The 144,179-nt window shown below is 37.8% G+C and overlaps 3 protein-coding genes across 4 annotated transcripts; 2 read left to right on the top strand and 1 right to left on the bottom strand.

The window, feature by feature from the left end:
* Positions 1-14,977: 14,977 nt before the first annotated feature.
* On the top strand, positions 14,978-20,486 carry LOC121313218 (tumor protein p53-inducible nuclear protein 1-like). Of its 2 annotated transcripts, XM_041245545.1 has the most exons (4): positions 14,978-15,212; positions 17,060-17,364; positions 18,385-18,751; positions 20,118-20,486. In XM_041245545.1, exons 2-4 carry the CDS (start codon positions 17,244-17,246, stop codon positions 20,359-20,361), a joined length of 732 nt encoding a protein of 243 aa, XP_041101479.1. In that variant the 5' UTR covers positions 14,978-15,212; positions 17,060-17,243; the 3' UTR covers positions 20,362-20,486. The 2 variants fall into 2 exon arrangements, with proteins under 2 accessions (XP_041101479.1, XP_041101478.1); XM_041245544.1 differs by lacking the exons at positions 14,978-15,212; positions 17,060-17,364 and having other exon boundaries at positions 17,371-18,751.
* A 7,016-nt stretch (positions 20,487-27,502) lies between these two features.
* On the top strand, positions 27,503-36,619 carry LOC121313217 (G1/S-specific cyclin-E2-like). Its single transcript, XM_041245543.1, is given in 13 exon segments — positions 27,503-27,549; positions 28,412-28,450; positions 28,563-28,635; positions 28,723-28,782; positions 30,321-30,466; positions 31,852-31,987; positions 32,208-32,354; positions 33,109-33,187; positions 33,190-33,203; positions 33,484-33,618; positions 35,655-35,766; positions 35,978-36,135; positions 36,453-36,619. Coding segments are annotated over 12 exon segments (1,182 nt in total). The 5' UTR covers positions 27,503-27,549; positions 28,412-28,436; the 3' UTR covers positions 36,561-36,619.
* A 21,101-nt stretch (positions 36,620-57,720) lies between these two features.
* On the bottom strand, positions 57,721-143,872 carry LOC121313216 (neural-cadherin-like). Its single transcript, XM_041245542.1, has 33 exons — positions 142,713-143,872; positions 99,601-99,795; positions 98,346-98,571; positions 97,815-98,019; positions 94,280-94,391; positions 91,239-91,488; positions 90,638-90,780; positions 89,170-89,342; positions 88,719-88,887; positions 88,198-88,368; positions 87,649-87,821; positions 86,683-86,850; positions 82,456-82,705; positions 82,118-82,245; positions 81,492-81,678; positions 80,914-81,057; positions 75,680-75,963; positions 73,560-75,177; positions 72,793-72,886; positions 71,142-71,326; positions 70,398-70,630; positions 69,513-69,790; positions 68,971-69,185; positions 68,070-68,197; positions 66,770-66,897; positions 66,360-66,483; positions 65,813-65,993; positions 61,739-61,905; positions 61,203-61,467; positions 60,634-60,814; positions 59,819-60,072; positions 58,727-58,881; positions 57,721-58,179 (listed from the first exon to the last, which is right to left on the bottom strand). Exons 1-33 carry the CDS (start codon positions 143,665-143,667, stop codon positions 57,733-57,735), a joined length of 8,586 nt encoding a protein of 2,861 aa, XP_041101476.1. The 5' UTR covers positions 143,668-143,872; the 3' UTR covers positions 57,721-57,732.
* Between the last annotated feature and the right edge of the window lie 307 nt (positions 143,873-144,179).

Below are 144,179 nucleotides of genomic sequence, written 5' to 3'. Positions count from 1 at the left end.
GGTACCAGGAAAAGATAAGGTGTTCCTTCCGTTCCTGGTGCAATGCTTGGTACGAGGACACAGATGGCATAGGGATGTTGGGAGGATGATCTAAGGATGACTTGAACAATTCGGACCTTTGTCTATCACCTGTTACTGTCTTACTGTTTTGCCCCTGGGAGGAGCACCATTGTAACTTGTAGTTTATTGGCTTGTGTGCTCATGTTGTCTTGCTGCTAGAACCTATCCAGGGGCTCGGGAACTCCCACCCCGTTGCTTCACTCCTATGGGGCAGAGTACAAATGCTTATGTCTTCCGCTTTTTCGTCAGTCTATTGAGCCCAGCAAGCAGACGTAGATTCCATACTGCAGTGTGTAATAAAGAAAGACTGATCTGCTTAAATAAACCCAAAGATGATCTCTGAGTTTTATTCCTTCAACCAAAATTCACTTTGCATCTTTTCAGGTTTTATGGTGACTTTTTTAAAAACTTAAAACAGTGTTGGGCCTGAAAAGAGCTCTTAGAGGGTGATATAAGGATAGATGGAAAGTGATTTGCAGCTGAAAAACCCCCATATTACTGCCCAAAAAAATGGGTTTAGCCTACAAGAACACTTTTCTTTCGTCCCGAGGGGTATTCTCTTAGCCAGAGACTACTGTTAAGAGATGTAAGGATTTCGCATTGCACTTGGGCAATTGCTGACATTCCAAAAAAGTTGCACCTCATCTGACAAGGTGCAAACCATTGTAGAAGTGAGTAAATAAGAGCTGTATAAAACCACACACCTTCAGAGACCTGTCATTGGCCTCAGGATGGCTGCTGTAGCACACTTCCTTATGCAGTGACGCCTGGCTCTTGTTGAGGACAGGCAGGAAAACCTTCGGAGAAAAAGATCAAGACGGAGAAGACCCTGCATATTTAAACCCAGGGTCACTTTGTTTGGGATGGATTGTTCTCTCTGCTTGGTGCCCCCCTCCTACATGCCTGTGCTATGTTGTGAGTTTCACTTTTGTTCGCAAATTGCAGGTCCTGCCATCTTTTCATCACCTGGTTGACTGCCCTGATAACATTGACAGCATTGACCTCAGCCATAAGGACTCTCCGCTCCTCCACAGAAAACTTTTAGTTTCTTTTTAGTGTGCCAAGAGGACTTTGCTGCCCTTCCTCTGACATATTTTTTGATGTTTGGTTTGATTTTCGTGCTCCACAAATCTCATACAGCACCTATTGTTGTCTGTACTCCTAACTCTCATCACCTCTGGGCTGTAAGCGCAGCCACTAAATGGCCCGATGCACAGGCAGCGCTCCTTGTGACCCTCGTTATTGTGATTGCAGCTCATTATTTGTGCATGTTGAGTAATTTGCCTTGCTCTTAAGCTTACATTAAGTGAATAAATCTGTTCAAATTATAGAGGTTTAATGACATTGGAAGCTTGCTGGTGTAATATCATGTGAACTGCAGACATACATCCAATAAGGTACGACTTGGTGTTAAAATAATTTTTTTACAGTTTTGCTATACGTAACTGGGTCCCGTGTCAAACATAAATAATTTGATAAAGATGGCAAAGTAGCACAGGGTACACAATTTTTTATTTTTATAGCTGTCATTACAGGGTAACAAAATGCAATATGAAGCACAGGCAATTCTGGAATAAAGGATGATGTATTGTTTGCGTTTGTCAAAAAGATTAAATAAGCAAATTCTTTCAAACACGTAATTCCTTTTCAGCATGTCAATTCTGTTACTTTGGCAGAAATTCCATTATTGTGAAAAATCATTGGCCCTAGTGTATGTAAAGCAACACAAGCAAATGGTGTACATTGCAATACAAGATTAGTGAAAACTTGTTATTGGATTAATACATTTTAACAAGATTACATTAACTGTCCAGCATGCATTTGGAAAAGGGTGTCTTGTAAAGACTGTGACGGGAAGCTGTAACATCACATACCAGGGGGAAACGAACAGGATCTTGCAGAGAGATAGGCATGAGCACTGATCATGATGGTGCATTTCAGTAACACAACATCCAAAAACGCTACTGCGTTCCTATCCGCTGCCAAATGTGTTTCCTCTGATAATTAAAAAAAAAAAAGCATTGAATTATGAAATCTGGAACACTATTTGGGTTTTCAGATATGTTATGACATACCAGGTGAGCAGAAATTAATTATTCAAGTTGCTCACATTTCGTAATTCAGTTTCAAACGTGTGTACATTGAACTGCAGTAGACCGAGATGCGATTTTAGGGGTCATAATATGATTGACAAGTGCTGATAATTTTGTCACATTTGGAAATGGTGTCCCTGGAGCCATCCACTGATTTTGAGATGGTATGACTCCTCTCACAGCTTCTAGACAGCTTGACAATTCCACATCTCTGTCAAAACATTTAATCAAATCACAATTTACTCCCTGTTACTTAAATTGTCTTAAATCTCTGTTAACCGCTGGTCACTGCCTGGCCACCCGTATATTTGAGTCATGGAAGCACAAAATTATTTCACAAAAACAAACTTCTTCTGAATAAGTTACAATCACTGCAATGATCAATTGCAATGGTGCCAACCTTTGAATTAGATGATGTGATTAAATATACAGACCTCGCCATCAATTAACAAGGTCAGCAGTGGCCTCAAAATGATCAAAGGGCTTGCTCAACTCCAAAGAGCACTTAAACTGAGGTTACACTGTTCACTTCAGGTGCTTCGGTCAAACAGAAATATTACAATATTACATGTTACTAGACGAAGACCAGCACTCGCTTCACACTATTTATTTATTTATTTATTTATTTTTGAAAGATTATTTATTTCTTAATTTTAAATATTTAAAAAAAAAAACTGTCAGACACATGTACTGGTACAATTGGAGTGTGCAAGTTTTATTGAGTGATAATGGCATATTCAAAAGGTTAGCTCTACCGAACAAGTCAGAAAAATATCCTCAATTAACTTATGCAGTTATCATAACTCTCTGACTATTTTAGGCTTTGGTGGAGTCCAATCAGTGGCCCCAGGATCGATGGGCGAGCTACCTACTGCTGCAGTTAACTGGGGTGGCGCAAGCTGCTGCCCAAACCCTGTCCACGGAGGAGATGAGGGTCTACTCCACTCTTAAGATGGCTATCCTCAACAGGGGGGGAGCCACGTCTTAAGGATACGGTCGGAAACTCCAGGAGGGGAGGTTAGACGAGACAGAACATCCCCGTACACTGGCTCACTGTCTCCACGATTATGCCGTGGGATGGCTGGATCCCGGCACTAACTCCAAGGATAGGTCAAGAAGTTGGTAGTGCTGTGCACGTAAACAGGGACCAGGAACCCTGAATGAGGCGGTCACCATGGTCGAGAGATACCAGGTGGCTGAGCCCACTCCCAGCACCGCACCCTACAAGTCTGCCACCTCGGGGGGGGGGGGGGGGGGGGGGGGGGGGACTTTTTAAAGCACTGTTTAAAGTAAGAGAATGTTCCTTTTTATAGTTGATTTTGACAAAACAATGCATTTGGCATGTGTTACAATTTGCTAGTAATTTAGTTCATTGTAACCAGCTTTTTTATGGTACTGACACATGGAATGTATTAGTTATAACCTTGGTGGGGGTTCCTCACATACTCAAACTGTCAATACAGGTGTTAAAAATAGAATAACCTAATTAGAATTCATATGGAAAATGGAAAAGTACCCAGATCTCCCCTTGCCTAGATATTCCAAACATTAACCTAGTTACATTAGAAACACAGACAAGTTTAGAGAAGTTTATCCAATCTTTTCAAAAAGAGAGATGGAAATGACAAGCTTATTGGTATGAACATATACAGTATGTAGGTCTGCTGTTCTTAGTAAGGTATAAAACTGTGTTTAAGGTTTGATGGGAAGCCAACTAGAACAAACAAACAACAAAAGCTCAGTTTAACTGCAGATTTATATATGCAAAACCCAAACTAGTAAGCTTGACCCAGTGAAAGTTGTTAACTCTTCTTTATTCTTTCATTTGTTACAGTGTACGCAATGTGAAATTGTCTTTTTTTTCTACATGTAAGATCAAAACTTGTGTTTTCTAACAGTGTATTGCTGGCATGAAGCACAAAAAATCATACACTGTGGAGAGAGGCATTTGCAATTTTTTATGATATTGCAAGGAGCCACAACTGAGTCAATGTATTACTGATTCTGCATTACAAAAGAACCCGATTATAGTTATAAATCAAACCATGTAGGGTGTTGTTTTCCTTGAATAATTTTGAATAGTTTCTAGCAGTGCAAAAAAAACTTGGCTTTGTGTTGCTGTTAAAAAAAAAAAAAAACGATTTTAATTTTTATCTCTTGGTGAAATAACACAAAATTTTTTGCTTGTACAGTTTTTGCATGGAACAAAAAAAGAAACATGGCTCCACAGGCAGATTGGTGAGTAAACAGTAATCTGCTGTTTCGATGCACTTTGAGGATCTTTTAAAAACGAATCTACTTAATAAATTTGCAGCTTGAAGAAAGGAATAAATGGATGTCAGTATTAGAATTTACAAGGGTGCAACGTCATATCAGCATCATATCTGAGGTTGGTTATTATATATCATGATTTGAAACAACTGCTCTTAATTGAACCTCGCCTACCTTTTTCCTTTACAGTCTCATTTTCCAAATACAGATGAAAAATATATTATTTTAAAATGCTGACAATGCATCATGATATACAGAAAGGCAAGTTACACTCCACAGGTCAGCCTGAATATTTATATAGCAGGAAGTTGAGTCCAGTCAGGTGCATTGTGGAATCTGCATTTTCTACCCGTGCTGAAAAGTGCTGACAAGCAAGTGTATAAAAAAGAATACATCTACAGGCTAGTCAGTCTTTGCAAGAAAAAAAGCTAGGTTGTTTAATAATGAACCAGAATGCCATTGGGTCATTGCGTGGTTATTCAGCTGTTTGGGTTTTTGGGTTTTATAAACATTTACTAGTTATTGGGTTTATGGGTTTTATAAACATTTACTAATAGTAAACTAAACTGAGGCGTTGACATGCTTTAAAGATGGCAGTCTTACTCACAAACGTAGTTTAGTGTACATAACATTAAAAATGTTTACTTTCACAACATTGTGACACATCAATTGCTTTATAGATTTTTTAATAAAAAATTATTGCTACTGGCAAAATTGTTCACTTAAATGGTAAGATAAGATACAGACACCCTCAGTAACAGTCTAATAAATAATTTTTAAAAAAGTGTAATACTGTAAAACCTCCCTTACCCTGCACTTTATTTTTCCATTACAGCCAACAATAACAAAACTACAAAGCAGTATGTAATTTAATATGCTAACGTAACATTATTCAGCATGTTTAATTCGACTTTATGAAGCAAAATTAGTTAATTCTATAGGGTGATGCAAAACGTTTGTCCATAGCTGTAGATCAATCAACACACTAAAATATTTGGTCCCCTGTTGCAAACATGGACCCACTGTATGTTTGCTTAATGTAGCTTGCAACTTGTTCATTGTTCACTGTTTCAGTTTCTTTATTAACAAAATTGACTTTCTGGATGACCGTTGAAAATATTGGTTTGTTTTATTAAAGGTAATTTGTACTTTTAAAAAATTGTATTTTGCATTGAAATAACTGTGCTTCCAAAGCAGTTTGTATTTAGATTTTAAAAAATCAGAGTATTTTGTATTTTTTATTGAAATACATTTACCAAAGTATTTTGCCCAAACCTGATCCTCTTGCTTTATTTATAAATATTTATTCTGTAAGAAGAATATGTTCCTCTGATAAAAGAACGATACAGCCTGGAACAGTCTCCAGATACAGAAGTTGAGGTCACACTGCACTGTACCCATTGACCAGAGGTCAGCTTCTCTGTCGCTTCATTGAACCCCGTAGGCCAAAGTACATCACAACACATATATGACAACCTTTATGGGGCTGAGTTCCCTACCAGCTTGGCCTATGTCCAAGCTCAACACATAAAGACCTTTTTACTTTGTGCCTGTTAGAGGTGATCTGGTTCATCACATGACTCGTAATGAATTAAATAAATACATGAAATAAAAACAAAGCTTTTGAAAACTCTAGTTTTATATTTACTAGGCAAGTCTGCCTGTGATGTCCCTGGTGAATCTGGTAGTACAAATTACTATAGGCTCTGCTTCTCTACAGTATACACTATGAATGTAGTGCCTGTTTTGAAACCATTTATTGACTAGTCTTAAAGTGAACACACACAATTCTGACATTTACTTAATAAGCGCAAAAGTAAAAATAATTATTTTGTTTAATTTACTTTCACACCCTGTTAACACCTGTTTGCACCAGCTATGTCTTGTTTATATTTGAATCCTAGAGAGTATTTAATAGTCCTGCATCTTTATTTTAAAGCCTTAAGGTGGAGTTCCTTAACAAGATAATGTTCTAACCCTAACCCTCGTTTAAAATGATTGCATATCCTACAAAAACTGTATCCTACAAAATAGTGTAGAAGCACAGCATTATTAGGTATATGCCTGGATTGTGAGCAACAACCAGCAATTGTCTGACATCCACACTGCAGCCCTGGATATACTGAATGTAAGTCTGTTATCTTTACAGAAGACATTTGAGACTGCTCATAGATACAGTACAGTTGAACATACAATTTTTACAAATACACAGGACTAAATGCAATACTTTCATTAAGATATCAATATGTTGTAGCGATCTCAGTTAACACAGGTAGGCGCATCACACAGGGCGTGGCAATCCACACACAGACAGAGGGCGGGCACGAACCCGAAACCTCTTGCACTAAAGCATAGTATGGAGCACCATTTGTCCAGCCATTATTTGTCAGTTAGTTTGTCCATTCATGAATTGGTCCATTTATCCAGCAATTCGGCCATAAATTCGTCAATTTATACAGTAATTCATAAACTTATTTGTTAATTAATCTAATAACTGATTAATATATTTGTCAATTCATTAATACAAAAGGCTGTGGAGACTTTAGTGTGAAATGTTTGCTCTACACTTGACCTGCAAATTTCCAATCAACCAGACGAACTTCCCTGTAAACTTCCCAACAAACAGACAAACTTCCAACTGTCAATCTCGCACTGTGCCAAAAACATTGCAACCTTTCTAGCCAATGGGAACACACACTAATATTTTAACCAATGAAAATTCAGCCTCACTCAGAACTGCTTCAGCCAATAATATTACAGTTTAGTAGAAAGGGTGCTTCTTTCGCCTCGACTGCTGGGTAGCTTGTAGCATCTGCAAGGGAAAAGAGTCCACTTCGATGAAGAGGTAAAGATAATCAATAATTTAGCATGTAGGTTAATACATTGTTTTTCATGCACTGCATCTTTTTAAAACTAAGCTCTAAAATACAATCAAAATGAGTCTTTTCTTTTATCTGTACCACACAATTCGTAATGGGGTTGGGGGCTTGAAGCAGAGCAGTCTTGACGCAAAAGGTCAGTTTAGTTGTCTGCACCAAAATCCATTACCTTAATGTTTTTTTTTTTTATTTATTTATTTATTCAAAGAATACCCCTTGGTGCAGTAACCATTTTGAAATAATCGGATATGAGAAGCGAGAGGGCACGGGCCAGCATATATAAGAGTGGCGGGAATGACACGCAAAGAGGGAGAGAGAGGTGACAGCTGAACTGATAGAAGCAAGAGAACCAACCACCATTACTACTGTCAGCCGTGAGACCAGGCCCCGACTACAGCTGTGCCATTAACCCACGTAAAGATGTTCTTTTTCTCCCTTGTATTAGGAGAAGTAACTTGTTTTTTTCCGTCATACACCACTGTTGGTCTTCGGTCTTCTAAAGGTTGAAAGGAGAGGGCTCCAATTGCATTTTTTACAAATCCAAAACAAACATGGACTCATACATTTTGCTGCTTATCAATAAAACATGATGTCATAGCTCCCACAGAGGCAAAAAGGGAGATCTTAAAAACTTACGATCTCAGGGAACAAAAAATGGCCTTTGAAAGTAAGTTATTTTTATTTATTTGTTTCTTTTTTCACAGCATTCCTTTGGTATTTAACAGAAAAACAGTCTCCAGAGGAATTTAATGAGACACTATGTAAAAAGTTTCCTGGTCTTAAAGACGCTGGGGCCTTTGAGCTGTTGAAGATTACAGGACCCACTGCAAGTAGGCAGTTGGCACAAATTCCACACCCAAATGAGGGCTACATTGCAAATTACCTGATGCTGAAGTTAGATATGCAATGATATATGTTAGACCTCTACAAATGGACATAAGCATGTTTGCTGAGGTAAGGAAAAAAGTTTATCCATACCTTTTCCCCTTTATGTTAGCCAAGGTGATTTCAAATGCTGTTGTACCCTTTAGAACTATATATACTGTCAAAAGTTAAATAAATATTGTTAAATACAATTTATAATCACACATTATTTAGTTTACTTTTTATACATTGAACAATAGCCATCACATTTAAAACTTGTGTAGACAACTTTAATATGTGGTAATGTTACATGATGTAAAACACTGGTGTGAACCTCCAACATAATGTTAAGTCCTTACTCCAAGCCATCCCAGTGTAATGTGATGGAAGGCCTGTTGATGATCTGTATCAACTGCAATATTAAAGTACCGATCTCAAAGATCCGTGACCACCCAAAGGACTGTTCATTGTAGGTAGATTTTGACAATTTAAATTTGTGGCTAATCAAATCAAATGATCTCAGAGATTACAGCAATTGTGCTTAATGGCCTTTGGCTTATATACCCTTTTAGAATGACCTTAAAAATATTAAGTTGAAAGCTACTTAAGGCCTTTATAAGAAATCTTTATTCTGAATTCTTAGGTCTTGACTGTTAGGTACTTCTGTGTCAACACTGTAATGTTATGAGGGTTTTTTCTTCTCTTTAGAACTGATCAACAGTCAACTTCAGGTGTTCAGAATGAGGTAAAGGAAATGTTTTCTTAATTTCAGGCATTTATGTAAATGTATTGTATGATAAGCACTTGGCTTAGTTACTTGCATGCTTTTTCAGTTAACTAATTGGTTAGTTTAAGTGTGTTCTGTCTGCACAATAATTTTAAAATGTATTGCAGTTTAGTTTTTTAGGCAAATGCTAATATTTTAAAAGATATTTTTGAGAATGCAAGCAAAGAGAACATTGAGGAAGCCTTAAAAATGGCTGGAGATCCAAACAGGGCTGCTGAAATTCAGCGTGATGAAGGTAAAAACCTCATATCTTTACAGAAAACTGTTCACATTTAGTGTGCCATGAAAATCAACCCTAGATTCACTGTGGCAGAGCAAAGCTCTGCCCTTTAAATTGGCAGGGATGGGGTTAACTTCCCCTACCTGCCTGGGTTTATTATGTTCAGGTGGCTGGGGTTGATTAGTTGATTAGGTTGATTAACGATCAATCAGCGCCCAGCCACCTGATATAAAAGGAGGCCTCTGCTTCTCATTTGGGGAGAGGGAGCTGAGGAAGCAGGTTGGGGTTTTTTTTTTGGGTTGTTTAGAAAGTTTGAATCCAGTGAAGGCATTGCCCAGTCTGGAAACTGTTATTTTTGTAAGTTTTGCTTTTTATCTTTTTTGTGTTTAAATTGCTTTGTTTTGGCCCTTGTGCCCTTTCATTTTGTGTTTATTTATAATAAAAGTATATTTGTTTGAACTGCAGTCTGTCTCTGGGCCTCTATCCACTCGCCAGCCTGTCACATTCACATTTTGGTGACATTGACATACATTTGTTTACAACGTTAATTCATTTTTGCAAAACTTCCTAGATACATTTTTATGTAATCATATTTCAAAATATCCTTGCAACCATTGTTTATTTAAAAATAAAATACTTGTGCGATGCATTAGGTTATATTTGTGTATATTGTGTTATATTATAGGTGTCAGTTATAGCATGCATCAATGTATGCAGTCAGAACTTTTCTGCATCACTTTATGGTATGTCAGGTACACAAGATGGCATATTTAATGAGAGGCAACCTGATATCATTATTTTTCCTCTCCCCAGTTAGCTGTTAAATCCAAAACCACCACTACATGAAATATCAGAACTAGCCACAGTGCAAGCACATGCCTGTGACCTGCCTGCAGTGACAGAAAATAATAGATTCTGGTTTGCAGAGAAGCTGCTTCTGCACTTTTGTTTCTACCCACCCTATTCATAACATACACATGTGTAAGACAGGAAATTAAAACTTAAAACTGTGTAATCCATGTATATTATTATTAATAATATACAGATACACAGTAGTAATATAATATACACAGTAGTATTAATGTCAGATTATTTTTTTCCCCTTCACAAAACCAACTAAAAGACCTCCTGAAGTTTTGGGTTGGCTGGGAGGTTCTACCTAAAACACTCAGTGGAACTTGATGGTGACCTACAAATACCAGTAGCAGCTACCTGCTTTAATATGCTGTGACTTACTAAGTATTTGTCCTATGAATTGTTTCAAAGAGATCTTGATGCAGCCAATGCTACCTCACACACAGGATTTGGTCTGTTGTAACCAACAACATGCAATTTTCTTGACTACTGTTGAATAACATCCTGTTGATAGCATTGGTCCCGAAGGCTGCAGTGTCATCTTTTTTTAATTGTTTTTTTGTTTTGTTTTGTTTCACACAGTTGTATTGAACCTACTTGTTAATTTAAATGTAGGTTGTAGGACTGTGATTATGTAAACTATGTAAGGCTCGCCCACCAGGACTACCTTTGCCCATCACTGTGTTGTTTACACTGCCTTGAGGTTATTCAGTTAAGGGTTCAATTAAGAAATTCAGTGCTCCATTGGAACATAAACCAGCAGTCTGTGGGTCACCAGGTCAGGGTTCAGAACTACTGTTGTACAGTAATGCACTTAAATCAGGGATGGCAAATTTGGTATTATGATATAAAGTCTAACCATGTGGTTTTTTTTTTTTTTTGGTTGTTTTTTTTTTTCAGGTCTTAATCAGTTGCTAATTGAAAGTACCTCTAAAACCAGTAGGACTCTGGCTCTCAAGGACTGCCCATTCCTAACTTCAATGCTGGCATTATCTGCATGTTTACAGTCAGCTGGTGGAGGTTTCTAAAACTTATTTTCAGATGGTACAGAAAAATTGTTAGGCAAGGCAAAATGATCTTTATTTTGTATTAGTTTGGTCTTCTTGTAGGTTTTGTGACAGTGCTTCATACTAAAAAAGCTACATATATTGTCTTTATTTTTATGTTTTACAAGCACATATTAATATGACAACCAAATATAAACCTATTTCATTACATTGTATTGAGTTAATGTACATGTTTGTGTGAGGGGTGCCCAGTCCTGGAGGACTGCAGTGTCTCCGTGTTTTCACTCCACCTGTGCACCTAACTACCTAATTCAACTGTGTTGATTTGACCAGTTTAATTACTCTTACCAATTTCTGAAGGTTTTGGTTATTTTGGGAGACCCAGAAAACTTGCCATGACTACGGCCTTCCAGGAATAGGATTGGGCACCCCTGCTGTATGCAATCGGAGTGTTTCCCTACAACTTTCATTTTTTTTTTTTTTTTTTTTTTTTTTTTTTTGCTGTTTTTTTTTTTTTTTTAATAATTTTTTTGCTGTTACCCATAATGTTCAAGACTGAACAGATTCAATTCTTTTAGCCTGTCTGCATATGACATGCCTTTTAAGCCCGGAATAATTCTCGCTCTTCTTTGCACTCTTTTAGAGCAGCAATATCTTTTTTTTGACCAGAACTTATTCAAATGAGGTCTTACTAGTGCATTGTACAGTTTTAACATTACTTCCCTTGATTTAAATTCAACACTTTTCACAATGTATCCGAGTATCTTGTTTTTTTTATAGCTTTTTTAGATGAAGACATTTCTGAGTCAACAAAAACTCCTAGGTCTTTTTTCATAGATTCCTTCTCCAATTTCAATATCTCCCATATGATACTTTATAATGCACATTTTTATTTCCTGCGTGCAGTACCTTACACTTTTCTCTATTAAATGTCATTTGCCATTTGTCTGCCCAGTTCTGAACTTGCTGTGTTTGCCACTCCTCCTAAATCTGCAAATTTAACAAGTTTGCTTACTATACCAGAATCTAAATCATTAATGTAGATTACTGAATAAGAATCTGCTGTGGTCTATACGGTGAGAGAAAAAGTTTTTAAAAGTTTGTTTTTTTCTTTCAAAAGCTTTCTGGTTACATGTCAATGCTTTGCAATACAAACATTGGTGATACACTTTTTTTCTGTCTCCCAGTACCCTGTTACCAATAGGAGTTTAAAACATATTGTGTTTTAGTCTTGATTTAGTTTTGTTTCCCTTTTTGTGGAATAACTAATAGTCTGTCGGTACCACCCCTGTGTCAAGAGACTGCTGCATGATCTTGGTTGTAAATTACTTCTTTCATTTAGTAGTACCTACTTCATAGAATTGTTTATTTTAACACAGTAATTAACATAGCGCAAAAAAAGTTTTCATAATGGATGCAGTGCAGAAAATTAAAATAATGTATTATCCTATATTCAAGCAGTACAAATATCTGCTTTAATTGGTGCTTTTGCTGGCCGTTATATAATCTTGATTTTGAGGTTATGGTGTACCATTTTTATCTAAGCTGTAAAAATGAGATATTTGGAAATCATTTTTGCACAAGGCTACTTTAACGTACTGGGTAAAGATATCTGGACTATTATGCTGCACTCAGTATCCCAGTACTAAGCAAGCAACATATGCTCAAACACAAACAAGGGAACATTCACCGTCTGAATCTGGCGGTCTATAGCATGCTCCTATTATTATGCCTTTTGAATTTTTGTCTGTTATTCTGACCCATATTGATTCGGTTTTTGTATCTGTAGGCAATGGGCTTGATTATCTTCTAATGGAGTATGATGAAATACAATGCTTACTGTTGTATAGGGCAGGTTACATTTCCATTATGTCCCTTCTAAGATGTTAAAGCAATTTGAGTCCTCGTTGTAGAAAGTGGTCCAAAAAAAAAAAATTCTGCACCACGTCTTCAACCATTGGTTTTGATTTATTATTTCCAGCTGTTCATATGGTCTTTGCAAGGTGCGGGTAGTATACCAGAAAATACCACAGTTTTGGTTTTTCTCTTTTAATTTCCTTCCTTGTTTATGAATTTGTTTTATTTTAGCAATGTTGTTTGCTGTAAAATAAATGACGTCTCCTGTTTATACTAGGAGCCTGTGTTTAATCCCACAGCACACTGTTGCCAACAATAGAATTGGTCAAAAAATCATGTTCCTTTCATTCTCTTGTTGCAGGTTCTGCTCATCAAAACAAACTACATGGAACGAAGTTTCTTTTTTTCCCTGCTTCTGCCTACCTGAACCCAGCTGTTCTGACCTTCTATCTCCCTGGTGGCTTTCAGTCTGTTAGGGGTGATGCAGACTTCCATGAATTGTGGGTGTGCCAGTTCCTCATTTCATCTTGTTGCTGTCTACTTCTTCCAGCTCCATTTCTAGCAGACTTACTAGTTTATGCAAATCCTGGATTTAGATTTACATTTTCTGACTGGAATAACAAAATGTATTGCTTTTTTTTTTTTTTTTTTTTTTTAAGTCGTGGTACAGTTCCTAAGCTGTTCTTGAAAAACAAATTTAATTACAGTGTATATTTAGTCTTTGAACTTTGTATGCAAATATGAAATAGCAAAATAACAGCACTGGTTAGCCTTTTCATATGGATGTCCAATTCATACTGCAAGTTAAGAATCTGCTCTATACGGTGAGAGAAAAAGTTTTTAAAAGTTTGTTTTTTTCTTTAGTTACACAAAATACAAACATTGGTGATACACTTTTTCTGTGCAATGAGTTTAAAACATATTGTGTTTTAGTCTTGATTTAGGAATAACTAACTGTAGTAGACCTACTTCATAGAATTGTTTAAATAACACAGTAATTAACATAGCGCAAAAAAAGTTTTCATAATGGATGCAGTGCAGAAAATTAAAATAATGTATTATCCTATATTCAAGCAGACAAATATCTGCTTTAATTGGTGCTTTTGCTGGCCGTTATATAATCTTGATTTTGAGGTTATGGTGTACCATTTTTATCTAACTGTAAAAATGAGATATTTGGAAATCATTGCACAAGGCAGTAACGTACTGGGTAAAGATATCTGGACTATTATGCTGCACTCAGTATCCCAGTACTAAGCAAGCAACATATGCTCAAACACAAACAAGGGAACATTGTGGCCTTGTATCTGTGGCAATCAGTGATTATCTTCTAATGGAGTATGATGAAATACAATGCTTACTGTTGTATAGGGCAGGTTACTCCATTATGTCCCTGCTAAGATGTTAAAGCAATTTGATTACAAAAAAAAAAAATTCTGTTGCTTTCAGTGTCTTGAAAAATATAGTTGGTCTTGTTTATAATGTATTTAGCGTGCTGTAAAATAAATGACTGCAATGTTTATACAATTTGTTTAATCACATCACTCTGCCTCAATAGAATTAGAAAAAATCATGTTAGTAGCAGGGAATGACAAACTACATGGAAGTAATTGTCATTTCTGTACTACAGATACTACTGTATTTAAAACAGATTAGGTAAAACAATTATTTTAAATCAAATGCAAATTTAGAAGTACATTTTCTGACTGGAAAAAAAAAATGTAACTTGTACATTAAAGTGCACTGGGTTGATAGCAACAATTTCCAGTTGACAGTGCGTCTGGTAGTGAATGCCTCGTAGTAATACCTAATACCTGTTTACTTAATACAGCAATGCCCGTTTCTTATTGTCCTAACCCAGCGAAACCACATTCACACCACTAAACAATGCCCAACGCAAACCCTTCATTACCACCATTTATTCTGTCACTAGCGACGCTGTCTCCCTCTCACTTTGGTAGTTGCCCAAACTTGTTCAGTTGCTCGCAAAAGATCACGTGCGTTAGTGACAGCTTTTAGAATGATCCTATTGGTCAGATAGTTGTCGGTGAAGATCCTCCCGTAGGCCTGGTGGAGAAAAAAAAAAAAAAGAAGTCGTCAGCAACGGTCAGCTGTTAATGTTCCACAACAATAACAAAAGGATCAGTTTGAACCGAGAGAAAGTAAGGAAGGTTTTGTTCAAGCTACAGAGTCCAGGAACTGATTTTTCTTCTGAGAAGAAATCTTATTTTTGTTTTTCTACCTCAAAGTGCAAACTGTCCTTCAAGATTGTATCTACCTGTTTACAGAAAAGGACAGCAATTAAAAACAACTCTGCAGGTCAGTGTTCTTTGTGTCAGTCTGCAAGAAACACAAATGTATTAATTATATATATATATATATATATATATATATATATATATATATATATATATATATATATATATGACAGGTAGATAGAGAGATAGATCTCCGAAAAATGTAAATTGCTCATTTCAAGTTTCAGTCATCGAGATTAAATGATGTCTCGTGATTAGGGAAAGTGGATAAGTGGATGGACAATGTTTGCCTTCATTCATGTTGCATTGGACGTATTAAAACAACGTTTTTTTCGGTTAGTATTAATCATTTAAAAGAAAGATGATGTTATCGATGTACGAAAGGAGACATTGTTGTTGTAGATAGACGATATTCAAAAAGTTCAAGCGTTCCGCCAAGGGTGTTTTTTTTTTTCCTCGGGGGCCAGACAGCCCTCCTCTGGTAGGGAGCAGTACGCAATTTGCCTGCGCGAGACCGGGAGCTGTTTAGGTGTGATTAAATTTAACTCAAGCGGACTTTTGCAGCATTCCTGTTGTAGGTCTGGAGGGGATAGAAATAACATCGTACAGGCAAGCTGTCTCCCCAGATGGTTTATTTTTAATCCAGGGCAGGATAAGACATAAAACAGATGTATGCATTCCTGTAGAGTAGATTAATATTTCAAAGTAGACATATACGTTTTAATTAAAATAAAACATAGTTTGTCTGAAGTCTGGACATTATCATATTTAGTAGTTTTTCATAATATCAGAGGTTGTTGATACATTTCAAACGCTTTATTCATTTGGCAATTTAACAGGTTCGTAATTTGGCATAATTGGGTAATCGTCGCTTAATTTTGTATATGTTTTGTATATTAACTCTTTCTATTAATAGGTAGATTATTGTTTAGGAAGTATACATAGTATAATTATTATTAATTTAACAAGGTAGAAGAATTCAGTAATGTTGTAGACTTTTAGTCATGGTATATTGTGCAGTTAAACCAGCCTTCATAACTAAATTCACAGCTATTTAAAATAAGGTTTTTGACTTGAAACATCTAGTTAAACAGGGCTTCAAACCCCTTTTTAGTCAAGGTGATTGTGACATAATGCACACTGATATTTTATACATGGGAAAACTATTCCGATTCCATTATCCATGATTAGTATGCTTTGTGCTCCCTAAACAATATGTTAAACATTTTTAACCCCACATGTTTGAGGCAGTACATTAATATATATTTTTTAGATAGCTCATTGAAATGGCATGCTACCTAGTTTGCAGCTGTATTGACTGATGGATAGGTTGCAAGCATGTACTGTTTGTATTTGTATTCCTTTTATCAGCGTGAAAAGCTGCACAGATAACACAGACACTGTGTTGCATAGATTGTAAATAAGGTCACAGGCGGAAACAGGCACAGCTATAATCAAAGGAATACAGAACTCTGTCCCCTTTGCTCCAGAAAAGACACAGCTGTCTTTTCGCTCAGCTGTAAAGAAGAGGGAAATACCTTTTGGACAGCAGCCAATAATTAAAACAGGCAGAATCTCTGAAAAAGGTGTAGCACAGGATAATTAAAGAACTCAAACAAACAAAAACAATGAAAAGATCTAAACTGCTACTCCAGTCCGCTGTGAAGAGGCTGTTATTTAAGCTCATGAATGTGTGGGCAAAGTCGTGTCTTTTTGGGTTCTGTATTGTGGAGTGGGTAGTATCCCACCATCATAAAAGGCTAAAACAGCTCCTTAAATTGCAGGTGATACAGTATCACATGCATCTAAATCTTTTCAAGACTATTTACACTCCACCTACACTGTATGTGCATGTTTTAAGAAGATTACAGTGTTTGATGCATTGTTGCTTTTATCCTTTTCTTACAGGGCTTTGCACAAGTCATCTGAACTGTGAATAAACTTCAGCAAGCTTCCTTGAGATGAAATTGTACACCTATGCACTTTAATATCTTACCAGCTGTCTCTCTAAGTAGTTCCAGTAGCTGACTGAGTGATTCCAGTTTTACGCAGAAAAACAGTTTGTTATTGCCAAAGCTTTTGTTTATTAACAATGTTCCAGAGGTTTACCAGCACTATTTTTGGACATGTTGATGATGGAAATAAGTGTAAAACAGAGCCTGATTTTCATGAAAAGGAGGATGATGACGAATGGATTCTTGTTGATTACTTAGGTAAGAGATCAAGCAGCAGGGGTTATGTAGTGTATAATTTAATGCATTGTGTGTATAGTGTCTCTTGTAAGCGGAACAGTTCTGTCTGTTCAGACTGTCTTGAAATGACCATAGATAAAACATGCAATTGTGACAGTCCCTTATCATACAACCCTTATCAATGACTGGCTTTCAAATACAAATACTTACATTTTTATTCAGGTTACATTTTATGATAATTGTCAAAGTTTTAATTTTTATTGAGTTATGAACAAAAACAAGGTGATCCTCCATTGACATTTTAACCTTATCTCTGTCTCTGTGTATTGTGCATAAAGTTTGTTTGGGAAATACATCTTTTTCCTCTGGGATGATGTATTACACTTTTTTAGATCGACAAACTTTATTCACAGTATAGGAATCCCAAAATAATCTTTCGAAAGTGTAACCATGTTTTTCAAACCACAGGAAGGTTTTGAAGTCTGTGCAACTGCCTAATATCTATTATGGTTCAGGCCCAGAGCCCTCAAACTGTATTGGAATCTTTGATGCCTGCAGCTGTTATTCTCGTCCCAGAAATGTCTGGCCGGTAAATAAAAATAAATGGCTGGTGTTGTGTACAAAAAAAAAAAAGCCACAGACATCCTTGTTGCAGTTTTAACATTTAGTTACCGGTTAGCACTGCATGCTTAAAAAAAAAAGTAGAGGTACAAAATTAAGTGACATTGAATGGGTAAGTAATCTGTTATCAAAAACAGGTTTGTGTTTCAAAAGCTGAAATTGCTACACTGGGTTTTCCAGATCCTCACACTAGTGAAACAACTTTGTAGCAGCTTCTGCAGCCACTGGGTTTTGCAACCCACCTCAAAATGATGTTTGCTTTGTATTCATTATTGTTTTTGTCCCCCTCCTCCCTTCCCTCCCATTTCTATTTCTGTTTATTTTCCTGTATTCCATTTCATTCTGCTGTTGCTTTCTACCTCTGCACCACCTTCCCTACTTCCTTCCCAATGTTGTCCCCAATCCCTGCCTGCTCTTCAGTCGATGCTTGCATTAATACCTCTAGAGACGAAGTGGATGTCTATGAGAAGGATGCTTCTTCAATGGACTGCCCGACCCTTTTCTCCTCCTCCTCCTCCTCCTCCTCCTCTTCTTTTCTAGAGTTCACTGGTGACCCCAGTGACCCTGTCTTTCTCCAGCTCGACTGCTGTGCTTTGGAGGAGAGCTGGTTTATTACTCCCCCCCCCTGCTTCACTGCAGGTGGACACACCCCTGTCCAGGTAGAGTCCAGCCCCATGGAGAACCTCCTCATCGAGCACCCAAGCATGTCTGTGTATGCTGTAAACTTCCGCCACAGTGTGAAGGAGACCGCAAGGAGGTCAGGGTCCACAGATAAGTCAGTTCTTAGGTACAGTATCTTAATATTATTATGCTTTTCCTCATGGTTATACTACTCATTTCTCAGAAGTGCACCCTCATTATTTTACAATTTTACACAATTCACAAATTTTGAGAATACATAGTTAGACAGTAAACGGTACATGTGCTTTACTGTATAATGCTGAGCAGCAGTCTGGCCCTGGAGTGTAATATTTCAGTGGTTCACATTTGTGGCAGCTTTTATTTGTTTTTGTGACCAAAATGAGTAGGGTCACAGTTTGTGGTGTACTGTATTATGTTGTACAGTCATTTTAAATAAAATAAAGATGTTACATTCAAACTAGGTGCATTTATTTACCCTTTGCCTTAGTGTTATCTAAAAAATAAATAATTAATTGTGGGGGAAGGCTGTGGTATGTTCATATGTAAAGAGTTGCATATATTTTGTATAAGAATCTTTGGTTGTATGGAGACCTTTGTTAGTCCTTATGTCTTTACAATCAGTTTTAATTACATTATATATGTGTATCCAATCGTGGTGAAGCTTGGTGTCTAAACTTTAAATTTTATATTTAAATGTATTATTATGTCATAGCAGACGCCCTTATCCAGGGCAACTTACAATTTTACACGTTATCACAGTACAAAGTATCGCATTATAAAATATCACATTACAGAATACTATAATGCATATATGAAAGTACAATAAGATCAAATTCAAGTAAGAGCAAAATAAGGCATACAGTAACTTATACGTAAGAGCGAACTTGACTAAGTGCAGTTAAACCTTATAGTAACTATTTGCTTATATGAGTAAAGTCCAGTAAGAACACGTAGTAAGTGTGTAATAAATAAATGGATGAGAATGATTTCAAATGAGAGCAATTGCAGAAAACGTGAGTACAGATACCTATAAGAGTAAAATCAAATACAAGATATAGTATGGTATGGAGCACTTCAGTTGATTGATGTATAGCGTTGTAAATTAAAAATGCTCATCAAAATTGAATAAAGAGCATGTAGAAATTGACCATATGTATTTCTTAGTGTTGATTCTTAACTTGTCACTTGCAGATCTTCTTTTTTTCTGATATGGCTTATTGGTACACTTTGTATATGCAAACCTAAAATTTACATATGTAGATATGTAAAAATGTAAGTTTGAAATACTGAAGAACCAACAGACATACAGGAAGCACCCAGTTTCTGATTCTGACACTCCAGTAACTTTCTCTAAAGAATGTCTTTACATTTTCATAAGAGGTTTCTGGAGATACTTTGTGTTGGATAAGCAATTCTTTAGATAGAAGCCTGTACTATCTCCTCAGCGCATGTACTCTCATGGTTAATAGCTGTGTTCTAATAGCTGCTGTTAACTAGGTCTCTCATTTCAGGGTGGAAGCACAGTGTAAAAGGGGCCAACCTTTTAGCTGCTATGCAGCTGCGATGGCAGCACACACCAGTTTCCGTGAACAAACCAAGCACACACGGCTTGCTCAACGCACCAAGGAGAACATAGAAAGACTCCACTTGACCCGTAACGCCCTTCGTCGCCAAAATCTTGCCAAGGATTCTCGCCAAGCTAAACAACGTGGATTTTTGGTACACCAGCCCAGCCAGAGGCAGTTCAACTATTGATGGTGTACCATCTTTTTTGTCGTCAGCTCGTAGGTCACATTACTTAATCTGCCAATATAAAATGTTTAGCGTTTCACGCTATTTTTTAACACTTTTAAAATGCTGGGTTTAATATCAGAAACGCTTTTGTGACACCAATTTTGATGATTTGAAACACTGTAGATTTATATATATATATATATATATATATATATATATATATATATATATATATATATATATATATATATATGTGTGTGTGTGTATATATATATATATATATATATATATATATATATTATGTATGTATGTATATGTATATATATACACAGACACACACAGATACATACACACAGTGTACAAAACATTAGGAACACCTTCCTAATATTGAGTTGCAACCCCTGTTGTTCTCAGAACAGCCTCAATTCGTTGGGGCATGGACTCGACAAGGTGTTGAAAGCGTTTCACAGGGATGCTGGCCCATGTGAATCTCTACTTCTAATAGCTTGTTCCATCTCATCCCACAGATGCTCAATTGGATTGAGATCTGGTGACTGGGCAGGCCACTGCAGTAAGCTGAATTCACTGCAGTGTTCATGGAACCATTCCAGGACAATCCTAGCCTTGTGGCATGGGGCATTATCCTGCTGAAAAAATCCATCAGCAGATGGATACACTGCTGCCATGAAGGGATGCACCTGATTGGCAATGATGTTCAGATACCCTGTGGCACTCAAACGTTGTTCCACATTTATCAAGGGGCCCATTGTGTGCCATGAAAACACACCCCGCACCATCACACCACCACCACCAGCCTGCAATGTTGACACACGGCATGATGGATGCATGTACTCGTGGTTTTCTTCATACCCTAGTCCTCCCATCAGCGTGAAACAGCAGAAACCGGGATTCTTAAGACCAGGCAATGTTTTTACAATCCTCCAGTGTCCAGTCCAGTGTTTTCGTTCCTTAGCCCACTGCAACTGCAGTTTCTTGTGTTTTGTTAAAAGAAGTGGAACTCTGTTAGGTCTTCGGCTGCCATACCCCATTCGTGTCAAGGTACGACGAGTTGTGCATTCTTTTATGGGTCTTTCGGCACCAATGTTGTACTGGACTGTCAGTTGACTAACTGTAGCCCTTCTGTTGCTCTGCACAATTCGTGTCAGCCTTCTTAGGCCTCCACTGGCCTGCAGTTGGCTGGATGTCCTTTGGGTGATGGACCTTCCTTGATACACACGGGAAACTGTTGAGCGTGAAAAACCCAGCAGCATTGCAATTCTTGATACACTTAAACCGGCGTGCCTGGCACCTACTACCATACCCTGTTCAAAGGCATTTAAATCTTTGGTCTTGCCCATTTACCCTCTGAATGGCACACATACACAATCCATGTCTGAATTGTGTCAAGGCTTAAAAATCCTTCTTTAACCTGTCTCCCCTTCATCTACACTGGTTGAAGTGGATTTAACAGGTTACATCAATAAGGAATCATATCACCTGGATTCACCTCCTTAGTGTATTTCATGGAAAGAGCAGGTGTTCCTAATGTTTTGTACACTCAGTGTGTGTGTCTATATATATATATATATATATATGATATATATAGATATAATATATATATATAATATATATCTATATATATATTATATATATATATATATTATATAATATAATATTAAAAAATTTAAATGAAAAAGTTTACAAAAAAAAAATCTATCTATCAATATGAACTTGGTGTTTGTGTGATAAATATTAATGTTTGTATGTATGTATGGGGCACTCTTAACATGGTATGCATGACTGTGTAAAAATAGTGCCCAGAAAAGTGAAAACAAAAACAAGTGTTCCATTCTGTTTTTCATAATTACTTGTTTTTGGTTTAAGACAAAATTCTCAGGGTAAGAAAGTTTCTTCTGTACATCTTATGAATTACTTGACAGCAGTTCAGTGTGTAAGTAAACCATCCAAATTTCACATAAATGTTCTGGTATGAAATGTAGTTGTATTGTGTTTGACATATAACTTTAAAAGCATCTATCTTTATGTGTAAATGAAACAAAAATATGTGCATTGGCCCAAGGACTGAGGAACTACCGTGGATTTTTAAAAAAAAAACTTCTTTGAATCTGATGGGAGAACATTGTGGTGATGATTTTTTTTTTTTTTTTGTAATATAAATTGCACAGTTTTGAGACTGGTTTATTGTAAATACATAGAGAAGAAAAGGTACACATTAATTATGTTAACAAAAAGTACAATTATAAGTATCTAGGTTTCTATTTTCCAACTTTTTTTTTTTTTATTCTGTATGTGTTTTTAAATGTTTAAAACCAGGAAACCAATGGTTGAATAATACAGATCTGATTATTTAAACTGGTATCACAAAGTATTCAACTCCATTTTTAAGAATTTTAGTTTATTCAGACTACTCAGTCACTTGTGACTACATTGGAAGGATAGACGGAACATTGTGCCTATCCAAAAAAATAAATATTACTTGTAAACGTGTTAACCAATGGAGCCCTAATGAAACTGTAAATGTGTTATACTTCCGTAGCAATGCAAGTATTTCTGTGTTGGATTTAAATAAGTACATTTTGGTTTCAGGCAAACATGTTTTTAATTTGGTTAAGGGTACCAAATGCAATTGTTTCATACTTGCGAAACATGCTCTACACTATTTGTTAGTTTATTTTTATTTTGCATGGTTAATCTGTATTAAGCGCTAATCTGTTGTATTATGTATAATTTTAATGTGTGTGTGTATATATATATATATATATATATAATATAGGAGCAAGTTAGATTAGTTACTGATTTGTAGTATGTTCGCATATTCTGTTCACAGAAGTCGTGTTTTTATTTTCTCAGCTGTGGATCCTTAAAGCATTGTTCTAACTTAAGGTAAAAAGAGACAAGGGGAATGGAGGACCGCATTCACAACTGAACTGTTACTATGTGTTGCTTAAAGGAAATTTTGTTTAGTTGTTTCCTTTTTGTTATTCAGTAGGGATATTGCCTTTCATTCTGTCATGGACAACGTGCCTTTCAGGTTAACAGTTGTACAACAGTGCACCATAATGAAGAACTTGAACTGTCCAAAGGGACAACACAAATGAAAGCAACGTAATCAACTATGCACAAAAGGCAGCTTGTTCCTTGAGTCACTTTTTCTGTACAGCTTTTATATACAAAATGTAGCAGATCTTTTTTATTTTTATTATTATTACTATTGTTGAAGTGTGAAGATAATTGAACTGTTTGTAATGTGGCATTTCTAGCCAAGTAGTGGACTTTGCTTGATTTGACTGTTTACCGGAATAATACAGCACTTTGCCAAAAAGTGTAGGGTTGTTTAGCATTAACTGTTATTTATCTACTTGCTGATCTCTTACTTCTTTGTACAGTTAAATTGTGCCATTTGCACTACCTGAAACTTAAGAAACTTATGTAGAAAAGTGTTTTTATGAGCAGAAAATGTGTAAGCAAGAAAGAGATAATCTGTTTCAAAACTTTAATCCTCTTAATCATGGTTTGTGTAATTGTTATGTAAACATCCAATTGTCAGTAAATGTACCATTTATAAAAAATAATAAAACAAATACAAAGTTTGTCCTCTTCTTCCTGGTTTTCCCTGAATTTTACATTTTTAGTGCATATGTACTGATAAAACATGATTGTAGAGAAAAAGAAACCTGGAATTTCTATAGCTAATATGTCAGTCACACTCACTTTTGATCAAGCACGTCACAAAAAAACATAAATCATTAAATCTTATAATAGTGACCAGCACATTTTTATCATTAAAATAATAAATGTATAGAATTAAGTTAACTTCAAGGGGAAGGCTCTTGTAAATGGTATTTATCTTGCTTGAATGCTACTCCCAGGTTAACTACTGCATGCACTTTTTTCTGAATTGTGTAGCATAATGAGTTATTTCTCACTGCCATGAATAAGTCACTTGCTTCTCATTCCCAAAATGCAATGCCCTTTTGAGTTCTAAATTTGTGCATACAATCTGTATACAAAACCAGGACCAACTGCCTGCAAAAATCGAGAGAGGGGTATTAAGCTAGACAAAATGAGTCTGTTTGACCTGTCTTGCAGAGCTCCTGCAGTTGTGAGGTAAAAATAAAGGCTGCATTTTGTGAATATCAATCAGTCAATATTGAATATAGAGCCCTTTGCAACAAGTTGCCCCAGAGTGCTTCACATGGGCAAAACAGGAAAATATACATAGCAGTAAGCATTAGAAGCAGACCAATAAATTAGTAAATACAATAAAATACATAAGTACGACAAAATAATGAAAACAAAACATACAATAAAAAGGCAGTAGTAGTAATCGTGTAAATGATAGTTAGGGTTATAAATACATGTCCTCAGCCTAGTTTTAAAAGCTGTGATAGTTGGTGCCTCCCTTACAGAGACTGGCAATTTGTTCCATAACTTACCGGAGCTGAATGCTGTATCACCTATGCATTTTTTTTTAAATTTTGGAATGGTGAGATACCCAGCATCCTGAGATCGGAGCGGGCGATCTGGAACACATAGGACCAGTAAGTCATTCAGGTAAGATGGAGCTAACCCGTTATAGGTTAAAAGCAGGACTTTAAAATCAATCCTTTATCATATTGGGAGCCAGTGCAGGGATGCCAATATCGGCGTACTAAGGTAAAACATTCATGTTTTCTTTAGGATTCTGACAGCAGCATTTTGCACCTGCTGCAATCTGGACAAAACACAGTTTGGAATACCAGAAAATAGGGCATTCAAGTAGTCTATTCTAGAAATTACAAAGGCATGCATCAGTCTCTCAGCATCCTGTGCTAAGAGAAAGCATCTTAATTTAGCAATATTTCTTAGATGGAAGAAAGACACTTTAGTTATATTCCTAATGAGGGATTCAAATGAAAGATCGGGGTAAAAAATGACACAGAAATTTCTAATTTCTGTCTTTGACTCAATGGGGTAGTTGTCCACTGTACTGTATAGGGTTCACCATCTGATGTCACGGAAATAATTACTAACAATATCAACAGCATAATATTAAGAGGCTTGTTTCACAGGCCAAGATTAGAACTAATCTTGAATCTGAGGTAATTTTAGGTAGTCCAAGATTAGTGCCAGTTGGAATCTGTGAAACCAAACATGGATGTTGTACAGGCCATTTTTCATGACTAATGCCTGGGCTAACTTTGCTAAGGCTGATGAATGTTTTGCTATTAAAAGTAATGGGTAGGGGTGTATTATCCTGTTGAAATATAAGGTAACGGCCATCTAGCATACCTCAGGGTTGTTGGTGTGCATTCATGAACACGTAATCCCCAGATGCCTGTTACTTTACAGGGACATGAGGATCCCACACTGGTGGCATGGAGTGTCCTTCAGCTTGCATTGACAAACTGTAGTCTGTGACGAATATATCCGACAATATGCCTGCCTTACCTGGGGAATCTCTAACTGGCCTGTCTTGAACCTCTAGTGTAGTATTGTACCAAGAACAGTCAGCTTAATACAGACCAGTGAGCATCTTATGGCAGGGCACCATTTTGAACCTTCTCCATGAATATCTTCTGACTTTAATAATAATAACTTTATTTTTATATAGCACCTTTCATAATGGACCACCATCATGAAGTGCTTTACATTATATGCAGAGTCACTAACAATAGGACATTGATTTAACATCTCATCCACAGGATGGAGCACAAGTGACTTGCTCAGGGTCATACAATGAGTCAGTCAGTGGCAGAGGTGTGATTTGAACTGGTGACTTTCTGGTTGCAAGCCCTAGACTTTAACCACTGGACCATACTGCCTCCTTGAGGATATAGTGGAGACATATGTACACTACATAAGTCACAGTTGCATATTTCTCAAGAATCTTTAGCATGTAAGTTATTGAATGCGTCATATGAAGTTTGTATGTCAACGGTTTTGGATGCACTGTAAGTCGTGGTGATCTACTTTTTTACTTATGTCTGTAATTTCTTATGTGTGAGATGTTATACGGTAGGCATCTTTTTTCTTTTGTTTTGTTTCTATGGAAAAATGCAATTTGTTGGTGAATACCCACTCACCACAACCCAGCAACAAAAGCCTATCTTTGAGCATACTGACCCCACCTAGATCTCTCATATATGCAGCACAGACACAGTGTGAGTTTGAGTTGGGAATGCAATAGAATGATTTAGTGTAGCTTTTTAAAAATGTTTTTGTAATTAAAAACATTACCATGTCACTGATTAAAAAGTTAACATTAACATGTCATTATGCACACTACATCCCAGAACTCTTATTATGATTGATTCATTGTCTGTTTGTTTGTTTAATATCGTTTTCTCATTTTCTGTTACATTGCAAACATTTTCACACTGCCAGCGTCTCTTCAGTAGTCTCTTCAGAGTTTAAACAATTGGTGTAAAACTGAGCTGTTAAACCCCCTTTATATAAACCACTAAGGGCAATTTAAAATGCCCCAGTCTCATTTTAAGAAGAAAAAAAAGGAATTAAAAAATTACTAAAGCGCAAAGTCAACCTTTATATCACAGTATCTGGGTGAAAACAAAGTTGAAATCCTCAGCAATTTTAGAAACACTAAATACCTAAAATCATTGAACTGAACAGTCGCTGCTTCCTGCATCGCTTCACATTGGCCATGCAACTCGCTTCTCCCTCTCTGTTTACATTTTACAGCGCTCACGTTGTTCCTTCCAAATCGCCTTCTATTGGCTAATCCGCGCCTGTAACTCCTCCTATAGGAGGGCCAAAACAGTTCATACCAACACACCGAAAAGCTGTAATAAAATCAAAATTACCACACAGAGAAGTGTACGTTTTTAACAAAACAGTGTCGTGTGTATAGGATATTTTCAAACGGAAACATAATTAAGTAACCGGGAAATGGGAAAGGGGCGTTTTTTTAACATAAAAACAAAAACACCTCCTTTCCAAGGAGGAGCCAGCTTTAAATTAAATTATCACGTTTTAAATGCTTTTTTTTATTGTTAACACATTTGTGCATCGTGTTAACAGAAAATATAAAAAGCATGTTTACTATTTGCATTAATAAACTTTGAAAAGCAGTAAATATTTGGAGCAGTATCTATGGCACACATGCGCACTAGATGTATATCGGTGGGATATAAGGCTTGGCGCCGGCGCCAGCTGATGTACACTTACTATTCATCAGCCAGACTTCTGGTAAGTGGTGTAGTTGGTACCTCAGCAGCTATTATATTATGTACTGTACTTTTTACTATACAGTATTATTTTAAAGATTGTAACATGTAATTGCATTATTTGTTATGCAGGCAACTGCAACAGTTTAGAAGCAGCATTTTTTTTTTTTAAATACTAGTGCATTCCGGCAGGGGTTAATGTGTAGTGTATACACAATTTAATTAAAATACGTTTGATGTACATTTAAGTGTTGACTAGTATTGTTTCATTTGTTGTTGTTTTTTTTTTTTTTTTTTTTTTTTTTTTTTTAATAATGTTACGGACGCTGTACATTTCGTAAGACCATGTGTTGGGTTTGTTTTTTGTGTTTGGTGGGGAGGACATGGTTTCATCTAAACTGAAACTAAGAATTAGCTGAAACTAATGTACCGTAATATCAGTAAACATTTTTATTTAATAATTTTAAATAATAATTCATTTTCTTCTGTATATTATATATATATATATATATTTATTTTTTTATTTATTTTACTGTTGTACTTGCCTGGAGGGAAGGCTGGTACATACGTGACAAAAACGGAGGTCCAATCCGTTCCCTACCCGCTTAACAAATTGGCGCGGAGCCGGCTTTTATAAAATGTAAAAATATAATGGGTTTAAATAAAAATATCATTTAAAGTTATTTTGTTTTATGTACATTAGACTGTGGAAAATAAAATGCATTCGCTGTTATTGTACAGTATGCCCCAAAAGAGTCGCTTTACGAAAGTAACCAGGGTCCCTAGCGAGTCTACCCTTTTCTGCTCTGACTGCGTTTACCGCCGTGGCCTAAGTAATTAAAATTCATCACCACTTATATATTATTTTTCTTTTGTGTTATTAGAAGCTTACGTCTGTCAACTACGAGGATGTCAAGGCGCAGGTAAGTTCAGAATGAATAAACAGACATATTCTTTTTTATATAGTTACTTCTGCCACGAGCCACTATTATTTTTAAATACTGGTAAATTTAAATGTATATTTTAACGTTGCAGTGGCCGTTTACAAGCTAAAATTGAGAACACGTGCCCTCAGAAAGACCAAAATGCAAGAAAAAGAAAATCAGAGGTGAGTATACTAGACATTACGAAATGTATCGTCATAAAGCCATGATGTATGCGCTTTACTACAGACGCATTGTTTGACATTCCACAGGGATGCAGCAGAAGAATGCTGGAAACACGCGTCTCCAAAAAGCACAGCTATGAGATACAGGTAAGATAAAACCTTAAAAAAAAAAAAAAAAAAAAAAACATTTTAAGTTATAGCATAACAAATACAAGTAATATTGATTGTTGCTGATCTTTTTAAACATAATTGACCAACATGTGAACACATTAGTACTACATTCTAAATTCGAATTAAATCAACAGTAATACAAACAATAATATAGTGAAGACTGTAAATGCAATTTGTGGTTTGTACACGGGCTTGGATAGTGGATGTGAAGCAGTTGTCATCTTTGTATGTCACTGCGTAATTGTGTCAGTAGGTTACTCTTTTGCGCCTTGAAGCAGCTGCTGGTTCCTGCTGGAGTTTGGTCCCTCCCTCTCCTCCCCATCGTACCCGCCTAATCCTAATCAGATCAAGATTCTTTGTTTTATTTATTTATTTATTTCATAAATAATGGGAGGGAAACAAAACATTGACCAATAAACTTTTTAAAAGCGTTATTGGTTTTTACAGTTTAACTTAAATAAATGTTAACCAAAACCGTTTTAATGAACCAGCTTGTAGATACAAATCCTATACATAGTGGTTAAAATCACAAACAGTTGGTTTAAGGATGTCATGCATCGTACGAACTATGTAACAATTACAAACATAAATTGTTTGTTTTGAGTCTTGTATTGTTGTATCTCAGATGCTTGCGCGATTGAGTGTTATATTTAAGGTGACCTTCAAATTAGGGCTATACCGAAATGTATTCTGTGTATCCCGTTGTATTTTAGTTTAAAAAAAAAAAAAAAAAGTTTTGTAATACAACACAATTAATCGAAAATTAAATAAAGCGGTGTTTTCCGTCGCAAATGTTTAAACGTTTCATTGATTTGTTTACAATTGTACAACAATGTTAAAACGTTTGTCATCACTGTAGCATAAACTCATTTTACTTCATAAAATGAAATTAAATATATTGAATTACATATCGCTTAACGAAAAACTGACAAATTGAAAAATTAAAATGAAATACTGTACTACTGTACAGTTGGCTTCTGGTGCGATATTATTTTGTAGTATTATTTGATTGTTCATATCGGGTTTATTTGTAATTCATAAAATTATAGTTTATGCAAAACTTTTGGCCATAGCTGTAAATGAGCTTCTGTCTGGTGGTGAATTACCCAATTTGCCAAATAATGACTTTTAAATGCAGTAGTGAATTTTGGCAGGCATACCTTGCAGTCATAATGACAAGTGCACAAGGAATTGTATATGGTGTTTGAAGTGCTACGTTAATAACTATTGAATATTGACCATATGAGGCATGATGCATAACCAGACGAACATTTACTGTTTACAAACTACTTCTTGTGCAAATTTAATGATGTGCAATAACTATATTTAAAGCAAAAATTGCTGGAATGCATGGTTATAAAACATTTGGAAGGGTTGGGTGAGTGTTACAAGCTCTTTAAAATGTTATTGGTACATTAAGAAGAATGCAAGTAGTCTTATTGTTAAACTGCACTATGTAACATTTTAGATTGCATGTATAATAAGCTTTTTTTTTTTTTTTTTTAAACCTGCAGAGTCGCTGGGCACCTGGAGGAGGAGTCAGCCCCTGCATGCTCATTGAAACTCCCCATAAAGAAATGGAGGTCACAGACTTCTCCGGGTTCACAAAGTACAGATTCAAAAACCTTTTTATAAAGCCTTCCCCACTACCATGCCTTAGGTATGTTCATTAATATACTTTGAGACTTGAACAGTTTATTACATTCTGTATAGATTATTCACTGAGAAATACAAGTTGGTTCGTTTGTTGAGAGATTAAAAATGATAACTGTTTGAATATATAATATATATATATATATATATATATATATATATATATATATATATATATATATATATATATATATATATATATATATATATATATATATATATATATATATATATATATATATATATATATATATATATGTATGTACGAGTCAGGAAAATGATCAAAATACAAACTCAGTAAATTCAAATTCACAAGCTATTACAAAATCGTAATCAATCGTTAGCAATCTGTTTAATTTGATATATCCCTTAATTAGAATTCACGACACCTAAACTTAACACCCATTATATTTGTTATTCATTCTAGCACCAATTTCAATTAAGTAGATCGCTTGAATTATTTTCACTATGTGTGACTATGAAATTATTTAAATCTGCTTTTTACACTTGCCCCTGGTTTATACAGTACTGCAACTTCTGGCCCGCTCTGTTACATACCCACATATAGATTCTGTTAAACCTCTTTGTTGAACAGGGAATACTCAACGTTTGTCTCGCAGAGTCGATACAGGGTATGATTCAGTCTTCTGTGGTTCCACTTGCATCAGAGGCCAACTTGCACTAGAGTCTGTCTGTATTCCTAGTCAGACAAACCCAGTCTCACTCAATTTATAGGAAATCTTTCTCTAAATTTGACCGATGCCGGCAGGCCAAATCCTTTCGTTAGTTTATTGGTTCAATGTCTGTTGACCTTTCTTCTTTCTACAGTGGCGATCTAGTTGGTCAAGTTCTAGTCCTTTTTGTATTATTTAAGCTTCTCACAATTTTAACCAAATTCTGGGATTTTGCAGTTGAATATCCTTGGGAGCTCCCCGCTCTAATGACGCTGCTTGTTGACAGCATGCTCCCTTTTCTGACTTACTCGCAGTTTAAGATGTTACGCCTGCTCTTTCCTTTCTCTGACTTATTTTCTAGATGTTAGTAGCGTGCATCCTATTCTCTGACTGTATAATTCACTGGATCGAAGACTAACTTCTCTCTTAATTAGATTTATTCATTTTTACAACAACTGACCTTGAGAACCAGGTGTATCCATGCTTGCTATCTTACTGATTTAGAGGCCTATTCCAGGTTTCAGGAATTTGGGAGAGTCTTCCCCCAAAACTTATCAGATGTTACTGTGGTGACCAGGTGCCTATTTCTTTCCAAGCTACACTGTTACAAACTCCTCAACTTTATTTCTCGTGCCAGATTATTACAGCAAAGTTTAACCCTTTTAAATACTCCTATGGTCGTACAATTGCATGACATGTATTTTTTTTGTATTGACAGCTGGGGGAATTCTGACGATGTGTGGTTAAAAATGCTCAACAAGGAATCAAAGTATGTCCATGATAAAAGCTTCTTGTGCCAGCACTCAAAGCTGCAGCCAAAAATGAGGGCAATTCTTCTCGACTGGCTCCTAGAGGTGCGTTAAACATGACGTGTCACAAATGAGTAATGTTTTGAACAATATGAGTCAGTTTCAGGTGATTAGGAAACTAAAAGGTTAAGCTTTTAACTAAATGCTTTCCAATACAAAACCCTAACCTTAATCAGTATTTGATTAAAAGCTTCTGTGCATTAGGGATGGTGTTCTAATGGAGTTATTGCCTTCTTTTTATGAACTGTTTTTTTCTTTTTTTCAGGTGTGTGAGGTGTACACACTTCATCGGGAAACCTTCTACCTGGCTCAGGACTTCTTTGACAGATTTATGCTGACTCAAGAGAATATCAACAAGAACAGGCTGCAACTCATAGGAATTACCTCACTCTTCATTGCTTGCAAAATAGAGGTAAATATAAAGTTAACTGGTGTTGCTCTGAGATATTTATACAAGTTTATCCTTCCCTTTACCCTAAAATACTTTTCATTCACAATATTGCACTGTGATCTCTTCAAAACCACTGTAATGCACTGGGCACATTTGTAAAATCTATTTCCTTAGGTCAGTGGTTTTCAAACGTTTTAGGCCCCGTACCCCTTTCCAAAAAATCTAGTCTACCGCGTACCCCCATCTGAGATAGGGCCATAATATACCTATGAAAACAGAAAAAAGTGTATTTTCTAATTACTAGGCTTAAGTACTTACTGATGTTAACTGAAAAATAAATATATCATTTTTTTTTTTTTTTTTTTTTTAAATGCTTACCTACCAATCTGATGGATGTGCCTGCTTTTTATCACAGATTTCAGTAAAACTACACCCAGATTAGTAAACAATGCTTAGGTCAAACACAGAATAAGCAACTACCCGTTTTAAAACATGTGCATTTTGAACGCAGTTGGTTGGCAGGTTTTTCTATTGATTGATACATATTTAATTGCAGTTCTAGTTCTGTGAGCCCCAGATGAGTCAACTTCCTGGTGAACAAATTGCTAATACTTTCAGTTCCTTGTGGCTTAAACTACAGCTGATGGCAAAGGCATGTGTATTCTTTAGGACAGTGAAAATATTAACAACTGTGGGTGATATGTTATGAATCCATTAATTAAAAAAAAAAATACAGGATGCTGTAGGATTTCTCACTCTAAATCTCTATCTGTAGGAAATCTACCCTCCAAAACTGCATGAGTTAGCCTATATCACAGATGGTGCCTGTGCAGCGGAAGAAATCCTAGACATGGAGTTAATGTATTAAAGGTATGATATATATATATATATATATATATATATATATATATATATATATATATATATATATATATATATATATATATATATATATATATATATATATATATATATATATATATAAATATAATTATTATTATTTTTTTTTTTACATCATATTTTATAAGAAAGGAAACACAATTAATTTCCTTTGCTCCAATATAAAGTTTGCAGCACTTCTATCTGAAAGGATATCATGTTGGAGACAGCTTTCACGACAGCGGCTGACTTTTTTGTTTCTTCCAATCAGGCATTAAACTGGGACCTCTGTCCGGAGACTGTCATCTCTTGGTTGAAATTCTACATTCAAATGGCCTCTTTAAAAGAAGACCCAAATATTTTACTACCTCAGTTTTCTCAGGACACTTTTATACAGGTAGCACAGGTAAATATCCAAATAGGATTATTTGGTTATACTGTCCCCCCTGGTTTTTGTTCTAACTGTACACTAAATTGATTAATTGGACCAATTAAGCTTTTAATCACTTAACTGGTCCAATTAAGTAATTTAGGGTACAGTTGGAACAAAAACCAGGAGGTTTGGCCCTCCAGGACCAGGGTTGAGTAGCCCTGCAGTACACGCTTGCTTTAGTGCCCTTTATAATAACAAACCTTCGGCTATAACGAACCTGGCCTCTGGACCCCAAATTTAAAAAAAAAATAAAATAAAACATTTCTAAACACACACTGTCAATATCCCAGTCTGTACGCACTGGATGCCACCTCCACGGTGAAGTCAACTCTTTTGTCTTAATAAAAAGCGTGCGCTGTGTAACTGCCTTCCGAACAAACAATTTTATGCTGCAACAAAGCTGGAAACTATATTGATCATTTGAAAAAAGGAGTAACGCAGTCATATTTCTGCCATGAATATAAGTTGTCAAAAAACACTTTCTGGGCTTGTTCAGCAACCATGCGGCAAAGCAGAATTGAATTGTCAGATTGATTTTTGAATAAACGTTCAGCTTCAATTCGGGATTTTTGCTTTTTCTACTGTGCTTTAATTCTTTAACGAATAAGATAAAGCAAAGGCAGAATACTGCATACATGAAACAAACGGGTACATGTAATTCTGCTTTTATTCACAATCTCATCTCATTAACTTACTGCAGCAGGTTGTCATTAATTTTGATTGTCCTTTTGCTATAACTAACAAACAAAAGGCTTGGACCCCAACAGGTTCATTACAGCGAGGGTGTACTGTAATTAAAACTTGTATTTCTTTGTGTATATAAATACCACAAATCACACATCTTGTATTTGTTTTAAGTTGCTTTGGGTTGAATCCAGTTACGTTCTGGAGGTTTTGCCACTTACTGTGATAGTTTTTAACACAGTAAACTACCTGACAGTGGGCAGAGATGAACAGTGCTAAGTGCACAGAAGTCAGAAATCAGTCATTTTATTACTTGCCTTATTGGCACAGCTCTTTATAAGGGACTAGAAGTAGGGAATCCAATCCTGGAATCCCGAGATCCTGGACAATTTTCTAGTCCTGAAATTTTGAAAACATGAAATTTCGGGATTGCGGTTAATGCAAAAACAATTGACTGCAGCAGTGATTCTGTGACTCCATGCTGACTTGCTGAGCAGAGCAGGCTGACTGCTGTCTGTCTGCAGTGAGTTCAGTTGACCACCAGCAGCAGGCAGCCACTGCTGAGTGAGAATCTGTCTCTAACCATGAAGGAGCAGCCAAACTTGGCAGTGCAGGAAGGCATGAGCGGTGCAGCTGCAAGTACAACAACAGTACCAGCAGAGTCCAATTTGATGAACTGCATCAAAACAGAAATGCCCCTCTTTTGAAGGCAGTGGGAGACATGGGGTGTACTTGGCAGTTGGCATATGACTTTCTGATGCATTGAGCTTTCTTTGTTTTTTTTACTGTTTAATTGTTACACTGAGTTTAAATGTTCAGTGTAATATACTTAAATAAACACGGTTACAGAATTAAGAAAACAGTATTATTGTTTTCATTTTTCTTCTTTTATTGCATTAAAAACCAGGTTCCCTTAATCCCGGGATTAAAAAATTAATCCCGAAATCCTGGGATTAAAGTGTCAGGGATTGGATTCCCTAACTACTTGCAGGACCATATCACTACAGGCGTTTCTAATTCACTATAAGCAAATTGGACATGGAACTCCTGTATTTAAGTCCTTATATGGAACACCTGTTATTCAATTCCTTATAGGAGAATTGTCCCGATAAGGTAGGCCGTCACATTGACATTAAACTTGCAGGCATGGTTTACCTCTGCCCATTCTCGTCTTAGTGTAGCCGCTATGAAACGAACAAGTTTTCACATTAATTGGCAAAGTATCTGAAGTAATTAACAGTACTGCGGTATCCCATTGTGTCTATATTATTTATAACATTGTTGGCATATGTAAATGCTAAGTATTAATTTCTAATTTTCTTTAGCTTTTAGATGTATGCATCCTTGATATCAACTCATTAGATTACCGGTATGCAGTATTGGCAGCTGCTGCATTTTTTCATTATACCTCATTAGAAGTGGTTCAGAAAGTATCAGGTAAGAAATTACTAAATAGTGTTTAAGAATGTCACAGTGTTCGCAAACAAACATTGAGAGATATTTACAAATTTCAGATTCAAATCACTTATTCTGTTTTGTACAAAAACTTTTTTTTAAATTATTCCAGAACAGCATAGCTGTTTCCTTGTGTCGCCATAAAGGACAGAAGGTCTAACACGCAAACTTTATTTATTTATTTATTCCAAAGGGTTAAATTGGGATTCCATTTCAAACTGTGTGAACTGGATGTCTGCTTTTGCTAAGACTGTAAGAGAAACCTCTCCTGCTAAGTTGAAAGACTTCCAAAAAATCTCTACAGAGGACAGACACAATATCCAAACCCACACCAATTACCTGGAAATACTGGTAAGAACTTTTGAAACAAACTCCTATTTCTATCCCCTTGCAAATATAATATACCTGTGATTACACAGAAGGGTCAAACAGAACTACCACACATTTGAGTCAATTTTATTACTCTTAGTTGTCTATTTTTTGCATTGTAGTTTCTAAAGGTTACAGTCCTTTGAAAAAATAATATACAGAATGACTGCACCCCTGCAATTTAGCCCGCCATCTCAGTAAGCCCAGCCCTTGTTCTGTGGACAGGACTTGCTTGAACAGTTAAACTCGGCTGCTTACTTGTAAATGCCTGCATCTTAATTATCGGTATGTTCTTTTAGAATGAAGCTCACCAGAAGCAGGCAGAAATTCCTACTGTGGGACGGTTATCACCAGTATCAATGGGAGGAATCTTGACACCACCAAAAAGCACAGAAAAGGCGCTTTGAATCTTCTATACTAACCATCCAGGACCAAAACAAATAATAGTTTCAGAAGAAATCTGTGTGTTGTGAGTGTATATATCTAATATATATTATTATATATATATATATATATATATATATATATATATATATATATATATATATAGCTATTTAATAAATTTTTAAAAATTCTGCCAGTTGTACAAAATTTTCCTTAACACGTAATCTGTTTATTTATTCTTAGTTAAAGCATGCCAATCAGATGGTCCATAAAGTACAGTAGGAGTTAGTTTATGTACCAAAAAAAGCTTAGAGGTATATATTATCCCTTACCCCAATATTTCAGCAGGTTTGTGGCCAGTAACAATGTATTATACCTTGAACAGTGTGTTGCGCTGTACATCCTTGAATAAGGTGCAGCACACATACACAACATTCAACAGGTTGCACAATGCTTTGAAAGCTACAGACTTTTTAGTTTGTCTAAAAAAAATTAATTTTACATGAGCCAGATCTAGGGTATGTTTTACCTAATATTCTTGTGAATTAATGTAACTCCTGGGAAACTTGATAAGATATTTTATTTTTGTAATTGTGGGAAGTATTTTTGAGCTTAAAGACAACATCCTATATTTATACAACTTGTAGATGCTGTGGTACAATTTCAATCCAGGTTATTATGTTTTTTTTTAGTAAGTGTGTTGGGCTCTTTTATATACAAATGTTTATTTTTAAAAAAAGTATTAGTAACTATAAATTTACCCCTCTCCTCTACCCTTAACCTCATTGCCAAAGGCAAGTATTTAATAATTTAAAAGTTTATCAATAGTTCTTTATATTTCAGGCTTCTAAGATATCCTGCAGCCACCCCCTAGAAAAGTCCAGTTGGAGGAATTTTTAAATGTTAGCTTTCCTTCTCAAAAGTTACATTATTTAATAAATGGTCTTCTGTCCCATCTGGTCCAGTAGTTCCTCACAATTCAAGGCTGAATTTGGATATCAGCTGTAGTTGGAATCCAAGCCTCAAGACTTAATGATGCAGAGCTTCAGTAACTAGCACGCTGTTACTTTCTTAGCTTTGTCAGGCTGGGATATTACATGGTTATACACTAGGACATGTTTCAGATTTTGTGAGAAAATGTGTAAATATGTACTTTGTAAAAATGTAAATTAACAATAACTGTGTGTTTTGTTTTAATGTTTATTTAGCATAACAAATTAAAAAAAAAAAAAATGCTGGGATTTTTTTTTTAGCTACAAATGTTTCTTTATTTCACATTTAAGTAGCCAAATCAGTAGTTTTAGAAGTACAACTTTGCCACTGCGTGGAGAAATTTCTTCCTTTTCTTATCCTCTCTGTTACTGGCATTTAGTTCTGTTTGCTCAATAGCTGTGATCTAAAAAGATAAGCAAGTAAATCAGCAGCAATATATGTGAAGATTCAGTGGAAACGTTTAAAACGCATAACCAGGAACAGGTAATATTTTCAGATTTCACAGGATTACTTTTAGATAGATGAAATGGTAGCCATATGAGTCCAGGGATGATAGACAAAGAGAAGCAGTGATACCTTTTATTGGACTAACTAAATAATAATTATTCACAAGCTTTCAAAACCTCAAAGGTCTCTTCTTCAGGTGAATGTAGGAAAGAGAGATTGACATCAACATTAATCTCTCTTTCCTGCCTTCACCGGTAGAGACTTTTGAGGTCTTGAAAGCTTGTGAATAATTATTATTTAGTTAGTCCAATAAAAGGTATCACTTCTTCTCTTTGTCCTCCAGGATTACTTTGAAATTATTTTGCTTTTTAAAATATCTATTATTTATTTTTTCAAACCCTTATTTCTGTATTCACTTATTTGTACAGCCCACAGTATACTTTTGTCTATAAATTACAATATTAATTTGTTTTACTCTTACATTGAAATTGAATGGAGGCCACATTATTTACCAAACATATCAGCACATAGGCGACAAACTATCCCACATATGGCCTTCATCATAGTCAGACACTCAATAATCTACCCTGGATACCTAATACTGTATTTTAGGGTCTCCTGCACATTTATTTACATCACAGCTGTATTTTTTTTTTTTTTTTTTTTTTTTTTTTTAAATAAATGAGATAGCAACAAAATAGACAAAATCAATGGGTCCTATGAGCATGGCTTTAACTTGTGTGTTGTAAACAAATACAGTTTGATGTTCAGAAACCATTTCTCTTGGTGTCAGTATTTGACAGTTTCATAAATATCAATTGTATTCATTAAAATAGGCTGACTTATTTAAATAAGTTCCACCTTTGGGAATAGGTCCATGTATGTTGAATAACTGCTTCAATGAAAAATGTAAAAATAATTCGGCGATCCTACTGGAACTATTTTTTGCAGTTTAAAAAACATCATAAAATCGTACTTTTTTTCTTTTTTTCAGCCTCCTTTTATGGTGGATATCATTGTTTTCGTCAAGGAAATATTTCCTAAAGCACTTCTTTCTGAAAATTATAAGCAAGCAAGGGCTGACTAATTGTATTTTCATTTCTTGGCCAGACAATTTTTAGTAGTGGAAAATAACAAATATAATAAGCTGCATCTACCAGGCACAGCTAAATGTTTAGTCCAATTAACTTTATTTTATTAGCACACATGTACTGCCACCCACACAATATATCTGTCACTGGGGATATGCATCCCTAGCTGGGGACAATAATAGCACTTCTACAAAGCTTTTAGGCAAACTATCTAACCCAATCCAATATGTTGAGATGACTACAGAAAAAAACAAGGAAAAGTGAAAATGTCTCGATTTATTTAGTATCGAAGAATCAAAAACAAGTTTTAATGTACTTTTCTATAAAAGAAAAAACATTCCAAATTCTTAAGTAAACTAAATAATAAACAAATGTGTAAAGTTTAATCCAAATTAAATAATTTCTTAATACACAACTCAGGAAGCAATTGGCTTTATTATTTATTTCTGTTTGGTTTATGAAAGAATAGCGGTAACAATCTTTCCTCCTGTGCCTTCATAAGAAAAGGATACAGGTCAGATACCTTGTCAGCTCTGTTTGAAATAAAATTAATAGAGCCAGAGTTAGACTCAGGCAAGATATGAAGGTAAAAACAAAGATAAAACATGAAAACTTCAAGCCCTACTTGTGTGTGTGTGTGTTTGTTTACTATTTCAAAATTTTAATTTATAATTTAATTTATTTTTCATTAAAAATAAATATTTCATTTATTTTTAGCAATATGGACCTCTACTAATATGGAGAATAACATAATTTTAAAATAAAATACAGTGCACGGTGGGATACTATCGTATTAATTTCCACTGTTCATTGCTAGGAACTGTAACTGAATTATTTTAATAGTGTTTGTATGCTTGAAGAGATCTATGTAGTGTGGACAGGTCCTTAGTCAGAGAAATTAGCTGCTGCATTCACCAAATCTCCTCCAACTAGTACTAGGTTGTTAGTTTGTTTTGTTTTGTTTTCTGTAAATCTTCCCTTTTCTCTTGTAATCTGCCTTTCCAAGTCGACAGAAACGTTCCCCAAAAAAAGTCCACAAATATTTCAAATAAATACCAATACTGCACAAATGCAAATAAAGAAACGACAATATTGTATTACTTACTTATAGCCTTGCTATTGCAATATAAAGCATCCCGACTCTCCAAATACAGAATATTGCATTTATTATATAGATTTACTTTCCAAAATTTCGGTTGACAAATAGGTAAATTGGTAGGTTAGGTTGAGGGGGATAAAGAGGGAACAGGAAAATCCTAATGCTTATTAACTAGTCACAAACACTCATTGCAAGTATAAGTGGATTCAACTGTATGTTTTTATTTTTTTTACTGGTCACATGTTTCTGGCAATTCCCAGGCAGACTACAGTTAGCTATACCGACATGATCTATTCTGTAGCTACCGCATGTAGTTTTCTACATTGACCATTGAAACGCTGAGAACCAACAAAGTAGAAGAAAATTCATGCTGTGCAGCAAAATGGATATGCACATTTGTAGCAGAATAACGTCACGGCCAAAGCTGTTACAGGAAGGAGAATCAGAAGCTGGAAAACTGCAATTTAAGTGATGAAGCGTACTTTTATTAATCTTACAGTGGGACAAAACAACAATAAATAAACAAACACGGCATGAGGGCCAAAATAAAGTCAAACACAAAACGTACAAGAACAAGGCTGGGCTGGGCTGGGCTGGGCTGGGCTGGGCTGGGCTACACTTCATTGGCTTTCCTTCTCCAAACACCACTCTCAAACAAATGATTTATACATGTGGACACTACCCAATTAGCATCAATTACCTAACGGGAATGGCCGCACCTGTGATCGCTAGCAGAGACAGATTTAACCTTATCCCTGTCAACTGCACATTCCCACACACACACACACACACACACAGACACTATTTACAGCAGCAGGGCTTCTGTCCTACCACAGTATTCTTTACACATCACATTTAAATATCATGTGTAATTCATATATTTTCAATGTGTAAAACCCCGATATGCAGCATATCAGGAGCACTGCTCTTAGCTATGATGCTGCTTGTCTGTACTACATTAATATGTCACTGTTTACAATAATAATTAAATTCACCTGCGTGGAAATTGACAGCCTGAAGATGAAGTGGACGATGGACCAGTTTGGACTACTAGAGTCCAGATTAGCAAGAGTACACGAGTATAACTTTTTTTTTTTTAAAGATTATTTAAGAAACAGTCTTACTTGCTCTGCTCTTGTAAAGCCTTGAAAGCAGCCATATAGTCCATTTAGCTGAGAAATTGACAAAATATTGCCACCTATACAGAACAGGAAGAGGGACAGCACCTTATGCAATACCACAAGCAAATACTTCAGCTGTTCCAGGGGAGGTGCAGTGTCTGCCCCTGCCACCTTGTTTTTTTTTTCATTAAAGATGCAGCTCTCTGCCTCTGTAACATACTGACTAAGTTTATAATAAAAGCTATTGCCTTAGTTTGCCTAGTGTCTACTTAATTTCAAGTTCCCCATAATGGCTATTATTGTGTTTTTGAGATGTTTCTGAGACCACCAGATTATCTTTCACTTGTGTGTACATAGCTTTTATTGTTGACCACTATCTTGTGCTGCATTTGAATTGACCCGTATAGTTAGACAGACTACCTGATCTGTGTAGACGTCTGGAGGCACAGTCTTATTGAAAAAGTCTGAACACACAGCACCAGCTTGAAGGTAGACATGCAGAGCAGCAGAGTACTGAATAGAAAAAAGAAAACACAGACATGCAATGGTTGCTATTTTTCAGGAGCACTAATTAGAACACACCCATTGGATTCACCATCTTTAAACCACCTTACAGTCATGCTACTCTTAGTGAGGTAAAAAAAACAAAAAGTCAAAGCGTGCATTTATAAAGTCTTACCAAAATTAATATGGGCCTGGGTGATGAGCCAGGAGTGATTATTTGGGTTCAGTCAGAGAATAGTTGACAAACTCCTTCATTGTGACAGCGACAGCTTCCCCATCTACTGACTGCAAGCTGTGAAAAGAAAGCAAGCAGGGCTTGGTCACGGATAGCAGGACTGCATATGTCCGCACAGGAGTGAAGAGGTGTCATTCTTTCACTCTGCAGAACGAGGACGCAGAATCAATACCCTCATTAGCAAGCTATGGTCATTGTTGTGAGTTAGAGGCTAAAAGAAAGATTTCCATTCAAGGAGATTATCATTAGGATAATAGAATCAACGGAAGCGTAGAAACATGCTGCAGAGTTCACCTCCATTGGGATGAAAAAAACAGCCAGTTGTCACGGGTGATGAAAGGAACATATGATTACATTTTATCACAGGTGTTATTTTATTTTTGCACATTTTTTTATATTTATATGTATTATTAGAGACACATGCACTTATAGAATATTGTTGTATTTGAGTTCATTGGTGTGTATGTTTGTATTTCTTTTTTGTTTTGTTACCACCAATGACATTTCCAGGAACACCTGTTGCCTGAACTGAGACATGCAGCTGATGAGTGATAACACTGTTGCGTCTAAAGTTAAGTGTGCCTCCTTCTTGTTAGACCTGAAATTAAGTGCACCGTTTTATTTATCTAAAGGAAGGTCGATGGTGAATGATGTGATTTTGGACTGTTCTTTGCTTATTGAATAACAAAGACTGAGTTGAGAGCTGAACCTGCCCCGACCACTCCCAGTACACTTTGTTACATCGTTGGAGGAGCAACTGTTGAACCGATGGAAAAGGAGGTCATATCGTATCATCGGTCCTGAGGACATCCTAGTCTGTCAGTTGGGCTTAGTGGAGGAGTGGCACTCTTACTGGGGGAAAGGTGAAATCGTGATGCTAAATTGGGGAGCGGGAGACACAAGCCATATTATTATTATTATTATTATTATTATTATTATTATTATTATTATTATTATTATTATTATTATTATTATTATATTATTATTAGCAATGCCCTTATCCAGGGCGACTTACAGTTATTACAAAATATCACAGTACAGCGTATCACATTACAAAATATCACATTATAGAATATCACATTACAGATAAGAGCAGTTATAAAGTAAAATCAGTAGAAAATAAGATCAATTTCAAAGAAGAGCAAAATAAAGAATACAGTAAATAATTAGATTTAAGTGAGTTTGACTAAGAGCAGTTAAACTTACAGTAAAAATATTTGCTTATACAAGTAAAGTCAAGTATGAGCACGTAGTAAGTACGATAGATGGATAAGAACGATTTCAAATAAGAGCAATTACAAAAAACATGAATACGGATGCCTATAAGAGTAAAATCAAGTAAAAGATACAGGAAATAGTTATAATTAAGAGCAGCAGTAGAATTCAGCAAGGTATGGAGCAGTTCAATGCAAGTACAAGCTAATGCAAGTACTGGTATAACTGGGTGCCGTATAGTCTAGTATGGTCGAGAGTTGTGAAGTTTACAGATTGCTGTCTGAACAGGTGAGTCTTGAGGAGGCGTCGGAAGGTGGTCAGGGACTGAGCAGTCCTGATATCCATGGATAGGTTGTTCCACCACTGAGGGGCAAGGGTAGAGAGGGAGCAGGCTCTAGAAACGGGGGAGTGGAGGGAGGGGAACAACTTATCTGCCGGTGGTGGAAGAGTGGATGAGGCAAGAGGAGGTGTAGCGAGGAATGGTAGTCTGGACATATGGAGCAGAAAGTTCGAGACAGGTAAAGGCAAGTGCAAGAGTTTTGAATTGGATGCGAGCAGCATTAAGGAGCCAGTGGAGGGAGCGAAGCAACAGTGTAGCGTGTGAGAAAAGAGGAAGGAAAAAGACAAGGTTGGCTGCAGAGTTTTGGATGAGCTGGAGTGGACGGGCAGCAGAGGCAGAGAGGCCAGCCAGGAGGGAGTTGCAGTAGTTAAGGTGGGACAGTACCAGGGTCTGAACTAGGAACTGTGTGGAGTAGTCGGTGAGGAAGGGGCAAATTCTGCATATGTTGCTGAGGAAGAAGTGAGAGGAGCGTGTCAGAGTAGAGATGTGCTGAGAGCAGAGGGAGGGGTCGAGTGTGACACCAAGGTGACATCTTCAAGAGGAATAGAGATAGAGAGATCACTGGTGGGGGAGGAAGAGGGGTAAGAAAATAGTTCTTATTTGGAGAGGTTGGGTTTAAGATGCTGCGAGTGATTCTAGGAGGAGTAAGCTGAGAGGCAGGTAGAGATACGGGAGGAAATGTTGGAGTCAGAGGGGGAAAAGGAGAGGAAGATCTGGGCATCATCAGTGTAGAAATGATACAAGAAACTATGGGAGGAGATGAGGGGACCCAGGGAGCGAGAGCAAGAGACAGAGGGTGAGCCATGCCAGAACACCCGGTATGTGCAAACAGAGAGGTAGGAGGAGAACCAGACAAAAGCAGTGCCGGAGAATCCCAGGTCAGCGAGGGAGGACAGGAGAATAGAGTGATTGACTGTGTCAAAGGGAGTAGAGAGGTGAGCAGTTTCAGTGGAGTGTGCCAGGCAAAAACCATATTGGAGAGGGTCGAGCAGAGAGTGTGTTTACAGGAAAGTAGAGAGCTGGTGATGAAGTGCTCGCTCGAGGGTTTTAGAGAGGAAAGGTAGAAGGGAGTCACGACAATAGTTCTAGAGGGATGAGAGATCAAGGGAGGGTTTTTATTAGTTGGGGTGATGCAGGCCTGTTTGAAGGCAAAGGGGAAACAGCCAGAGAGCAGAGAGGTGTTGAGAAGGGAGGAAATGAAAGGGAGTAGAGTAGGGGCAGCAGCCTGGAAGAGGTGAGTGGGAAGGGGGTCCGGAGTACACGTGGTGGGTTTATGGCTCTGGAGCAGGGAACAAAGATTGGAGTCTGACAGGGGCGAGAAGGAGGAGGAAGGTAGATTATTAGGGGTTGCAGAGGGTGATAGGGAGTGAGTGAGCAGAGGATAGGGGGTGGGTGAGGAAGAAGGCAAGGTATTGAAGAGTGTGGAGAGCCAAGGCAGCACAGAGATTGGTTTTCTTCCATTTCTTTTTAGCAGAGTGTAGTTTGGTACCAGCCGAGCAGTGCATGGAGGAGAGCCAGGGCTGGGGTGGGCAGGGGCGGGCAGGTTGAAGGGTGAGGGGGCAAAGGGAGTTGAGTCAGGTGAGAGAAGAGGTAGCCAAGTCTACAGAGAGGGGAGAAGGAGTCAATAGAGAGGAGAAAATAAGGAATGCACTGTTTAATGCTAATTTTGACAGCTAACTAATTTTGCACTATTGAATAGTAATTTTGGCAATTGTGGCTGTGTTTTGTTTAATATTAATTCTGTCTGACAAATAGTTTGCATTGTGCAATGGTAATGCAGATAGTTGTTTAAACAATTGCTTAAGCCTGACACCGATAAATAACTGTAAATTGCTTAAACCTTGATATCTTGTGAACCACCCAATTTCTACTGCAGTCAATCGACTGAACTGTCCGGATACTTGAGAGCGAGTGTTGTATGTTAACCTTGGGTTCTGATGTACTATTCAAGAAGTAAAACTGAGAATACTTACCCTTTGGTGTCCTCCTTGGGTTGGGTGTGGTTTGGCTGTTGTCCCCTTCTGTCAATATAGTCGAACCTGAGTGCTGTAATAAAATTTAGACCTAAATTAATAATCAGGAATTCCTTGTGTTCTCTAAACATAAAGTGGCATACTCAGAACTGTTGGATTGGCCCTTTGTCCACGGGCTCTTGCCACGCCCATTTTGCATTTAGAGAGGTCCTGACATAGCTGTCGCACCCCATCCCCTCCCGGTGTTTTCTTACCGTCAATCCTCATCTCCAGGTACCCCTGACCCTGCTCACAAGGTCTGGATGAGGGTGCTCCCTGCTGCTCCCAGCACCAGCTTCATGCGCACTGATGTCCAGGCAGGAGTAACATTTCATTCAGCATAACCTGCTGCTGTCTCGGAGAAAACGTCGTAACCAGCTCAACAGAGGCATAAAACAGCTGCTGGGCATGCACAAAGCCCTACAGGTAACAAAACACACACTATTCCAAATATATTTTAGACACTTTGTTTATATGTGCAACGATACATTTTAGAAATTGAGAAATCAAAATAAATCTCCATTGACATTGTTCTTCTTTGCTATATCAGTTTGCAGCCAGCTGCTGATCTGGTCTTCTTTCCAAAATGCTAGGTTCATAGGTTTATTTTAGCAAATAGCTGACCTATTTATTTAGTTGATAGTTTTGTATTAGGATTTCTAAGCGAATTAAATGTATTATATATTACACATTGTCATTTTTTGTTTTTGTTAACGTGTAAAGCGCTTTGAGATGCTGTTGTATGAAAGGCGCTATATAAATACATAATGTACTTACTCATGAGGAATCATATTTTTTTCTCTTTATCCTACTTAAAAATCAATGTCTGTGGTTCTAAAACTGTAGTGCTTCAATTTCATTTTCTAGAAACTCAAAATGGCTTTACTAGATATTTTTCAAATACTTTCTTTTCATTCACACACCGGTTTACTAAACCAAATTCAGTCTTTGTACAGGACAAAACCTGGCATCTAAATAGTATGGCCATATGCAGTACCTGATTTTAAATTCTATCACATCTTGCTTCTAGCGTGGCAGGACATTTTCTGGCAACAAACTGACATAAAAACAGCTATTAACAGCAAAGCATTGAGATATATTGTATTTTTTTCTTTTTCTAAAAATAACCCCTGAATTGCAGCAGTGTGCAATTTAAATCCGCACAGGGATTTAAAACAGCTGTAACTTTCCATTACATATTCGCAACTTGGACATTCCACAGATATGTGATTAGAGTCCAGACACCAGCAAACAAGGCAATACCGGGGTGAACACTAATACTGGTATGTTGTACTAGAGCATATGGCAAGGTTTCATCAGAGAATTCTGGGCTAAATGTGCATATCTATGGGAAGCAATTACATTTTAATGTACTGTACTGTAGGATCATTTGGTAAATTAAATGTGAAGTTAAAGAGGATCGGTCTGGTCTCTGTATCTAAGGTTGATGGGTGGTAAAAATACAATAAAAAAAAAAAACACAGAATTACCAGGTTAGGCATCAATTTTGTAATCTTTGATGCTCATAAAACATATACATATACATGCCTGACGGATACAGCAGGTCAACTACTCGAAGAGGAATTAACAAATTAAAGACCCTGTAAAGAAATGTAACAACAAACCAACAGCTGAGACCTTGATTGCTATGCATTGTAAACCCTTATCCATGAGAATGCAAATCCCTGGTCAGGTAATCCTAATAGGGGGAGGGATTTATGAACAATATATAATATAAATGATTAATTACATTCTTTGTAACACCTCATTTCAGAAATTCACCTTTAATGAGCAGAAAGGGCAAAGGGGTAGTATGCAAAACACATCTAATAGAACTTTAAATGTAGATGGTATGCCATTATTAAGATGTGGTAAACCTAAATCAGTCTGGTAAATCGGCTCACAGTAAAATCGAAAGTCTTATTTACATCCCTGAACCACTGGACTGCACTGCCTCTGTGCTTCTTGCCACGCCAAGTTACTAACCTGGAATATCATCAGATGAAGTCAGTGGTTTGGTGCACAGGTTGAGGCAGGAGGACCTTTTCCTTATCTGGTCGACAAGTGTCTTCCTTTCGTCATCATTCAGCAGAACCGTTAGGAGCTCATGGGAAGAAATCATAAAGACAAACTGCAGGTCCTCCAGACTCTGACTCAGGTTCCTGACCCAAACACATGCAGTGTTAATAAAACAATACTGATCATTACATGAAAGTGAAAAATAAAATCTACAAATTGTTCTAAATTAATTACAAATACAAAACAGAAAATAATTGATTCCATAAGTATTCATGCCCATGAGTCAATATTTGGTAGATCCACCTTTGGCAACAATTACAGCCATGAGTCTATTTGGATAAGTCTCTACCAGCTTTGCATATCTGGACACTACAATTTTTGTCCATTCTTCTTTGCAAAATTGCTCAAACTCCGTCAAGTTGGATGGGCACCTTTGGTGAACAGCAATTTTCAACTATTTCCTCATATTCTCAATTGGATTGAGGTCCGGGCTTTGACTGGGCCACTCCAGGACATTGACCTTTTTGTTTTTAAGCCACTCCAGTGTAGCTTTGGCTGTATGTTTGGGGTCATTGTCCTGCTGGAAGATGAATCTTCTCCCAAGTCCCAGGTCTCTTGTAGACTTCAGCAGGTTTTCCTCCAGGATTTCTCTGTACTTTGCTGCATCCATTTTGCCGTCTATCTTCACAGGCTTTCCAGGCCCTGACGCAGAGAAGCATCCCCATAGCATGATGCTGCCACCACCATGGTTCACGGTAGGGATGGTGTTCTCATGATGATGTGCGGTGTTAGGCTTGTGCCAAACATAACGCTTAGTATTGAGGCCAAAAATCTCTATTTTGGTCTCATCAGACCATAGAATCTTCTTCCACTTGGTCTCAGAATCTCCCACATGCCTTCTGGCAAACTCTAGCTGAGATTTGAACATTGGCTTTCTTTTTGCCACTCTCCCGTAAAGGCCAGTTTTGTGAAACACCCGGGCTATTGTTACCATATGCACAGTGTTTCCCAGCTCAGCCATGGAAGACTGTAACTCCTTTAGAGTTGCGATAGGCCTCTTGGTGGCCTCCCTGACTAGTGCCCTTCTCGCGGTACTCAGCTTTTGAGGACGGTCTGTTCTAGACAGATTCACAGTTGTGCCATATTCTCTCCATTTCTTAGTAATGGATTTTACTCTGCTCTGGGGGATATTCAATGCCTTGGAAAAGTTGTTATATCCTACCCTGATTGGTGCTTTTGAATGTTCCTTCATCTTCATGATGTAGTTTTTGTTAGGAAATGTACTAACCAACTGTGAGACCTCCCAGACAGGTGTATTTAGCCTGAAATCATGTGAAACACCTTAATTGCACACAGGTGGACTCCATTCAACTAATTATGTGACTTCTAAAGACAATTGGTTGCACCAGAGCTTATTTAGGTGTGTCATATCAAAGGGGGTGAATACTTATGCAATCAATTATTTTCAGTTTTGTATTTGTAATTAATTTAGAACAATTTGTAGATTTTATTTTTCACTTTGACATTATGGACTTTGTTGTGTTGATCAGTGGCAAAAACTCCTAACACAATACAATGTGGAAAAGTTCAAGGGGGTGAATACTTTTGAGAGCCACTGTATATATACAGCAATACTTGTGTAAGAGTTCAAAGCTGACCATTTTCCATGTTTTGACCTTGAAGATACTAGTGAACTGGCCCAGGAAGTGAAACAGCAACAGACTTCCTAAAATACAGCAACCAAGCTGAGAACTGTTTTTAACAAGTTAAAAGACAAAATAGAGAATGGAAGCCCATGAGAGGTAAGATTAATGGAATTATTTTACAAACTACAACAACTTTATAGAAGTAATACAGATAAAACATGCTCTTACCCTAACAAATGTTATTGCAAGTTCCTTATTCTGTAGATTTTTTGTTTTGTTTATAAATTTTCACTTTGACTCTGTAGAAATCCATTTAACTTACCATCACACCGTATTATACTAAAAGCAGTAAAAAAATGTTTTTAAAGCCTTGGCTTCTATCTCTTTAATGGACAGTCAGGGGACTGCATAAGTAAAAATGGCTCCAGGTAGGAAGCTGCATTTATCCTTCAGAAAGCACTCCGATATCTACAAATATGCAGGTGATGCCCACCGACAGTCGCAGAATCTTAGCTACTGGTAGTGCTTAAGAAGAATGAGAGAATATGTCCTATATACACATGGCTGAGAGGTCACCTAACGGTGTGTCAGCCGTCCTAAAGTCAATGTGTCATTCTACCTGGGGAGTTCATATTGTAATAGAGATATGTATTGTTTTGTATTGTGATACCAAAAACACAACATACCTCATTGTGGTTCACCGAATGGTTCTTGAATGAAGAATGAGTATCTCTGTATCTCATTCATTTTTTGTCTGTTAACACAAATAGTCTATCATAAGATGAGCATTTGATCTTATTATGCCTCATACAAGTAGCCCGTCTGATCAATTAACCTATACCTCACCGAGAAAAGCCATAAGTAGCTTTAAAAATTGAATGCACCAGGGCATACCCCTGGATTTCTATCAAACTCCCATTTTTAGGGTAATCCCAGGATGGATATCCTTCAAATCTGGTGGCTAATGTAGTCTAGGTTGCAACCTTTTACGGAGAGCCTTTTAAACCTCTACAATTCAAATTGATATATGCTGTATGTTTAAACAATCATCATCAATCAGTTAAATGCTTATACTTAATCTACTGTCCAGAAGGTGTCATTGTGTTTAGAGCAAACACACAGCTGGTTGGTTTCAGAAGCAGCTTCCTGAATTGGACACTAATGACTTGACCTCCAGGACATCAAACACTGCGTTGCAGGCACAAATCTTATAACACACTTCATCCAGGGCTTTGTTCCTAGGCAAACATGATAATAGAGTTCAGTGTAATTGCACATAGGAAAATATAATGAAATAAGCGATTTATTAATGGCAAGTAATCACAGTAAGTGGTTTTCCACCGACTTCTTGTCAAAAAACAGTGTCTGGGCTAGGCCCAAGCTCTTAGTTCTTAATGGCTTTTTAAACACAACTTTAAAAAAATAAATACCCTTTCTTTGTAATCAGGTAAATCCAGGTTAAATGTAAGTTATAATATTGATAAAGAAGGAATACTAAACACTTCACTTCACTCTAGGATGGAACACACACCTTTGGTCAGCTTTCTGGAAGCACCCTCTCAAAACTGACTGCCTGAAGTGATTTGAGGTCCAGGTTGTCTTCAAGAAAAATCTCAATGATCCCCTAGTGGAGTGGTGAAAAAACAGATGTATCAAAGTTATCACAAACAGCTAATGAACGTGTGTGGCTTGTGTTTGGATTGAAAAAAAAAAAAAGCTCTACAATATACCAAAACCAAGTATGAACAATAAGAACATTTAATTCCCATTACCAATAAAGACATTTTTGCATATAACCTTAATGACTAAACTGATCAAAAAAGTACAAGGCGTTATTTATAGAAGCTGTGTCTATATCAGATTGAACTTCCTACCTTATAATTACCTGATCTGATGAAGTTGTGTATCCAGCTGAATGGAGTCGACTGCATATTGCTGGCATCAGAGAAGCCGGTCAAGATCCCACATGCCTGGTAACTTGTTAACCTCATCTCATCAATTCGATAATGCACTGCACCATCACCAAGCTATAACAGAATGGGCAGCAGTCCCAAAAACATGTTTAAATAAATAAGCATTCACTGCATACAACTGCACTGATATCCTCCATTGAAGGCTGTCTATTTATAAATCAAAGGCCACTTTCAATGTCAGGATTATTAACTGAGCAGAATGTATTAATGTTTTCATGATACGGACCAGAACCCAGAGGGATTGTCATTGTGATCATAGAACTCGTTTCAATTGACATGAAATGAAATTCATACTTCAAAGGCTAGCAAGACCCACTAATTTTGAAATTAATTTAAAAAAAAATAAATAAAAAAAAACATTTATTTATTTATTTTAATGAACTACTTCTACCAATAGAAACACATTATTTACAATGCTAGACTGTTCAGATGGGTGTCGATATTTTTTGATTACTGAATAATTATCAAGTTTTAAAAATACCTTGGAAAGCAGCTCTCTGGTTTTTAAGAAATGCTCCGTGGTCTTTTCAAAACAGAATGGATTTGTGCAGTCTTGCTGGAAGAAGACAGTACCCAAGTCATAATGAACCTGTGAGAAATAAAATTGCTACTGACACCCAGCACAGATAACTATCATATAAGGACTATTTTTAGCTAACATACAGTGAGAAGGTGTGGAATACATGAATCAATAAACAGAACCAGCTGCATATTATTTTATTACAGTGCTACCACTTTGTAATGCTGTAAGAACATAAGAACATAAGAAAGTTTACAAACGTGAGGCGGCCATTCGCCCATCCTGCTTGTTTGGTTGTTAGTAGCTTATTGTTCCCAGAATCTCATGAAGCAGCTTCTTGAAGGATCCCAGAGTGTCAGCTTCAACAACATTACAGGGGAGTTGGTTCCAGACCCTCACAGACCCTGTAGTAGGGAGCCAGAGCTAAGGGACTGTGCAATTGGTATAACAAGAAAACAACTGTTAGTGCAGGGCTTCTCAAACTCGGTCCTGGGCCCTCCTGTGGCTGCTGGTTTTCATTCCAGCCAAGCTCTCAATTACTTAACTAGACCCTTAATTGAACTGATAATTTGCTTAATTAGACCTTTTTACTTGTGTTCAGCTCTTGAACAGTTGCATATTTCAAGTTAGCTATAACATTTGACAAGTAACTTGAAATCTGCAACTGTTTAAGAGCTGACAACAAGTACAAATACTAATTAAGCAAATTATTAGTTAAATTAAGGGTGTAGTTAAGTAATTGAGAGCTCGGTTGGAATGAAAACCAGCAGCCACAGGGGGTCCCCAGGACCGAGTCTGAGAACTCCATGCTAGTGTATAGCATTATGGTAGCCATGCCCATATTGGTTCATAACATGTTTCTTGTTATAGTGAGGGAGCAGTGTAATAACCAACTCAAGGCTCATATGCTCCATTGCACACTGCACTCTTAGCAGCTTATTGGTAAATTAATATATTAATAAGCAATACTACATCACACACTTATGGGCAATAGTTTAGTCACTAATAAATGAGTCTGGCTAAGAATACAGAAATACAGGAAATGTAATGTAGCATGTTATGAACATTACAGGTGGTTGCTGTGGTATACCTGACAGTGCAGTTCATCTGCTCTTACTCTTAGCCCTGCAGTTGAACACTTGGTCACCCCATTTGCAGTGCAGGGTTCAGCACTCATTCTGAGAGGTTTTAAAGAAGAAATGATAAGAAATACTGTTTATACTAAAATATTAAACAGTTGAATATTTCAATATTTAAGCACGCATACAAGACTAGTAAAAGAATAAAGGTGTTGGAAATGTTACTGAAATCAAGTGACAGCAAAGAGTGACAAATGAAGCATAGAATTCCATGGGGAAGCCTGTGGCTGCTGGAGCTGCCTTGCCACTTGACTGGTTGTGATTTTGTGAGTTTAGTAAGTGTTATACTGTAATACGCTGCAAGAAGCTCTACCAGACTATGAATAAAATGAAGCACATGATAACCACGTGAGGACTTTGTAAACTATAGCTAACTATTGTCTTATGTGAGAAAATATATTTCTGTATCGTAGTGTGTAGCTACAATTACATGCTGGTACTAATAATTAATAAAACAAAAACAACTAGCAGCCACATTATGTCTGTATCTTTATATATGTACCTTACAGTGGGGTACGAATGATTAAAACCTGGAACGTGATTATATATAATAGTATATATATATATATATATATATATATATATATATATATATATATATATATATATATATATATATATATATAAGGAATGGAAATAAGACTTATGTTGCATAGCAATATTACCCATTCTGTTTTGATTTTTTACTATGAGCTTAATAAGCCCCAGTGTATAGGCCAGGTGTGTATTATTAGTCAGGAATAGAACAAACTGCTATGCAATGGGAGTCTTATTTACCATCCCTGTTATATATTGTAGCAGCGGCGAAACTGGAGAGCCCATCCTGGCCGGGGTTACGGCAACCTCCCAAAAAGAGGTAATGGACTAAGAGAGCAGCAGGGATTGGAGGAGTGCTAGAGGAGAGGAGGAATCAGCTCTTCATAACAAGAACCAGGGGGGTGTTCTCTCTCTTGAATATAAAACCTATGTTGGCAACCTGTTGCACTGGTAGTGGTATATTACTTCATTATATGTACAGCACTAAGATATTTGTGCCAAAAATGTTTTTAGTTTTTCTCTCTCTTATTATTTTGACCGACTCATATATTAAATATGTACTGCAGACTCAGCTCATAGTGGAAAATTAAATGCCCCTCAGGAAGACTATTGTTACCTCCAGAAATGTGGTGATTTTACAGGGTGTGTTATATTGATTTATCTTCTACATGGAAAAATCAGCCAATAATGAAATTATTACAGAATTTTATCACAATTCTCCTTGTTAAAAATGGTGCCAAGATTATTATGCTGATTCTGTACATCTTTGTGTGTGAAGACTACTGGTATTTGTTTTTCTTTCAGTTTAATTCTGATCTTTACAACTTTGTAGAGGCTGTAATCGTTGGTTTATGGTCATATATCCCGCTATAACAATGGAAGCAATTGCAGACATTTAATGTTTAATTAGTCCTGCTAGACCATGGCTCTCCACCCTTATTAACAATAGGAATCCCTGTACTATATAATTGAAATACATTGTTTATGCCCTTCCTGTCCCAAAATATGTTTTTAGTATCTTATTCTGGTTTTATTTTTTATAATGTACTGCAAATTATTATTTTAGGTTGTATTTAATTGTCCAAACTATCTCCCATAAGTTGGTAGGCAGATATATACAGTAGCTAGCACTGGTCACTGTATTTTTAGTAGAGTTTTAGGATAGTATTGATGTGTTTGTTATGTATAAAGATTAGACTTGTCACTTATTTATTCTATATTAAATAATAGGTACTTTGATGGTTTTAGAAGTGCTTTGTATAAATGTTTTTAGACTTGGATTATGCACTTTGTTTGGGTTGGTTAAAACATTGTAGGCCCATCTGTGGATCTGTGGACTGGTGGTTTTAAATCAGTAAATCGGTATTTATATGCAGGGACAATAATAAATTGTGTCTCTGGCCCTTTTTTCCTTGAACCTTGAATGAACCTGGTATTGGTTTTGTACCTGAGCACACCTTATATTAGCATCAGTGATGTGACATGTTAACAGTTTCAATGATATATTACAAAAAAAAAACAACAACTCTACCTCACTTCATTCAATACAAAGCACCAACAATTAATGACTAAGGGAAATCTGTTTATTTAAAGTCATGTACAAAAAGGACATTAGACATTCGGTTGCTATAAAACAAGAGTATGTACAGTATTTACAGCACAGGGTAATATTGACTTATATCAAGTTATATTTATTCAACAGGATGCATCACAATAGGGTTACTGTGTCACCAGCACTATTACATGCATTACAGTGCACTGGCGCTACTGCATCATGTTACATTAACAGTAAATGAAGTGCAAGAGTTGAGTCATCTTGGATCCTTCATCATTAGAGAAACCCACTCAGCTTGTTCCATGTTTTATGATCCAGTTGTAGCTCAAATAGATTGATAGAAGATCTGAATCCAAGACTCTCTAGTCAGAAACCTATTTTCATATTCCTGTGATGTGGTTTTCTACTACATGATGTGTCACAGTAGGAGCACATGGGTCTCTTGTTTCTCTCCACTGCCCCTCGTACACTATGCCACTTTTTTCCAATAAGACTTCTGTGTTGCCATTGGGTTTGTAGTGTTGACAGATACCACAGCTCATAACCTGACTTCTTAGTGCTTTACAGATAAAACACTCCTCTTTGTGAAATCAGTATATGTCACCAAATATTTCACAAATGAACTTTTCACATAAAAAAACTACTTTTACTTATCACAAAATGGTTGATTTTGGCACCTGATTTGGCTACCCTTTGGATTTTGGCCACATATCACCCCTGCACCCTGCAAAGTCATATTGAAATATCAATCTGTCATTACGCACATTTTACAAAGCTGCTATTGCTTTAACTAAAATTGTTTAATTCTGCTTCCAGATGATTTATTAAGCAATTAATAACTTCAAAAATATACATAAGGAAAGAAGCAATATCTTTGATAAATATAGCAGGTGTGAACTAGAAGGGACAATGCTCCCCCTTTTAATTTCAAAGCATCACAGACCAATATGACTAACTGAGGGATATAGCAATTCAGGCAGCGTTATCAAAATACTTTTTGAGGCTCATCTTTGAAAGATACAGAGAAATAAATACATTAAAACACTAGTTATACAAACTCAAATTAAATAGGAAACCCTCACAGATCTTTTCAGAGCCCCAGTGCTTTGAATATTGTGTATCTCCCCCACAAAGTTGAAGGCCGATTATATATATATGTGTATATATATATATATATACACACACACACACACACACACACACACACACTGAGTGTACAAAATATTAGGAACACGAAAATAGAGCGAGTCTACTCCAAGAAATAAACTTACGAGGTGAATTCCGGTGAAAGCTATGATCCATTATTGATGTAACCTGATAAATCCACTTCAATCAATGTAGATGAAGGGGAGACAGGTTAAAGAAGGATTTTTAGGCCTTGACACAATTGAGACATGGATTGTGTATGTGTGCCACTCAGAAGGTAAATGGGCAAGAAAAAAGATTTAAGTGCCTTTATACGGGGTATGGTAGCAGGTGCCAGGCGCGCCGGTTTGAGTGTGTCAAGAACTGAAACGCTGCTGGGTTTTTCACGCTCAACAGTTTCCCGTGTGTATCAAGGAAGGTCCATCACCCAAAGGACTAAGGAGGCTGACACGAATTGTCCAGAGCAACAGACGGGCTACAGTTAGTCAACTGACAGTCCAGTACAACACTGATGCCGAAAGACCCACAAAAGAATGCACAACTCGTCGTACCTTGACACAAATGGGGTATGGCAGCCGACGACCTAACAGAGTTCCACTTCTTTCAGCAAAACACAAGAAACTGTGGTTGCAGTGGGCTAAGAAATTAGAACACTGGACACTGGAGGATTGGAAAAACATTGCCAGGTCTGATGAATCCTGGTACCTGCTGTTTCACGCTGATGGGAGGACTAGGGTATGGAGAAAACCAAATGACACAACTACATGCATCCATCATGCCACGTGTCAACATTGCAGGCTGGTGGTGGTGGTGTAATGGTGTGGGGTGTGTTTTCATGGCACACATTGGGCCCCTTGATAAAAGTGGAGCAACATTTGAATGCCACAGGATATCTGAACATCACTGCCAATCAGGTGTATCCCTTCATGGCAGCAGTGTATCCCTCTGCTAATGGATTTTTTCAGCACGATAATGCCCCATGCCACAAGGCTAGGATTGTCCAGGAATGGTTCCTCGAACATGACAGTGAATTCATCTTACTGCAGTGGCCTGCTCAGTCACCAGATCTCAATCCAATTGAGAATCTTGGGATGAGATGGAACAAGCTATTTGGAGTAGATGTTCACTACCAGCCAACTTGACACAACTGCGGGAAGCACTGGAGTTAACATGGGCCAGCATCTCTGTGGAACACTTGACACCTTGTAGAGTCAATGCCCCGATGAACTGAGGCTGTTCTGAGGGCAAAAGGGGGTGCAACTCAATATTAGGAAAGTGTCCTAATGTTTTGTACACTCAGTGTGTGTGTGTGTGTGTGTGTGTGTGTGTGTGTGTGTGTGTGTGTGTGTGTGTGTGTGTATATATATATATATATATATATATATATATATATATATATATATATATATATATGTGTATGTGTTGTGTGTGGTGTGTGTGTGCTTTTTTAAAATTTTACAGATTACAAATAAGTAATGTTTATGCATTTAGAACGTAAAGTGTTTTGTACTTTTAAATAATATAATAATAATAATAATAATAATAATAATAATAATAATAATAATAATAATAATAATAAACTTAGAATGGTCTCTCTGGGATATCAAAAAGTGTTTTCTATTTCATACGTCTCTCCTGGAGTCAGGGTGAATTCAGGATGCCTGTAGAGCTCTCTGAGTTTCTCAAACTTGGAGCCCCACTCTTTCAGGCAATCATAGTTGAAGTCTTCCTGGCCCGTGGCAGACTCCAGTGAGCTGAGGCTCCCTGCTGGAGATCCACAGCCCTCGATGCAGTAAATGTGAACGCTGTCCATTGGGACTGCATGGGCGTCATTGTCCGCTTCCCAGACTATCCTGGAGACGTAGTTTTTGAAGTCCGGGGGGCAGCTGGCAATGCTGCCGATGTTCTGGTGGTAACAGGCCATGGCTCCTGGGTGCACCTCTTCTTGGGAACCCTGAGATGACTTCAGGAGGGGCACCGTGGTTCCTGAGGATGACTGGGACAAACTGGAACACAATGGCCTCTTCAGTTCAGTGATGTCATAGGCTTTCTGAAAAAGAACGACAACTTGACATCATTTGGGTATTAATGCTTAGCCTATGATAATAATAATAATAATAATAATAATAATAATAATAATAATAAATCTAAGAATCTGAATATAATAAATAGATTCTTACAAAATTAGTTATTCTTTAGAATAAAATTTGGTCAGGGTTGCAGAATAAAATAAGGAACCCACAAGGGTCAAAACTATAAGCAATTTTATTAGAGGGGTGACTTCTGGGTTTTTGTTTTACACAAAAGTTGTGAGACTTCCTATGGTAATTGTCACAGAACAAACAACGCATGGAGGGACAACAAGAAAAGGACCTTCTGTCCTTCAAGGCTCATCCCATGTTTTACTTCTAAGGAGATTCACTTCAATAGAATAAAATCTAAGTGTTTTTTTTTAAATGTTCCTATTGTCTGAGATGTTCACACTACACCTGGCTATTTTATGCATATATAATTAAGTTCTTCCTACATTCTGTTATCTACGGCCTATTACAGTTAGCTAGTATCTGTTTTAATATGCAATATGTGTTCTGTATTACCTGGTCCTGTTCTCCACCCCCTTCTTCGTTGTAGTTCAGGATGTTTTCCCGAATGTCCTCCCAGCTCTCATGTTCTGCAGGGATGTGATAAACTCCCCTCTTCTGGTACTTGGAGCTGCCCTTCTGATTCCACACCGTCACGGCAACTAAAATACCTGAACAAACAACGAAGACCGAGGAGAAAGTTAAGACAAACCACTCCTGTTTGACTTTAGATCTTGGGATTTATAACGATGTGTAAATTATATAATTGCAACACAGGAGTTTATTAAACTTTAGTTTTCATGGCCTAGTACATACATCATATATTATGGAAACAGGCTTTTACAGTAGGCTTGTTTTCTAGTTCTGAACACAGAAAACAAGTGTAGAGATTTAGGTCAGACAAACAGCAAACAGAAGAACTATTAACTACATTGAAACAGTTATTGTATACATCCCACAGGTTAGCAGAGTTTATATAGGGATAAAAAACAAAAGATCAGTTTTTACACTCTGCCATTTTGACACAAAACCAAATTATAATTTATTATAATTCTTAGGTCTTTTTGTCCTTTTTGGGACTTTTTTTTTTTTTTTTTTTTTTTTAACTTAGTAGCTCCCAAGTATGTTTTATATGAAAACAGACCATAAGGTACAGTGTCCGTTCTCATTATATAATCAGCACTGCCATGAAAGTTGTACACACACCCTAATGCAGGCTTCTTTCCACTGTTACTTTACTACATTTAGTGCATGTTAAATAAAGCTATTCCAACACAGGTTTATTGGGTAGAATGAAATGATTTTGGGGTCAAGTCTGGGATTTAGTAGATTTAAAATAATAATTACAAATATAAATGGAATAACCGGAACAGCTAAGGTACCTTACAATGGTAAGGGTTTGGAGATTGTTTTCATATATACAGTAGATACATAGCAACAAACTCCTAAATACAAAAGTACCCACACAAACACGCACAGAGGAGTCAAAGTTAAACACATAAACATACGAGGGAAACATGGAAAGAACAGATACAAAAGCAGTCTGGTTTAGAACATCTTGGATTCCAAGTGAGGTTGAGCTGCTGTAAGGAATGTTTTCATAGGTACCTAAGAAGACTAGTAGACACATGCTGATGGCCAGGATGGAGCTGGGGCTCAGTGCCGCTGCCTTCCTTGTTTTCACCTGGCTGATCTCACACCGCTGCCCCTTATATCCCTCTGTGCAGAGACAAGAGAAGCTCTTCAGAGACTGAGCGATGCATGTTCCCCCGTTGTGGCAGGTCAGTGGTCCGCAGGGAGAAGGAGCACATTGCTGGAGGCCAGACACGTTATCCACCACTGTCACCTGACCAGCTGGACATCTGTGACGAAGAAAACAAGACAAACTTCATGAAGTTATGGTCACAAATATATCTGAAATCACCTTGGTGATGGTCTTAATTTTGTCAGCATTGCAATTGGTTTTGTGTATTTTGTGTTGTTACACCTTTTTCAAGCATTATTCAGTTACACTGTTTACTAGGGAACTTGGGCATGTTTAAACCCATGTTTGTGTTAGAATGTTTAACTTCATGGCTCCGACTCTTTGGAACTCTCTCCCAGCTTTAGTGCGTGATGCTCCCACCGTCGCTCGCTTTAAATTAACTCTCAAGACCCATCTGTTCTCTCTTGCTTTCCATGCTTTTTAAGCCTGATATCTGCTATTAGCTGCTGTGCTGCTGCTACTATTTCATGTATTATGCACTTTTCACAGTATGCATCACTTTGTGATGGTGGTCCACTATGAAAAGTGCTATATAAAATAAAGATTGATTGAATGTCAAATGGCTGTAACAAATGGCCATTCTTAATAATTTTTATTGTGTATCACTTTTTGCAGTATTAGGTAAACACAATAAAGGTATGGATGCTTGCAATATTACCTGCACTCATGCTTCCTCCATAGGTCCACACAGTACAAGGGGCTGAAGCAGGGTTTGCTACTGCAAGTGGCAGAGTGGCAGCCCTCCAGCAACCCTCTCTGGTCTAGGACCGTGCTGAACTCGGTGCTCCTCCCATCCAGCGGCAGAGAGTGGCCATTCAGTCTGACATCCCGCATACAGCCTGCGCAAGACCAGGGTATGTAATGTTACCATTTTTACCACTCATTTGACCAAGCAGGCAGCAATACTAAAAGTTGGTACATGCTGTAGTTGCTATTATCATCCACTAGAGGGAGATGTGGCAGCTTATTTTCATGTTCTTACCTTTTTTTGTTCACAGCTCAATGTTACTGCATTGAGTTTGTCATTTATATGAGAATTTTTTTCTTTGTAGCTGTGAAGATGTAGAATGTGTGTTACAAAAATACTCTTCTGTAGAGTCTCTACATTTCCAGTGCTCAGTTGAGGGACAGATTGAATCAACCAAACCTTTGCTCATCCTCAGAGAGTTCCATTTTAACTAAGCCTTGTATGGTCCTGTGTCCAGCTACTGTGTTTCCTCAACATACCTTGGAAATCATTCTGCTGGTTCTCCAAGAGGTTGTTGCCGAGCAGCACGCTAGAGGGATTTATGAAGAGTTCCCGCTTGTTGCCAAGAGTGGCGCTGACTTGACGAGATCCTCCCCCGCGGTCCAGTCGCAGTGTGAAGACATTGTCATGGCGATCCATGTTCAAGAGAATCCATTGGCCATTGTCAATGCGTGAGGCCTGCAGCCGGAGGGAGTGGTTCCCATCCCCGAGGTTCACCCGCACTCCGAACTGCCCATCAACAGCCTGATTGGAGAAATTCATTCATAAAGAACCACAAATCACGTCTTTACTGTGGCGAACCTGCATGCAGCCATTCCACAACAACAGGGAACATGTATTCCAAGTCTTTCAAGCCAAGCAGGATTTCAAATACAAGATTTCAAATAATTCAAATTCAAAACACTCCCTTAAGAAAGGTATGGTACTGTTAGTATATTAAACGTAATGGGAAGCTTGCTCCTTAAATGACTGCACTGTAATTTAGGATGAGTGCCATTCACACTGAACCCTTCACCTCTAGTATGATGTATTCTGAGGCGTCTCTGGAGGCCATGGAGAGCAGGGTGCCAGAGGGGCTTCGTGTGCGCACCAGGAGCTGGATCTGTGTCCTGCGGGGACTGCCTGCAACTCTCTGTTGGTACCGGATTAGGCTGTTCTTCTCAAAAGACCATTCTGGCTGAGCTGCAGGGAACCAAACACAGGGAGCATGAAAAAACCTACCAAAGCAAATCTTCTTATGACAGCTCTGTTTAAGCACTGAAGCACTTTCCATGATATAACATGAACCATCACAGCAACTTTAAGACACTGAAAATCATTTGGAGGCTGTTTGACTTTTCACTAAGGAGGAAAATATTATATTGAGAGGCAGCGCTCCAGAGGTTTTGGGTCTGGGAGTAACTTACCCTCTAATTTTAACACTGAGAGAGTGAAATGTTGTTTTATTTTTTTTTTTTGGGGGGGGGGGGGGGGGGGGGGGGGTTTTATTATTATTATTATTACACTATGTAACACAATTTTTGTTCCTGGGTAGTAAGTGTTATTTACTAATTGCTTATGCCTCAAAAGTATAGAAAATGGCTATTATTCCCCACAAACTTTGCTTTTGTGACCAGGACAAATAAATTTCAAAATATCACTATTTCCATTGAGAAAACGGGCAAATTTGAAAAATCAGAAAAAAACAACATATGAATCCAAATTAACATGTATTTATACTAAAGTAATACAAAAATGACTACAAAAGATTTAGAAGTGAGTAGTTTTTCGAGATTTACGATTATACTGTAAATTTACCTTATCCAGGGCATCTTAAAATTGTTACAAAATACGACGTACAAAGTATAACATTTCAGAATATCACATTACAGATAAGAGCAGTTGTAAAGTACAATAAAATCAGCAGCAAAAGATCAAATTCATATAAGAACAAAAAATAGAGAATACAGTAAATAATTACATGTTAGAGAAGGTTTGATTAAAAGCAGTGAACTTATAATAAAAATATTTGCTTATATGAGTAAAGTCCAGTATGAGCATGTAAGTACAATAAATGGATGAGAATGATTTCAAGTAAGAGCAATTACAATAAGATTATTAAAGGAAAGTAAAATACAAGATACAGGAAGTAGTTATAATTAAGAGCAGTAGTAGAATACGGCAAGGTATGGAGCAGTTCAGTGCAAGTACAAGCTGATGCAAGTACTGGTACAATTGGGTGCCTGTGACGGGGTACTCCCTGCCCCTGTGCACATTTTGTATTATTTTGTATTTGTAATTTTGTAATAGTATTTTATATGATGGCGAAAAGCCAGTGTTTTGATTTATTATTTGCCAGGACGAAAGAGGTGCCGTTTGCCATTATTTGTTATTGTTTTGTGATTTTAAAATACCTTGTGAGAATGCTTGACTGTCACCTAATATGAAGTATTGAATCTTTAGTAAACCCATGCATGGGGTTGGTGTGTTCAAGAGGTAGAAGGAGTCAGGATGTAAAGAAAGTAAAACTAAAAAGCTTAAACAATTTCTATGTGTGCTGGGTCTACATCAGCACGATACTGTTCTGTTCAGTCTGCTTGTTTGTTTTGGCCCTCATGCCGTTTTGTTTGGTAAAGTGTTTTATTTTGTGAAAACCTTTTATTTGATTTAATAAATGCTGAACGCCACTGCGTCTCAGTTTTGCACCACAATTGCCTGTTTGTTGTGCATTCATTTCCTGGCCATCCTATTCACATTTGGTATCAGAACCGGGACAACAGTGGCTCCAAAGTACTGCAAGCAGGTTTGTTTTGTAATTATTTTTGAAAAAGTTTGAGAAAAAAGTTTGGAGAGCCAGTCCATCCCCATAGTAATTAATCCTGGGGCAGAGGGATGGGGACTGATGGGAGGCCTGGCAGTGAAGACACAGCCTAAGGTCACTGGAGGAGGTGGTAGAGATGGTCCTCGCCTACTTAGAGGCAGACCTGGAGAGAACAGCAGCCCTGGTACCAGTATCTCAAGCACAAGAGGGAGAAGCCCTGCTGTCTCCAGAGTGAGAGGGAGAAGCCCCGTTGTCACCATCGTGAGAAGGAGGAGCCCCGCTGTCTCCAGCGCGAGAGGGAGGAGCCATGCCTACCCCAGTAACCGAAAGAGAGCCACACCAGTCTCCAGTGATGGAGGGAGACTATGTGCTGCTCTCGCCTCCACCACCAGGGGGAGACTGGCTGTTGCTCCTAAAATACCTTGTAAGAATGCTGACAGTCACACATTTTTAGTAAACCCGTGCAAAATGTAACTGAGGGGTAAACAAGATAACTGATAGCTAGATCCCTTTGTCACTACTATAAAAGACTTGCTGCTTTGGCTGCATGGGCTTGGTGTGTTCAAGAGGTGCCATATAGTCCAGTATAGTCGAGAGTTGTGAACATGTGCATCTTGAGGAGGCACCAGAAGGTGGTCAGGGACTGAGCAGTCCTGATATCCTTGGGTAGGTCGTTCCACCACCGGCGAGAAAGGGTGGAGAAGGAGCGGGCTCTGGAATCGGGGGAGCGGAACAGCTAATCTGCCGTGGTGGAGGAGTGGAGGGGGCGAGAGGGGGTGTAGGGAGAAATGATAGTCTGGGGCTAGGAGGGAGCAGAAAGGTCAAGACAGCGATAGGCGAGGACAAGAGTTTTGAATTGGATGCAAGCAGCAATAGAGAGCCAGTGCAGAGAGCAGAGCAGTGGCATAGCATGGGAGAAATGAGGAAGGGAAAAGACAAGACTAGCAGTAAAGTTTTGGATGAGCTGGAGCAGATGGCTGAGGCAGGGAGGTCGGCCAGGAGGGATTTGCAGTAGTCAAGGTGGGAAAGTACCAGGGTCTGAACTAGGAGCTGCATGTAGTCGGTGATGAAGGGGCGAATTCTGCATATGTTGCTGAGGTGAAAGCGACAGGAGCATTCCAGAGTAGAGATGTGCTGGGAGTAGGAGAGGGAGGGGTCGAGGGTGACACCGAGGTTCTTGGTGGATGAGGAGGGAGAGAGGGTGGTGGAGTCAAGGGGAACAGAGATAGTGAGATCAGCGGTGGGGGAGGAAGAGAGGGGAAGAAAATTAGGTCTGGCTTGGAGAGGTTGAGTTTGAAATCATGCGAATGCGTCCAGGAGGAGATGGCCGAGATACGAGAAGAAACGTCGGGGTCTTTATCTGGTCTTTGTCTGGTCAGCACATTTTTTTTCAAAGTATCACACTGACTGCAAATTAATTACATTACTCATTACATTACATTCTTAAACTCAGTGAACATGTTAAAACTTCAATATAAAGCCATACAGATAAATAAAATAAGTAACTGCATTAATACCTTATAAAACAGTTTGTTTAATATTAGAGGCACCTTTTGTTAGCGGTTGCCTCTGATGATGGTTCCAGTTGGTTTTGTAGCTGGACTGGGGTGTTTTTGCTTCAAGCTGTGTAGCTTTGAATTTGTATTATTCTTACTGTGATTGGCTATAAAGACAACAGGGCTAGGGAGATTGGATCATGTTTGTTGGGCTGGTTTTGCTTGTGTACAGTTTCCTGAAGACATCTTATTCTGGGAGATGTAGTTGTTAGTGGAAGTTTTTAGGGGAGGTGGGAGGGGAGGCAGACAAGCTGTGCACCAAAATTTATATGCATATTTTTACACATTAAAATTAAATTTAGTGCATATTTCAGATTTTTGAACGCGGAAAAACAACATGTACGCAGCTTATCTGGACCACTGTTGAGAGACAAATACCCCTCTGAAGAATCTTACAGTGGAAAAGTTATAAAGAACTGAAATACTAAGCTGTTATTACAGATTGTATCAGAGAATACTACAAGGACATAATAATGTAAGAGCTTGAAGAACACAGAGTTGTGTGTTGCTCAATATAATAGTTGCCATTTGTAAGTTGCTGTCTAAAGATCATTGCTGGTAAAGGGAAAGATTTCAGAGTGTGGGAAATCAACTATATCCCATGAGATTCATTATTAGAATTAACATATCTAAGTGCATGCACACTAAGGTGCACGCACACACACACACATACAAAACCAATAAAGTCACTTGATAATTACATTTCATTCTCCAGTGCATCGCTTCAGCTTACCTTTGTCGCACTTGTGGCCGGTGTAGCCCGGGTGACAGTCACAGCTGAAGGAACCCCATTCACCCAGGCACTTCCCATGGGCACCACAGGAGGGCCCCCCAGCGGTCTGACACACTCCGTCGGTCAGGGCACAGCCAGGGGTGCTATTCAAGCTTTCCGCTGGACTGCCCAAGTCATACACCTGACAGGATAAACACAGAAAGGGGGAGGTTTTATTTAATGAACTTCATCCATAACTTTATAAACACACTTAGCATTCGACATGTCCTCATGCATATACATCAGTGTTCTCTATTCCCAGTTTTTTTGTAATCAAAAGTTACTTAATGTACTAATAATTTACATCATGAAGGTAGGGCTGTTCAAGAAGCTGCATGTCAAGGAGATAAAATGTATTGTGCAACAAACAGGAAACAACATACCTGGGGTTAATATAAGCGTCACTAATGCATCACATGATCATGACAGGCTTTTATACGACAGCTTGCAAAACCACTTTTGAATCATCATGTATATAGTTTACCACCCAGTAAACAGGTTTACTGACCTGGCTGTCAACAAGCAGATTTCTTATGCACCCAGTGAAACCCCTGAAATGCAGCTGGGTTCTTCGGTACGGTAAGGAATCCTTCATTCCACCAAGCTGCAGAGGCTGATTAACATCGAGGAACCTACCAAAAACAAAACAAAACACAAATACATAGTTACATCCTTAGACATTGACCATGCTGGGCTATTTCAAGATGTTGAGGGCAATTTGTTTAATGAGAATGCCTACTACTAAATGTAGAAAGATTATAGATGAGTTTAAATGTTGTGGCAGAGTGCTGTACATAGAGTGAACATTACAGCTAGTACCATACAAAAAATGCTTTACAAATAAATATACAAATAAATAATGAGTACATGAATGCAATGAATGCAATGAGTTGATACATAGATAGTGTAAATGCATACCTCTCTTTTCCTGGTGTTTCCCCGGATATTTTACACATAGTCAGATCAGTTTCCACCACCTCAACGCCAAGTCCTTCCACCTCATTCACAAGCGCCCCAGAGCATCGGTCCAGGATCAGCTGCACAGTCTGAGACAGACGAGACCGGTCACATGAGTAACTGACAAGTGAATCATGATGTAACCAGCGAGTGTTTGTGACTTGTACAATCACCACGAGAAGCATACTTGCCTCTTGATCAGCTTCTGCCTTTGTCAACAGTTTGATCAATCTATAAGTTTCCAATATTAAATTACCACAATACATTTAGACTGTCTCTAGAATGGTCTTGAGCAACTTTCAGAGTGTTGATATATTTAGAATAACTGAGAGGCTGCATACAAGCAAGTAGATTGTCTGAGGTTAGATATGAACCCACGTATCTTGGCTATCCTTCCACTTTAAGGGAAGGCCAAACTGACCCCTGTTTGGGGGGCCAATGTTTTGCAGGTACCGACTAAGTGACTCAGGAAGTACTTCACTGAACCACCTTGTACATGTTTGAAACCTGGCTACAGAACCTTCTGAGACAAGGGATGTGGAATCTAACAAACTATCCCGTTAGACTGAAACAAAAAGTCTGGCTCGAGTTCTCCCTCGAGCAGGGAGACAGAAGCACACCCCCAACACTGAAGCCTCCAGCTCCCTGCAGTATGATGGCTTGACATCTGGAAAATCAGTACATGTCTATCTGACTCTGTTTTAATTAAATTGCCTCCCTTTTGGCTGGTTTCAGAGAAGGAACATGACATGAAAACTCTTGAAGATTTCCAGGGGCATGGACACGTCAATAGGAAGAGGCAGAGCAGTCTGTCAGTGGCAGAGCAGTCTGTCGATTGTTTTGACGATTCAGAACTTGGCGCAGGTCTAAAATATTGCAGTTATTGCTGTTAAATACATGTTGCTAATAAAGCATGTATTGCTGTTTATAATCACTGTATGTCATTTTCTGTTTCAGCCCTCACATCCTGGTGTCTTTTCAGCCTCTATAGAGCTCCCGCTAGGGGTAACATGATGCAGGGGGAAAAGTTAACGGTTACACTCTGGTGTACATGCTGAGCTTAGACAGAATACATGTTTAAGAGCCCTTTTGAAGCCACACAAACTTCTGAGTTTTAAAAGTCACCGAGATGTGATAACTAAAATGATTTACAAACAACAAGAAGATCAATACATTAGTTGAGATAAATGTGACCATTCATGCCTGAACCAAAATTGCTAAAGTCAAATCAGAATTCCTTGTCTGTGTTGTTGGGACGTACCTTCCCATTGCTGATTATATCAATGTGGTGCCAGCGCCGATCTGCCACCCTGACCTTGGAGGGAAGCTGTAGCTGCAGGGAGCCTGAGCCGTGGCTAATGCTCAGTGACGGAACTCCATTCTTCAGTTCTGTAAAGAGGGAAGCTGGGTGTTACAATACCACCTCTGCCAATAGGTTGTGACATTGTCTTCAGTCATGCGAACCACGGAAGGACAGGGCAGGGTTTCTTGCATTTCAGGTTCTGGACTGTTGAACAGCCTTTGATTTCCATATTATACTGGAAAGCCACTCAGTTAAACAAATTCTACATCATACTACCATTAAAATGAGTTAGTACTATTCATATTTATGTCTGTGCAATGGTGAACGGTTGCTGTACTTAACTATATTAGATCTATGTGTGTGTGTGTATGTGTGTGTGTGTGTGTGTGTGTGTGTGTGTATCTATATATATATATTTGGAATTATACTATTATACTTTTAAAATAAAAGAAAATGTTTAAGAAAATAGAATAGGCAAAAGCAACCTTTAGAGAATGCTTGTCTCCACAGAATTCTCTTTTTAACTACTGGTGTATCTGCTGGAAGCTTACCATGTATTGATTGTATTGTACAAACTATAGAAATGCATGACTGAAATCAATAATGGCTAGTTTAATTTTCTGCCTGTTTCATTGACATCTCAGCCACAAACTGAAAGAGCCTTCTCAGCAATTGCTCAACAAGTGATGCATGTGCACAACTGATCATGAAAGCTTTCACATCACTCCTCATTTAACCATAGGCTACATTGGAAAACAAAAATCAATGTATGTCCTGCTGAAGTAGATGGCTTGCAGGTTGCAGTTTCATAGCCTGGGGCTGTCATAGTTCTAACATACAGTGAGATACAATTTCTCACCTAAAGCTATGAAGTCCTCGCGGTCTCCTGGCTGTGACTGCGTTACTGGTCCATTGTACAGTAGCAGACCATTGGCTGATTCAGTGATAAACTCCAGGGAAATATGACTCTCGAAACAGGGCTTTATGGGAGGGAACCAAGCGTAGCCGTGACCTCGGAAAGTGTGTTTCGTCTGCTGACACTCTGGCCCATCAAACAGAGGGGAGCATTTACACCTGTAAGTACAGGACAGACACATTCAGGTACAGACCATGTAGTGGTCATGAACAACTTAACCTTTTCATTATGCTCTGTAAACTCTTACCTCGCCTGTTCCTCCAGTGCCTTACAAAACTTTACTACATCGTTACCATGGTGTACTGCAGTAATAATGTAAACCATTATCATAATGAAATGCATGCTGGTAGCAGCTGTAGAAACCAATAGGACATTTCTTTAGATTTTAAAAATGTAGCCCCTGGACAGGTAAGTAAATGTTTATAACAGTGATACTTTATCAATTTTTGCCTTTAAATAGTACATTCCATCTGGATGTACTGTACCTGTAGCCCAGATCACTGTCCACACAGCTGCCTCCATTTAGACAGGGGTTGCTAGGATACGACGAGCAGGAAAGGTACAGCCGCTCCCGAGCCAAGCAGGTGCATTGGGCGCTGCTGGAGGTGGATATGGAGATCAAGGAGACGCGGCCAGCGTTCACCACTGTGGGAGTGTTGCTGATGGACACTGTGCTTGTGCAGCCCCCCGTGTGGTTGCAGTTGCTGTACGCACACTCATCCACTCCCGTCTGGGAAATGGATAAACCCAGGACAACCTCCAGCTGAGGAGAAACAAGTCACATATTAAGCAGTCTTGATTGCCTCTGTTTGAATGCACATTTGGATACTGTTGGTGATGGGGTGCACACTAACAATGAAAATATCCATCACTCTGAACCAAATCGATTAACTTTTCTTTTCCCTTTTATTTTTATTTTACAGGCACATTCTTCAAAGGGCCCGCAGATTTCAACTGGTTATGTGTTTATTCAATGTGTGTATTAGCGAGGGAAGAAACTTGTTCTCCACCACAGTCTGATTTCAGTTGCAAGAGTTTTATAAGTATTGTAATTAAAAAGACATCCTAACAATTATCATCTACAATAAGTGCTTTATTAGATTATTATACAACAAGTGGAATATCTCTGCAATTCATTTACATTTTGATTACAAATCCTGTTTGTATTCAACCTAAACATAAAAATGTTACTATCATTCTCAAATGTAATATATTACTTTTGTAAAATAGATAATCCATTTCCAAGGTCGAAATGCTTTATTTCTCTTTGGAAATAATTCATTTCTTCTCCATGTACAGTAGAAACCTTTGCACAAAGCTGAAAAAAAGATAAAAGTATGCCCAAAAGTCTCCCACTTTGTGCTGCTTACCTTATCTTTGTATGCTGCCACATTGCCGTTGAGTTTTTCTGCCTTGTAATAAGGGGACCCATGTGCAGCGAACCAGACGCTGACCTCTCTGAAGCGCTGGCTGGCATTCATCACGCTGAAGATGTGAATGTTATCCAGCTTGGCGGGAATAATCTCGGACAAGACACTCTTCAGCATTGAATATTTACTCTCTTTGCCAGCTTCAGCTGAGATAAACTCTTCTGCCGTCATATCTTTGAAGCAAAAAGGAGGAAGAAGCTTTTAAATCAGGTGTTTTTAATCTGCGTTTTTAAAAATGAAGAAAATCATATAATAATTTGAATGAATTCCAGGTGAAAATCTGGATAAAAGAAAAAACGGTGTGCACTCAATGTTTTCTTCCCTTTACTTACTAATGGTGCTTGTGTGTTGAAAAGAGCAAAACAGCTACAACACATACACTTTACTGATTTTTATCTAGTCATGCTGGATCAAAAGTCTGTAATGGTGCCTCAAAATTTGGCTGGATGGTTGAAATTACTCATTCCTTGAACAAGTGCAAGTAATCTAACTTTGTGAAGCTTGCACAGTCCAAGGGAAAGATTTTTCAAATTAGACTTTTAAAGAAATGTTTCAATGACTTCAAAGACTGTGACATATTACAGATTATTTATCCCACTTACTTTTGAAGTTTCAGTATAAAGGAATGTGTTTCTTGCCAGGGAAATGGACTGTGTGGCAATGCATACTGTGATAATTACTCACTGGTTATTCTAATGGAGCCTGCATTCTGAACTGCTTCTTTTTTCAGCTGTTTAACAACAACCTTCACTGTGGAGACCACATCTGGCCAGGTCCTATCCATCACTCTGACTTGCAAGTTATAGGTTCCAGATGGGGTTCCTTCTCTTATGCTGAGCGAGCCTGAGTTTTCATCAAGGATAAAATGCCTACAAAGATAGTCAAGAAAGTATGACAGGAGAGCATAAGTGGAATTAATGTTTGTTAAGTCACCCAATTCCCCTTCACTGGGGGATATAATAAAGATACATCACTAGAACATTTTACAGAATCTAATGTATAATTCATACACCAAGGACTTTTACTGTAGTAATAATCTCGGTAGTTCTCACTCTCTCTCTTTATTTATGAAACAGGTGATGTAGTTTTACAAGACTAAGGACTAGAAGCAATGTAGTGCAATAATGGTATTTTTACCAGTTAATGTATAATGTTAGCTTAGATTCTATAATTCCATAAGTAATCATTGGTAATCATTTCTTTTCAAGTGTAAAACTGACAGGGCACCAGGTTACCTAACTATCCTTTTACATTATCCAATGATAAGGGCCTGAATAATGTATGAATTCATTCAATTCACTGCACTTTACAATGGGTATTGGACCTGGAATAGGTTACTGATTATCACAACATAAATAAGTTTGTGGATGAACCGAACTGGAGTGCTTAGTAACATGTCTGCTCAGTGTTTTTAATATTGGTGAGTGCATTAAAAGATACGTCCAAAAGATAAGTGCTTTCTATATGGGCTCATTTGCATAAGAAATTTTGATTTTAACCTCAGCTAACCTATCGGGATCAGAATGGCAGTGCATCCAACAATACCGCCCATTACACAGAACAGATGCAGTATCCAAAGGAGTTTATCCCAGTGGATTCAATTGTTTTTTTTTAAACCAGTTTAAAAATACATGCCAATGGGTTAATGCACAATAATGTTTTCTGGTAATCTATAGTGAAAGTGCAGTGCTTTGATCCTTCAATGCCCATCATTTTACTGTTTTATGTGCCAATGACAAAGTCTTGTGAGATGGCTTGAAAGACAGACATGCAGTGTAATTGGAATGGCTCAGTTGATGATTATTTTAATGAGAACTTATAAAAAAAAAAATGAAACAGCAAGTTTAGTCACTGTGTATATACAAATATTGTAATATCGTCTTTCTTACCGTGTCATTTGTAATATACACATGTGTAATCAATCAGAATTTGACAGTGCTGTTTCTAATACTGACAACACATGGTCATAAACTCCCTAATTGCTTGAGGTTTCTAATTCCTGTCTATGTGTTCTCTTAGAAAATCTTAATAGAACAACGGAAGTACCATTTTACTGTGGCACATAAGTAACACATCATCAAAGGATTAACTGTTCTAATACAGCTTTGATATTAGTTCTTACTACAATCCAATGCAGTTGCAATGTATTGTAGATTCAGTGTACCTAAATTGTTATATTTTAAGATGAACTGATGTTCAAAGTTGGCAATAGTACAGTAAAAAGCTGTCTAGAATGGCAAGTGCATGAAACATTACCAAATACCTTCAGTTTTTCTCTATGAGTTCCAACTTGTGCAGCATACCATTTTTAAACTATAATAAAAGATTAAAGTACCTTGATGGTTTTGCTTCAAATCTATAAATCTTTTTATCCCAGTCGTCAAGGTCAGGAGATTGAACTTGCCCCAGCAGAGTTGTTGGCAGGATACCTGGATTAAAATATATAATTAGCTTATAGAACAGTCAGACATTACCTATCAGCTAACATGTGGCATTGATATTGATATAGAATAAAAGACTCCCTCCTGTGCAGTCAAAAGTTACGATCTGTTTGGAAGCTGCATGCAGTTTTTTTTGTAGAGTATTATTAAAAGAAAGCCAAAAATACAAATAAAAATAAATAAATAAAATAAAATAAAATAAAATAAAATAAAAACATGATAAAATGAACAAACACTTAAAAATGAAAAGAATGAAAAATAAAGCCCAATTGTTATCACTTGTCACAAACTACAAAGATGACTTATGCAGTTATGCAGGTTGACATATTATCATTTTGCATTATAATGGAAATCTAGTTCATGTCAAATGATGTTTTCTACATCTGTGTATATGGTTATGTGTGTGGGTAAAGTGTCTGTGAGTTTGGCTTACAAAGTAGAATTTGCATATATTATCTGTTACGATTGTAGCATTTACTGTAACAAATGACTTGATGGAATCTAATAAAATGTCTTGAGTGTATAGGACTGCAATGCCCTTTTTTTAGATGCAGATGCTTGAAAGCTCAGCTGAGACATATTATACAATTTCCACAATTGTAGAAGGACTTGGCTTGGCTTTGGTTACACTACAAAACACCACAGCGATGGCAATACTTACCATCGTAGCTGTAGACCATGAATTCTGTGTGCCCTGCAGCGTGAGGGTGATCGTTTCTGTCTCCAATCGTGATTGTCAGTGTTCTAGTTGAACTCACTGGTGGATTCCCACTGTCAGTCATCATGACAGACAAGTAATAGTTCTTCTGCTCTTCTCTGTCGAAAGCAGACAGGGCAGTAACAATAGCGCTGCCATTTCCCAGGTCAGTGAGATTAAAACTAGTCGCCACATTACCATCGCTCAGCAGCTGAAAAAAGAAAGGTGCTCCATTTGTGGAAGTATCTCTATCTTTGGCATAGAGAAGCAATGATGTATCATTCATCTTGACAATTTGTGGTGCTACTGTATTTTCCCACACAATGGGCTGGTACTGCACCTCAAACTCTGGTCCGTTATCATTGACATCTTGCACTGTCACTAAGACTATAGCACTGCCAGTCATAGCTGGATTCCCCAGGTCTGTTGCATGGACCATGAGACGGTGTTGGGCAACTTTTTCACGATCCAAATAATCTGCCACTAAAACCCAACCACTGTTGTCCACCAAGAACTGGTCAAATGGATCTGACTCTTGTGAAATGCTGTAGAAGAAATTTCCATTCTGCCCTGAGTCCAAGTCAACAGCAGTGACCTGGGTGATGATGGTGCCTACTGGGGCATCTTCAAAAATGGGTCCTGCCTCATAAAACTGTGGGAAAAAGACAGGGGCGTGATCGTTGGAATCCTCCACCTGGATGACACAGTAGGCCAAGCTGAAGAAATCCATGTCCTCCACTTTCAGGGTTAGGTTGAAGGTTCTCTCCTGGGGCTTCTCGAAATCAATCATTTTCTTCAGACGGATGGTACCGACCTTGTTGATCTTATCTGTCTCGATGAAAAACTTGCGATCTTCATCTCCACCAACGATGCTGAAGGTCATCATGGCGTTTTCTCCCTCGTCCATGTCGGTGGCTGAAACCACCAACACCTCGCTGTTGATCTCCAAGTTCTCAGTAACAGAGGCTGTGTACATCCTTTGTGTGAAGACAGGAGCATGGTCGTTGATGTCTGACACCAATATGGAGGCTGTCCCAGTCCCTGTCAGACCTCCCCCATCTCGGGCTTCCACCACAACTAGGTATTTATCCTCTCTTTCTCTATCCAGGGATCTCAGCACAGTGTATATGGTACCAGTGGAAGGGTTGATGGAGAACAGATTCAGGTTGATCTCATTGCGCACATTCTGAACTATCCTGTAGGTCATTTTGGCATTTTTGCCAGCCTTGGGGTCGTCCAAGTCCGTGGCAGTCATTTCCATGATGGAGGTGTCTGCCGGGGAGTTTTCTGGAACGTGTCCCATGAAGCAACCATCTACAGCACAGAGGAAGACAGGATGGTTATCATTCACATCTTGCACTTCCACAATGACATCCGCGAAGCCGGTCAGACCTGCCCCATTCTCATCTGTCGCCAGGACAAGGAAGCGCCACACGGACCGCTCCTCTCTGTCCAACTTCTTCTGTGCGTAGATTTTCCCAGTCAGCTCCTCAATGGTAAATTCACTGTTAGCTCCCTGTCCATGTAGAGAGTAACGCAGAGCACTCTGGTCCGCCTCTTGATCCGGATCAGTGGCTGAAACCTGAAAAGTTTTGGTTACAGTTTAATAGCAGCAGGTATATTATATTGTAGCCAAATATATATTTTACACATTACTCTTTGAAATAACTCTACAGGTAAGAAATACCTGTGATGGACTTACATATTTTAAATTTGGTTACAAGCATAGTCAAGAAAGTTTAAAGTTGAAACCTTGAATGCCATGGTTTAACGGTCATAGGCAACCAGTGTATTCAATCTTGACACAAGGTTTACCTAACTACAGGTATGTACAGGTGCCTGCTTTGGTTTATAGTTGCATTTTTATAGCGCTTTTTTATACAGAAGAAGTATCTCAAAGTACTGTACAGTACACAGTACAAAAAAAACAATAAAAAAACACACAACACATTTGTAAAACACATTACTCATTTACCACAATCATACTATTTAAATAACATTCAAACAATCTTGTTGTTCTTTGTTTGATTTAGCAGATTGTTTTACTTCCAGTGACTTCTCTATGAAAGAAGAGCTATTCCCACCTGCAGCACTAGAATGGGCAGCTCTGGTAGCTCTTCCATAATGCTGTCATGATATTCACTCTGACTGAAGATGGGAGCCTCGTCATTCTGGTTTATCACATTGATGATAACCACGGTGTGGTTTTCCCACTTCCCATCGGAGGCCACCAGTCTCAGCTCATAGCGTTGCTCTTGCTCGTAATTCAGACGCTGAGCTATGAAGATCGTCCCAACTTCAGGCTCTACGTCAAAAATACCTTTAACATTCCCAGAGGTAATCTGATATCTCAGTTTAGCATTGGCTCCTGTCAGAAAAAAAAAACCAAAAAACAAAAAACAAAACACATATGATTATTTCCAGCTTGCATTCTGATCATCATCAGAATTATTTTGCTTGCCATAGTACCAAAAATAAAGTTTATCAACTCTTAAACATATTATAAGGCAGTGGTGGCAGGACACAGCTGGTCAGACTGGTGCAGAGCTGTTGTCCTATCTATGTAGCATCTCAATACCCGCACTGGGCAGAGAAAATTCAATCTCTCATTTTCTGTTGAAGAAAACGGGGGTGGATGGAAGAAATTCAGTTCCACAGACTGATTAATGTGGAAGGTTGTGATCACTTTGGTGAAAGCAGGGTTGGTGCAGAGTGACACCCTGCTGCCATCGTCCCAAATACGCATGCAGAAGCTTTGCACCAACAGCACCTGCAGTTCACTGAACCACTGGCCTTGTAACAGCTGGCACAGGGTCGAGAACCAGATTCTGTTTAAGATTTGTCATGAGTCAGGATTGACATGCAGAGCAGCTGAAGAGTCAATTCCGGATTGTGCAGTGAAGTATAGAAATATTTTGGTTTTGAGGTGGCTGAAGGAATAGTAAAACAATATGACAAGACCTTGTTTTTCTCCATGGATATTGTGAAGCAAAGCACCACTAAGTTAAAGTAAGTTATTGCTTTTCATATGTAAATATCTGTTAACGTCTATATGTTTGATATTGCAATTGTGTTATTATATGTTTCAGTGTTTTGGAAGACTTCGATATTATCGATATCGAAATGCGTGCACGATATCAATATGCAATTTTCATTTTGTATCCACCTCTAGTATTATAGTGTTCATAATTTTATGTTTGCCTGTCTCCAGCCAGGTCCGCTAGGACTGTATTTAGATAGGGCGGTAGCCTGTTTGGGGTAGTCTGTCTTCTGTTCCAGTCCTGTGTGTTTCATTTAATAAAAAGAGCTTTGGTTCATTTTAACGCTGTTTCCTTACCTTTTTTACACCATCGTTACACAATATGTTTAGCTCAAAGACAAACAACCTCTAAGTCGAATCCAATATACTAATTTCACTCATGACCTAAGCCGGATTTGAACCCAAGAAAGGCTTGTGCATTTATCCACTGCACTTAATGCTCTTGTACAAGAAGCATTTGTGTATCTTTACTTTGCATGTTCCATTTAACCCTGATATGTAAAATAACTTGGAGGCAGTACCCTTACATTGCTGTTATTTAGAAACAGACACAATTTCATCAGGCAAATGCCATCTGGGCAAAATGTGTTATGTTTTTTTATTATAATACGCACATTTTAAAGCATTAGACCATAGTTGGCTGTGACAGAAATACAATGAGTTCTGGTTGTAAATCTACCTCTCGACCTGTGAGGATGCTAAATAGCAAAAGTAAAAGTATCTGGACGGGCTGGCCTGACAGTTTGTTTCCGAGGTCGGGAAGTCGGTCAGCCTTTATGGAAGTGAGATTCTGTTGCAGGAACGTATCGACCCGGAAGGTAAACAAGGTAGCAGCTGCAATCGTTTACCAAGGGATCATTTGGGGTAGCATAAAAAGGGCCAGAGAAACGCTAATCTTTTCCTTCACTTGGGTTGTATACGTAAACCTGGAAGGACTGAGAGCTGCAGTAGAAACTGCCGAGGAATATTCGTGAGTGTTTGTTTGTTTTGAATGCTAGTAATTGTCTTGTTTACTGTATCACTAGATGGCTAAACACGTTCCGGAGCTGTCACTTTTGGGCCAGCACAAGCCAGAACTGCACTGCATGAACTGTCACCAAATAACCTGTTATCACCCACCACGAGCACTACTACACGCACCTAGGACTGGTGACCGTTTGTTTGGCTCCTCGCATTACACACTGTTGTGTATTGCCGGAGTGTTTTTCTTTTATTGGTCACCAGACCCGGATTATAATTAAAACCCCCGTTTCCTACCGGATTAGAATCGTTTGTGATTTCTTCTGCACTGCATCACTCTACACCTGTTTACAATCACCAGCCACATTGCCACATTGGCACTCTAATGTTTTACAGACTCCTTTATTCCATTGCTAGTTCAAATTGAGCTCCACTATTAATGGAACACAATTGCAAATGTGTGTTTCTATAAGCTTTTAATCATATTAGAGATTAAACACTTTTTCAGTGGAAGATTTCCTTCAACAGTAAATGTTGATAATATCCTCTTTCCCATCCAATAATAATCACTACAGATGCGATTACAGGTTATCCTTTAACCAGATCAGAGACAAAATAATCCTATTAGAGACATACATATGCCTGAGTGCGAGATCCTCATCAGTGGGGGGTACACAAACACGTTTTCAATTTTGAATCATCTTTAAAACCCATTTGCCAAGGAAGCAAGCACAAAACTGTGAAAACCCACTGAAATAAAAAGTGAACTGCAGTAAAAATCCAGGTTATAAGTGCATACAGCACAACAGCAAAGCTTAGTTAGACCGCAGTTTAACAGTGCCTTAGTTCCATCATTGGAACTCCAGTACAGTTATCTGAAACGTTAATTTGATATAGTTATGATGCAGCTTAACAACGGTTGAGTTCCAGAGAATCCAGTCAAACTCCACTTTCTATTGTTTAAGGATGAACTATAGGCAGATACATGTATTTATGATAAATATTTGGAAACATGTTTAGACGCCAAATAAGACTAACAGTATATGGTGCCATATGGCAATCGTTTAATGTTGACATGTATCATTTATAATAATGTATGCAATAATGTCAAGCGGATTTAAAAAAAAAAAAATACTTCAGACTTTATACAGGATTCCTTAACAATAAATATCTGTGTAGCCAACAGGAAGATTTTTCAATGAACTTTATTGGCAGCTGTTGTATTCTCAGCAGGTAATGGTTTTGTATCTGGGGTGGAAAGCTCAGAGATTGATTGTCCTGAATGTGGTCTGTGGGCTCCATGCTGTGAGGTTGTGGGTGCTGTGCTGTGCTGTGATCCTTTAAGGAATGCAGTTCACACAAAAGTTTAACCCGTTCAAACCATAGTTAAGGTAACTTTAGCCATCCAAATTTTATTCAGGCAACACCACTGAGCAGGATGACAGACTTGGCAGTGTTCTTAATTCACATTGCATAACTGAAAATATGTATTTTTTTCCTGAAAAATAACTGACGATGCTGCGAAACCTTCTGGTTTGCAGAGCCCAGCCAGTTCAGGTGAAAGTAGTCACATTTCCGAAGAATAAGCCTCAGCTAGTAGCAACAGTCAGAGTGATGTTTGGGGAACATTCAAACAAATGGTAGCAACAAGGCAAAAAAGCACCAGAGAAAGGGAGACATTAAGTGCCCATGAAAAGATGGAGTATGAACTGAGCAGAGCCACTTCTCGATTCATCATCATCTCCCTTTGATTGGTGGGCAGAGAAAGCACACAACTGCAAGTTCCCAACATTGGCCAAACTGGTTAAAATATATTTAGCAATACCAGCAACCTCAGTTCCAAGTAAGCGCATCTTTTCTAAAGCAGGCTTGGTTATCACACAGCATCGAACCGCCTTGAAGTCGAGCTCATATGTCTCAGCCACAATCTTCATGGTTCTCATAGCGCACTGAGTACAGCTAGTGCTATTCTAATGCTGACAAGCTATCACATATTTGCACAATATTTTACATTTTTTCAAAATATTTTTGTTTTGTGAACATTAGTGTCAGTGTCAAATTGTTGGCAAAGTACTGCTAACAGTCAAAAATAGTGGCATGTTTTTTTTTACTAGTCTTGCTCTACAGTCAATACTGTATTTGTAAAATACTGAAGAATTAAGTTTATTGTATTTTGTTATTTATTTAATCTGTGATTTGTTCTGAGTTATGTTAGCAAAGAAGTGTTTTTTTAATGAATATATGTATATTATCACTTGTTTAAAACTTTTTTATTATTTTTAAATTTTGAATTATTGTCATTTGATTATTTTCATTAAAAAACGTCAGAAAACATCTTTGTTGCCAAGCATGCTGCTACCTTGAGGAAATAAAAATCTAAATCCCAATAATATAATAAAACATGTCTCAAAATAATAATACATTTTACATTAAAGATCTACTGACAGTATCCAGTGTTTTCTCAGTAAATTTGGCTATATACATGTAAATGATAAATATTTTCCTAATGTTACCAGGTAGTTTTTTTTTTTTTTTAAAGTAAAACCGAACCATAACCGAACCGAACTGAAATGTCCATAACCCACACCTCTAATAAAAACCACATATTGAACCGAACTGGGACATAAAAGCATTTTGGTATTGTGTGTGGCATACTGGCCAAACCACAGAAGCCTCACTTCAAATCTTATACTGAGACATGCATGCTCAGCAAGGCTACCCTCTAATGGGATTGTAAAATGTTTTTTGGATTATCCTGCATAAATACAGGTCTGGCTAGTTGGACACCTGTGTCCAACACAAAAACAACAGTCGTTTTAGAAGGCGAACAATTACGTTTTAAGTGAAATGAAAATGTAACAGATGGAGTAATATCTCAGTCTGCCAATTCTGAGTCTGGAGCTCTGGCAGATAAGCTTGTTTCTGCCATCTCGATTTGCAAGCAGTATGAAGCTTAGTTTTCCAGCGTTTAATGCCATTTTAGCCATTCCTCCTCTGTAGCGTTGTCAGGATTACTGCTCAAGCCTATTAAAGACTAGTCCAGCTCTTCAGCCCATGAGCTACCTCTACATAGGTAGAGATAATAATTGGTATATGCAGAAATATTTGTCTTATGGTCAGTATAGGTTCTGGATTCCCAGATTTTACTCATTACAATGTTCTTAACATTAAGCAGATACACACAACCCTAGAATAAGAAATAACTCCGCCCCTATATCTACTATGCTATTTTTACATACCTGTTTATTCTAGCTTCACTGTGAGAGAGCAAGGATAGCTAGTGTGTAAACAACAGTGAGTGTTAACATTTTGTGTTACCTTCATCTTCGTCGTTGGCTGTAACTGTAATTACAACAAAGCCTACGTCCTTATCTTCCTCCACACTGATCTCGTATACGGGCTGGGGGAAAACGGGTGCATTATCATTCACATCTGTGACAAAAATCCTCACGTAGGCTGTGTCTGCAACAGAAAAATCAGCTGAGTCAATATGAGTCAATTTTCTGTGGTCCTTGTGGTGAGATTTATCAAGCGTACCATAAGTTCTTTGTTACCAGTTTTGTAACATTAACAGTTAGATTTTTCTATTACAAAAAAAGGATGAACATTGTATATCTTAATAAATCTGTATCTGTGTGCAAGTTGTTAAACATATCTTCCTCATGTACAATTGCTGAATGTTAGGATACTTTTCCTCAATTCACCCACCCACTGCTCTGAGTAAAAACAGTAACCCAATCCTGTAACTCCTTTCTTAGCAAGAAGAATCACAGGTTGGCATCACCCATAAATTGCTTTTTTTCTGCTAAGCTTCTTGATTTGACAAGACATTGAAATGGAGGGTCTCCTATTCTAAAATAACCCACACTGACTCGGTTTTCAGCAGCACCACAGACCTGTGTTAGGCTGTCCCTGCAGACCAGGCCGAGCAGACTCTGAACTGTCCTGGGACTGGACTTCTATGAGGTAGGACCCTTTCTGCTCTCTGTCGAAGGAGGCCTGGGTGTATATGACACCCATCTGTGTATTAATACTGAACAACTGGTAATCCCCACTCTGGTCCTTCAGAATGAGGTAGTTAACCTAGAATATTCCACAAAACAAGAATCCAAGTTAAAAAAAACAAAAACATGTTCCATTCATCTCTTTACAGACAACATATTTAATAATTTGTCTGGAGTGAAAAAAAAAAAAAAAAAAAACACATTTGTATATTTACAAAAATTACAGTTATGTAATGTATATTTCAAACAAATTATTAGATTAGTTTGTTATTCCTTAATTGAGAAGGATTCACCCACAGGTTGTACATGGGGAGCTATTACAGGTGAATGGCTTGCATCCACACCATCTTAGATTCAGCCGGTCTTAGGCGGTAAGCATATTGATGCGAGACCGCCAATCAACACAAGCTGCATGATGGAATGCAGGTACTCAACCAGTGATCCAGTATGGTAATGGAGTCTGTGTTCTATTTTATACTGTTAATCATACTGTATATCACACATATTGCATTCCTAACCATTCCATGAAGTCCAGAGTCCAGGTCAGTGGCTGAGACCTGTGCAACTGATGTCCCAACCTCTGCTCCTTCAGGAACAGTGGCCTCATAGGTAGCAGACATGAAGAAAGGGACGTTGTCATTGACATCTGCATGAAAGAAAGAACATGGACAGGTCACTAACTGCGACTTTCTAAAAACACTCAAGTTATAATACATTTCAGTCTGACTGGTTCCAAGTAACTGGAAATTTAGAGAATTGTTACGTTTTACCAACAATATAACATTTTCTATGAAGCTAGGAAGTTACAGTAAGCCTGTCTCATTGTTATGCACCCAGGCAGCTTTTTCTTCTCTACCTGTGAGGTTGACGTAGACTGTGGTGAAGGATGCCAGAGGAACCGCTGCCACGTTCTGTGCTCTGACCCGCAGTATGAAGAACTTGGTCGTCTCAAAGTCCAGAGGCTCAGCCACAAGGATGGAAGCCGACCCATCTGCTCTGTTTGGCTTGATGTAGAACCTCACAGGCATGTTGGTTTCTGGAACCTGACCCTCCTCCAGATTGTAAGTGACTCTTGGATCACCCAATGGAGAGGTTGCTTTTATGGTCTGGAATACCAAGCACAACATACATCAATTCTGTTAAACAAATTTCTATTCCTCAGTATACAGGAAATGACCATAAAACAATTGAAAAACAGATGCTGTCACAAAAGCCAAAACATCAGATACAACAAGCAAATCAGATGTTACCACAGACAAAGGAAAAATCAACATTAAACCAAAGGCAACTCCAAGGCCACTATTAGTCTCAAAGGATTTAAATCTAATGCTACTGCACAGGAGATTACCAACTAATTTGCATTATAAGTGCCCTGATGAAGGCCAAACCAATTAAGCTAGAAGAGCTTTAACATTTAGTTAGAAGGAAGCAAGGAACAGGAATCTAATTATTAAGGGTATACCACAATCTAGTCGCCACAGATCCCAGTATACCAACAGTAGTAAAGCCTGCTGTAAGCAATAATTTAAAACATCCTGGAAGAGATAGTATTCAGCTCTGAAGATAATGCTAGTACTGATTAAGACATTTTCTATTTTGCTCCATAAAGCAACTACATTTCTTATAATTCATATGCAAATTGGCATATAGACTTTGTGTGGTGAATACTGTTTTAATTACATATTTTTGTTTAGCCTTTTTAAACAATTGACTGCAATGCAATACCTATAACATAGGTCCAGTACCCAAATCCGTATCATAAGACATTGAAGTCTAGTAAAGGACCAATCGGTGATCAATGTACTGCAAAGGAGGTAAATAATCTGTAACAGTATCGTCTTTGTCGCTTCGAAAAAATATGTTTTGTGTATTAGACGATGAGTGGAGAGGTCATTTGACACAAAAAGCAGTTTGGTGTTTACTTCAACAAATCAATATTCATGTTTTATTCAAAGCAGCAATTACAGGACACTTTATACAGGCATGCAGCTTTTTCCTCACTGGTATCTCTGAACTGTTTCTTTCTTGTTAAGAGTAATACCTCTAGGTTAGGCAAAATGGAAAGGCTTTGCGAAGGGGATGAATGGACAGTTAGTTCAGTGAGGTGTGACTGATTGATCCCTCTTCCATCAAGGTCACGAGCTTGTGCCAGGAAGGATGAGATGTGGGAAACTCAAATCCACTTTAACTTAAGAGCTTACTGGCTCACCCTCCTTCACCAAAAAAAAAAAAAAAAAATCTTTTTTATACATAAAACCTGAATCACGCGTTATTAGAATACAATTTAACAAGATTAAATGAACACAGTGAGAGCATGATAAAACAAAAACGTTCTTTTAGTCACTGTTACAAATCACTGCTCATTGCTTAGCAGATACAAAGCTTGATCTAAGGGAAGTAACTCTCTGAATGACTTAATTCAGGTGTCAAATGTTATTTTCCATATGCTGTACTGGTTATATAAACAGAATTATTTAGAAAAATTTAGAATTCTTCATGGAGTGCTGTGGTTATTTCAATCAGTCACCCTCATTTATGGAATAACTACAATACTCCATGACCATTCATAGTGTACCCTGTACATATACAACCTTTGAGAGTTTTACAGTTCTGGATGACGGGACAATACACCAATACTTTTGTTCCATAGTATCCTCAATCTTATTAAACACTGAAAGCCACCTCATTATGCTGGCAGAATGTGGCACCCTCCCTTATAAAGGCCAGTTATAATGTGGAGCAGGGGGAGTGGAGTTATTTAGTTGTTTAATGGAAGGGAAAAGATACCTTAATATTGCAACAGAAATAATAAATAAGTAAACAAATACATAAAACCAAGCCATTCTCAGAGAATGAGAGAGGACATGTTATACAGGTTTGCAGTTGGTGAAATCCCCTTCCACACTTTAACTTAATTCCTGGAGAATCTAGGATTTAGCAAAAGGCTAGAAAATGTATCCAACTAGGGGCTAGTGAACAATGTATACAAGAGTAAATTATTCATAACACCATGAGTTCATTTAAATTAATAATTTAGATTGTCTGTTGAGTGACACAAACTTGCATGACCGTGAAACCCACGTTATTAATTTTCCTCTATGATTTATTAGGGTACCACCGTCACTTAATGAAAATTATATTCCCATTAACCGGTGCATGTGCAGGAACAGGGGCCCTTAATTACTTCCTCAAGGTTGCAATTACTGCGTTTTCAAGTCACTAATTATCATTTCTTGAAATGAGTCCCTCAATGAGGCAGGGGATATTTAAATGTTTTATTAGGAAACAGAAGTTTGCAAGACTGAACGATAGGTAGGAAGAAGAAAAAATGGTGATGAACAGAGACTCACAAGATAACAGTACTGCTAATGAATGTATTATAAAAAGCATTCAACTGCACGTTTGCACCATTTAATAAGCCTAATTAGTATTTAAACTTCTCCAGATTAATTTATACTTGGAATTTTTCCTACTTACAAAATGCATTTGAGTGAATTACATAACAAAGTAAAAAATAAAAAGTATTAAAATAAATTATATATTGAATAGTACATAATGAAGCAATATTACTTGTATGCATCCATGTTCAATGTCTTTCACTGCTTTTTGATGGCAGCACGCAGAGTACAACACTACAAAATAACAGTTACTGTAGGGGACTGGTACACTGACTCACCACTTTATTATAATAGATAAACTCCTCTATAGTGAGATGGAGTTGCCGGTCACATGGTGGAGAGGATTCCAATGCAAAGCGTCATACTAAGCAGTTATACTGAACCTTCTGTCATTCTAAGTCTCTGAAGAAACCCTAAGACTGGAACACATACTGTGGAGATACATATTGTGGTTCCTCTGCTGATACAGAAGCACACTGGTGCTGACAAGGCTCCATGGCACTGTAATGCCGTATAAATGTTTACCGCAGTATATTTGCACTTTGATTTGTCCCATGTTTTCCTATGGTTATACAATGCATTTACCATAGCTTGTTATATTTTTTTATGTGCTTTACCATATCTCTCTGGGCTTTACAATGCCTATGGTTTACTATGCACTGCTGACTCCAATAGTCCCACCATAATGGTAGATAAGTCAGTGCTCACTGTATTACATTTGTTTTTATCATTCATGTCATCACCAACATAAATCATTCAAAAAGCTTAAATGGAAGTACACACTTTAATTGCACTTGTGAAACAACTGAAATATCTGAATTCAAAATTATGAAGTTTTCCTCCCATTTTAGAACTAATTTATATGCAGATTCATGCATCTGCATCCAATCAAACACCATCCAATTAGTTGAGAATATTAACACTTCTAAAATTAAACAACAATCTACCAATGTAATTATAGTAATTATAGCATGATGCATACTGTTCTCTACTTTCATCCATATTTAAATACTTTTTTAAAAAAGTGCTGCTGAAAATAAAATACATCTGTGTATAGAATATTTGAATATTTCTTCTGTGTAATGTGATTACATAATATGTATTTTATTATACTACTGCCACCAACTGAAAGGTCTTACAGATGTGATTTGGGTAGCCAGTAAATGTAATCTTCCTGGTGATAATAATAGCATCTAATTAGTTCTTTGAATTGTTTAGACAGTGTAAGCACGTTTACTTTAAAATAGATCTTCATGTCCCAAGAAACCACAAAAATAATCACACTGCAAGCAGGGTGAAACAGCTGTATAGCTGTGGTCAAATGTTTTGCACCACCTAGAATTTTAGGCTTGAGACGTAATAAAATAAAATATATGAACATAATTAAAAAATTTTATTTAACATCATGCGATCAAAGACACTACAAAATGATATCACAAAAGTCTACCAGAAGCCATAATAGTAGTGCAGTATTCATGTTAGATTTCAAAATGTCAAATTTGTTTACTTGTCAGTTTATGGAAACCTACAACGCGGTATATAATTCAATATGTTAATGTAACATTATTCAGCGGGTTTCAGTCGACTTTATGAAGCAAAATTAGTTAATTCTATAGGGTGATGCTAAACATTTGGCCACAGCTGTATATATCAGGGCAAGTTTTGTGAAGCTGTTTTCTCCTTACCACTATTTTTGTGTCCCGGATGGTGTTTTCAGGGAGTGTGACCCAGTACTCTCCCTGCTCCCACTGTGGGGGCTGGTTGTGCACATTGGTAATAGTAACAGTGAGGTCCACCGTGCTGCTTCTGTTACCTCCATCTGTAGCTACAATGTGCTGGCTGATACGGGAAGTCTAGAAATTAAACACACTTTCTTTAAACACTCCATGTTACTTATTTACTAAACATTTTACACACACGACATTTGTTTTTCACTGGCAAAAAGAAAGGCATTTAGTTATGAACTGTAGGTAACCTAAAACATTTTAAAGGACGATTTTACCTGACAAATTTGTGATGGCAAGACCTAATATCTTAAACTAAGATCACACTTATGAAGATGATCAAACTACTGAATGCAAATAAAAATAGGACACAGCAGGACATGGTTCTCTGGAAAGTGTTACAGCAGATTGCTGCAATGGATTTCTGTTTTCAGAGCCGCCTGGTCGGGAACATTCATGAAAGACTTAAAAACTAAAAGGTGTTGTGCATGAAATGTGCTTTAATAATTTAACAAGAGTACAAGTTCAGCTACAACTTTCCCTCAAAGGACTCTTTCTTCAAATATTCATTTTAGGGTCATGATGGGAGTTGTCCTCATCATGCCTAATGAATGCAAGTTCAACATGGCTTATTTTGTTTTCAAAATTAACAGTGAAACATGTATTTTGATTCTGTTAGTATATCTCAGTCTATGTACAGTCTTGCCATGATATCTTAAAAGCCATATGGAGGCGGATGAGTTATGGTACTTTACTCTAAAAGGATAATGCACCCCTCGAGCCTGACTGGTGCATTTATACATACTATTTCTCTACTTGTAACAAACATTACACACACTGTGAAATATCATTCGTAAAGGAAACCGAAATATGGATACAGTTGGTCCAGTTTCTGAAACCTTAACCTCTCTATGGGCCTGCATGTACCTGGGAGATGGGGTGGTTGACATATACCCAGCCAGTGCTGGGGTTGATGTGGAAATACTCAGGCTGATGGAGAGACAGGGAGTAGGTAATGGCAGCATTGGACCCCTGGTCATCATCATGGGCTGCAGCTCGGAGGAAACTCGTACCCACCGGGGTGTCCTCGCGAAGGAAATCTAATAATGCACAAAGGCAAACACAGGTGAGAAACAGCACCTTCTGCTTCAGTGAAAGCTCTCAGCAGGTATAACACAAGCAGAATGTGACTTTGCCTTTAGCTTACCCTGGAAGGGCCACCATTTGCAGGTGATGAGGAAGAAGTTCAGTCTCCAAATAAGTCTATTTATTGGCCTTTATTTTTTTCAGATTGCCTTCAAAGTTGCCCAGTGCCAGCTGAGGCCAATTTTTTTGTGGTCACAGCTAGATTTAAACCCATGCCCATGCACATGCAGTGAAGGTACCACTTGCCTCTTATACACTGTACTTACAATTTTCAACAAAACACACAGCATGTATTACGACATCCAGTAGTATCTTGAATTGTTTACTTACACTGGTATCGACTGTTCTCGAATTTGGGGTTGTTGTCGTTTTCATCAGCAATAAGGATGGTTATTTGACAAACCCCAATCAGAGGCTCCTGAGCCAAATCTGTAGCGGTCACTGACAGTGTGTATTCCCTCTGCTTCTCTCGATCGAAACTCAGGGCAGTGGTGATAACTCCTATATTAACAGACAAAGACAGTTATTTTACCAGAAAGAAGGAAGAATTTCTCATTTTTGCTTGATTCTTGTGAACAGATCTAGAAACGTCTTATTCAGTCACAGCTACAATAATGTAGCTTCATGAGTCACGGCGGGATATTTTCTCAGGACATGAATTGTTCAGAAAGACAAAACTACAAAAAACTGTTTCACACTCATAAGTGCAACATCTGAAATGCTGAGGCTAGCCCTCAGCACCAATAACAAAAACATATTTGAACTACATAGACCAACCAACTCTGTAGCACTCTGTATATGATTGTCAAGTTGCTGGGTTTGACACCCCTTACAGCAATCACATGCCTCACCTGTATCTGGGTTAATAATAAACCCTGATGTAGTTCCATCTCGATGCATGATTCCATATTTCACCTCTCCATTCACACCTATGTCAGCATCATAGGCTTCTACTTGTAGCACAAAGGTCCCCTCCGGCTGGTTCTCCAGGACCCAGGCATTGTCACTGTAGGTGGAGCACTAGCCAAGAAAACAGGGAAACTTCAGGCTTTGTACTTGCTTTTTTTTCTTAGATTGTTATGCTGGATTGGCAACACTGGAGACTGATGTTATGTGAAACATAACCTTGCTGTTCCAATCAGTATGCTATGTATGCTTTATCACACTTCTTTGTGCTGGCCAACACATTCACTAATACACTGCAGCTAACCTTTATAAGAGAGATATGACATCATAACTTAAAAGCACACTTCAGGCCTTGCCAAGCTTACTGTTCCTCAATGCCACAGGACTGCATCTTACCTCCCTGAAGACTGGTTTGTTGTTATTGATGTCATTGATTCCCACAATGACCTGGGCATAGTTGCTGAGAGCTGCAGGTCCTCCTGAGGCATTATCGTCAGTTGCTGTGATGTTTAGAATATACTGGGGACCTCGCAGCTTAGGCAGGGGACTCTTACGCAGCTTGATGATACCTAGAAATTACACATTCATTAAGATTTAAAGAAATGCTAAGCGATGCTTATAAATAGAGGTATTAGCTTTGTTAACATTATTACTGGGTCCCTTTATATTGTACTGGAAATCTTCAGGATATGTACTGGAAAGTTAATTCAGGATATGCAAATATATGAACTACAACACTATGGATAAGCTGTCCTAAGGGTCTTGTGCATTTCTAAAAGCAATGCCTTTATGTGCAATGCTGAAGCCAAACAGCATTTTTGTTTATTAATAAATGCAGGTAGTATTACAGATAATGATTGTACACCAAAGTGTTCCAAAAGCAAGATGATAAGCTTCAGCCACGCCTTGTTTTAGCTTGGATGAGTGCAGTGACAGTTGTTCATGTCCTGTTTCAGGCACCAGGTGGCAGTATGTGCTATGCCACAGTAGGATGCACATATTCTCCCATTGGGCCTGGCCTTCAATTCTTAAATCAGGGAAGATAATCATGCTCATGACAGTAAACCGAATACCATGAAGTATGCTGCCATTGATGATGACTTGAAATACACAAATGAATACATATATATATATATATATATATATATATATATATATATATATATATATATATATATATATATACACATTGTATACTGTACATTGACGCATACATGAGCACTGATAATAACCTTTGCAAGAGGTTGTAAGTAAGCAGGTCTCTGATTCCAAGGAAGGCATAAAAAGCATAAGAAACATATTTCCAATGAAGTATTGATACTGTCGTTATTTACAGAACAACTTAAGGAATTCACTACAACAGAACATTCAATGCGGCAACTAGAATAAGAAAAGAGACTCCCATTTTGAAGTAACAACTTTTCTAAATTCAGCAACTATAAAATCTAAGGCCACCTGTGTTGTGTGGCTGGCACTAGCCAAAACTGTTAAAAGCAGTCATATATCCCCAATAATTAAGGTTGTAATGATTAAAACAAAATGTTAATTCCAAAGAAAAGAGCTTGGGTAAATGGGTAATTGTGTTTCAGTTATGTACCCACGTTTGTAGAGACCTCCACGAATACAGTGTTCATATGTTTGTGAATGTAGTGCTCATAAAAGTGCAGGTAGGCACCATGATTTTCCACGCAAGCTCTGCTAATAAACCAGGATGATACACCCTTTTCTCTGAAGTGAAAGAGTGTAAATTATACAAATTTGTGAGCTAAACCAGTTTTAAACCCAGGCCTACCCAAATGAAAGGCATTAACTCCTCTGAGTCTGGCCTACAGAATGTCTGTGCTATACTGTCACCCTTGCTCACCTTTCTGATTGTCCAGCTCAAAGTTTCCATCCTCATTGCCTCCAGTGATTGCATACGAGACCGCATCTCCATCAGGATCTTTAGCGTGGACAATGGCCACCAAGGTGTTGGGACCAGCGTCCTCCGAGAGGAAAGTCTTATAGCTGTGACATGAAAAGGACGTGTTTCATTACAACTAGACTAGAATATGTACATTCATCTGTCAAAAAATTGTATTTTTAGTACCTTGCTTAGTACCATGCTTAGCCTGCATGGGTCACTGCTGGATGATGCTTTCTACTATTTTAGGCACCTTCTAGTTGGTCTTATTTGTATCAATAATATAATAAAAATAACAATGACTTAATTATTATTAAATAAATAAATAACCACTTTAAAAATGATATATTTTCATGACAGGTTTCATGAAAAAGCTATGCCCTCAGAATACTGTACCATGCAAACTAAACTCTTTTGATTGTATTTCCTTCTAGGGTTTCAAAGTGAGCCAAATATAAAACAGCCTTCATGATTTCTATATAACAAATGGGCACTATTCAACTGGCTTGGAACACTTACGATGAAGAAATAATGCAACATGTCAAAGAAAGGCACTGCTTACACTGCTTGTGAGAACACCGGGGCTTCATCGTTGACATTAGCCATGCGGATACGCACAGATGCTGTCCCAGTTTTTGAAGGGTACCCCTTATCGACTGCCACCACCACAAACTCATACATGTGATTGACCCGCTCGTAGTTGAGCGGCTGTTTTGGGCTGATGATTCCTTGTGGAGTTATGTCAAAGTCACCACTCTGGATGAAGTAAGAGATTTCTGCATTTGGACCGGTGTCACAGTCTCTAGCCAACACTGCTCAAAAACAAGAGAAAAACTGACATATTAGGCTTCACTTAGACAAAATGGATCTATATTATAACACGATAGTTAGTAATATGTAATATGTGTTGTGGAAATGTTTAAGACTGACAAAATAACGCCCATGCTCTAACAGCAGCATATGCAATTCTATGTTTGCTTCGCCCCGATTAAACATCTTTTAATCTACTCAAAGCAAAACCCTTTCATTTTGTTTTCTCCACAAGAGCCTGTTAGGTTTGTACAGTAAGTGCTTTTTTTAAATAAGTAGTCTGTCACATTAAAAGAGCCAATACTAATTAAAACGATGTTGGGAGGCCAATTCTTTATTTGATACATTTAAAAGCCCATCTGTTTGTAAACAGTAAAAATGTTGAGGCGCTGATGGTGACTCTAGCAGATCAAAAGTAAACTTCAAGAAGGGTTTGCTGTCATTAGGCACCATGCCAGACTTCTCGCCAAATCTAGAGGCCTTGCTTCATTATACCACTGGCAAGCTGTCATCAGCTGAAGCCAGCACAGCAATTTGGTTCATGCAGATGAAGGCCCTATAATCTCCAAGGCAAATAAGTAGTTCAGTGCACGCAGATGTGGCAGTGCACAGACCCTCTACAGAGACAGCAGGGAACTTGTTGCAGAGGGATAGAGCGAAGGCTTAAGGATATGATTCAAACAGCAGAAGGTTCATTAAAGATACACAGACTAATATAATATCACTTCAGGCTACCTATTACCATTTTTAATGCATGCACTATAAAATTGAGTCACAGTGGAAACTAAATTAAACATAGGAACCTTATCCATGGAGGCTTTATACTTTGCTAAATCCTTTCTGGAAGTTTTTGCTTGATAATTAGAGTGGGTTTTGAAATCAGTCCCCCCACAGCTCACACTGTATTGCTTTTCCCAATTTACAGCTTAATCCAGACATAAAGTAAATATTACTGAAAAAAAAAAATTATAATAATTTCTTATCAAATTAGCAGGATTGCTTTTTGGCAACACATTTGAGAAACAAATGGAGAACACAGCGGATAGCTTTTAATACCTACTAGACTGCCTGCACACAAGTCACATAGCACTGAATGTGGGTTTGGTATCACAATCTGCAGCACAAGAAACTGAAGGAGTCAAGGAAATGAAACCTAGTGTCTTCCAGCATGTTATGAACTAACCATGCCGGCACAGGACAGGATAGAACAGGATAATTGTACTGTTTTGCACAAAAGTGCCAGCTTGCGAATGTTCGAGTATGGTCAACATAAATATTTTCCAGGTACTGTGCATCTGAAAACAGGCATAATATATGTATATTAATAGGTTTTTGATGGCATGGTAACTATCTTTGTTTGTTGAACATTGAATATGTTTCTAAGCTCAAACACCAGAAGCGTACAGGAAACCCCCAGAGGAGCACAGCCCACTAAAACCACAAGACATCATCTATGTTTTAACATACGCCAAATACTTTCAATCAAGAAAATGGGATCAAGTGCCAGGTCCTTTTCAATCTAATTAACCCCCCCAGTTGAAGAGGTCTTGCTCTGCCTGCTCTTTGACCGCAGAGTAGGGTTGGGCTCACTGCTTTGGGATGGATCGTCTAATAGGAAGGTGATGTTATCCAGTTAAGAGCCCCTCGTTTTAATAGATGTGCTGAGTGGTATGTGTGTCGAGTACAAAACAAGTTGGAGACAAATCAACAGAAGAGACAGTCATGACTACCAAAATGGTGTCTGCATTTTTTTCTCAACAGTTTTACTTTACAGCAGAGACATGAGGAGCAGTGTATGCAGGGTACAGTGTGTACCCTATTAGCCTAATTGTTTTTCGCTTTTTATTTATAATGCGCAATAAAAGCACAACGTTGTGTTTTAGCGCACACAATCACTTTATAGAATGCAGAATAACCGTGTTAAAATTAAAACAAAATTCTGCACTGATGACCTGTGACAGAGAGCGAACGAATCCTAGTCAACAATCTCCCGCCCGATCTGTGAGGGCACTGTCTAACAGGGTGCCTCATACTGGTTGGTCTGGGCACTTCATTCCAGGGTCAGTCGGAAGACAGCCATCCAGGAAGTCATAATGCCGAAGTCATCGCCCTAAAGCGGTATGCGATGTGTCAGCCATGGATTGGAAGAGACGTGACTGAACCAGCTATCGCAGGGGGCGTGACTAAGGGTATAACTGGGGATGTGATGATGTAATCTGTTCCTTTGATGTGGTTATGAGAATGACCGAGAAAGGAAACGGACTGTGTAAAGCATATCGTGAGTGTTAAGTGTTTTGCTTGTTTGTGGAAACTAAAACTGTTGGCCATAGCTGTAGTACTGTGTTTATGAGTTAAATACCTGTTTTATCTTAGAAATATTCCACTCAGGGCTTAGAAAGGAAAAGTATCTACTGTATACAGATAATACAGATGTGGATGTATCAGTTCAATGCAACTTTAACTATGGGGTATGGGGTACATGGGCCTGAGTTCATCCTTCCCCAGCATCTTTGGAGAAAAACAATTAACTAAACAAAGTACAGTATAGCAAAGCACAGGGAAGAGGTGTATTTGTTGGTGTTTTCAAACGTCTACGTGCACATAGATAAGTAGAATTTATTAGTAGGAGAATTACATACATATTTTTGTGAATTAAATTCCATACATGTTTTTAGCTTTATAAAAAAGAGTGTCTGAGACTAGAAACAGACATCCAAACACTTGCACGCTAGGATAGAAGACGTGTGCTGTCTCTGGGGAGCTCTGGGGTGGGGGGGGGGGGGGGGGTCTCACCTTGCAGCAGAGAGGTGCCCACAGGGATATTTTCAGGGATATTGTCTCGGCTGTAGATGGAATGAAGGAACTCTGGTGTGCAGTCGTTCTCGTCGCTTATATGAACCACTACCTGCAATGGCACAGAATTAATCAAATTATCCACAGTGCTGCTGAAGCTCCTTCCTTCATCCCTTTTTTATTTCATGTCAAGACACATGGGTCCCTTTGTGTCTGTTTTCTGGAGCAGGTGGACAAGGCTAATGCAAACAAGCAGTGTATTGGATAAAGCCTGGGAATATTGGTACTAGTGCTCACTCTGGCAACACTAATGCAGGCTATTCTCAGTACGGTTTCTGGTATAACGCCCATCATACCTTTCGAGTCAGGCTAAAGAAGCTAATTGGATCCTGTCACAAAGATGGCTATAGTGAGTGACATCAGACCACAAACAGGGACTAACACAGAACAGACAAGAGACGTGGAGTTTTGCTCTTCGTTGCGCTCAGCATTTAAAAATTAAAAAGAGCAGAAAATAAAAGGTTTGTAAGACAAACAAAACACAGGACATGACACTGGCAGCCAAAACAAAGAGACAAACAAAAATGAACTACACAGACAAACACGGTGAGCTGCTATTATTATTACTATGATTAATACCTCCATCTCCAATCCCGTTCTCCACTCACCGAACACACAACCCCGAGTGAGTGAAAACATGTTGCGTTTATGCAGCTATATCGAGACTCGATTGCTAATCAATCATTCAATTGGAGTCTTGGTACAACTGCACGTGAATTAATAAGTGCAATTCCCAGTGCTCACATATTATTACATTTTACCTGCACGTGAAGTGCTGTGCAATCCTCGTGCCTAAATACAAATATACATTTCGCTCGTAACCCATATTACATCATGTGTACCAATAACAATACTCCAACATTAATACACTACACGCAACATACAACACAGACATACACCCAGGGGTGGGGCAACATTGCCACATATTCCCCCCCCACCCCCCCACCCCCCCTTGGGCTTAGCACACATGGCCTCAATGGCCACCTCCCCCCTTAAAATCCAAAAAGTCTAACTCAAAGTTCAGGGCCGAAAAAGGGACTTTAAGGGGCTCACGGGTAGCAGTGTTGCCAATAGCCAAGCTGCAACTGGCCATGCTGTCAGCAGATGTGCTGACAGTGGGGCGAATCTCTCCTCCCACTTTACCACTGTCAGCGGAAAGTCTGCCAATGGTGAGGCTGTCAGCAGACATGCTGACAGCTCCCAGACTGACTCCTTCAGCCGGGGCAATTCCAGCAGCCAGAAAAGCTGCTGGGGTTGGTGGTCTCCAGACCTTCCCCAAGATTTCCGGCAGCGAAACTGCTGCAGGAGGAGGTGGTCTCCTGACCTCTCCCCCCTTCTTCATAGCCGGCAGCTCCCTCCTGTGGGACTCCAGCCACAAGAACTCCTGCAGCAAAATTGCTGCGGGGGAAGGTGGTCTCCAGACCTCTCCCTCCTTCTTCCTAGTTGGCAGCTCCCTCTGGTGGGGCTCTGGCCACACTGACCCCTGCGGCCAAGCAGAGCTGACGGCAACCCCTGGCGAAGCAGTCCGGCGACCCCAGATGAAGCAGAGCGGGCAGTCCCAGGCGATGCTGAGCAACAGGCAACCCCAGGCAATGCGGAGCAGCAGGCAACCCCAGGTGATGCTGAGCAGCAGGCAACCTCAGGCAATGCAGGGCAGCAGGCGATGTGGAGCAGCAGGCAGCCCCAGGCGATGCAGAGTGGCTGGCAACCCCAGGCGATGCCAGGCAGGCATCCTTGGGTGAAGCGAGGCGGGCATCCTTGGGCGAAGTGAGGCTGGCATCCTTGGGTGAAGCAAGGTGGGCATCCTTGGGCAATGCGAGGCATGCATCCTTGGGCAATGTGAGGCGGGCATCCTTGGGCGAAGCGAGGCGGGCATCCTTGGGCAATGCGAGGCAGGCATCCCCAGGCGGTGACATAAAGGCATCCCCGGGCAGTGACGTAGAGGCAACATACAACACAGAAATACACCCAGGGGAGGGGCAACATTACCACAGATCCCAACATGTATCTTATTTGCATTACCTTTATGAGAACACATATTGTAGGGTGGCACAGAAAATTGGGTTTGACTTTCCCTTTAAGAGAATGTCATAATAACGATTGATTTCCACCAGTTGACACCAAGTACAATGTAAAAGTCCTATTAGAATCAACATATTGTCTTTACAAATGATCAATGATACATTAACTGTGAAGGAATATGATACTATTTCCATGCTTAATTTCATACCTCCCCTCAATTTTTGTTTCATAAAGGAAAATTATCTTTTGCAGAGAATTACCTTATTACTATGTAATTCTTGTCTTTTCCCCTGCTTATATAAAGCATAAACGTATTATCCTTCTTACAGTTCTCTTATTTGATACTTCTTTAAAGCTGCTACAAGGATAGAGCCTCCCTATTAAAAATTAATTAAAGTCTATAATTATGCCCTTCTCCTTTTATCAATTTGCCCTCTACCAGTAAACTTTCAAAGATATTGTACACCTAGAGTATCTACTACTACTACATCTGAATCACTTTGAAATTTGAAATCCTTTCTCAAACCTTTGGAGTACAGTGACGCAGAGTTATAATGACTAATGACTGTTTTACATGTCACAGTTTTGCAGGCGTATTAGTTATAATAAGTGCTACAAGTACTTGAAGATTAAGGGGCTCGACTGCGGTTGCAGTTTAGCTACATTATTCATTTGTCAAATGAAACGTGTCTTGCTTCATACCCAGTAACAAATGTTTTAATTGAAAGTGACTGAGGAGATCTGGCACTTTGTTCAGATGAAGCAGGACTGGGGTTTTCAAGCTGCAACAGTAACAGACCTTTGAAAGAGTGGGGCCTACAGATGGTGTAGGCATTGGACAGGGGATGTAAGCCCTGTAATCACCAGCCAGATGGAAAATGTGTACAAACAGGATCAGCGCCAACAACCTTCACTGCTGGCTTTGAAATATATGTACTCTCTAGCTGGCTGCTGTGCAAACTTGAGTCTTTTTGCAGCTAGCTAGCTAGTTAATCGTGGACGAACTTTACCGTGCAATGGTGTACACCAGCAACCAACAGCAAACAGGTAAAGACTGTTCCCTTTGAATTCCAACAGCTTTTAAACACTGAAAAGCAAATGTATTAATATGATAACAATCTGAGCATTTGGAAACCGAGTACGTCTGTGTAGGAATCTGTGACCAGCCAAGTGAGTTATTCAGCCTGGTTAGTAAGAACCAACTTCAATTAAAAATTAACCTAGGTGGTGCATACAGTAGACAAGTGTGCACACATAAAAAAAAAATAATACTACAGTAATCTACAAAACTAGTTACCTATACAGTATACTACAGAAAACTGCGGTGCTTTTGGGCGGTACTATAGTATTTTTTAGGTGTGCCACACCTGTGTTTAAATACACTGAGACTAGAGACTAGGGAAGTGACGGGTTTTGTGTTTGTAGCTGCTTAAAAACACCATTAATTCTGTACCTCAGTAACAGTGCTCAGCCCCGCCTCTGGCTCCAGCGCTCGCACCAGCAAGTGATAGAGGTGGTGCTCGCTCTCGTAGTCCACGTTGCGGGTCAGGCTCAGCTCACCATTCTCCTGGTTCATGCTGAAGAGGTTGCTGGGATTAATGAGCAGCGTGTACGAGAGCTTGAGTCTCTGGAAGGAAACTGCCTCCACGACTGCAACTCTGGAAAACAGAAAAGTGTAACACTTAGCAGGAGTCCGACACTTTTTATTACCCATTAATCCTACAAATATAAAATATACTTCGATGAGTCATGCTTAATATTTTGCATTTATTGTCTAAGCAGCAGGACGCTGAGCTGGAACCTAGTTCAAACAGTCTCTTTGCTGCTTAACAACTTCCCACCTTGACTGTAAATAAAGACTTGAATTTTCACACTTCAACTCAACTTCTTGGGCAACAGATTATTTAATAATAAAACAGGGAGCAAGGCTTGTTCAAACAATTTTCCCTCAGAGAAAGCTACAGTCCCTGGGCTTTCTACTCACGCTTGTCCTGCCATGGTGTTTTCAGGAACGAACACTGTGTACGACACATTGGTGAACTGCGGGGGTCTGGAGCCGGCCAGCACAGAGACAGAAGCATAGGGCCCCTTGCTGCCCAGCCTGTCGACAGCTTGTACTGTGAGGACATATTCGTTGTGCGGGACAAGAGGCAGCCCAGTGGTTCTGATCTCTCCTGTGCTCCTGTCAACTTCGAATCTGTCTTCACCTCCTGATGAGATTTAGAATAAGAAGAAAAAACATTGAGCAACGGAGAGTCAAGCCCTTTTTCTAACCCTTCTCCTTAACACAGCACAGCAATACAGGGAGGCTTACAACTGTGTAACACCAAAGAGACTTCGGAAAGCAACTCCGTCTGCTTTGAAGTACAGAACATATAATGGTATCTGGTTTCATTGGTTGTCTGAATTCATTACTATACATGGCCTGCTACTTACTTGCATCAAGACTTGTCAACATATAGAATTGTTTTAAAAGAAAAGGTGCTAAATTGGAACATTGCTAAGTGTCACTCCATTTGTACTGTATATAGTTAAGCTATGCTCTTTCTTATTAATGCAAACTATTTGGAAAAAAAAACACAGCCTATTTAAAATTAATATTAGACAACTGAAATCATAAGCATATAACCTAATTATAATGATGGTATCTTACTGTACATTTGTGAGCAATACAATGTAATGTTTTTTTGGTTTTTTTTTCCTCTAAACCATGTTTATGAGACAATGTCCCATCTGTTTTTTGTTTTTTTTTGTACATTAAAAACAAAATTAACAGCTCTTGGAGATTCGTCAACCATGACAACCAACACTACCCAGAAAGTAATGATTCTCTTACCCTAGTCAATATTTGAAAAGTTCACTCTTTAAAGAGCAGGCATTCTCAAGATCTACTTGTATACAAATGTTTAAACTGTAAGAACATTGTAAATATATTCATTGATATTGTGGTTTTCATACTTTGGGGAATCTCAAAAGTGCTGTACAAAGTTAATGGAAGAACACAGGCCAATGGCTGCAGTAGACAAAACCAGCAGCTGTATGAAATCACTCTAAAAACTAAAAAACTAAAAAAAGTGAAAGACAAGGACTAAGCTGTACATTAGACTTATGTAATCTGGTCCGTTTTTTTGCTCCATTATGCTGGAAACAAGTTCACATTTGTTGCTAACTTAGCTGAATCTAGTGTGCACTGGAAAGCTTTCAAAGCTGATTTCATATCATTGTCTGTTGCTTCTTACCTTCAATCAGTATATATTGGGCTGCCTGTGGCAGTCCATCCCTGCCCCTGTGACTTGCAGATAGCTGATAGACCGAGGTGCCCTTTGCTGCATCGGGGGCAACAGTTGCCAAAGGGGGGAATGGGAACATCGTCCACTCCAAACTGGAAACATTGGGCACTGTCAGGCTCAGGTGGCAAAAATACCAGCTATCACCTACAACACAAAATCAAATCACTTAGCATCAATACAAGCAGGGAAGTAGTTCACCTCCTCCTCAGTGCAATAGTCACATGACATCTGCTTACAGCAGTACTAAGAAATAACAGGAGTTCATCACATTTACTGTTCGTAGGCATGGCTGGTGAGTCTGTCTGTGTGCCCATCTGGGTGAATCAGGCACTCCTGTCACGATGACTGCTTTTACTATCACGCCAGGTGTGTTTTTAGCATGAGGTGAAGGGCTAAAGATCCCACAGCAAAGGTGACCCCTAGAAAACCTTGCAGAATCACCAAAGTATTTGTGGATGCTGTTACATATAGCTATGCCACTGCTTTGCATTGTACTCCCTACATTTTGGATGTCAAAAGTAGACTAAAAACAAAATAACTGAACATAAGTGTCAAATAATAAAAAAGAACAAACTAGAGTGCAAAGACTTCACCAATCTATTGTCTTGCTGACTGCTATAGGTTGTAAGGGTATTATTTGGAAGTTCACACTGAAGCCTTTAATAATATACTACCCAATATACTAGCCATTGGTTCAATCTAATGAACACTGCATGTGCAGTTGCTATAGCCACTATATCAATAAATGCTTAAATTTACTGCACTGATAAAACAAACACCTTAAAGAAAAAACAGGGGCCTCTAGAGGCTGAATAATATTCTCAGGGTTCACTTTCAAGGGCTTGTTTGTTGTTTGTTGTTTCTTGCTTGAATTTAGTTCCTGCCTCTGGTTTTAAAACAATGCCTGGAGTAAGACTGTAATGAATGGTAATGGGCTGGAATAGGAACCTTTGAGCTCCTGGTTTTACTTTAATGTGCAGAATTCTGAGGCGATACAGGACAGACGTGAATTCAATTTCAGTGGGCCAACACCAAGTCTATAAATCACTGTTGAAGGATACTGTGCAACCTGAAAAGAAAAAATTTGATGGTTGGCGTTGAAATTGTAGAGGTATTGCAAACCCACAAAGAGGGCTTTACACTAAATGGTATCTTCTCACATATTTTCTATTGATTTAATATAATCAAATGAGTGTTTTTTTAATGCTGCCACAATAAGAAAATTACAAGTTTCTGCTAGGCTTTCATGAAGAAAGCCTTACTTATCAAAAGGGTAACACAACAGCGCAAGGGGGTGCCCGGCCCTTACATGCTCCCTTGAGAAAGATATGTACAACATATCGAAACTTTGGGCAGCTGGCTCTTTGAGATATATATATATATATATATATATATATATATATATATATATATATATATATATATATATATATATATATATATGTGTGTGTGTGTGTGTGTGTGTGTGTGTGTGTGTGTGTGTGTGTGTGTGTGTGTGTGTGTGTGTGTGTTTCTATTATTTATTTATTTATTTGTTTATTTTAAATAAATTTCAGTGCAGGAGCTCAGTTTTGCCCCACAATACAGTTTTGTTTGTGTACTTCTTCCTGGTCTGATGTTACCCCACAAGTCACCCTGCCACAGAGCCATGAAGTCACTAGTCTTAAGCTCTCTGTGCTTATAAAATAAATAGATTTTGCATCTGGTGTTTTAAGGGCTCAGCTGGCCATGCTGCTTTTCCTGCTGTGATAACCTATAAATGCAATGTTATTACAGGGAAAGACTGGCAGGCGGACATTGTGATAGATGGTAAGAGCTCTTTCCACTTTCTTCTCACCAACCTTATATGATAATATATATGACTGATTTTTATGATCATCAGCAGCAGATAAGCCTACTCTTTCTGTGCAAGGTGATAAATATCTTTTTTCTTCAATAGTAATGCACATAATGAAAAGGTAAATGCCTATGGACAGAAGCCTAAAATAAACAAGACAACAGAAATGTCAAGCAAGCTGAATAGGAACTCAGCAATAAATATTCCCTATTACTTTGTTTCTGAGTGATCAATCAAAAAAAAAAACACTTTAAAAGAATTATGCACATGTAAGAATTTTAATAAACACTGTGTAGCTACCTTAGTCTGTCTAACAGTAATTCATATATGTAATTACATATTAACTCAAACATAGAGTGCAGCCTTATTCATGAAACCCTATCAAGCATTTTATTTAAAGATGTTTTTGTTTATGTTTTTTTGTTTGTTTTTGTTTGTTTGTTTTTTTCTGTAATCATGATCTGCTTCAAATACAGTCAAAGTCAATTCCATACAAAAAATTTGACAAGATATAGCAAAAACCAGGGCTGTTAAAAAGATTAAAGACTTAAATGAAAAACTACGTCTGCAGATGAAACATGCAAGAAAGCAAGTAATTGTGTGCAGCGGAAGGAAAACTGAACCCCAGGGCTGCATGAGCTATCCATTAGCTCACTACTTTGCCAGTACCACAGAATGAAGATTAATAGTTAAAGAAAACACAGCACTGTAGTCCTGTGGTTTCAAATTCAATTTGAAACCTAATTATTGTTGGACAAATAACAGCTACACAACATTATTCCAAATAACAGACCCCCTATGTCTTTTATCACTTTTAAACACTCTGCAAATTAAGTTTGCAGTAACGAAACAAAGTTGTGTCGGATCATCATAACCATGTGAAGCATCATTCTTAAAAAGTTAAAAACTAATTTGAGCAATGTTAGCTCCAGCCCAGTATCAAGAGGGGGGAGACTTTAGGAACAAAGAAGTGCATAGCAGAAGATGGCTGGGGACGCAATGCCCCTGCTGAAGAATCTGGTAACTACAGCACTTCATCTGCTAGCTGATAGCAAGCTGACTCACTGAGGGAGCGTGCATCCTAATTAAAGATCCTATAGACTCTGTCCCGCTTTCTGATCTAGTACCGGAGAACAAGCTTCCTGCGGGCGTGCTGTTAATTAAGTGCCATTTTATACTGTTTATTTACAAATCATGTTTACTGTGTTGCTGCTCTTTCCTGTATATGCCGAATAACAAAATAGTGTTTGGGGCTTGTTGCATGTTTATTAAACAAGTAATCATACATAACACAAAACAAATACGGCACGGTGGCCAAACAAAAGGTTTACACAAAACATTCTCCTGGTAGGCTGGGCACTTGCCTTCACTACAACAGGGTTCAAATAGTGACTGACAGACAGACAGACAGACAGACAAACAAACACTCACCCAAACTCCTCCTTCTCACAAAGGAACCTAACTGCCTTTTTATACACCTGTGGCTGGAGCCTAATTAAATCAACATCAATTATTCAATCCAGCCACATTCTCACGTGCACTTGGCAGGGAGAGATTAACTCCTTCCCTGCCAACTCAACACAACACATGTGCAGGGCCTCTGCCCTGTCACAATGCTTTTTAAACTGAAGCCTTCAGTGTAAGAACATGTCATCTCAAGTTTCCATATTCTTGTATGTAAGACCCTTAAATGATAGGTATTAACTACAAACTGATAAAGTATTAACTACACAAAGCAATACTGTGGTCAGACCATGAACCTCCTTAACTATTGAAACTTTTTCTTGGTTTCAAAAAAGTAGGAGTTATCTAGGAACAGCAATGATGGCTTTTGAATGTGCAGTTGTTGTTTTTTTTTTAAGAAGAGCCCTTCAGAAGTATGATTAGAGAAGTGACCGACACAGGACTAAAAAGATACACATACACAACAAGGCACTCCAATGTAACATTCACTACACTGCTTTTAAAAAACACGAATAAAAACTTGGGTGCACGTAGAAGTTCCAAAATTAGCATTTTAATTGTATTGAAAATAATACACAATAGGATTCTTTCTGACTAAATTCTCTATTTTCGTAACTCATAAGCCCAAATCATTTTGACGTTGCCTTTATGAGCTGTCAGCAGTTATCATAAACAACATTTTTAACAGAAACAGAGACGAGAAAATTAAAAAAAAATAATTAAAAAAAGTCAAGGCTCATTCAATCATCATAAGTAACATTCCAGACAGAGGACTTTATTTACAAAAGGGTGCTAAACTTTATGGTGCACGATAATTGCAATTACTGTGCACGTTAATGATTTCCGTATTTACTATTGCAATTTTATTAATTATCGCACAAAATAGGCATATTATGGTGCACACAAATTTTATTGTGCCATACTATGGTAATCAGAATGAATATGTGATGTATGTGGTAATGCATGATAATGTATTTAAATGAGGCATCCCACTCTGGATAATAAGATGAGCTTCATTCACACCGTATTTACTAAAAGGCGATAATTGTATTGTGCACATTAAAGTGAGCGATAATTAGTTAGTTTGGAAAGCAGGCTTTAATCACTGATAGGCACACTAACTAAACCTCTTTTTCTGGCTTGAAAACTAGTGATGTGCGGTTTGATTATTTTTACTGACTTGATTAGTTTGATTAATTCAGTTTAGTGAATCAATTCAACAAATTTGTTTGCTTGATTCACTAACGTGAAAGAAATATATCTTGCTGAATTACTTGGTTATGAAAATGTGTTTGAACAGAAAAATCTGGCAACAAGGGCCATTTAAGTTAAGTGTTCACTTGGTGAGCTGCACATGAACAAATATATACATACTGCAATGTACATCAAAATGTTTATAGATTGTATGTAGGGCAATATGCCCAAATATACCACTGTACAGCTTTCCTAAAACACTGACAAAAACACAATGTAATATAATGGAGGAAATGGAAGAGTATTTTACTTTCAATGGAAATCTCAAACAGTAAAAAAAAGATGTCAGAGTATATAATTATATGTCTCAATATTTAACTTATATTCCAAAATATAACGTTTTTAACAGCACTGGAAAAAAAAAAAGATATTGACAAGCTATGAAAATGTGAAATAGTAAACAGTACCACTTTGAATGTGCCTTTGACTTCTGTCAGGACACTTGACTTATTTTCTCACACACTTGATAACAATGCTCATTATGTGTTCTAATTCTGCAACTTTTCCACATATTGCCTGTTGATGCAGAATCCAGTGTAAGAAAACAGGTACTTCTGCATTTCTTTCTTGAATTTTATTCAGCACTCAGCTAGCCAATCCACTCTTTTACTCACATATAGTGCACTCTGTTGTAATCACACTAGTTAGTTTCTACCAAGGTAATTCTGCCCTTACCATGGGTTCTTGAAGTTAAAAGAGTCCTATGCATTCATTGAGACTCCATAGCTTCTTAAATTTCCAGTAAACTCAAAATACGTTGCTTTGTGCAGTGTGTCATAGTGACATTGTATAGTATAATATTTCATAACTGCAACCATTGCACTGCAAATCAGACATGTTGCCTTGTCGTCAAGATTATTCAGAGAAAAAATGATCTGGCTAATGATTTTGGAATCTTCTGTGTTCCGCCTCCACCTTTTGCTTCTGTGACATCTCCAAATACTTTTTCACTATTAATTTTATATTTTACACAAAGTAAAATAAATAGTTTAAACAAGTCCTCATTTTGCTATCCTAATCGATTTTATGTACGTGAGGAAACAGATGCTGTGTGCCATTTGATTGGCTATTTTACAACCTCTGTGAGCTGTGATTGGCTTAATTGGAATCTCACTCATATAATTCAGAATGCACCTGTTGAGGACGAGTGTTATTATATACTCATGATTTAAAGAATTCCAAAACTATACAGTACATCGATGCAATTTTATAAAGTAATGGCGGGATGCCAAAAATTGCCCCACGGGCCGTATGTTTGACATCCCTGCTTTAGAGTACCATATTAACTATTAGTTTTACATTATGCCATTTACATAAAAAAAAGGCCTGCTAAAGCTCACGGGGAATTACATTACATTTCGCCACAGAAGGAAAAATATGCCATTGCACAACATTATTTTTTGTGAATGCTGCTGAGTGCTGTGTCTGTTGATCGCCCATTTTCGGTCAATGTAAGCCACCTCTGCCTTCACAATAAACTACTGACCAAAAGATACACCTGAACTGCTGGGGCTTTTGATATCACAGTGGTCACTCCACATATCATTCACAATACATGCAACATGCACGTTATGGTATGTAAATTAGCCACACTGCACGTAAATTAATGCATTCTCTGTTAGTAAATGGGGCACTAAATTTAGATTTATCGTGCACATTAGGCTCACTGCTTTACATGTGCGCTAACTCCAAATGTAGTGCTCTTTCGCAAACAAGGCCATTAATATATAAAAACATCAATGAGAACAACAAAGTGATTCCCTGCCACCATGCAATTACCATTTTCTCTCTTTGCAATTTCCTCTGGATGTTTAACACTATCTCAGGATGACACTGAGATCCTTTCAAAAGCCTGTGGCTTGCTTTTCCAGAAATAGAATAACTATTACAGACAATAAATAGATACGCCTTCTAGCAACGGTCATGGACTTGCCAGACTTTAAATAAGCAACTGTGTCCACAACTGAGTAGAAAAGCCTCAGCAAACACTATAATCTATTTAGCACATTAGCAGATAGCTCAATACATCTCGGGCAGGCACTGTGGTTTAAACAGCATGAAGGATATTCCATTTTGATGTGACTTGAATTCATATTTGGACATTAATGTTTCCTATTTATAGGTCGCAGAATCAGAATGCTTATTAGACCTGTGCCATTGGCCAATACGAAAAACATACACTCAAGCCTTGTACTTATATTTATCCAAAGTTAATTTTCTTATGTGATTGTTCGAAAGGATTTGGGATTAAAATTGGGCTGAACTGTGCTTACTTTAAAAGGTGTAGGTTTGGTAATCCTAAATAAAATAATAATAATAATTCTACTGTGTTGAGTCCTCTACTGATGAGCAAGAGTTTTATGGTGGCAAAGTTCTACGGATTAAAAAAAAAAAAAAGTAAGGCATGATAAGAGAAAAGATTAAAGTCTTGGATATTTGATCTCCAAACTGCCTATCATTAGCAGTTTCTGAAGGAAATAATTTTAAGTTGCCTGACACTAAAAGATGTGCTGAAACCTGCTGTTGAACTGCTGTTACTTTGAGTTTTAATACAAACTATTCTTAGGACTACAGTTCATAATTCATACAGACTTTACACCTATTCTGGATTATGTTTTTGTAATAAAACCATAACTCTGTAATTTACCCACTCCAACTCAGAAGAAAAAGACTCTGGGAATATGGAACTGTGATTTAAATTATGAATAACAAAACTTTTGTTCTGCATTAAAAAATAAAATATTTAAAACATGTATGCAAGGAATCATTTATTATTTACAATTTATGTAAAATTTTCTTTTCAAAACTGACAATCAAATGTACCAAGAAGGGGGGAAAAAAAGTCTCCTGTTTTGACTCTCCAGAAGTTCCCCGTCACGTAATTTGAAGCCCGCCAATAGAAATGCAATTTGACATCTTGCTAACAGTAACAAGATGGAGCAGCATATTTGCAGCTGTAAGAGGGGCTCTCTGTCATTCAGTGACAGGAGTGTCTGTGTTTGAGACTGACAAGGCACTGTCACTGAATAAAAGGGAAAAAGCCTGGCCTCTCCCAGGCTCCTACATGAACTGTATGTCAAATAAAAAAAAGAACTGAGTGCTGGGTTTTTGGATTATTTAAAAGCCAGTAGCAGGAGTTGGTTTCTCTAATAAATTCCACCCCTCATGTGGATTGCAGTTTAGTTAATTTCAAATTTCAGAAATCTCTGTTTCTGTTGCAAGGGGCTTTATTATGGGAAACAGAGATAGCAATGAACACAAATGTACATTATTTTAAATAATTTCATAATAATTGTATCAATAATACTTCTTAATATGAATTATTGAATCATTTCAATAACCACATCCTCTGAAAAAAAAAAAAAAATCCTCAGCTTCTTTCCAGCTAATTTTCCTTTGGCTTGAAAAAAATACTGCTGACTTTCCTGAACTATTTGATCTCCTTTCACCCTGTGGGACATGCCGGGCTTTCAAACCATATTTTTCTTTTTTATTCTCTTGAGAGTTATGTGTCTTTAAATACTTAACAGTGTGTCGATCAAAAGGAACAGTAAAAAGGAGCCAGACTTAGTGAGGTGGCCTTCAAAAGGGCTCAGGCTAAACTAGGCCCAGCAGGGCTGAAGTGTGTCATGCTGGGAAGCTCTGACAGCTCCTTGTTTAGCCATTCACACTAATCCTCCACAGGATCTCTGAATTCAAATTCTTTGGTACACTATAATGCAGGTAAAATAGCCTTGGCGCAACTTGATTTTCCACTTAAATAGCTTCATATAAAGTATAGTACTCCCTCTTCAGGACACATGCTGGTTTAATCAGCCCACTTCAGAATAGAGGCCTGAGTAATACAGAGTAATGAATGGCAATGTTTTCTAACATGGGAAAAATAGTTCTTCTGTGTTTGTTGAACACAATGGATATAATACCTACAGCTGTGGTACGACTCTCCCTAACACACACACACACACACACACACACACACACACACACACACACACACACACACACACACACGAGGACCCGGGCACAACCTACTGATCAAAGAAAAAGATTTGTCTATTGTTTGTGTAAACTGTGCTACTAGAAAAAAGTGCTAAGCAGCGCCACTTTCTTTATTTGTATTTAAACGAGCAGGCTTGGAAGCATATGGAGGCGTATTTATGGAAAGGGGCAACAATGGAAGAAAGAATCTTGTTTAACTCCACAAAGCTGCCACATTCATTTTTCCCTTGCTAGCAGGTGTGTATCTTGGGAAAGCAAACCCCTTTTTAAATTTAAAGACAGTTCTTCTTTGGTTCACAGTGACTGTAAAGCCAGGCCTAAGGAGATTTAAGGATTAAGTTGGGCCTTAAATTTTCAGTTAGGGAGTTATAAAGTAATTATTGGCCTGGTTGCCTACAGAATGCGTCACTGTGCTTCCAAAAGGAAACACCTAACAAATTTCTGGCTAGGTTTCTTTCTCTTTTTAAAAAAAGTGATTGTGGATCAAGCTCATTTAGTTTCATTTTAACCAAATGCTAAGTTCTCTAGCTTTCTTTTTTTATTTTATTTTTTATAAAAACTCTATAAGCACCAGTTTCCTGAGTTTTTCTCTGATAACTAGAATCTATCATCTCTGGACTAGGCTGCCATTTCATCTATCTACGTCTCTGATAACTAAAAATTTTGATACAATTTCATATAAATTTATAACAATATTATTAAAACTCATTCTCAATTCACCCTTCAAAAAGTTTAACAAAATACAACCAATTTCTGACCTTGGGAGGAACTGGCATGAGTATACAGTATATCTGGTAAATTAAAGCACAGCAAAATGCCTGAGGCTTGGCAGCTCTTGCTAACAGCCTTGGAGATGCACTGACTGGCCAACCCTTGCATCTCCATTGAGAAACAGCAGCCATTCCCTCTGTTCCGTACAGAAGTGTTGCGTAGAGCCCTCTTAACATGTCTACTTGATGTAGTCCCTGACATTGCATTGTAATACAGTGTTCCTGTCTACAGTGGACTGATTTAATTCTTTAACTCTGAGAAATAAATACCCATTATATTGTATCTGTACACATACTGTAGCCAAGTATTAACAGTGTATGAACGTCATTATTATATTTATATGATTATCTTTACTAAATACAGTATTTTACATTGACATTACCAACTCTCAAATGAAACTCTTGAGAGCTTAAGTTTTACCTATCTGCTACGTAACATAGGCATTTTATTTACATCTACACTGATTGACAACTGTCAGTAACATAACAAAACCACTAACAACAAGTTTTCACAGTTAATCTAAAGAAAACAGTGCATATAAAATAACTAAAAACATAGTAAAAGTTGAACACTGTGCTTCAATCAGGGGGATCTCAGAGAGATTGAAGCCCCTTGCTGAGTTTACCATGATATAATACACAACCTGTCATCTAGTCTCTCCCCCTCTCTCTTCCTCTCAGGAATTTAGAAAAAAAAAATTCAAAAAAAGGAAGAAATCAAAACAAAGAAAGAAAAACACCACTTAATGATATAAAACTGAGCAACTGCGCAACATCAGCTGTTAAAAATGAAACCCACGGGTCTGAAATTAAATCCCTTTGTCTTTTTTTTTTTATTGTTTCCACTGTTTTAATCACTTCTATTCCAAACCTCAATTTTTTTTTTTTTTGCTAAATGCCTCCCATTGGTTTTAGACTGGTAATTAGTGGTAAGAACCAATCTGAGACAGCGAACATTGTGAGATAATGTTTTCTAACTTCAACATTAAAGAGTTTACTAAAATTATATAAAATGTCTCAACTGACTCCTTGTGTGCTTCAGCAGAAACTGCTCATTTCATAGAGATATTGCTAAGACATGTGGACCAGTATTTCAATATGCTCCAGTGACATGTTATTGAAAATGAGAAATTACAGTAAAATAAAAGTGTTGCTATCAGCTGCATATATTACATAACATTAAATAAACGCAATGTCATCCATTTAAATAAGAAGGAGAAATAACATTATTTTGCTAACTAGAATTTTCCAAATTGATGTGATGGGCAGAAAAACTGGTCTTCAAAGACTCAAGCTGCGTGTGTCTCAGCATCAAGAAGCTGCTATTGTTTCATAAACAAACTACACAGTCTTCTGAAAGATGAACTCTGCTGTAATTTCTTTCATTCTCCCAGAGAAAGGAACAAGTGAAGGTTTCCTGTGGAGTGAGTACACTTCAGATGTCTCCATCGCTGTTTAGAGGAATAGGTTCTGATTCCCATCCGTTTAATCACATCCTTTATGATTTCCATTCACTACAGATAATGTATTCCTCTCAAGTAGGTTTTTCAACCCCCAAATGATAAGATACAGTACAAGCATTCCTTTCAGTAGAGTGGGTCCATGACCTATAATTCACTGCAAACAAATTTACAAGTCTATGTTGTAATAGAAAAACATTTCTACCCTTCTTTCACTTCTGATTAATTAATATATGTGGCCTGTAATCTAATTGGGGTTTAGTCCAATAGAAACATAAACATAAATACATGAAATATATGTCTTTCAAACCTCTACTTTTTAAATTCAGTTACCATCTTCATTAAAAAGTTTTAGCTTGTATATGCCTGTATTTTTATTTATTGTATTAATGAGAGAAAATAGCCTTGTGTATTATTAAAAAATGTTATAGGCCTACAGCTTTTATTCCAAAAGCTTACTGACACCACACTTAATTGTACATATATTAACAGTGAGAAAATATAGTGTATTATTTATCTTCATTATACAGATAGCGGATTAGCAATGATTGATGCAAGTTTGCCTTTGGGAGCTCTGGTAGCACCAAAAGGTTTGAATAATATACAAACAGTAAAGAAGAAACTGAATCCTAAGTAACCAACGTCTCTTAGAAGAGACACTATCACTGTTTCCAAAGTGTAATATTTTACAACAGGATAGAGCAGCTCCCCAAAAAGACACTTAATAGAACACTGGATTCAGCATCAGCATCAGTTGTTTTAGCATTTCATATAAAATGTATTTATAGTCATTTTATAGGAAACATGATCAATGTTATATAGCAGTGATTCCACCAACAGAACTGGCAGAAGACACAAATGTTGTCTATCCTTCAACAGTCCAAAGCACCTTTGATCATTGTTCCATGGTCCAATTTCTGCATTCTTATCCATATTTTAGCCTTTTAGTCTTGTTCCCCTTTCTTAACAGAGGTAGTCTTACTGCAACACATCCTTTAAGTCCTGATTTTAAGAGTGACTTTCGTACTGTTGATTTGATGGACAACAACACCTGTGCCTTCTGTCAGTTCTGTTGTCAATTCAACACTTGTCTTCTTTCTATTCCTTAAGGATATTATCTTCAAGTATTGCTCATCCTTGTTAGACAGCTTTTTGGCTCTTTTAGTCCTGGCTTTGTCAATTACAGATTATGTTTCTCTCTACTTGTTGATTATGCTTCAGATACCACACCTTGAAAATCAAGTGATGAGAGCTATTTCACTCGATGTTTTTCCTTCTTATGCAACTCAAGGTTGTTAGAGTAGAAACAAATGCAACATGTCTAAGACTTTTGCATAGTAGTGTGTGTGTGTGTGTATATATATATATATATATATATATATATATATATATATATATATATATATATATATATATATATATACACAGTGCCTTGCAAAAGTATTCAGACCCTCTCTCAGTTTTCACATTTTGTTGCTTCAAGGCTTGCAGTCATGACACTTTGAAGTAGGAATTAATATGTGTTACATATACAACCTACTCCACACATTCAATGGCTGAGATGGCAGAAAATGTCAGCAATATCCAGAACACTTCACAAAAGTAGCCTGTATGGCAGGGTGGCAATAAGGAAGCCATTACTAAAAATAAGCCCTCTCAAAGCCCACATGGAGTTTGGAAGAAAGCACCTGAGTGATCCTGCAAAAATGTGGCAAAAGGTATTGTGGTCAGACGAGACCAAATTGTAACTTTTTGGTCTAAATTACAAGTGATACTTTTGGCGCAGATCCAACACAGCACAACTCCCAGTCAACACCATCCCTACAGTCAAGCACGGAGGTGGCAGCATCATGCTATGGGGATGCTTCTCCTCAGCAGGGACTGGAAAGCTTGTTAGGATGGAGCAAAGTATAGGCAAATACTAAAGAAAAACCTGTTACAGTCTGCTAAAGACTTAAAATTGGGGCAAAAATTCACCTTTCAGCAAGACAGTGATCCAAAGCACAAGACCAAAGCTACACTGGAGTGGCTTAAGAATAAGAAAGTCAATGTCCTTGAGTGGCCCAGTCAAAGTCCTGACTTGAATCCTGCTGTGAATCTGTGGAAAGACTTGAAAACTGCTGTCCATAAGCGATCCCCAAGCAACTTGAGAGAGCTTGAGCAAATCTGCCAACGGGCACAAATTGCACCAAGCCGGTGTGCAAAGTTGGTAGAGACTTACCCAAAAAGACTGTAATTGCTGCTAATGGTGCTTCCACCAAATATTGAGTTGACGGGTCTGAATACTTATGCAATCAACATATTTCAATTTTTTTTCTCTTTAGTTTTTGCTGTCATTTACTGTAACTTATCTTACCCTCAGAAGTCTTCAGTCTGAGCATTCGAGTTTTGAATAAATTATTAAAAGTTTAAAAAAATGTGTATGCATGTGACAAAGTGCCCGCCCCTGTGTACATTATCTGTTATATGTTGCGTGTGGTGTGTTAAATGTTGGTGTATAGACACTGGTACACGGGATATAAACGAGTCTGTGTAACATGAGTGTTTAAAATGTATATTTGTATTTAGGCATGAGGATTGCACAGCACTTCATGTACAAGTAAAAAGTAATAATATGTGAGCACGGGGAATTGCACTTTATTAATTCACGTGCAGGCGTACCGAGACTCCAATTGAATTCCTAATTGCTTATGCCTCAAAAGTATAGAAAATGGCTATTATTCCCCACAGACTTTGCTTTTCTGACCAGGACAGTGATATTTTGAAATTTACCTATTTTCCAGAACATTCCAGATAGATTCAGTGCTGAGTAAACTTGGAGTAACTTCTAGAACTTTCTAGAACTTTCCAGTAATATAAATAGTAGTATAAATACAGGGGCCTTAAGCCCACCAGTTCAGTTTAGTTCCAGCTGCCTAAGTGGATACATATCTGCATTTTTCTGAGATGGCATCAAGAGGCTGCAATGGTGGCATTCCTGATGGGTCTCCAAGGCGGTTTTACCAAGTTTCCCTGCTATCTTTGCCTTTGGGACAGCAGGGACACCAAGGCGCACTACCACAGGCGGGATTAGCCACAGCGGACCGAGTTCTCTGTGGGGAGGAACAACGTCAAGTGGGAGCCACTGGTGAACCCCCGGAAAGTGCTGATGCCACCACTGCACATCAAATTGGGCCTTATGAAACAATTTGTCAGAGCTCTAGATAAGGAGTCGGCAGCCTTCAAGTACCTTCAAGACTTCTTCCCTAAGCTGTCTGAGGCAAAGGTCAAAGCCGGTGTCTTCATCGGATCACAGATAAAGAAGATCCTGGAGTGCAATGAATTCCCCAAGAAGCTCACTAGTAAGGAGAAAGCAGCTTAGAACAGCTTTGTCGCAGTGGTTCGGGGCTTCCTGGGCAATCACAAGGCCGAAAACTATGGAGCTGGTTGAGACTCTGGTGAAGAACTACGGCACAATGGGCTGTAGGATGTCTCTCAAAGTCCATATCCTTGATGCTCATCTTGATAAATTCAAAGAGAACATGGGAGCGTACTCGGAGGAGCAAGGCGAGTACTTCCACCAGGATATACTGGACTTTGAACGCCGCTACCAAGGACAGTATAACGAGAACATGATGGGAGACTACATTTGGGGGCTGATTCGTGAAAGTGATTTATAGTATAATCGTAAATCTCGAAAAACTACTCACTTCTAAATCTTTTGTAGTCAATTATGTATTACTTTAGTATAAATACATGTTAATTTGGATTCATATGTTGTTTTTTTCTGACTTTATGTGAAAGAAAAGACCGATTTCTCATTGGAAATAGGTAAATTTCAAAATATCACTGTCCTGGTCACAAAAGCAAAGTCTGTGGGGAATAATAGCCATTTTCTATACTTTTGAGGCATAAGCAATTAGGAAATAACACTTACTACCCAGGAACAAAAATTGTGTTACATAGTGTTAGCTATCGAGTCTTGGTACAGCTGCATAAAAGCAGCATGTTTTCACCCACTCTGGGTTGGGTGTTCAGTGAGTGGAGAATGGGATTGGAGACGGAGGTATTAGATAATTGTAAATAAGAACGTAAAGTTAAATATCTGCTCACCGTGTGTTGTCTGTGTAGTTCATTTTGTTTATGTCTATTTGTTTTGGCGTAAAGTGTCGTGTCCTGTGTTTTCGTGTTTGTTAAAACTTTTATTTACAATAAACCGCCGAAAGCAAGCGTCCCCATCATTTCAATTCATCTGTCCTCTCTTTGTGTATTTCATTCCTTCCTGGTTCTGACATCACCCACTCGGCCGTCTTTGTGACAATGTATCATTTTGTAATTTCACAAAATGGGACACCATAGGAAGGGTCTGAATACTTTTGCATGGCACTGAGTGTGTGTCTGTGTGTGTGTGTGTGTGTGTGTGTGTGTGTGTGTGTGTGTGTGTATATATGCATGTTAAAGATATGTGTGCAAAAGTATGTATGTTTGATGAGTGTCATTAATATCAACTACATTTTTCTTTTTTTAAATGTATTTCTTACACATAAATAAAATACATTTTTTAAGTTTGCAATATAAAACCTGTGTGGGAAGTTGTTGTGTCTCTTAGTCTCCCAGTTCATGGCCTGTCATTGACAGAGTGAGTCTGGTTATACCGTCTCACCAGATTTGAAATTGCTGGCTGTGAGCACCCAAGACGGAGAGCCACAATACGCTGCCCTAGTCTAGCCTCCAACATGCCGATTGCACGAAGGCGCTGCTCTCTTGGAAGACGTGGCATATTGTTTTTTTGTTTTGTTTTTTTCTGTGATTTTCTTTATTGCTTTTAATCAAGCTTGCAATTCAACAGCTTAAATCACTCCATATCCAGTGTCCAATCAACTGTCACACTAATTCGGTGATTTAAGTGCATATGCTTCAGTCATAGTCACTCAAGCATGTCATGGTCATGGATGAATCAATGATCGAGTGATTAAAAAGAAACCAAAAACATTTCATCAATGTCCATCATTTATAAACCTTTTTTTTATGTGTTATAATAGTGATACGTTTCTTTTGATGCTTGGTATATAACTTTGTTGTTTCCCACTGCTGTCCGGCTCATCAACCAGTCACACCCATGCTCTGCAACCCCACGAAGACAGCAACACATTCTCCCCAATGATTCACTCACTCCCACTTCCCATGCTAAGAAACAGTGTAACCAATTCCCCTTACTATACATAAAAGACTGATGAGACAAAATGAACAAACAACAAGTCCTGCAACAAAGCTAATGTCCAGGTCATTACAATATATATTTTTTAATTTGAAAGGAAAAATATATGAAAGCATGATGACTTTTACGTACAAAAATCTTCACTAATATACAATTGAACAAAAACTGTTGAGCATTTATTTTTGTGTCATACAGTATTAAATGGCATTGTTTACATCTGATAGTGATAAATAATAAATGAATTAATTAATATCAAGATAAAAAAATGTCTACGTATTCTTTATTTCAATATTTATTAACATATTTATTTATTTATGTTTTAGTTTTACCAAATACATAAGCTATACTTCAACATAGGTAATTCTCAGAAATGAACGTTCCTTTTTGTCCAGTGGAGACGACAAATAGCATTACTCTCATCCACCAGTATCGAGAGGAAACAGTACTACCTTGCACCAATAGGGATCACAATGAGAGTGACATTGACAGGAAACCAACATTTTTCAGAGCTCAAGATCAGAATCTAGGAATGATGAGATGACTCGTAAAAAAAAAAAAAAATTCTCCAAAAAAAAAAAAAATTCTCCAAAATGTACACCCCCCCCCCCACCCCCAAGAATTCTCCGCTGGCTGACTACATCATTTAAAATACTGCTTGTTTCCTTAACTAATTGTGTAGTGCTGACAGTACTGCAACATGCTTGTAAAATGAAGGTTATAGTTTCAAATCCCATGCTAGACCTTCTTTAAAATATCAATAAATAATTTTATATAAATGATGCACGCGTCAAAATAAATGCAATCCCTAGTATATTTCCATGTTGATAAAAAAAGTTAATTGTCATTAAACGTGGATGTCCTGTAATATACATATGCGTGGATAAAAATGCCTGGGGTCTGCAAAAAAATATGTGAAGTGTTCAAATTCTCACATGCAAGGGGGCTAAAGATAGGGAGTTTATAATTACAGCCTCAGCTCCCAATTTACACCCTTCCCTAGAAGAGCATTATCACAGATGCTTTCTTTCAGCTCAGGGAAATGAATTATTTGCATATTAACCATTAAGCCTCCTGTTCCCAATTAAAAAGCATTCCTAGGATTACATCCTAATTTCTCCATGAGAATTATGCCATCTAAGGTCGCAGCAGCCTTTCACAGGTTTAGTTACTATGGAAACCAAGAAAACATTCCGAAAGTGCTGGTCGTTAGCCTTGAAGATCAGCAGTAGCCTGTTGAGACACAGAGGGCAGTCATGGTACTTTACAGGAGTCTCTGCCCTCTGACAGACTACTTAGTGGGGAATAATGAAGGGTATTTTAGTGTCTGATGCCACTGTCAACCTGGGGGTTCAGTTGTTAAATCCCCACAAACATTTTTCATTTTCCAGTCACGGCCATTACCTCCTCTTCACGCCAATATTCTCACTGAAATACATGACTAAAGTTGGAAGGCTAAAGGAGATCAAGTTAAAAGAAACATTAAGGATTTGTGGAGGAAGAATAGAGAAACCACCAGGCCACTGGGGAAAATATCATTCTAGCGGCTTGCAGATTTTTACATTTTCTTTGTTGTTCGAAACAGAAAATTATTAAAAAGATAAGATATGTACAAGGCTATTTATTTTCATTGTTAATTAGTTTTTCCTCCCCCCTTTTCTTCTGTTAACTGCAGTACTACTAATGAGATGAGAGAGAGGAAGTGCCTCTAACCTATATACAATTGGCAATTATATTGCTTTAAAGTAGGTTGGATCCATCTGGTTTGAATTTGTAAGAGCTTGAAAACATGATGAGCTGATGCAGACTGCAGCTTTTCATGTGTTGATCCAGTCCAGTAAAAGCAAACTGCATTAGCGCTATGTAATTTGAATTGTTTTCCCTGATTCACCACTAAATGCTAACCTCATAAATTAAACAATATTACAGGCTGTCACTCTTTTAATTTTACGAGTATTCACTTGTTTGGATTGTATAATGCATAGAACAGAAGACGGTGCTTAGACACTATAAACTGTTCTCCAGTGCCTGTGTTCAAATATTTCATTATTCCTTGCAGCTTCCCACCCTTAAAACTTCTCTACTAATTATGAAGTTGTCAGTTTTCAGGAATTAGGAAGATTAAGGTTTTTAATTTCCCAGGGAAGTTTGGTTCATTAATTTAGTTTAAAATATATACATACATGTATAGATTCTTAGTTGAAAACGATAACTGAAGATGCATGAATAGCTCCTGTTTGATGGAAGAGGGATTTCTGAAAAAACAAATCACCCCACGTTTCCATGAACCACTTAACCCGGGTACTTGCTCCATTAACCGAGATTGCCACTACAACAGCAGGAGCAGTTCACAGTGCCTCTAGGTTTCTGATCACATCAGATCAATTCCAGATTTTTCAAATCATTTGATGGAAATATCCAGTCTACTTTTAATGTTTTCAATCAAATTGGCTTCATCACTGCCATTTGCATACACTTTGACATCTGGCACATTGTTTCCCTTGTCCAGTGCTTCTTTCCATGTTCTGCATACATCTGCCAGAGGTATATGTACTGCATCAAACAAATGCAAAAGAATATCTGGATGGATTTTTTTGTTTTTATAAATTTAGTCATCTCCAATTTGTTTTTAACCCAGTTTTTTTTTTTTCTCCCCAATTTAGTGTACCCAATTACTGTATCCTCACTGCTCGCAACCCCTCTGCCGACTCGGGGAACGGAGGCTGGAGCATGCCTCCTCCAAAACGTGCTCCTGCCAATCCATCATTTTTCACACTGCGGATCCACATCGAGGCCACCATATCTATAGCGCTGGAGAACAACACAGATCTGGCAGCTCCACTACAGAAACACAGGCGCCCTATTGGCCAAAGGGGTCGCTTATACGTGTTGAGCTGTGGATTCTCCTGCTGATCTAAGCCCCCCCTACCTGGGCAGTGCTCGGCCAATTGTGCGCCACCCCCTAGGAACTCCTGGTCGCAGTCAGCTGTGACATAGCCTGGACTTGAACCTGCGATCCCGACTATAGGGCACATCCTGCACTCCACGTGGAGCACCTTTGCTGGATGCACCACTCGGGTATGTTTTAAAACATTGACAAATTGACTGTACTACCGTCGCAACGAATGCATATCTTGACCTTTTAACTCGCAAGTATTTCCTGCCCAACTCAAATGATTACTCGGGTAACTTGGACAAGCATGGAAACGCTTCCTTTTCCCCCCAGCTCGAGTTGTCCATCAACTCGAGTTCTGGGAGAATTCAAACCAATTCGCGCGCACTCGAGTTGGCTGTCCATGGAAATTAGGTATAACTGCATGGGTGCTGCAAATTAAATGTGCAGTATGGTTGTATAGCACATTACCTTTGATGATGCTGTATTCTTGTTCATTATTGGAAGAATCAGGCAAGAACTGTATTACACTCAAGTGAAAATGTACATTTGTTCCATAACATTCTATGATACAAGTACATTTGGCAGTCATTCTGCAGCGGTTTTCAATGCTTACGCTATGCATTTGACATGTTTAAGCACTTTTCTGTGTTTTACTGTGCTTCCACTATTCCTTTCACTATGTTTTACTATACTTTGCTAAGCATTCGCTATGATACACCACAGAACTCTTAAAAGGGAAGATTAAATTAAATACATTTTGACATTGAACAATATATGGCAAAATAGACTCCAACACGAAGAACTCAGAACTCATAATCTTTACAATTACGTTTTTCATCTGACTAATTATTTCCTCTTTTTGAGATATACACCACTAATCTAGTTATAAGGCTGGATGTTTTTTTTTATTATTATTATTTTCAAATTCATAATTGATTCAGTAGATTTTGCAGACAAGACCACAGCTCTAATTATCTAGACCATCATTTAATAAAAAAGTACAGATAACAGAAAGGAACAAAGACGAAAAAGAATATACCACCTAATTCCCCAAGAGTCTTCTGTGGTGAACTGTGAAAAACAATGATAAAGCTACTGGAATGGATCAACATGAAACTAAACAAGCAATGCTCACACCAGTAAGACTGATACAAATGAGTGCCCTTTTTTCAATGCAAAATTTGTAATGTTTGTAATGAACTACTGAGTAACAGCTATGGTGGGAGTACTTTATTTAAAATTCTTCCATAAAGTATCTCAAATAATCTTCTCTGGACTCAGGTACAAATAAAAGCACTGATCATTCATAACCTTTTTTGTAAGACTACAGCCTACTGACATAGTGCTTGTCAAATGTTGATGTACTGCATCATCTACCCCCCTATCAATGGTTTACCATATACAACAAGAGAAAACTGGCGTTTGATAGGAGTTTGAATGAATGCAAGGGTTTAGAGCCATCTATCCATGTACAGCAACACAGCACTATAGCTCACACAGTATAATCAGCTAGCAGCGGTCATGAAACATACCCTTCCAAAGACGAGCTGCAATGAAAACTAAATGGTACAATTCCATTGTATATACCCTGGAGATAAATTAGCTGTGCCTGATAGAGCTGGCAATAGTCAAACGTTGTGTTCACAGCTACTGACCAGAAGCTGCTGCTGTCCCAGCCCCTCTTTACACTCCAGTGATCTCTGCAGCAGCCTGCAGATTAGAGCCACTGAAGGCTGTGCACATTGAAGATCCAAAGGCAGCATGCCACATGTTATTATAGATATCACAAAGGAAGCATGCAATTCAAATTACTCATTATATACATATTCTGTAACGTAAACTGACAGATTTCCATAAATGCAACATTTCCATTCAGAGCTGTTCAATTCAGAGATGTAGAAATGGAAATGTTTATGAACAAATTATAAGCGAAGCATAAAATTGGTCCGTAAAGCACAAACTGTTTTCTCTTTGTTATATTAAAAAAAAATAATAAAATGTTAGGAGTAATTTCCTTTCTATCACTGCCTTCCAGGCAAGAGTACATTGCCATTTTAGATACAACAAAGGGAAAATAATATGTTAAAGACGCGTCAATAAAAGGTTTTCTCCTAAGGTTAGCACTGGTCAAATTGTAGGAATACAGTCTTCTTGGTTCAGGCTAAAAAGTTGTTGGGCTTTAACTAAGCTGTGTTCAACCTTGATGTCTGTAACAACAAGGGTGCACAGATTTAGTAAAAAGAAACATATTTGGTATAAAAAATAAATAATATAAAATTACAGAGTTCAAGGCTTTACCAAAGGGCCAGTTTGACCACTGACCACAAATGTTTAAAACCATTTGCATAAAATGACAGCAGAAACCTTTTTTTTTTTTTTTTTTTTTTTTTGCTGTTGGTGGTGTCCGACCTAAACGGTAGGAGGCTAGTGTCTGGCCCAGAGAGACTGGGTGTCTGCAGGCTCAGTCCCAGGCTGGCCTTTGTCTGGATTTCAGTGCAAACTGAGCACTGTGCTGCCAGCTGGCTGACTGTTCACAGTGGAAGTAAATCCCACTTAGATAACAACTGCCATGGGAGAACCAGTGAGAAGTTGAGAGCAGTATACTGTGAATCCTGCAGCACAGGAGGTGAATGCAGTCAACACTACTGTAACAATGAATTCCATTGTTTGTATAGGAGTTATAAGAAAAATGTATTTATCTGTATGCTATTTATGAGTGAGGAAGTCCCAAAGCCAGAGCTGTGGGACTACAATGGCAATGTCATGGCTCTGAAGCATTACCACCTCAATTGTGATATTAATCTAGGTTCTTCTGCTTGTTGGTCAGTTCTAATCAATGCTTAACATCCTTCCTACTGACTTTCAATGGCAATGGAGTGGAACTATAATAGCAAAGCAATGCTTCTCAGCTAGGTAGAATATTGGTAGCTACAAAGGTATTAACATTTTCATATTTGAATTACCCATCACAATGGTATAAAGCAGTTTATTGGGGTAAACTAATGAAGTACCACGATACCATTTCAGTTCCAGTGTGCTAGATCAGGTCCATAGTGCAATATTTGTTCAAAATACACTAATCTGTAACGTGTCCGTCCGTCACATACTCGTCCTAGCCGTTTATCCACCATGATCAACCTCTTCAGCAACGCTAGTTTATTATTGAACAGAGAAGATTAGTTCAGAGACTGTAGATCCTACCAAAGTTTCTGTACACTGTGTTCTATCTGCTCCGTGCACTGCCATTGCTGGTAGTGTCATGTGAGCTGTTCAGTGTGTTCAGTTGATATGTAAATTAATGTTGTTCGCCTGCGGGGCGTATCAACTTCAACCTCCGTCTCGCTCTCCTGCCTGTCACTCAGCAGCGAATGCACACACCCACACGGCAGGCGGCTACCCTGTCACAAGCATTAATACCCTGTATTTTTCTAAACAATGGATTTAGGGGAGCTCCCTAATACAAGCTGAATCTCAAAACAATAATTGTGTGAATATAGTATTGCTACAGCTGTGTATAATGGTATTTAAAACAGGATTCATTCATCCGACTTCTTACATATCCACCCTTACTCTAGTCTCACCACAGTCGGATATGCGACAAATTACTGTATATAGTGTTGCCATTGTAGATAATACTGCACACTGCTAATAATTCTGTTAAGGCTTCTTGAGGGGGAATAACCCTGGTATTGAAAAAATATCACAATGGTGCTCTTTATTTAAGGGTTTTTACTGGTTGACCAACTCTGTACAAATAACATCCTTTCATCACTTGCTAACCTTTCTAATGCAGCTGTGAATATGAGGCATGCCTCTCTAACAGCACCTATTGTCTCTGGTGAAGAATGTTTGCATGTTGTTTGCACATTCAGAAACCTGGTTTCGATTACCAAGCCCAGGTGACAGCAAAGACCATCATTTTTCAGCCCCTTTTTTAATCGACTCTGTCAACATCGGTTTCAGATGAATCGTCCCTTTCCCCCTTCAGTTAACAGTTCAGTGAAAAGGACTGGTTTGAAAAGAGTTTAGTAGAGTTTGTTGAAAGATCTACCCAGTGCTTTAGCTTTGATGATCTTTGGGTAGCTTCACACAGACACACACACACAGCACACATATATATTATATATATATATATATATATATATAGATTATATTACTATCTATATTATATATATACACACATATTACACACATACAAGGAAACTTTTAAATTTATTAGTCACCGGACATCATTACAAAGTTAAATTAAAAAGTTAAATTATTATAAGATAATCATAATTTATTAATAATTTCTAGAAATACACTCATTCTAACCCAACAGATTGGGGGTCTGTTCAGTTGATCCAAAACCTGCGACTGAGATCATTAGAATGTTAGAAACAGGGTTATGAAGATCAAATAGTGCTTGAGAGTCTCTTTAGTGGATTTCTGTCTGTACAAATAATTAAAATGACAGATGTCATGTTTAGTTATATAAAGGACGGTGGTATTTAGTTCCGCCACTGTTCAGATTGATTGAATAGACCCCACAAAAATGTTACAAAATCATTCAAATGCTAAATTAATTTATTAAAGATTAGTAAGATGAGATACCTTCTAATCAAGTTCAAACATAATTCACTAAATTAAAGATGTTTCTCATTAAAAATCCAGACTTTCCAGCAATACGGTGCCTTTATCTGCAACGGTCTCTGACTGTTTGGATACAAAATTGCCAACAGGCAAGTGTGCTGAGCCTCCACATTTACAAAGCTACATCTGTTTTAAATTTTGGATACGATTTAAAACAGTCCAAGACACTCTTTCAGTAAATGCTTTAACTGTATTGTTTTAACACAGATCAAAAGCAACCTTTGGGGATTAGGGTAGATGATTTTTATTCCCATTTTCAGAAGTATGCATCTGTATTTAAAAAGGGAAGAGTCTGACCTGTTAAATTACAAACACATTCATAATTTTATCAGTACTAGCTGCCGAGGACTCATTTAAGAAATGGCTGTTTGCTGCATAAAGCGTTTGCATTGAAAAGTAAACCTGTGTGTGGGATTGCCTGAAGTGTTGCTGGCTTTTTAAATGTAAATCTCTGTCTGTTCTCCACACCAAATTTAACTCACTTAAGTGAAAGTGTTTCCTGCTTGTGACTAAGTCTTTCTCTGTGCTTTATAATTAAAGATGAAACTGTTAACTGAGGGAGCTTGTTAGCTGCAGGGTTCTTTCTCAGTGCATTAAAAAGAGTGCTGCTCTATTATCTTGCATTCTTGTACTTAGAAACAGGCCATGCTGGCCCTGGAAAAAAAATAAATAAATAATGCTGCATTTGCAAGGAAAGTTTGTGAACTGAGGCTGAGATGCTTGTATATGTCAGTACAGGCTGCCCAGAGGCACACAAATCTGATCAGGGTAAAACAAGGGGATGCTGAAAGTGTGCAGCAAGCCGTGGCACCAGCTATGGAGGCAGGAAGGTCTTTCTTCGCAGTTCTCACATTCATATGTGATGAGCAACCACAAGTGTGTGCTATATATCCTAAGCAGTTCATTTTAAAGAAAGACAGTTACTTGGTAAGTGTGTGTTACGTTTACGTACAGATCTCTGGCGTGAGACCTTTTCTGTAATAAATATATCACCCACCGCTTCACTAAGTGGTGGGAATTCAAATGTAATTAATTTATACTAAGTTAAATGTTATTTTCTTTTTCCTACCTGAGAAATACATCCTACATCATTCACGAAAATAGTTTTATTCAAACCCTTACCCATATGGCAGCCACTTAGTGTAAAATGTTACAATTACTCAACCACCTCTAAAAACTGAATTGATGAAGTGAAATGGTTTTTAGAAATGACTACTCGTGCTGTGTAACTGTAATTTCAAACCCTTTTGCAACTGTGAGATAGTAAATGGAAAATCTCTATATAAAATCACAGTTTCAGAGGTGAGAAAAATAACAGCTGCACACTCATCACTTCAAAACAGGCAGCTTTTATAAGTGGTTGAAAAGGGGCATTTGGATCAATCAATGACAAATCTCTAATTTACAAGGTAAAAAACCCAAGAATTACATTTTCATCCTGATCGGGTCAAAGGGTCAGAAGTCGACCTTTTACTCAAAAGCTATTGAGCGGGAAAATCACAGCAGTGTCTATTGGTCAGAGAAGGATGTCAAGTGCTGGATACCCCTTGATAACTATGCAGTGTTCAGTGCCCAAGTCTCACCTCAGCTTTCACAAGCTTGTGGGTTTTAAATCCAACATTTCAAAAAGACTGAGAGAAAAGCGACACTGACTGGTGTGACTTTTGTTCCAGCTATTTATTATTTAGAGGGGGGGAGGTAATGTTCTATTTTTTTTTCACAGCAAACTAAAAATATTACCTTCCTGTAACTTTGTGCGGAGCAGAGAGTTTGAATGTTACATGTAATTTTTGTCAAGGGCTAATTTTACTAATTTGCTTTTTAATTGCGTTCTTAATATCATTTATCAATTTCCAATAAAAAGACACTTGACACAAGTCTCTAGCTCAAATAGTTTTTGAGTTAAAGATCGATCAAAGGTTGGGAGGTCAGGATGAAAACATTATTATTATTATTATTATTATTATTATTATTATTATTATTATTATTATTATTATTATTATTATTATTATTATTATTTGCCTTAAAGAGTAAGTAGTGGGGTTCCAAAAATTATAACGTTACTCACCCCCATGTGTTGCTACAACTGTTTAAATAACATGCCTGTAATTTTTATTTTCAATGTTAACATGACAACTTTTACACTTATAACTTTAAAGTCTGTTTCAAAGCTCTAGTTCACCAATAGTGTAAGGATTATTGCCCACACTGTCAAACAGGTAATACAGCAATAATGATCCATGACGTAGTATGGAACAGAAAAGTAAGGGCACTTTTTTTGCTCTTCCTGCAGTGATTTAGAGGACAGAGCTCAAACCCCCATGCACTAGAGCAGATATTTTGAAAAGAGCTTTGAAACAGACTTGTGGAAATGTTGCCCCACCCCTGTGTGTATTTCTGTGTTGTATGTTGCGTGTAGTGTGTTAATTTTGGTGTATAGTCATTGGTACACAGGATGTAATATGGGGTATGCGCACTAGTGTTTAAAATGTATATTTGTATTTAGGCACGAGGATTGCACAGCACTTCAAGTGCAGGTAAAATGTAGTAATATGTGAGCATGGAGAATTGCACTTTATTAATTCACGTGCAGTTGTACCGAGTCTTCAATTGAATGATTGATTAGCAATCGAGTCTCGGTAAAGGTGCATAAAAGCAACATGTTTTCACTCACTCGGGGTTGTGTGTTCAGTGAGTGGAGAACGGGATTGGAGATGGAGGTAATAATAATAATAATAATAATAATAATAATAATAATAATAATAATAATAATAATAATAGTAGTAGTTAAAATATCATCTCACCGTGTTTGTCTGTATAGTCCATTTTGTTTGTCTCTTTGTTTTTGCTAAAGTGCTGTGTCCTGTGTTTTGTTTTTCCTCCAACTTTTTATTTTCTGTCTGTTAATTTATTAAATGCTGAGCGCAAGCAAGCGCTCAGCTTCACCAAAACTCCATCTCGCTGTTTATTTTGTGTTGTTTCTCGTCTGACGTCACCCACTGCAGCCATCTTTGTGACAAGACTTTAATAAAGTAAAAAGTTGTCAAAATTACAAATCTCAAAAGTTACAGCGGTGATACCGGCATACCAGCATGCAAAGAAATCGTGAGCATAATGTTAGGTAGTCAAGGAAATTGAAAAAGTTCCCCTTTCAGATGACACGCTAAGTTGCCACATTGATGTCAGGTGATATTGAAATGGTGCTCCTGAAAAAAATTTAAATCAAGCAGAAAATTTGCATTGCAGCTTTAATGAAGATGTTAAAGGAAATGGCAATGGTCGTAAACAGCTTAAACCAAGGAGATTAGAGGGTGAGTTCATTTGGAGACAACATGGTGGTGTGCCTCAAAAAATAATTAAAAGGTTTCAAGGTGTGCTTTAGGCTTTCCATGTTGTCATGTATGTTTATAAGAGTACTGTGGCTACCTCTAATCAAGTTTAAAGTGTATTTCTCACACTTTATTTGCTGTGTCAGACCCGTGAGCAAAGCAAGTCAGGTCAGTTATAGAAAGAGTGCAAGAGAAAGTACATTCACCACTTTATTTGAGCTAGCCACAAACTCTTATAAACATATTATAAAGTATTAAATATAAATAAAAAACTGAAAAAACCCTGATATTAATGCAATGAATCTGTTTATATAGAACATGTTGTGGTTTAAGTGTTTAGAGTGCTTTACCATTGACAGTCTCAAATTTATAAGGAACTTTGGGGTGCTTTTAAATGTGAACAGTTTGTTTTGATCCGGCTGGCCTATTGACATTCCAGAATTCAATCTGTGCTGTACCATTTATGAAATTAATCGGTTTCTGCCAAAGAAATCACTATCAGTACTTAATATAAGAGAAAAAGAGAGGATATGCTGAGCAATGTTACTGCCTCTGTAAATATGCTCTAGGGAAGAGTAACCACAACTTTGTACTTTAGAACAAAAACAGCAGGAAAAAAATGTATAATCCACTGAGACTCCACATCTCATCCGGGAACATGTTGCCGGCAGAGGAGGCAACTTCTTTGAAACAATTCACAAACAAGACTGGTGTTTCACAAAATATCCCAAATGAAATCACCACAAAAAAAATCTGCTTTTAAGAACACTAAAAATGATCTATGTATGTTAAAAAGGTTACTGTAGTAACCCATTGAAAAGTACAGTAAAAGCATGGTAAACATAATTCCAAATAACATAAGCTAAATAATGATAACGCCAAGTTTCATGGCAATTGGGTAAGTGTTTCTCCAGATATAAGTAACAACGTAATGTGAAACATATACAGATGGACCGTTTTATATCACCTCCCTTAATATCATACCCCAGTTATTATCACGATTTTTCAAAAACCACTCGTCATGCACCATAGGTTCTTTGAGAAATGACCTCTCTTAATATCATCTCACAAACCCTCTTATTGTCATGTTTTCTGCAGCTTGTCAAAAGCTGCATGGCCGGGCTTTACTAAGTAACCACATGATATACAGTAATTCATTTTCACCGCAACTAACAACCAATAATCATCTCGGCTGAAAAACTGACATTTTGCCCGTAGCATACTGCGTGGAAGGTCTTAATGGGATACAGTTTGTTACAAAACACCAACGTCACCAAAAGCTTCTTCTTTAACATAATCAGACTTATACAAATGCACACAAAAAAAAAAAAAAAACACCAAGCGCAACTGATAATTCTCATCAGTCGACAATTCATGCCTTTTTAGATAATGACACAAACTGTTTTTTTTCCAGTTAATGACACAAACGAATTTGTCCAGTAGTAAACTATATACATTTGTTCAAATGGTAAGAACGACTAAATGTACCGTATTAAAACACTGCTCTTTAATTCACGGTTTCATATCTTTTTCTCACACTCGTAATGGCTCTTATAAGTAAATGTGACCCACTTTATATCACAAATTATGCCTGCACAGAAATCATGATATAAAGCGAGTTTATCTGTACATCTGTTAACTGCAACAAACAAGCTGGTGTAAAGTGTAAATTAAGCATTACAGGATAAAGGATTTAATACTCCTATTGCATAGCAGTTTAAGTAATTCCAGGCTTTACTCAACAGAACCCTAAGAGGGCTTTACCATGTGGTAAGGCCTGCCCCGTGCCGTTGAATGCCATAACGAGGAGGGTCTTACCAGATGGTACAGCCCTCTTATGAGGGCTATACAGCTATTAGAAAATGGATATATAAAAAAAAAATACAATTTAAAAGTATTACGATATGCTGAAATAAAGTTGCTGAAAGTAGTCAGTCTGCATCCAGCTGATTGAATTCTACAATTTGTCATTCAAAACGGAGACTAGTTGTGAACATTATTCTCATTTTTATTGTTGTTTTACTTTATTTGCTATAATAAATTTAAATGGACTGAATGTATAGGACAACGAGGCAGTAATAGTCTTGATTGACAGACAAAATTCAGAGGGTCTGTACTAGAACACAGATTTTCTTTAATCAAGCAGACAAAAAGGTCACATACATAAATGAATACTGTATCTAAGCATTTTTCTGCTGATTGATTTCGAACAGTGACTACACATAGTTTGAAAGATAACATTCAAGGTCCTTTACCAGACATTAGGGACCTCATATTGACTAATCAGGTCAAAGGACGTCTCTGATCCATTTTCTAATCTGTGTTTTATTAGTTACACAGGAGTTTGTGATTTGTATGTCCGACTAGGCTCAAATATAACTAATAGTGATCATAGCGAAACCTGTCTTGTCTGTTACCCTGCACTGTACAGGAATTTACAACTTTTTGTTGTAATATTATTAGTTACCAATAAGGGTCAATTTTAGATTGATTGATTTATTGGCCTAAAAGGATTCATAATGTGCATCGGTTATTGAAAAGAAGGATTCAAAGCAAAAAACTGTTTGTTCAAAAATAACCATAAGTGTGCTACATAATATGATAAATAATTAGGGAGGGACTCTATGGCATGTGTAGTGGGTAGAATGTGACCAAACATGACACATTTATGGCCAGGAAGGGGTTCAGATTCCTCAATTCACCTCATTTTTATCACTGCAAAAAAGACCTGTTCTGAGAATGGCAACATCAGCTTTAGCTGTTTTTTGAAATTCCCCATAAACTGCATGAGGTAGTCATTTACTTTGTGAGATGGAAAACCACATTGTCTTTTATCTCACAATTCTCAGGCCAGGAGGTAGCTAATGCATTTCCCATCCACTCTTTTACTGTCAGGAATCCCAGCTGAAATGCACTAGGCAGAGAACATCAAAGCAGCCCTTCTCACTCGCTAGAAGGAAACTTCAAAGGTTGGACTTGTTACTAACTGCAAATGTGTGTGTTCAGCTAAAGCTCGCAAAGATAACACTCAATACACTGTAGCAATTTCATGCTCATTTCATACAGTATTTCAACCTGAGAATTGACTTCTGCAGCGTAATTAAAAGTGAATGTTTATAAAGGGATTTAAGAGTCTGCCATTTCCCGTGGGCTTCAAAACCCTTGAAATGTTCTGTGTCCTTGATATTCATCTGATTTGCTTACCTGCTCAATAGGTATGCCTAAGATCTATTAAAAAGCAGGAGGCATTTTTTCACGTTTATATATTATAAAAATAATTTTACTCTTAGGCAAAAATGCACAGTGGCTAACTTCAGGGTTTATGGGCAATTCAATTTGCATCTGTATTTATTTTTAAAGGTTCAAATGAACATTCACTCATTAGCACACACACACATATACATCCTTCAACTCCCCATCCCACACAAAGAACAAACATATGCACACACTTATACGTTAACATTTCACATGTACACGCACACCCTTATATGTTAACAATTTACACATGTGCAAACACAGACACACACATAGGCACATATTTACATGTCCTTGCTGTAGAAGACTTTGCATAGGAATGGCAAAATAAAACCTGTGAAACAAACAAAATGAAAACAAACAGTGCCCTTCCAGAAATCATTACAAAACCTTAAACTTAAACAACTGCCTTTGGTGCAACTGATCTGTCGTCAAAAACAACAAAGATGGTCAAAACAAAACCCCATTAAACCATCCATTGACCCAATTATAGGCTAGCAGGATGGACAACAAATAGAATGTTAAAATATGTACTGACCTGATACCTAGTGTTAACTTCTCCATAGAGAGATGGGTGCCGAGACTGGCTCTCTGAAATGCTATATGTCATTGGTAAGGGTTTTAATTATAGGGCTAAACCCGATAAAGGCAAATTTCTGCCTCCAATTGGTTCATTACATCTTTCACCTTTCGAGGTAACCCTGCTGATAATTTAGTTTGCTGACAGTGTAAAGGCTTATTATAGGAAAGCCATGGGCAGGGGGCAGGATAGCTGCCCTCCCCTTAGATAAAGCCTTAAAACAGGTGGAGGCTAGGGAGGCAAACTCTGACATACAGCGGTGAATTAATGGATTGAGGTAAGCCATTTAACTGACGATGTCTTGGAAGTTGGGGTGCCTAATATGTTTATGTTTACAATTTTAATCTAGCTTAAAAGTGAGTTCCCTGCCTGAACCACCTCCTCTTTGCTACATCTATCGAGTGTGGTGGGTGCAATGGGTTAAAACTCTAAGCAAAGAAGATTTGCAAACCGAGGATGTGAACTTTAAATCTTCCATTTGTAGGTCCTGTCATACATTCCAATCCCTCAGAGGATCTGATGGTCTTTTATATGAATGTAATGTAAATGCGCAAGCACACCTCCTCTCTCAGACTCACACACATGGGCAAAGGCAGACTTGCTTCAGTACTCCCCTATACATGGCTTATCCCTCTTTTGTTATGGATTTCAAAGGGGTCTCTGCGCAGTTTTGTTCATCACTTTATCCATCCCGGTGACACATTTGCCACATGCACCTCAGTGCACTGCATGGCACTTATTTATTTTTTATCGCTACTAAAAATGCCTTTGACACTCAAAAGTGTGAGCATTGAAAACAGAAATAAAACAAAGGCTTAGTATCCTTTTTTCTCAAAGGACTAAAGGTCTTATAGCTTTCAAACAACAGAATCTGATTTACTGTTTTTTTTTTAGGAATAGCTGTATACTGTACTTATTTAGAGTGTTAATTTTGTGTGGGTTTTAAGAGAACCCCCCAGCCCAAAAAAACATACTGGCTGTCAAATAGCAATGCCAATGCCAGTCTTATATTGCATGACAATTAATGACATATGTATGTCCCTCTTGAATACAGTTGTTGCTGAAATGATAATAGAACCACAAGTTTTGTTGTATATGAAAATGGTTTAATGAAGGTTTGTTTTCAGTTATGGATTGTGTATTGTAATGCGCAAATGACTACAGCTGCAGGCTTAATATACATGTGGACCAACTGACTGGTACAAGTTGAAAGACAGGCAGTTGGATGGTCCTGCAAATTCTTGTAAGAGAAGTAATACAAAAACAAGCTTAGTTTTTTTTTTTTGTTTTTTTTTTTACTGACAAAGTAGTATTACTTAGTAAATTAAAAAATGGTGTCCTTGGTAAAGTAATGGGTATTTCTGCAATACCATATGTTTTTGATACCCCGGTACAGACAGTTTCTTTGCTAGGTATAGGCAATTGATAAAATAATACAAGGCTTGTGTAAATCTTGAATGGAATTACAAAAAGTGTGTTTAGGGTTCTTTGGTGTTCTGTTTTAGTGCTTGGCTTGACAAAGAATTAGTGTGGCTGTCAATCAGAGCTTGTGTCTAACAGAGCCAGCGATGGGATACAGTGTTACAGTAATAGGCTTGCCGTCACTGAGGCTGAGAAAGAGAAATAGCCTAGTTTTATAAGTCATGGTGGATTTAATATACTGTTCTAACTACGTGAATTATAAAAACAAGTATGACATGGTTCCCTTGTGTGTAAAAAAAAATGATGAGAAACTTCTTATTGGGTGAAGAACTGATCACCGTAATAAACTTTCCAAAATGTTCCACCAAATCACATTTGACTCAGTCACATTTTCCACACTTAAATGGTGTAAGTGCAGATCTCTGTAATTGAAATTGATTGTATTGTTGCAACTGTTTGCTGTGCTGGGTCCTAATCTCAAAGCTCTGACTCTTGCATTATTTAATGAATTTTTTAAATCAAATTTTCCTTATAAACCTACACTGCGCTGTTGTTAAAGATGCCAAAACAAGTGCAGAATATCAAATATATATAGCAATATACTGTAGTCCTAATTAAATGCCAAACATTGTATTATCATGACAAAGCTTAGCCTAGAGTGAGTATCCTTTTTAGTGCCAATGACAAACGGCTTTGTAGATTGGCTCAGCTCCTATGTCAATGATGAGAAAACTCAGCGTGATTAAAGAAAGGCAAGGCATGTCCAACACATATTAAATGTAAGTTAATATCAATGGTAAACAATGGCTAGTCTTCCCACCCACCCAATCAGTCTTCAACATCAAACACTCAACAGAAAGGATTTAGTAAAGCAAAAGTAGATAAATGAGTCAACAAATTGAAGAAGACAGTTTGTCAAAACATCAAAACAAGCGTTTATTGTTGTCGATTTTTTTTTTTTTACCTCAGCTTCGTTCCTTTTAGTTTTACTGGTTGTCAAATCGCGATGCAGCAGATGCACTGTATTATTTATCTGCCTCTAGTATTCGGGATCTTTTTTGTATGAAAATATAGGGCACGATGCTGGTCCTCACATAAAGGAAAACAACTGAGCCTAAATACAATTGTTGTTACTGTACCTAAACTTACTTCCTGTTTGGTCTATAAATATATCATATTTTCATACATAAAAGAAGATCCGAGCTGAGCTCCAGAGACACTGCTCCTAATCAGGGGCCCTGGCATGACAGACTGAGGAGCAAAGGTCAGGGCTCTTTGTGTCGCCCAGTCAGCAACATTCTAATTCAACTCATGTGTAAAATCCCAGGTCTTGCTCTTAAAACCGAGGTGCAGACAGCCGGGGCTTGATCCACTTACTGAACAGAAACAGTTTTTACAGCAAGTGCTCATTAGAGGCTGACTCTCTGGAAGCACACTGATTATTTAAATCACAAGGAACAAGCCGTCTGAACCACTCAACACAAAACACTCTGAATGCGGCTCCAGCGTACTTCTGCTGTAGAAGTGATTAGTAATGACTAGCACAAAAAATAAAAAGTTTCCTATTATAACATGGTTCCTAAAGTCCTAAAAATCGCTTTAAAATTATAATGAAGATTCTGCAAGATTTAGCTTATCTATGCCAGAGTTTTCTTTGTCGGCTGAATCGTCATTCAAATTTAAAGGCTCTTGTGTGACTTTAAACTGAAAACTATAAAAAGGACAGGCCTTTTTTCTATGTGAGAAATAGGTTGATGGGTTTTTATTAACATTTACTTACATGGTATATGCAAAGTACATGACATGTATGTAAAACATAAATCACCAAAAATGTATACATATCACGACAATTATAATATTTTACACTTTTTATTTCTGAAAATACATAGTATTATTTGTATCATGTAATATGGGCAAGTAAAACAACTTTGTGTGCCACTAAAATTAGAATGTACGCTTTGAATAATCTGGCAATATTACATTAATACAAGTTTACCTTGTTAAACTTGCACAGAACTTTGCGGTTCAATGGGCTCTTCCCATATATACCCCAATGTGACAGTGCAAGGTAAAGGCTATAGTTTTAGAACTGCTGCAGTGGAAAAGACATTTAAAGAATGATGCCACAATGGTAACATTTTCCTATTGTAGCATAAAACCATAGTTCCAGATCAGTACCAGTGTGCAACCTTTTCAGTGTCATTATATCTTACCAAGGTCTCACGTTGCTTGAATAAAAGACACTGTAATCGTTTAGTACAGTAGCTGAAACAGCTATGATTGCAGCCAGTTGTGGATGGCTGTCATATTTTCAGATTTGAGTGCCTATATAATAACCTTTTAAAATGGTGACTATATTTGGTATTTGGAATAGATGTAACTTATAATTGTAGCACAAAATTAAATACAAAAAAATACTGTTGTTTCTACAATATAGTTTACTTTTTTTACTGTATAATTAGGAGCAAACTGTAAAGTCGATTTTGACAGTGTACGAATCAGTCTGCTCTTAATACCTGACTTCACACAACCCCCACAGTTGGCTCCTGGTGGTTTTGAGCTGTCTTCCAGCTGTCAGTGGGTAATGAGACTCTGTTTGTTCTTGCAGTTCCTAAGGTGGAGGGTTAAAAGCACATCATAAAGTTTCTATCGTCATGAACATTTCCCTTGTATTTTAACAGCTCCATTACTCTCATTCAAAATTTAAATAACAAGTTGTCATGTCATCAGTTGAGTGTCCACAAAATGTTTAACTGCAGATGATAAGGAGGAATTAATGTTAATGCTTATCTATAAAGTAAATTGTTGCTTGAACGATTACTGAAATAGCAATTGCATTTATTTGTTTCGCCCCAGCCTTTCTTGTCAGCACAGCTAATGAGAGGGTGGTTCTAACTAAAGTTAATTAAAGTGTTATTTGTATGCGGCTGTACAACTTATCAAGAAGAACCTGAATTGAATGTGAAATCTTAAACTAGCCGTATTTGTTTGTTGATTTTCTGCTGAGCATAACCAAATAACTCTTTGCATATTTACTTAATTGATTTCTGCATCTCTTAAATCTTTAAAACGGGCCCTCTTTTCTGGCAGTTTATTTTCCTTTGATGTTCACATTTCAAAAGAAAATCTGCAGTGTAATATGCAGATGATTGTCTATGATTTTTATTTCACTCCCAGATGAAATCAATAATAACAAGGGAGGGATTTGTTTTTATTCAATCTGTGTTACATAATATTGATTTCTCCACTTGCAGCAAATGCACTTGTATTTTTATGGATGTTTTTGTCTTATGTTTCCAATATAGAGAGCAGTGGAAACTCAACATATTCTCCAAGTTTGACTATCCACTGAATGCAAATGAAAACTGTTAAATATAAAACAGCTGATCAGTCTAAAGTGTCATTAAGACATTTTTAAATCAGTTAATAAGGCTTGAAAAATGTCAATTGCTAGCTGGCATTATAACATGTTTGTTTTTTTTATGTTTAACAATGCAATTCTGTGATTTATAATAAGTTAATATGTCATGTTTAGGGAGTCTGTTATCATAAGAGAGCCTTTCGCCCAAACAGCACAAGACAACATCTTTTATATAATAAAACTAGTTCATTTTAATAAAAATCAGTGTGCAAAGCTTGAACTCATGAGTTATTTAAAGACCGTTTGTTAAAGTCTGTTTTGACCAATTAAACAAAATATGTAATTCATGAAATTTTCCTAGACCCTTGTTTTGAAGCATAAACACATTTTCATAAGAACAGTTTCATGAATTTCAAAGTTTATTTGAATAATTATAAAAGCTGTCTTTTAATATTCATGTTAAAGATTTGTGGATGAAACCTAATATTCCACCAAAGAAATAACTACATAAAATAAATCAAAATACAAGTAATATATTTACAAATTACAGAGATATGTTAGGGATGAATTTAATCATTTATAAAAACCACACACACGTTACAGACTTGTTAATGTTAAAATGGCCATACAACATATGGAGGTCCGACATGTTGACATCAGCTTCTGAAACAATGTTTTGAAAGTCTAGTTCTTGATTAGCTGAATGTGTAAAAAACATTAGGTTATTACCTCTTAAACTTTACCTCTTAAAGACCCCAAAGCTACTCAATGAGCCTGTGATGTAGTCATGGCCCGCCCCCGTGGGCATAAAAACACTGCGGTCACAGACCTCAACGTAATCCTTTCTTCAAGCTTGCAGCACTTGGCCAATTGTGTGCCTGCCCCTGGGAACTCCCACCCATGGTCGGCAGTGGCATACCTTGGATTCAAACCGCCGATCACCAAGCTCCAGGCAGAGTGCCTTTACTGGATGCGCCACCTGGGGGCCCAATATGTATGTATTTTAGTGCTGCTGTATTTTCTCCTACACCAGTATCAGTACATAGCAGTGCTGTAGGACTTGAGACTGGATTTTAAAGGTCTTGACCTGTTTGGACTGGGTCTCTGTCTCGGACTCAGCACCTCAAGACTCGATGCCTCGGTCAAGACCATAGGACAGGATCCAGTCAAATTAACCTCTCACGCAACTTCATTTCTTGAACCTACCGGTTTGCAATACAATGCGTCCCTGTTATCTTTAACTCAAATGTTAACAGCCAAGAGTACAGCAGGTTTTTTTTTCACAATCCCAAATCCTTGCTTCAGTGCTCCTCAAAACAACATTTAGACGACAAATCCCATTAGGAATAGGCGTCTAAATTAAAAATGTTAACATCGGTTGATCTCAATTCAGCCATCATTTGAAACTATTAAAGCCTCAACCAAGTTACAATTTAGGAGGTATTGCATGCAAACAGTTAACCAAATAGCCATTCTGGGAGATTCCAACGACCTTGTCCTATTTCACCATTAACAATGTATCCCCTGGGCTTTTCTCTATCTCCTGTCAATAACCTATCATCACACAATGGCAGAGTGGCTGTGACTGGGCTTGACGTTCAATTCACTAATAAGGGTGCAGCTAAAGGATCAAAACAGAATGAACAGATTGAAATGTCTGAATGTAATATCTCCTTTTCCAGAATCTAATTTGACACTTGAAATACATGTTTATTTATTTATTTATTATTTTAAAAAAATGTCCTGAACTTCAATATCATAAACATCAAAATATTTAGTTTGTTTTGATTTGACAGCTTTACTTTTAACCCCACCACCCCCACACTTACTTAAAATATTTTTAAAAATGTCTATGTCATTGCGTGCTATAAGCATATTAGACAGCTTTAATCCTTCATACAACATTACTACACTTGTCCCGGCTCTTATGCTGCCTGCAGTTGCCCTTTTCCCATCACATTTTGACCTCGCCCCTAACCTTTATGCAGTCAAACAAAGCATCTTCAAGGAACATTATCACTGTCAGCCCAGCCATTGAAGTCACAGTAGGGATCATCTTCAGTAAGATGTGCCCACCATTAGCATGTATATAAATTTTGCAAGTAAAAACTCTCCCTCTCTTTCACCCTCTATGTTTGGTTACATAAAAGGTGATGGACAGAGAAACTCAGATGCTATAAGCCCTTTTTAACCCCATACCCAACACACAAAGTCTTAATTAAACATAGTGTTATTTCATGCTAGTATTATTTAAAAAAAAAAAAAAAAAAGATGTTTCATGTGTAACCATAAGAAAACAAAAAACTATTTTGCATTGTTGTATATGACTTATGAAATACACAGGGTAGTTTTTCTTTTCTAAATCTTTAATATACCGTCTTTATTTAGAGGACATGTCAGCAGTCAAAATCAAGGAGAGCTTTAAAAAAAAAACAAGCACACACAGCAGTGACACTGTTTTAAATAAATTTTCATCTGAATGGTAAAAGCAAGCATTGATTTTCACAATAATCAAAAAGAATGCCACTGTATGGGGAAGGGTAAAAAAAAGAACTTTCAAGATAATTATCTCCCCTTAGACCAATATTTCAAAAATATTTAGAAATTCCCTTTTTCCCCCTGAACACTCAAGAAAACTATCTTACATAAAAAAATGTCTCCTTTGTCAAAGCTACTGCTATGCCAAAGTAGCGGCTTTGCTATCCTACTCAACAATGATCTACAATACAGTTTAACATGCAGGTAGTCTCCCTCTAGTGGTGGAGGCGGGAGCAGCAGGTAGTCTCCTATCTCTGGAGACTGGTGCAGCTCTCCCTCGCTCACTGGAGACTGATGTGGTTCTCCCTTGTTCACTGGAGACTTGTGCTTCCCTTTCTTGGACTCTGGACACACAGGCTTCCCCCTTCTGGGCAATGAACGCTCAGACTCCCCCCTTCTAGGCGCTGGACATTCGGGCTCCATCCAGCCACTCGTTTTCTTTATTCCCAGCGGTGGAATAGCTTGCTCCCCCTTCTGACAGTGGAGGGGACAGCACGCAGCTAGGTGCCCGAGCATCCCGCAGTCCCGGCACCATACTTGCGCGTCCAGTAATGCGCAGAGGGCCTGCCGATCACCATTCCAGTTCTCCAGGTTGATCTCTGAGTTCGGCTCATCCCCGTCCATGTCCCAGTCTATCACCAAGCAGCTCTCCTCCTGCTGTGTTGGAGCCAGCTGGGCTTCTCCCACTGTTTCTTTCTCCTCCTCTTGGAGGAGGCGGCAGTTGGCCACAAAGTGCCTACCCCTGCAGATGTGGCACAACTGCGATGGCTCTGGAGCTGGCATGTGCTTCCTGACTTGATCCTGGAAACAGCTGCTCCTCCCCTTCTTCCTTCTTTGGGCAGGCACAGCAACTCCTCCATTGACTCCACCTCATCACGATTGAAGGCCTTCGTGAAGCAGGGGTCTTCACAGGGGTAGATGTCCAGAAGGTGCCCATGCTCCAGGCATACAAGGCACCATGGAGTCCCTTCAGCTTCCAACTGCCACTGATGCTCATACAACCGCTCAATGTACTCTGCCCTCTTTCAAAAACACACAAAAAAAATCCAGAAAAATTAAATGTGTGTACACGCAGCTCTCTCCGGGCCTGTGACCGTGGCACTGTATCCCTGGCCTGTGTCTCCATGGAGGCGCTGTTTATCTCACGCCGGACACCATGTGTGATGGATGGCTTTGTGGATGACGTCACCAGGAAATGAATGAAAATCAACAGCAGACTGGGGTATGAATGCGGTGCTTGCTCATTTTAATTGTAAATAAAAATAAACACTTTACAAAACAAAACGGCACCTGGGCCAGAACAAACAAACAAATCCCAAAATAAAGCAAACACTACATAAAACAAGTATTGTGCTGGTTTAAAGCCTGCACGAATAGCAATTGCTTATATTTGTTTTTAGTTTTTACTGTCTTGCTTTCTCGTTCCACCTCTGAACAATCTACTCCCTATCACCCAAAGCTGCGGGTTATATACATGTGACCGTCTCCAAATTAATAATACATTAATCAATCAAGCCACCTGGAGATGGTCACATTCTGCACGGGGTTAGCATGGATGGGGAAGTTTAACCCTATCCATGCTGCAAAAACAACAAAACATTGTGTTTTATTCAAATTAAACAATACGTTTTAAATAATACTGCATACAAAATAATAATACAAAACATAATATGCACAGGGGTGGGGAGTACCATGAGTTACAATGTTGACACTACAACCCTCTGCTGTGCTTTTACCACAGTATACTACAGTTAATTTATCAGGACGTTGATAAAGAACAAAAGACCACAGTAGTGTGCCAAGATATAAGTAAGGGGTGAGGTAATACCCTGAAACAGCCAGGAAGTAATTTCAAACAAGAATATGTAAAACACAATACCTAAGCATTGCTGGACTAGGCATATGCCAACCACAGAGTGAACAGGCATATTCATACAAGCCAACCCAAGCCTGCAAGGGAAGTTCCAAGCTCAAAGCTGCACAGCAAGTCAATTTTACTTGTGGCTCAGCAGCATGGCTCAGTGCAAACCAGCTTTCCACCACAGCAGGGCATGCCTTGGGCTGCTGGAGTTTACATGCGGTGCAAAACTATGAGGCAAGACAGAAACCTACAGCATAGCTTGAAATCTAACCTATTAGAATGAAAACCTCTCATGAAACCAAAGGTAAACATCCCAGCTGGATAACGAGGAAGCTATTGTTAAAGTAAATAGCAGCAGGTATTCCGTTAGTTCTAAAACTGGATAAAAAGCAACTTACTCGCTAAAACCCAGGGGGTGACTGGTAATTGCCTGCTAGTGGCAATACATTAATATTCTATGCATAGCACAATAATTGCAGGAGGTTAGAAAGACTTTTTTCTCCCTGACCAAAATATACACTGTTTCCGATTTTTGCTTTATTTTTTTAAGACGTGTATTCAAAAGATCTCCAGTGCTATTTTGACAAGAAGCTGTTCAAGTCTAATGAACTTCATAGCAAAAAGTGATGAACTCACTTCCTTTGGGAGGATATTGTCATTGAATACTGCCTTTGCATGAATTTCAAGGTCATCTTTTATAAAGAGATTTAAATCAGGAAAAAGCCCCATTGAGAAGACATCTAATTTTTAAAGGTGCCCGGGGTTGAAAATCTAAGAGGCTATCACATCGTTTTCTCTTTCCTCACTCGTTTGATGCACATTTCAACAATAAACACTTTATGGTCCATTTCCCTCACGTTCGTTTTGTTAACATGTCCCTCCTCAGCCCCTCTTCATGTTGAAACAATATGGGTGATAATTGACTGGTATTTAGTAAGTCTTTCAAAAACAAACATGCTGCTGCCCTTGCAGTGTGGTGAGCTGTGAATGTGCTTTACATTTAACACCACATGTTCTATTGGTCTGTGTGGCACAGGTGGGAAAACACTCCTAATTGCTTTAAACAAACAGAGGGGGTAGTAGTAGGCTTTGCATTAGAAATGCAGAACAGCTAGTCCAGACACAGTGACAAGTAACCTACATTGAATAACCTACATTGAATAATTCCTGCTGGAGCAGCAATTTAAAATGCTTCCGAAAGGAATAATTTTCACAGGGTCGCTTACCTGTGCATTTTCACAGTTCAAACACTCGTAAGCATTTTAAACTAAAACTGCATAATGTTTTACATACTGATACAGATTTAACAGCAAAAAAAAAAAAAAATCACTTCATTTTTAAGTTTACAAAATAGCATGTAATTATGTGCCATGATCATTTTGCTTACTGTAAGTGTGACATTGTTACTTTTTTTTTTTTTTGTATGTTTCAGCTGTACTCCGGTCTGCAGCACTGCAGTTAATGCTCCAAATGTTTTAAAGTTTAATTAATAACTCCTCCACCCAACTCTGAATTAAAATAAGGATTAGGTAAGCCTATCGTCTTGCTATAATTAAAAGACAGAATGCTTTGATGGGTTTGACAGCTTGAGAGGATTATTTTTCTTTATAGAAGTATAGTAAACATATCACACTGCATGCTTGTCAGTAACACTTAAAGGAGATAGATGTGGCAGGCTACACATGGGCAAACATAGAATGGGTTGATGTTGCACCCTAGTTAACCGGACAGAGTTGAGTTTGTTTAACTCAACTTGATAGCCAACAGGGTAATCCAAAAATAAAAACAAAAAACAGCAAACAAGCAAAATGATTTAAACAAATAACCCAAAATGTACAAGGTGTGATATCAAGCCAGGTTGTTTTATGTAGTGGCATAGGTTAAACAACATTGTGAACAGAACATAATCCTATTTTAATAGTATTTTAAGTTACAGTAATGAATCTAATGCTTGTTCTTGTGTCTCTTGAGGACTGCAGATGATGAAACACACTGAAACAATGGTCTGATTCCAAACAATTCAGAAAATAACCTCAGGTCAAGTAATTTGGCAGACATCATTTACATTAATTTAAAGCCTGCACTAAAGATAATTTCACTTTTTTTTTTTTTTGCTTCATGTAATGTTATTCATAAACGAGCAAGTTTATTATTATTATTATTATTATTATTATTATTATTATTATTATTATTTTCTAAATAATACTTTAAATTTTCCATCATGCTTCATTTTACAACCAAGAATGAATAATGTACTCCGGGGTGTATCACACGAAATTAAGCCTTCAGCCATAACCTTGACTGTTTGTTTAACTACTGTATTACATACTTGTAAACAATTCATTTTGCTTAAAACACAAGTTAATGATGCTGTTCAAAACTGAAATTAGTTTAAGTGCGCTGTGACACAAGCCCGTGCGTGCTTGAACAAATACCGCAATGTATTTAGAAGCATTTCTGAGATTTCTGCAAACAATCAAACTGACAGACTGTATATACGCCATAGTTTCTTCTCATTTCTCGCTTTCATCCCCAAAACGTCAGGAAATTCGTATCAAAAAGTGGTGACCTGCCCTTCAGTGCTCTCCTGATTATGACTGACTAGATCTGAATAAAGGTTCACAGTTCAACGCGAAATTATGAAATCCTCTTGGTTTTATAACAAAAAAAAAAAAGCATTTAAAACCAGCCGTTTAACAAAAATAAAAGGGTAGTTTGTGTATATGTGTTATTACCGGTATCAGAAGAGAGGTGTGAAGGTAAAATTTTCAGTTTGGAAAAGTGTTATTTATTTGTCAGGTAGAAGTAAAAAATAATTTAGGTTTCACAGTCGTAGGAGTTCATGGTTAAAAATTAAATATGTTGGAGCTTCTCCAGACCAACAAAATCCGAGATATGGGACATAGCCATTAAATTTTGTTTGGAAAATATCAAATTCTATATACATTATAACTAATGATTTACAAGAGATGTAAATTAAGAATGGTTCTTTTTTATGAGTCACTTTCTTGAGATTATCACAACTTTAGACATAAATTAGCCAGAAGAAAGCATGCGTAAACCATAAAGAACATGTAATTTAAAGCCAAGCCACAAAACAGCCATAACGTAAGACAAAACGAAGTGCTACTAGCAGATAAACAAAGTGTACATATTTTCAACACAATACTTGTTGCTTAAACAAAACAATTTGTTTGAACTACTCTTACCTTTTAAATTTTGGACTTTCACCACAACGTCTGTGGCACTCTGCAGCTTCTGTGCTAAATACAGCTTCCCCGAGTCTCTTTCAATCCGCACCGGGGAGGCACCATCAGAAATCACCTCGAACCACTGTTTTTCAAACTTCAGCCCCGGTACAGTGAAAATCAAGTCCCCAACTTTCATATCTTCAGCAACACTGACTGCATAGAACATTTCTTCTGAGACGGCTCTCGGCTTCCTATTTTTAGAAACAATCCCGTCCACCTGACTTTTTTTTATACGAATCTGAACTATAGCAGGGTCACTTATAATCGCAATGTCTCCATTATCTTTGGCAAAAGCATAGAAGCTAACATTAGTTTCACCCACGAGAGAGTCTACAACGATTATTTGTCCAGTTTTGGGAACAACAAACAGAAGCGCGTTATTAGGGGAAGCATAGTAGGTGATTCTAGCATTTTTCCCGGAATCCTTGTCTACAGCAACTAACTTCAATATTTCACTACCTACTGGAATAAATTCATCAATTTCTACATTTAGCATTTCTTCAATGAACCGGGGTCTGTTGTCATTCTTGTCCAGCACCTTGATATTTAGCAACAGAGTTTTGTCAGAACAGACATGTGATGTTGCTCGCGCTGTTAAAGCGTAAACCGACTTCGCTTCCCTGTCTAAAGTTTTTGCGGTTTTCAAAAGCAGGTATCCTTGGTGGTGGTACAAATAAAAATCAGAAGCCTCTTCCCCTTCTAAAGCAAACCCCAGTCCAGATTCGGAACGAAATCCGGGGCATATTCTCCACATACTTATACCGAGACCCGCTACTTTAGTTTCAGGTGGAAGGTTTTCTTCAACGTGTCCATAAAACACACCAGCATTTGCCAACCCCTCCAAAAGGAAAACGAAGAAAAGCAACCAGACTAGATGTTCCGAAAAATCCATATTTTTACAATGTACCTTCATGCTTCCATTAGTTTAGTACCACTGTATGTTACCCATAAAACTTATACAAGGCATAAACGGTATACAAACGTGCAAAATATCAGTATTATTAAATAAGTAGACTAGCGGTATATTTGAAACAGTGGCAAATTTTCTCGCCTTTTTTTAGAAGTACATTGGTGTATCACTTCTCCTAGACATTGAAACGTTTCCACAGCATCACTTAGGTCCGGCAAAGGCTGACTACTGTGCACAGAGCAGCAAACTCCATGTGGTACTTTCATCTCCTCCCATGCAATCGAAGCCAATCACACGCTCCGTAGGAAGAACAGACATTTCTGTCACCGCCCATTGAAAAAATGATCCACTTTAATTGAAAACACTGCTGAAAAGGAACTATACTATTGCATCGATTGAGCAAGTATTGCTATATGTAACTGACTTCCAAACTTAGGTAGTATTAGCATCATAGCATTGTGAGTAACAATTTCCACTGTATTTAGTGTTACCTATTTCATGTATTATGCTACTAT

Source organism: Polyodon spathula, chromosome 3 (assembly GCF_017654505.1).
Source record: "Polyodon spathula isolate WHYD16114869_AA chromosome 3, ASM1765450v1, whole genome shotgun sequence".
In the NCBI taxonomy this organism is placed as follows: domain Eukaryota; kingdom Metazoa; phylum Chordata; class Actinopteri; order Acipenseriformes; family Polyodontidae; genus Polyodon; species Polyodon spathula.
This window is presented reverse-complemented; position numbering and strand designations above follow the sequence as displayed.

Excerpts from the sequence above, each read along its gene's own strand:
- LOC121313218 (XM_041245544.1), top strand. The coding sequence starts at position 18,213 with ATGATGTTTGCTTTGTATTCATTATTGTTTTTGTCCCCCTCCTCCCTT. Across the intron at positions 18,752-20,117 it reads ACAGATAAGTCAGTTCTTAG|GGTGGAAGCACAGTGTAAAA; the intron begins GTACAGTATCTT and ends CTCTCATTTCAG.
- LOC121313216 (XM_041245542.1), bottom strand. The coding sequence starts at position 143,667 with ATGAAGGTACATTGTAAAAATATGGATTTTTCGGAACATCTAGTCTGG. Across the intron at positions 88,369-88,718 it reads TATTATTAACCCAGATACAG|GAGTTATCACCACTGCCCTG; the intron begins GTGAGGCATGTG and ends CTGTTAATATAG. Across the intron at positions 75,964-80,913 it reads AGCCAACGACGAAGATGAAG|GAGCCAATGCTAAACTGAGA; the intron begins GTAACACAAAAT and ends TTTTTCTGACAG.